This window comes from Mustela nigripes, chromosome 1, assembly GCF_022355385.1.
Source record: "Mustela nigripes isolate SB6536 chromosome 1, MUSNIG.SB6536, whole genome shotgun sequence".
NCBI lineage: Eukaryota > Metazoa > Chordata > Mammalia > Carnivora > Mustelidae > Mustela > Mustela nigripes.
In genome coordinates this window covers 54,806,616-54,950,794 of record NC_081557.1, presented here as the reverse complement: position 1 = coordinate 54,950,794, position 144,179 = coordinate 54,806,616, and positions in this window count along the sequence as shown.

Below are 144,179 nucleotides of genomic sequence, written 5' to 3'. Positions count from 1 at the left end.
TCATTATTTTCTCTCTTGTTTACTTGTTTGTTTGTTTGGTTGGTTGGTTGGTTTGATATCTAGTCCACAGTTCATGGTTGTTATCTGTGGAAAGGTAGCATCTGGTAGGCATTTTCTGGGCTATACTGAAAACAGAAACCCTACATATGTTGTAATTATTAAATGAGACAATGGAAGGAAAAGCGTGGCATGCTTGTGGCGCGTCATCAGTAGTGGTCAGATGAGGAACCAGCAGAGTGGCTGTTCTCATTAACCGTTTGTGTCACAGCCCAGCTGTGGCTTTAAGGGTTCCAGGGTGAGCAAGTCTCTAGATTCCTCAGGAGATAAACCCTTAGGAACAAGTCAGGGAGTCAGTCAGGGTCATAGTCAAGGTTGTCTTCCAAGGATGTTTCCAGAGCCTTCCAGGAATTAGGGCTAACTGGGAAACTAAAGCTGCCATCCAATTGTATAGAGGAGACTGATCCAAACATTTTTTTGGAAAAGCAGTAAGAGGAGGCCAGCGTTTGGCAAGCGCTCCAGGCTAGATGATAAGCCTGCTGCTCTCAAGTAAGCTTCAGAAGAGCAAGAATTTTTGTCTGTGTTCTGAGTGCCTGTATTCCATGCCGTCGGGTGCTTGGCACATAGGAGGCAGTCCATAAACATTGGTTGAATGAATGGGCAACCCTTGTTCAAACCCCTACTTGCTGAGCTTGAAATGCTCTTCTGAAAACAGATGTTGCAGAGAAGAAGCGAGCCCAAGTCTGTGGGTAGGACACATTCCCAGTGGCAGGAGAGAAAAGGCTGACAGGGCAGATAAATGCCCTTCACCACAGAGCCTCCCTCCGTCAGCCCAGCCGGAGGAGTCACCCTTCTAGCTTGGCTTGTCCTTGGGCTGCAAACATTAAGACTGAATGAATGGCCTGTGTACAACCTCTATTTGAGGTTTCATCAACATCTTGAAACAGTTTGAGGTCATTTTGGGTTTGGCACCACGAAAAACACAGGCTTTGCCAAGCTCTCATTTCCTTTCATGTTTCAGCCCTAACACCCCTAAAACAATCTCCAGCCTGTTGACGCTACGTCTTCATTTTCACTTCTGTCATCAAAATGTTCACTTTAAATAGACCGCTGGCAATCAGAGGCATCGTCAACTCTCGGTCAGGGCCGTGAGTCACCCAGATCCGGATGATTTCCCCAAGCACCACACTGATCCCTCTGTCATTTTCACGTCCCCTCTGTCTGTCCCCCCGCTACACAGTTCCTCACAGAGCCAGCGACATCCACTATGTGTTAAGGGAGACTAATTTTTTTTTTAAATTCATGTTCACTGGAAGTTATTGGGGAAATTCAGATGAATATAGATCAATCTAAAGAAAATACCACCACATGGAGATAAGCAGAGTGAACCTGAATCCTTCCCTCCCATAGTTGGTCTCTATCATGTATTTGACTCTCTGGAGATCATGGTAGAGCATCATTTTGTATCTACCATTTTAGTTAACGTAAGGGAAATTTCGTGTTATTAAATATTATTCATTTCTACAGTTAGAGTGCCTGTACTTATGCATTCAGTCATGAAAGTTTTCCCGAACAGATGTCTAGCAATGAAGGCCAAGCCCGTGGCTATGGTGATGGAGCTTAGGGTATCACGGACAAGAAGCACGAGAAGTAAATCACTTTATAAGTCACGAGTGCAGGAAAGAAAACTAAATAGAGAAAGAGATTAGGCCTGCTGTTTGAAGGAAAGTCTGTCTGAGGAGATGACAATTAGGCAAAGTTCTGACTAAAGTGTGGCTCTGTAACAGTCCGTGAAACACATGAACAATAATCCACATGACCACACACCTCACCTTGAACGTTTGGTTTGTTGAAAATTTATCACTATAAATATCGCTGCTGGGACGCCTGGGTGGCTCAGTTGGTTAAGCTGCTGCCTTCAGCTCAGGTCATGATCCCAGCGTCCTGGGATCGAGTCCCACATCGGGCTCCTTGCTCGGCAGGGAGCCTGCTTCTCCCCCTGCCTCTGCCTGCCTCTGTCTGCCTGTGCTCACTTGCTCTCCCTCTATCCCTGACCAATAAATAAATAAAATCTTTAAAAAATAAATTAAAAAAAATAAATATCGCTGCTGAACACTTTGAAGTCCACAAGCATCTTGAGCTGAGTGCTACTCAGAGGTGAAGAAAGCTGCTAGAATGAACCAAGCTAAAGAGGGAGAAAAGGAAGAAGGAAAAGAAGAGAGGAGGTCAGAGGCAGTGGGAGGACTGCTGAGAGGAGGGAGGGGAGCTGATGTGCGCGTGCGTGCGTGCGTGTGATGCGACCACCATACCTGTGTCCATAAGTAACACCTGATAAAGGAGTAGAAAGAAGTTGCTTTCCTGAGGAGTAGAAGAATCAGCAGGAATTCCTGTTTAATTGGCCGATAGAGGACTAGTGAAAAAAGAATGGGGCTTTCTTATAGCAGCCTCATGTTTGTCTCCCCGGTATTATACTCCTGGCCTCCGCAGTATGGCTCTCTTTGCTGTCGATGGCTAGCCAGAAGTCATTACTCCCTTCTTAGATTTCCATATAATTTTATCTGCATTAAGCACAGTGCTTGGTAATCAGAAGGGGATTTTTAAAAATCCATTTCCTGAATGAATAAACACCTTAAGGATGATACTTAATGTAGTCTATCCTGTATTGTTGTAATATACATGATCACCACCCCCCTGTAATGTTGTCAGGTCCCTAGGAAAGAGCTCTTTATCTTCTGTGTTTACAGTATTTGGCACAATAAAGAATATTCTGTGTTGAGGGAGAAAGGATGAAAGAAGGTTGAGGTAAGGCTTAGGTAAGCCAGGAAAAGCAACCACACAAAGACCATTGCAACAGAAACCAGGAATCCCACAGGAACAGGAAGGAAAAAAAAAAAAAAAAAAAAAAAACAGACAAAATGAAAGGAGGAAGAAGAGGAAGAGAACTGAGTCAGAGGGAAGGAGCATGGACAGCCACAGTGACAATGGACAAACTTTAGTCCTGAGTCATTGTCTGGTCTAGCTAGGAAGCTGCATGTCCACTGTTGCTAGGCTGGCATGGGACCTGGCAAATCTGAATGGGAGTTTAAAAAAAAAATACAAGGCCTGTCTGGTGTTAGTGCAAAAGACATAAGAATTATAAAAGTAACAACACAAAAGTGTCTGACTCTTGATTTCAGCTCAGGTCATGGTCTCAGGGTGGTGAGATCGAGCCCTGTGTTGGGCTGCATGCTGGGCATGGAGCCTGCTTGGGATTCTCTCTCTCCCCCTCCCTCTGCCTCTCATTCTACTTATGCACGCTCATGCACGCTGTCTCGTAAACAACCGAACAGCAACAACAGCTACCACCACGATTTCCACCATTTACCGAATACCTCTTATGGCCTTATTAAGGGTTTTACAACTTCCGTCTTAATAAATTTTCAAATTCAGCTAAAGAGAGGTTGAATAATCAGCCCAGAATCACAGAGCAAAGAAGCCGCAACGCCGTAATCCCAGCCCAGCTCAGTTTCAGTGGGAAGCACATGCTATAGACTAGCCCATAAAACTGCCTCTCTGTGGAACAACTAATGTCGGTCAAGTACACTCAGATGTTGTTTTATGCTTTTAAATCCTCATTGCAATCAGAAGCCCCGTCAGGTGGCCACAGTCTCTCTTGGGGTCCCCAGAGTGGCAGACACCAGAAGGTATGTCTGATCAGCTTCGTTTGCTGCTTGGCTCAGAATGGCGGAGGCAGTAGGCTGTGTACCAGGCTGTGTAACCCCTCGTCCTTCTTGTTTGCTGACAACCGACTGTTTCCTGTGTTCTCTGCACACAGTCACCATGCAGCAATGCGCCATCATGTCTGGTTGGCATGCATGCCATAAAATCGTCAGGTGGACGGATGACTTCCTAGAAGGGGACTTTAGGCATGTGATTTAAACTAGATGAGGTAGCTACACACACATTTCTCAATGTTTGTTTGTTGATGTATCAATGCTTGATACAAAACAATGCTGTTTTGTATCAGTTTTTCCTTCTTGGTAAATTCCAAAGAGGCAATTCTGACTACTTGTCTATAGCATAGACTTCACAGTGAAACTGACCTGGCTTTGAATTCTGGCTTTGCCACTGCTTTGCTCTGTGCTTCTAGGCTAGTTACTCAACCTCTCTGTGCTATCTTTTCATATATATATATATATATATATATATATATATATATATATATGTGTGTGTGTGTAAAATTGAGATATAATTGGCATATAACATTATATTAGTTCTAGGTACAACTGAATGATTCAATATATGTTTATGTTGCTAAATGATCACCACAGCAACTCTAGTTAACATCCATCACCATGCATAGTTAAAATTTTTTTTCTTGCGACAAGAATATTTAAGATGGGTTCTCTTAGCAAGTTTCAAATACACAATATAGTATTATTAACCACAGTCACCATGCTGTATATCACATCCCTGGGACTTACTTTATAGCTTGGAGTCTGTAACTTTTGATCACACTCACCCATCCTCCCAACCCCTTGCCTCTGGCAACCATCAATCTGTTCTCTTTATCTATGAGTTCAGTATTTTTGTTTTATTTTGTTTCTAATTCCACATATAAGTGACATCATATGGTATTTGTCTTTCTCTGTCTTATTTACTTCACTTAGCAAAATGCCCTCAAGGTCCATCCATGTTGTCTCAAAAGGCAGAATATCCTTGGATTTTTTTTTTTTAATGGCTGAATATTATTCCTTTGAGTGTGTGTGTGTACTACATCTTCATTCATCTGTCATTGGGCACTTGGGTGGTTTCCATGTCCTGGGCATTGTAAAGAATGCTGCGATTGTGTGGGGTGTGTATATCTTTCAATGTTAGTGTTTTCACTTCCTTTGGATAAATACCCAGAAGTGGAATTTCGAGATCATAAGGTAGTTGCATTTTTAATTTTTTGAGGATCTCCATATTGTTATCCGTAGGCACTGTACCTATCCACATTCCCAGCAATTCACAAGAGTTTCTTTTCTCCGCATCCTTACCACTGCTTGTTATTTTCTTTTTGAGACTAGCCACTCTAACAGGTGTGAGGTGGTATTTCACTGTGGTTTTGATTTGCATTTCTCTGCTGATTAGTGACATAGAACACCTTCTCATGTATCTATTAGCCACCCATATGTCTTCTGTTGAAAATTATCTATTTAGTTCCTTTGTCCATTTTTAATTCCATTAAAAAGAAAAATCTTGCAATGGGGTTATATGAGGTCTTTATGTATTTTAGATATTAACCTTTCTGGGCTTCATTTTCCTCATTTTGAAATGTGGAATAATAATGCCCCATCCTGTGGTGAGAATTAAATAAGATGAAAAGTATAAAACTGCTAACATACTCATAATCACTCAATAAATGGTGGAAATGATGGTGGCAGCTGTTGTTGTTACTTTTACAGTCCTTATGTCATTTGCACTGGAACCAGATAGGTCTTGGTGTTCTCCTTTCAAATATTATAAATTATTAGTTCCTTACCCTGGGCGTGTGCTTCCATAATCATTTTTTTCTTCATTACTGTGTTCGGTTAGCCAGCATGCAGTATGTCATAAGTTTTGTTGTAGTGCCCAATGGTTCATTAGTTCCATTGTCATCTTATTTACTCTGCAAGATAATTCTGGAAGATGTGGAGAGGAAGATATCAGGTCCTGATCTTTGAGGGAGACACAGTGTCTTTTTGGGGCAGCCTGTGAAGGAAGGGTTTGATTCTGTCACAAGGCAAAGTGAGAAGAAGAGCTTAGCCCAGAAGCAGTTGCTGTGGCCTGCTTTCCCGGCTGCCCAGGAAGGAGGTTCCGGTACCCCTCTCCGTCCTGGCAGCCCCAGCAAGCTCCTGGAGCATCTTCAGTGCCCTTACAAATACAGTGTACCTCAGCACACGTGAAGATTGCGCTAAAGGACTACAGCCCTCTGGTGATGGTGGCGGGGTTTGAGGACTAGAAAGATCCACGTGAAGAAAGGTGACCTGCAGTTTGTGGGTTGCAGGAGGCATAAGTGATATTTTGGGTGAAAGCGCCACTCACCATAAGCTACAGTGGTGTATCTTTGCAGTACTTAACGAGCATCTTTTAGTGAGACTTCACCTCAGAATCAGCAACTTTTATACAGTCTGAACTGTGGGTCTCTTAGTCATGCTGTATCACACATGTGCGCGTGTGCACGCGCGCGCACACACACACAGGACCAGGCCTCATCATCAAGGGACTTTGTAGTATTTGAATGTATCTGATCACCGCAGCTGAGAGCTCGTGCTTCCCTCCAAATGAGTAGAAGTATCAAGTGAAAATCCACATAGTGCTAAGTTAGATCAAAACAAGCAAATCAACCAAACATGGCTCAGGCTAACACAGTTGACCCATGAACAACACAGCGGTTAGGGGTTCTCAACCCCTGTGCTTTCAGAAATCCACATTTAACTTCCGACTTCCCCAAGATGTGACTACTAGTAGCCTACTGTTGGCCGGGAACATTATCGATAACATAAAGAGCTGATTAATGCACATTTTATATATTATATGCCATATTCTTATAAGAAAGTAAGCTATAGAAAAGAATGTTATAGAGAATATCATAAGGAAAAGAAAATACATTTATAGCACTATCTTCATTTATCGGAAAATAAATCCTCATACAAGCAGACCTGCACGATTCAAACCCATGTTCAAGAGTGAGTTGTATTTTGATTTCGGCTATGTAAACATAATTCTTTGGTGAGTTTCTGAAGAGTAATGAACGGCAACTCACAATTAAAGGCATGCTGGCGGGGGCGGGGGAGGTGCCTATTCTCAAATATTTGTTTTAAATTAAATGAACCACATTTATTTATGGGAAGGTTTTTATCCTTTTTTAATACTAGAAAACATGGAACTATTTTTGCCCCACATGGCAAAGCGAGAGCAGATATCCGCATCCTTTGGGTTTGCAAACCTGGTAGTTAATAGTTTTACACCCAAACGAGGATGGTAGAGGCGAATAAGAAAGCCTTAGCTCGAGAACGTGCGATTACACAGAAGCAAAACTCTTATAATATGCTGAATGATGGTTGGCAGTAATGATGATTAATATAATTACTTTATTTTTAATCTAATTTTACACATGGCATAAAATTTTAAAATCTAATGAGGGTGGAATAAAATAAAAAGTAACTGTTTCTCTCTCTACCCACTTTCTTAGCCCTACACTGCCCAGAGAAAGCCATTTTTAATTGTTTCATTTTTAGTTCTTTGGCAATTACCACCATCATGCTAAATAATATCTTTATGCTTTTACTTTGTGATTCTTTGGCTGCAGCCTTATCTTAGCTCCTTCCTTTAAAAGAAGGATTCGGTGCCTTTGTATCCCTTCCCTCGTCTCCTCCCTTCCTCCCCAGGGGTTTTATTGCTTTATTTTCCTTCTCAGTCCTACTTTTATAAGCAGTTTTTACTTTTCCCTTGATAACTACAAATACTAAACTTAAACTTTAGTTTCTTTCTCTTTTTATTTTTTTTTTTTTACTTTTTTGCTAATCGAAGTGTCATTTTTAGGTTATTTTTTTTTAATTGAAGTGTAACTAACATGACGTTATGTGAGTTTCAGGTGTACAGTGTAATGATTCAACAATTCTAGACATTACTCAGTGTTCATCACGGTAAATGTAGTGACCATCACTACAACTCAGTTTCTTTAAGGCTTCACCATAGGTGGTAAGAATGAGTTGCCACTCTGCAAGAGGAAACCAGCACCTCTGTACTTCCCTCAACCTTTCCTTATGACTTTTATCAGCGATGCCTTTGTTTTTATGTTGTCCAGGATTTAGGGTTCCCAGATAAAATTCAAGAAACCCTGTTCAATTTGAAGGTAAGATAAATGAAGACTTTTAGTACAACTGCAATATATGTACCTTATATATGATTTTGTTCCCTTATTATGTCTTACTGAGATCCAAAGTGGATAATGAGCTTAACACAAGACCAGAACAAAAGCTGGAGGTAGACATTTTATTCTCCTTTTCCTCTTTCCCACCACCTCCTTCCCTACCCAAAATCTATGATTTATCCATCCACCTTGGTACTTCAAAGACGCTGAATCAGACCCTAGAAAGGAAGGTGGTATTAACAACTTGCAGGCAATTTCTCAACAATGGACTTGATGTACTTGGTAGGATGTCTTGGGGCAGAAGGCTTTAGAGCTGGACAGACTGGGGTTCAGATCCTAGCTCCCCACCTACCCGTCTGCAATCTTGGGCAAATCCCTGAACTTGTGGAACCGCACCGCAGGCCTGATATAGCCTGCTTTGCAATCATTAAAAAGATGAACTCACATGATGTATGTGGTACCTGACTGTTTTGCCTGATAAAGCACAGTATTTAACACGTGTTAGTTGTGTCTTACATTTAAGAAACTCATCCATCCTTGGCCTTTCCCCTGTTTTAGTTTTGTTTTGTTTTGCTTTGCTTTTCTCTCTAAATATGCACTGGGGTTATCTGAATGGGGGCGGGGGGTGACCAGCCTTCAGAATGGGGCACTAGGCTGTCCGGCTACATGAAACCTGGGCAGGGGGGCATTCACAGTCTCTCTGGGGTGGCGACAGCAGCTGCCTTGCTGCCTCTCTCTGAGTTTCTGACATATCATCCCCCAGTCCCATACTGCACCCGGAGCAACCTGTCCAAGTTGCAGATCCTACTGGGGGCCTTTCTGCATAAATCAGCCACAAACCCTACAAGCCCTGCTGGAGAGGGTCCAGGTGCCACGGCCTATCATTCCAGTGGCCCCAGTGTGCCCTCAAACTTGACCTCTCCTTGGTCTCTGCTGTGCTTTTGCTCTAAACACATCACCATCCTCCTCGGAGGGCATCACCTTCACCTTGGCTCTGCCCAGAACACGCTTACTTTCCTTCTCTGAATGGGAGCCAGTCGGAATACTTAATACCCTGTTCAAATATCACATCTTCTGGGGCACTCCTCATACCCCATCGCTGGCAGAGTTAGTAAATCCCTTTTCTACAGCTTTCTGCTAATATACTCAGATACTCAGGGGTGCCTTTAAGATGTTATTCATCAGGTATATGTCAGGACCATTAAAAGTCACTAAAGGCTAAAATATTGGCATTCAGTCCTTCTTCTTAGATGAAGCATCATTCGCTTGTGTTAGTTGTGAATGCTCGCTCCTCCTCCAACCCCTGCACACAGATTACACTATGTTCCAACACTATCCCATCTCCAGCCCTGCCGCTGCCTGGCTTGTCCCCATCCGGAGTGAACCAGGCACCCTGCTCTGCCGATCCACCCTAATTCTGCATTCTGCCAGACCTTTAGTTGTTAGGTCCAGCACGTAACTCTTTTATTTCACATACCTCTTTAAAAATTTATCTTCTTCATACCTTTGCATTGCCTACTAGAGTGAGACATACTCAGGATCAAGGACTGAATATACATGTATTTCCTAACCCAATAAATGGCCAGCAGAGTGCAAGGTTCACAGTAGATATCCAAATGCATCGTCGGGTGAATGAATGAACAAACGAACGAATGTGAATGAATGAATGTATGAATGATTGAATGAATATGTAAAGTTTATGGAAGGTAGGACCCAATTGCCAATGCATCGTGAGCCAAAGTCAGCCATTAAATGCCCCTCAGGCAAAAGCAACAAGAACACTGTTTCATGTCATAATAAGTAGAGCATGTGAGAATTATAAAGTAATCTGTCTTCTCTGATAAAAATATATATATATATATATATATATACACATATATATTTTTTTAAATATATAAACTTTCAAAGCTGTCAGAAAGGTGACCCTCCCACTAGGTAATGAGAGAGGAATGACATGGTTTTCAAGGTATCAGCTCCGAGGGACTGGGAGCTGGAAGGATTGAAGGCTCCTGCAAAGTTCCAGTGAGCAGCACAGGGTGGTGCCTGTCAGGCAGCATCCCTCATCACATAAAGCCACCAGGGAGGCCTGAGGCTCGTGCTGAGGCTAATGCTGGGGAACACAAGCACACGAGGCCTGGCCCAGGTTTGAGGAGTCTCCTGGCTTACAAGCAGGGGGTGAGGACTCTTTGTGGCCCAGGCATCCAGAGGAAGCAGGCACATTGACAGAGCTCTGACTTTTGAGCTCCCCTGTGCATCACGTCATCCTTACAATAAGGGCTCTCCAGAGGTCAGTATGACTTGTCCCATTTCACAGATGAACAGATTACCCCAAGTATTGAGAGCTGAGCTTCTTTGTTACCTCAGCACATAGGATGCCTGTGGACAGCATGTAAGACCTGAAAGCAGGAGAACGAGACTCTAGACCTGAACGTGCCATTTACCAACTGAGTCACCTCAGTCTGTCTACCTATAAAATGAAGATGGCATTAAAATGATTTATAACAGGTGCTTTTGAAAATCAAATGAAATAACATATATGGACATTCTTTGTAAATGAGTGAATGTTATCATTTTTACCAGCTTTAAAGTTCAGCATCCACATTTTAGAACCTGTACAATTGAAAGAGATCAGAAATGTACTTTTGAGAAAATGCCTGAGCGACAATGACTTTTACTTATCTAGCCAGAGTTGGGCAGCCTCGGCACTATGGACATGTTGCTAAGATATCTCCGTATTCCAGGGGCTGTCCTGTGCACTGTAGTATTCATCAGGTACATGTCAGGACTGAGTAGCAGCACCCCTGACACCCAACCCCTGGACGCCAGTAGCATCTCATACCCCCAGTGTCTCCGAAATTGTCCCATGTCCCCCAGGGAAGCAAAATCTCCTTCAGCTGAAAACCACCTGTCTGCGTATTCACTATATGTCAGATTATGCTAATAATTTTATACATCCACTTAAACCCACAACACTCGTAAGAATTAGTGTTAAGTAATTGGTGCTATCTCCATTTTATAAGGTTTTAACAGTGAAACAAAATTTCAGAGAATGTACTTAATGTGCCCAAGTTCATGCAGAAGATGGGAGCCCAGAGCTGGGCCATGTCTCCCAGACTCCAAAGCCCACAACCTTCATCCCGCCCTACTGAAAGCCCAGCATGGGTGGCTTTGGGTTCACTGACAGACAAAAGACTTGCCAAGTGTTAAAACTAACCAAGCCTCTCCAAGGCAAATAAATATCTCTACTCGCTAACAATACAACATGTTCTTATTCTAACGCCTCATTCCTCCCGTTATCAGAATTCAACTCACTAGGATGATGATATTTATGGCACTGACCTTTAAAGATAGGATGGTCTTTTGAACGCCAGAAACTATGAAAAGAATTTCTGGAAGCAGTGCACTGGATTTAACCCTCTTTTGTTTACAAAGCCCATGTTTTTGGCCACCGCAGATGGCCCTTGACTATGTAACATTTGACTGTCTAGCAACAAAAACGTCTCTACTGTCTATGCCATTGTCATTCTGTTGATGAAATGCACACTGTGAGCCTGCGGATGCTGAGCCGCAGACCACAGTGGCATCCCCTTCCTCATCTGTGATGAGAACAGCGGTAACAGTAGCTAGTACAGCTGAGTGACAACGACAGAGGTAGGAGTTGGGTCTTATTACCATAATAAAACTGAGTGAGGGACAACACGTTTCCAACCTGTCCAGAAAAGAAAGTCCTGTCTCAGATGGACACATTTGAAAATGAATCATGCCGACTTGTGTTCTGCTATGCAAAAAAGAGCCAAATGAGACATCATTTAGAAAATGAAAGGACTGTATCAGTGGTTATATCTAAAAAATAAGAGACATTAGTGAATGTTTCATGACTTTTAGCTTTTAAGACAATGTCCTGATACTGCAAGTTTTTTGATCGACGTCTTCATGCTCCAGCTCCCATACCCATTTTCAAGGGCACAAAGAAGTAAGGAGGTTATGCCATTCTCTCGAGCAGCCATCTGCTGCACTTGGTTTAAAAGTCCACGATTTCAAGTCTCATACTCTCTTGACTTCTTCAGTCTCTCTTCCCTCTCTCCCCATCTTTCCTCTTGTTGGATCTAAAAAGTGATCAGCCAGAGGAAGACTTGAGGAAGGACACGTCCCTTGGCATGAAGAAAGACTACAGTATGAAATGGCATGAGTCTAGCAGCAGACTCAGAATCTGCCTACAGGTTGTGTGTAGATATTACATCTGACGATAAGTAGAAATCTCAGTGAGAGTACTGAGAATGGACAAAAATAGTCTGTGTCCTTAGTGATGAAGGGAGAGAATGGAGAGGGAGTCCGAGGGAGCATGCTGTGGGCACCTGTGAGAGAAACACACACTGTATAAACCCAGACATAGCAACATGACTTCATGCTTTGGGAGGTCCTCTTGTTTGGGAAGAAAAGAGCATTCAAGCAATGTGGACTCCCGGTGCCAAGGCTTCTTTTGGTCAATGCTTCTCTGTTAGCCAGCCATGGCCTACTTCTCTTTGTCGATTGGACTGAATTTTAATTGGCTGCCCCTCTACTCCTTCTACACTCCCTCTTTTGGGAAGCTTGTAAAGAAGTTAAATGAATTCACAACGGAAGTGATTAGTTTTACTGGAAAGCAAAGTCCCTGGCATGTTGAGATGCCGTCAGGATGGGCCCTTCTTTCTCTTTCTCAGATCCCCTTCTCATGGCCCACACTTGTCATCTAACTTTGGAGATGCCATATGAGCTTTACAGTCTCAGTTGGTCAGCAGAAGGAGATCGGAACAAATATTGATTCAAGGGATTAGGCCCCCAAAAAAGAAATAGAGTCCTCTTGGCTGCTAGCCAAACAGGGCATCATCTAAACAAATCTGCCAACAGAACAAGGTAAATCTCGGACCCAGTCAAGAGAAACAATGGTCTGAGTCTTTGTCATGCCAGAGAGGAAGTAGCTTTCCATTCCTGGGTCACCCCCTGTTAAGTGAGCTTGAGTAAGTGGTGGCAAGAGGTTGCTGAGAGGTGGGCGGTGTGCTGACTGTTCTGCCAGTGGATGCTAATGAATTCACTTCCAGCAGAATGCAGCAGGAATACACAGTGGAAAAATATCCCTTCCATTCCACTGAACCGACTAAGTCTCACCCGGTGCCAGACCCGATGCTGGGTGCTAAGAGCCTAATAGTGGTGGCACCCTCTCCCTTCCCCAGAGGAGCCTACATTCTAAGAACCAGGGATAGATGCAAGGGAGAGCAGATGCATTCATTCATTAGGCAAATATGAACGAGACACTCATGTGGACCACCAGGATAGAGGAGTGAACAATACACTTACATCCAGAATGTATTCTGAGGTTTAATCTAAGATTTCTCTGCTCCCTAAGACATGCCTGTAAGTTTATTATTATGAGCACCATTTTTAATTAAAATTTTATTGAAGTAAAGTTGACACGTGATGTTATGTTAGTTTCAGGTGTACAACACGGTGATTCTACACCTCTGTCGGTTACGCTATGCTCACCACAAGCATAGCCTCCATCCTACAGTAGCCAAGATATGGTCGTCCCATTTCCCACCGGAGGAGAGTGCAGAAGGAGAACTAAGTAAAGTACCCAAACTACGGAGTGGTAGAGTTGAAATTTGAACCTGAACAACCTGGGCCCCAATGTTAAAGAAGGGAGTGCAGGGGAGGGTGGGACGTTTGTAAGCGCCTTTCTTAAAAGATGGTGTTTAAACCGAGAACCTGAACTATCGGAGCAAGGCAGCTGCTGACCATGAACCACACTCTTTGCTGGGCCCTCGAAATGTCTCCTTCCTTATTCCCACAGCAGTCACAGCAGGCGTCTCATAGCATCCTCACTTCCAAAGAGAAAATGGAAGCTCACATTTAGGTAAATCACACCAGGGTGCATGACTTTTATGTGACAGGGCTGGGATTTGTGCCCATGTTTTTCCAACTCTAAAGTCTATGCTTCATCCACGAGCCACACTGTGCCATAAGATGGAAAATGTTGCCATAATTATATCTAGAAGATTGGGAAGTTTATGGGTGTAGATATGTCTTACCTGGGACAGGCTTAATGGAGAAAAAGTCAGCCTAACATGGACCTCCAGGATAAGTTCACCTGTTTTTTGTTTGTTTTGTCTTTTTTAAAGAGTTGGGTCTGGGGTGTAGGAATTCTTGGAAGGAGACAGAGTACACGCAAACACACAGAGGTGCTAGAGATTAGGGGGTATCTTATAGACAGTATTTGAATGTAGTTAGAGCCACATGTTAGGGTAGAATGTTAGCAGAAGACACTGGAGGGCTAGGTTGGAACAAATTTTGGAGAATGTCAGTTGCTTTATGAAATTGAGTGGCATTCAGAATAAACTGCCTTGAACATTATAATAAGATCTCACTATATCATGAGACTCATGGAATGCCTTTCAACCAGCATTTATTAAGCACCTCCTACATGAAAGGTTCTAAAGTAGGAGCTCTGGCCAAAATAACTGTCTTTCATTTGCAATTATTATAGCCAGATCTCTGTAATGTGTATTAATCTACTTTCTGTATCTCAGAAGGCTGCTGCACAAAGCCTGACTCAGTCATTTTTTTGGTTGAGGATCCTGCCGTAGGGTCACCAGCCTGAACTTCAATTTTCATTCCAGAGTCTGTGGATCTAGGAGTAGGGAAGATTGAAATGAAAATCTGTATTGACCTCAGAGCAGTTTGGAAGTTACTTTTCTTACAAAAAAAAAAAAAAAATCTGATATCAGTGCTTTGCTTTTTTCTCAGAAAAAAAGACAAAAATGAAGCAAGTGTACAGAACGTACCCTGTGAAGAGCAGACTTTCTGGTTAGGTAGGGTCTGACCAAGCAATTTCACTGTGGATGTCCACAGGCAATGGCTGAGTGCCCCACAAGGTTTGAGCCTAGTCCCAGTGAGCCTCATCTATAAAAAAGGGATAATAACAGAGACTACATTTAAAAAGAGGTAATGTGTGTAAAGTGCTTGGCCTATAGTGTAGATGAGCAAGCACTTGACACCCAATGGATTGAATAAGATTTATCACTAATAATAATTATACCAAGTATTACTTTTATATTGTGCAGAACAGACGTTGTAAGGAAAATTTGCTGCTGGGGCATAAAGATTCCCCTTATGAAACGTACTGAATCACATACCAGGCACCTGTCTAAGCACATACACAATGATCACTTTTAATTCTCCAGGCACACTGATAGGTATGGGTTATTAGCCATCCCAAAGATGAAAACCTTGGAGTTTAGAAAGGAAAAGAGAAACTAAGATTAGTCTTTGCCTGACACTTGGTTGGCACGCAAGATACTCCTGTTTACCTAACAAAATATTCTTGAGTGCTCACTATCTCCCTTGTGCTGTGCTAGGTGATGCCAGGTATCCAGTTAATGAAACTGACACAGAGTCTATTCTAGGGCCACTCAAAGCCTATTGGAGGACAATGAGGGTGACTTAGTTTACAAAGAGACCATAACAAGGGGATTTATTTAGAATGAGAAGGAAAGTTAGGGGGACAGGGAATCTAACCAAATGAAATAGGATGTGAAAAGTCCATAGGGTAGGAAAGAATTTAATATTTTCTTGGAAACAATAAAGTATTTTCTTGGCTTTGTGCACAAAGCCGAAGGCATAAAAGACAGCGTGATATAACATGAGGATGAAAAGGAAGGGAGTGGCCAGATCATACTAGCCTTGTTAAGAAATTTGTATTCTGAATTAAAATTTCTTATGAAACTTCTTTACTACTTTTTGGGACACTGCTGGACATGAGGCTCTAGTTTGGGGACCGAGTGAATAGAACCTGCCGTAGCAGACAGGCTGGCATCTAACTCTCATTCACAGAAAATTAGATTTACAGTATTTAAGAAAACTGGGAATTTTGAAAATGGCATAACTGGAAATTTGGAGATAGATGGGTGTATGAATTGTCAAGGCCAGAATTTTCAAGAATCACTTAGCCTTTCCCTCATGCTCACCACACGGCTGCTATAGTTCCCAGCATCACAAGTCAGGATGAAGCAAGGTTGACACAGGGTTGTGACAGTTGCATCTGTATAATTTTATCAGGAAAGCAAGTGCTTGCTCAGATACTTAGGCCTACATGACATGGCTCCAAAATGAGTCACATGGCCATTCCTACCTGCAAGGGAGTCTGGGAAAGTGTTTGGATTTGCAGTTTCAATATTAGAAGGCAGCAAGGGAGAAGGGGTTAGAAGTAGCTTCTGATTGGTCAGTTAAGATGTCAGCCCTAAAGCCCACAACAGTGAAGGGTTCCTCTCTTCTAATAAGTATTAGCTGTACGCCGTAAGAAAAGGTCAGTCAAAACAATAAATGGATAAAAGACTTGCATAGGTATGCCACAGAGAAGGACACACAAATCTCCAGTATACATTCACAGGTGATTAACCAAATGCAAACTGAGGCCATATAAATAGGCAACATCAAATGGAATATATTTAATATTGTTGAGGTTATTCAAGAATGAAGATTTCTATGTACTGGTAATAGAGTACAACCACTTTGGAAAACTATTTAGTATTATATGTGCATATCTATGACCCAGTCCACTCCTGTTATATGCCCTAGAAAAATGCCTACACCATGAATCAGGAAACAAATAGAAGAAATTGCATGATAGCATTTTTCTTTTGAAATAGAAAAGGAAGAAGAAAAGACAACTTGAAATCCAAACGTCCATCAACAGAATAGATAAAAATGCAATATATTCACAGTATTATACAGCAATGAAATTTTTGAAATATGGTTATGTATAAAATAACTAGATGAATCATAAATATGTAATTGAATAAAAAACAATCTGGAGGAAAAGCTTACATTAAACACTACTGTTATAAGATTCAAAATAAGCACACTTAGAATAAAAATATTGCTTAGGTAGTTTAAAAAATGATTTTTAAGGCAAGGTATTTAAAAAAAAAAGTTTTGCATAATTACCACATGGTGGTGGGACCCCTGGGTGCCTCAGTTGGTTAAGCATCTGCCTTTGGCTTAACCTGAGGTCATGGGATCCTGGAGTCCTGGGATTGAGCCCCTTGCTAAGCAAGGAGCCTGCTTCTCCCTCTGCCTGCTGCTCCCCCTGCTCTCTCTGTCTGACAAATAAATAAATAAAAATTAAAATAATAATAATAATTACCACATGGTAGAATTTGAGAGGAATTCAGAAATAGGTCAACCCTACTGGTGATATTTGATCCTTTAAGTTGAGAGGTGGCTTTATGGTTGTATTATCATGCTTTGTAACTTAAATATACCTTTCTTATAGTCCTTTTTATGTGACTAATAGCATACAATAAGTATTTTAAGAGAAAGCAAGTTATCAAACAGCATTAATAATATGAAATAATTATAAATTTCTAAACATAGAGATAGAAATATAGCCAGACTATAAAATACTCTATGTAGACTAATAGTAGTACTAATAGTAGCTTCCTTCCTTTGAACTTCTCTGTATTTTCCAAATTCTTCAGTGGTGTTTATTATTTTAGTAAGTAAAAAATGTAGAAAAAATGTTACTGAAAAATTTCAAGTAGTGCTTTTTAGTTTCCTAGTTCAAAGAGTTGACAATTTCTGTTCAGTTGTCACTGAGTTTCCTTAACTGGGCTTTGGCAAATATCCCTGAAAGTTAACATTTCTTTCACTCTATCTAAAATTTATTGTTCAGTACCTTTCATTTTCCCCAAAAATTTCTAAAATATTTTGGAGTGATAATAGATTGGGATGGATGAAAATGAAAGCAATAATGTTCTGATTGCTTCAGAAAAAAATGTATTGTCTCTATACCTTTAAACACTTCATAATCTTCTCACATACAGGGCTTTGTGTTTATATCATGGATACTGTCTATGGTGAAGGAAATAAATTAGAAAACATGTCCATTGGCTTTTGCTGGATGCTTCTTACATCAGGATTTATAACTTTAGTTAGAAAAAGCCTTCCTATCCACGGGTGGCAAAAGCTGTCCTGTTCCTGCCCTCTGCATCAGATCCACTGGCTTCTGAGGCAAAATCAAGACTCAGGGCTCAATGTTTTCCAAGTTTTCCAAGAACAAGTGCTTATTTCTAGTGTCAGAGTATTTTGAAGAGCCCACAAGACAGATAAGTTTATTATCTGTTAATTGGGATAAAAGATAAAACAGATATAACAATTTCAAGAATGAAAGGAGTCATATTTTATCAATTATAGCCACATCTCCATATATGCAAAAACATAATTCAGATATGAGCCAGCCAACAATATTCTAATTTTTTTTTTAGGCAGCCAACTATATCCGGTATCTTTGTGGCTTAGCAGATCCCTTATGGTGACACTCTGAGATGGGGAACCACAGACAGAAGTTGGCATCAGACCATTCTGAAAACCTGAAGCTTAGAGAAAGGTAGTGGCAGGCAGCTCTGGTCAGTGATAGGGCCAAGATTGAAATAAAGGCTTTTTAAAAAATTTCAAATACGGGGCGCCTGGGTGGCTCAGTGGGTTAAGCCGCTGCCTTCGGCTCAGGTCATGATCTCAGCGTCCTGGGATCGAGTCCCACATCGGGCTCTCTGCTCAGCAGGGAGCCTGCTTCCTCCTCTCTCTCTACCTGCCTCTCCGTCTACTTGTGATTTCTCTCTGTCAAATAAATAAATAAAATCTTTAAAAAAAAAAAAAAAAAATTTCAAATACACTTTTATCCCCAAGGTATCACAATATCTGCACAAATATTTCTGGGGCTTCCCTTTCTACTCCTGTAGACATATTCAGTTACTTCCTGGGTGATTTATAAAAATAGCACTGTAAGAGTCCCACCTATATGAGGTATCTATGAGAGTCAAACTCCTACATGTAGAAAATACCATGGTGATTGTCCAGGGCTAGGGTAAGAGAATTAAGAAGTTGTTGTTCAATAGGTATAAAGTTTCAGTTACTCATCAGTTAAATGAATAAAGTCTAGAGAACTGCTGTACAACATGGTGCCTGTAGTTAACGATACAATATTTAGACTTCAAAATATAAGAGGGTCGATCTCATGTTAACTATTTTTGCCACAGAAAAATAAGTAAATGAAAAAGAGACATAAACACAAGCAAACTTTGGAAGGTATTGGACATGTCCTTGATTGTGTTAATGGTACTAGGGGTATTGGGGCATGTCCAAGCTCATCAAATTGTATACATTCAATATGTGCAGTCTTTGTAGATTAATTATACCTCAAGAAAGTTGTTAAAAACAAAGGGCTTTGCAGGTAAGCAAAGGCTTACCTACCTCCAGCTGACCATGGGAGATAAAATGGCAGTGATGAAAAAGAGTTCCATCTTGCCTCTTTCTTTCAACAAACATTTATTACACACCCAAGATGGGACTTCCTTGGTGAATAAAACTGTCACAAGGAGCTATCAGCCAGGAAGGGAGAAGAGAAGTATGCAAATAATGAGAGTAAAAGTGGTATTGGGCAACTGACACCTGTTCCAAACTCTGTGGAGCCCAGTGAAGGGAATAAATAACTCTTCCCTGAAGCAAGAAAGGCCAGCTGATCAAGAGATATCTGGAAATGGCCAACTTGCCCCTAGGCTTCTTTTCTTCAAAGGAAACTATGCCTTTATCTCTTCCTGGTGAACTTGGTTTCCAGAGTCTCATTTGTCCTCCTAGGACGATGGTCCAATTTGTCTACACCTCTAACAGAAAATGAATCTCTCATGTTCTGGCCTGGGCCTGGGAGAGAGGAACTGTCCTCTCTCTAATTCTAGGTACTCCCTTTGTGTGTGTGTGTTTATTTTTTTTTTAATTTTTAATTTTTTATAAACATATATTTTTATCCCCAGGGGTACAGGTCTGTGAATCGCCAGTTTACATACTTCACAGCACTCACCATAGCACATACTCTCCCAATGTCCATAACCCCACCACCCTCTCCCTATCTTCCTCCCCCCAGCAACCCTCAGTTTGTTTAGTGAGATTAAGAGTCTCTTAAGGTTTGTCTCCCTCCCAATCCCATCTTGTTTCATTTATTCTTTTCCTACCCCCAAACCCCCCACGTTGCATCTCCACTTCCTCATATCAGGGAGATCATATAATAGTTGTCTTTCTCCAATTGACTTATTTCACTAAGCATAATACCCTCTAGTTCCATCCATGTCGTCTCAAATGCCAAGATTTTATTTCTTTTTATGGCTGCATAGTATTCCATTTTATATATATATATATATATATATATATATATATATATATATATATATACCACCTCTTCATCAATTCATCTGTTGATGGACATCTAGGATCTTTTCATAGTTTGGCTATTGTGGACATTGCTGCTATAAACATTCGGGTGCACGTGCCCCTTCAGATCGCTACATTTGTATCTTTAGGGTAAATACTCAGTAGTGCAATTGCTGGGTCATAGGGTAGTTCTATTTTCAACTTTTTCAGGAACCTCCGTGCTGTTTTCCAGAGCAGTTGCACCAGCTTGCATTCCCACCAACAGTGTAGGAGGGTTCCCCTTTCTCCGCATCCTCGCCAGCATCTGTCATTTCCTGATTTGTTAATTTTGGCCATTCTGACTGGTATGGGGTGATATCTCATTGTGGTTTTGATTTGTATTTCCCTGATGCCGAGTGATGTGGAGCACTTTTTCATGGGTCTGCTAGCCATCTGGATGTCTTCTTTGCAGAAATGTCTGTTCATGTCCTCTGCCCATTTCTTGATTGGATTATTTGTTCTTTAGGTGTTGAGTTTGATAAGTTCTTTATAGATGTTGGATACTAGCCCTTTATCTGATATGTCATTTACAAATATCTTCACCCATTCTGTCAGTTGTCTTTTGGTTTTGTTAATGTTTCCTTTGCTGTGCAAAAACTTTTGATCTTGATGAAGTCCCAATAGTTCATTTTTGCCCTTGCTTCCCTTGCCTGACAAAGCAAAGTTTATAGGGAGAAGGTCAGTGCAGGCAGGAGGAAAGCTCTTCTTTGCTTCTTGCATTCCTGAGCCACTTCTCTCTGACCTCAGCCCTTCCTCCAGGGTGAAATTCCAGCCACCTTCCAGCAGTGATGGGTCCGAGTTCCTGTAGGAATAGTGGGCAATCTCCAGGGGAGTGATTGAAGAGAATTGAGTAAAAGGAGTAATTACAAAGGCATGGGCAGAGGGAGAACATCCACCAAGGCATGGAAAAACATCCCAGAGTGAATCTGAAGAAGCAGTTTGGGCAGTGATTCTCAAAGCCAGAAAACTGGGTGGGAGGGTGGGTCCCTGAAATTCTTTTTTTGTGGTCTACAGGTCAAAACTATTTTTACAGTAATACATTTTTGCCTTTACAATAAGACTTGCATCTGCCCTTCTTCGCTCTTCTATTCTCATCAGTGCATAGTGGAGTTTTGCAAAGGCAACATGACTCGTGAAAAAGTCATTGCTCCGGTGGCTAATGGAATGTATGTTTGTGTATTCTTGTGTTTAAGAACTCTCAGCTTTGATTTTTAATATGGTAAACACTGAGAGATAAACAAAAGCTCTTTGGGGATCCACAACAATTTTTTTAGAAGTGTAAAGGAGTCCTGAGACTGAAGCATTGGGGAATGTTGGGTGACTGTACATCTGGGAGAGGAATGAGGAAGGTGGCTGCCTGGCAGGACCTGGAAGCCACCACAGCAACCTGACGGAGTGTAAGCCTGGGAAATACACACCCTGCAGTGTCACCTCCCTTCACCCAACCTGCCACCAAGGGCCTCCTATTGGCCAACACAACTCAAAGCCAGAGGGCAAGAGTGGCTGTTCTCTAGAGCACAGAGCTGGGTAGAAAAGAGCGGACCTGGAGAAGCCAATGAAAAATACCCACACATTTGGAGATTGGCAGGAAATTTTTAGAACAAAAAAGAAGGAAGGGGACAGAGGCAAAGTGGAGATCCTTCAAAATGAGATCCAAAGGGGATAGCTCCAAACAGCTCCTGAGTGCTTTTCTCTGTTCACTTAGCTGGCTAATGAAGGAGGATCTGGGTTCAAATTCTGACTCTTTTGATTTTCTAAATATGGTTCTTTGAGCAAATTTATGGGTCTTTCTGGGCTCAGTTTCCTCATCTCCAACATGGGTTAATAATCTCTAGCTTGGAGTGCAGATGACAGGATTGACTAAGTTAATATGCATGCAGTGTAGTATATATTCTTCGCTAGTGTCTTTTTTCCTTTATCCCATGTGTGTAAACTCCCAGGAAGAGGTTCAGGTCATTCTTGGACCTCATGTGGGGCTCGACTGTAAACCACGGAGACTGGGACTCTGATGCCCCTCATCTCTTTCTGAGGGTTTACTGCCAGGTTAACTGCTCAGAGTAGATAGACATTTGGATTGAAAGAAAAAGAACAGTCATAATAAAATGTCGTATAAATGCTAATTATGTCTTATGGGAATTAGTCCTTTGAAACAGCCAACTCTTAGAATCCTAAGAGTTCATTGAGAGGAAAAAAAAAAAAAAATCGAATTTCTGCTGGGTTGGCTGATTTGCATGCCTTCCCCTGCATTTCTATCATCCTTCTCTGAAGCTCCATCCTGCTCTGGTGGGGGCGAGAGACATTTGTTAGAGGCGGAGCAGACTGAGGCTGTGTGTGCTGCACACTGGTTTTTCTGCTCTCTTTCGGAATGTTTCCATTTGTCGAGTCCAGTAAAGCTACAGTCGCTACAACCCTTTGATTCTTCTATGGGATGTTCAGCGTTAACACTCATTTGAAACCTGCTGGGAGCCTAAGCCCTGCTTAACAGAAATAAAGGTGTGATTAAGGAGGTAATCTGGTAACTGTCAGTCACATTTTGCAAAGATATTATCTGGTTGCAAATCTCTAAGTATTAGGGGCTTCACTGCTCCTTTTCAAAGAACATTCATTGCCCGTGGCCCCAAGTGAAAGAATTTTATTTTCCCATATTAATTAGTGGTACCTGGGTCTGTCGTCCCAACCCTTTGTTTCTATCTCTTCCCCACCCTCAGTCACACCTCTTCTCTCTCCTCCTCCCCACCCCCCAATCCGCACACCCCCCCACCCTGTCTCCACACACCGACACACAGAGTCTGTTGACATAATATAAATTGAAAATCAGAAACACTTTAGTAAAGAAACGAAGTCCCCCAAAACAAGCTCTAGGCCAAACTGCAAATTTGTGTTGATAACATGCAGTTATTCAATTACAGATCAGATGGAAACTGGGCAGCCAATTTGCCATTCCAATTGATAGATGGGATAAGGGACTGAGGCACCATTGTCGAAATGCAAATGATCTTTAATTCCAAACACTAGGAGAAAATGAGATTGATCAGGAAGCTGGTTTTTTTCTCCCATTACTCAAATGGATAAATAGATGATAGATGAGGGGGTGGAGGGTGTCTGGGTGAAGGTTTTATAAGAGCTGCTGTTCTCTTGTCACAGAAGGCATTTAGCAAACAAGTTTTTTTTTCTTTTTCCTCCTTTTTTTTTTTTTAAAGATTTTATTTATTTGAGAGAGAGAGAGAGCATGAGCAGGGGGAGGGGCAGAGGGAAAGGGACAGATAGACTCGCCACTGAGCCTGGAGTTCAACATAAGGCTCCATCCCAGGACCCTGAGATCAGTGGGCCTGAGCACCTGAGCCAAAGTCAGATGCTTCACTGACTGAGCCACCCAGGTGTCCCTCAGAAGCAGGTTGAACGGGAGAGTGAGCTCTCCTACCATGTTTGGGTTTTCCGTTATTGGTCACAAAGACGGCGAGGCAGGGGAGGGTGGCTGTGGAGAGGAAGAGGAGAGAAACAGTCCTCAGTCCGTAGTGGACTTGGCAGTGCTATGATTGCTGCTTCAACTCCGAGATCCCTTCTTCTCCCACCCACTCTCTGATCGCACCATATCCCTCCACTCACACATGCAAATCTCATCCCCATGAGACTCTGCTCCGGTAAACTTGCACCACTGGTGGACGAGGAAGGAAAGGGGCTGGGAGTGGCTGATGCTGTCATCTCGGCTGGGAAGGGAGGACGAAGCGCTAGATGCAGGAAAAAGATCATGAGTTCAGGGTCAGGCAAGTTGTGTCAGATATGTCAAACATATCGGAAGTCAAGGGCCTCCAAAAAAAAAAAAAAAAAAAAAAAAAGCTACGCACGCACACACACGGGCCTGAGGTGAGGAACAGCCTCGGATCTCAGGGCACTAACTCCATTTGTTTCATGATCTGCTCGGTGTCTGTCTGCCCTGCTAAATGCAAGCTTGTCTCTTCACCTTCAAACTCTGAGTTCCTGGATCCGTGGAAAGATGTGGAGGGAGGGAAGGGGAGCCCAAGGTTGGGGGGGGGGCGGTGCAAGAAATTAATGATTAAAGAGTCATTACTAGTCATTTATTACTAGTTGCCCCAGAAGCTAATAGGAGGCTATCTGGTTGTAAACCATAAACCAGCTTCTCGGATTATTGTACAAATCCTTACCACAAAGGAAGCAAATAGAAAGAAACTAACATATACGAAGTATGCACTGTTTGTCGGGAAGAACGAAATCCTGGGATTTTTTTTACCTTCATCCCCTGCTACTTCCATCAGAGTATTCTTGCTGAGCAACTGCTGGAGATCCCTCATCTTGCTGGGACATTCTGGCCACTCCACCTTCACTCCTTAGTAGATCTTGGTTAATTCATGAACTATTCTAACTGCTCCCTTCTTTTCTTTTCCATCCCCCGGCCCATCTTCTGATCTGACGCCGGTGTGTTTTCTGTTTGTTTTTGAACAGATCACAGCACATATGTCCCTTCCTTTTCGCTTTGAACAATCCTCCAGTTCTTCCCCTAAGTACCCCGAGAAGCTTCTCGTGTTGTTCCGATGAGCCTCTCCATGTCCACTGGTCTATCAGACTCGAGAACGTGAATACCCGATGACTAATGGGACCCTGGCTGAGTTCTCTCTGCCTCAGAGTCTAACACGTTCAGAAGACTTTCAGGGGTTCAAGATAGCTTAATTTTTAAATTGTGCTTAAAGTCCTAGCAGGGAGGCTCACTTGCAGGTGCTAACTAGATGCGAGCCACTGTGCTAGGCCCTTTTCATCGATCGCACCTGGAGTGACCACACAATCTGGCTGGCTCAAGATGGTGCGTTCACAGCTGGAGTCCCAGCACAGTTCTTGGCAGGACTGCCCTCCCCATGCCACCACTGTCCCTGTTTGAACGATGTTATAGGACTTTATAGGTACACCGTAGTCATACCTCATTTATAGTGTCATGTTATTGTCCTCTGTGTTGATATCTTTAATAATCCCATTTTTAGATGAGACAGCTGAGGCTCAAAGAGGTTACATCACCTGCCTGAAGTCTGACAACTCTTGTATTACTTTCTGGTTTCCGGTTTAGGAATGACTGATTTTAAAGCAGGCTTTCCAATGTACTGTGAGTAATTCACTGTGAATTAAGAAGAGTAAGTTGATCAAAGTTCTTGGTTTCCAAGTGAAACACATTCTCTGTGTGATCATGGCCCAGTAATTCCCATTCTGCAAATAAGATGAGCTACCCAGAAGTATTTTTCTTTGTTTTTGATGTGCACCTGGCAGGATTTTCGTCAGAATCGGTCCTTAATAAGATTGGCAAAGGTAGAGAATTTGGCTTTCCTGCCTGCCTTAACACCTCCATTTATTTTTCCCCTATTCCCCTAACCCTGTACTTCTCCATCTCCTCTCCAACAAAACAAGGGAAATACAAGGCTCCATCAGCACAGAGATCTGAATTCAAATCCCAGAGCCAATATATATAGCTGTGTAATGCAAGCAAGTAATACGACCTCTCTATACTTCAGTTTTCCCCTGTGTAAAATGAACAACACTGTCTATTTCATTGGGTTGTAGTAAAGATTAAATGTGAGAACATATGGTACACTCGTTCAGTGCCAGGACATTGTAGGTACTCAACGACTAGTAGTCCCTTCCCTGACTCAGCAAAGATCTGATTTTTCCACCTCAATTTAAGGGAAAAGGATTCTTTTCCAGGGTATTTACTAGCACTCACTTAGATCAAATGATGAATAGGAAGATGTGTCAAATATCCTAGACCTGAGAGATCTGTGGGTGCTTGGGAAAGGGTCCTGCAAGGGTTTGCTCCTAAGGTTATTTGTTGTTATTGTTAGTGCTATCATTTGCTTGTTTCCACCAAAGATTATAAACTCTAGGAATGCATGAGCCTGTCCCATCACATACCTTACTGGGGTACCATCTGCAATGAGTCTTGATGAGTCGGTAGAAGTTTATCCAGGGAAGAAGTCAACAAGAACTACGTTGTGTGAAGAGAGGTGGAGTGTGGAAGTGTGGAGTTGTGGAGTGCGGAAGGAGCCAGGGAATAGCACCGTGTCCCTGGGCTCTTAGTGACTAAGATACAGCGATTCCCACCTACTGAGCATGGTGCTATGCTAAGTACTTTACATGGACTAACTCATTTAAGCTTCACACTAACTCAACATGAGGAATACTCTTGTTATTCCATTCTATACATGGTAGACTAAGCCCCAGAGTGACTGCACAAGGATCTGAACCCAGACATTCTGATTGCAGAGCTCGGACTCTTAGCAAGGGATGGCGGGGATGGGGGAGGGGGAGGTGATGCCCTGTGTTGGGCTCAGACTGTGGGGGTCCCTGTGAGCCAGAGGAGAAGGGTGATTTTCATTCTGGAGGCACAGGTGATAGAAGCCTTCCCAGGTGCTGAACCAGAGCAGGTAGAATATGGGCAGTGTTGAATTTAAACGTGAATACATTTGCTATTTGACCTAAGTGGCTTTGCGGTATTTGCCAGTCAGTACTTCTCCAATTACTTTAAGAGCTGTTGTGAAATTCTCAATGTAGTCTGCAAAACATTAATTTAAAAACACATATATGGGAATGTGAACTCTTCATGAACATTAATATACTTCAATATATGTGAGTTTAAATTCATTTCATTTGAGTTTTTTTTTAAACATTCCAGAGGTACACATGTGTACATTCATTATTCACAAATTATTCATTCAATAATTCTTGAGGTCCTAATATATGATAGAAAACATATCCTGACACTAATAGACAGCCTGGTAAATATCATCATCATCATCATCGTCATCACCACCACCACCATCATTCCTTCATGCCAGAAAGTATTCCATACACTTTATATATATTCACTCAATTACACCCTCTAATAGTCCTATAATACCATTCTCCCTATTTGAAAGATAAACTGAGTAAATTGTACCATGGAGCCCAAAATGGTCATCAGAGCAGATCATATTAATCTTTTCTTTTCAGATCATATTAATCTAGATAGTACACATAGATTCTAAATATATGTTTGTACTAAGTAGATTCTTAGCACATATTTGTCAAGTGAATAGCACAATCATTAGAAGTACAAAATATTATTCATAAGATCGTATCATGCATTTTTCTTGTGCATGTTCTCCATTAGAAATAATGTATGTAAAGGAGCTTATTTTCCACGACAGGAGGTAAGATATGAACCCCAGTAACAAACTACACAGTCCTTTGAAAATATGCTTTAAAAATAAAAACCTAAAATGCTTAAAACTGAAATGTAAAGAGGTGAGATTCACTTTACGTGGGGAAACAGATATGGTTTTGTGGACAAGGTAGAACTAGGTGAGCCTTGAAGGATTTATGCATACAGAGATTGGGGTGAAGACACAGAGCAGAGAATTAAAGAGATCCCTATAAGAAGAAGAACAGAAGGAAGAGAACACAGAGCTAATATGGGGAACACGGGATATTTTTCTTTATTTAGAATGCTGCAGCTCAAAACCACTACTGATCTTTTCCTGCTCTTTCCATTACCTCTCAAGATCAGTTAGGCCTACGTTCAGATACAAGTGTAGAGAAAACCCAAATCAAGTGACTTGAATATAAGAGTTTACTTTCGGGGCGCCTGGGTGGCTCAGTGGGTTAAGCCGCTGCCTTCGGCTCAGGTCATGATCTCAGAGTCCTGGGATCGAGTCCCGCATCGGGCTCTCTGCTCAGCAGGGAGCCTGCTTCCCTCTCTCTCTCTCTGCCTGCCTCTCCATCTACTTGTGATTTCTCTCTGTCAAATAAATAAATAAAATCTTTAAAAAAAAAAAAAAAGAGTTTACTTTCTTCACATGATAAGACCTCTGGATAAATGGATGGCTGTTGGCATTGGTGTAGACTGGTAGCTTCTGTTGGACTGGCTGACATCTTTGTGATTCTCTAGGCCTTTTCTTCATGGTTGGGACTCACTTGTCCTAGCCTCAGGCACCCTGCCCAGATTTAAGGCAGGAATTAGCAGCAGAAGGAGCCTAAGCCACAGTGACTGGTCTTTTCCTTTAGTTACAGAAGTAAATGCTTTCTCAGAATCCCCCAGCGGACATGTGCTCATCCTTATTGTCAAAAACTCTGTCATTCCTAGGTGTGAAGGATGCTGAGAAAGACAGTATTTGACTTCTGTAGATTCTATAGTGTGAGAGGAAGAGAGAGAAGGGGATTGGATGGAAGTTGGGTCAACCAACCAACCGTGTCCAACGGAAACTAGTTAGCGCTTCACTTGAGTGCTTCCTGTGTGCCCATCCCAGGCTAATCACTTCACATACATCTAACTTAATGTTCATTACAACAGGTCTGTGAGAAATCTGTTATCATCCCCATTTTATCAAGATTTGCCTTAGGTTCAGTCATTTGCCCAAAGCTGGACCGCTGAGTAGGGATAGAAGTACAGAACTGTTTCCAGCCCAGAGCTTAACCAGAATGCCCTCCTGCCTCCCAGATGGCGGCCATCACTGACTGACTCCCTACGATGTGAGTAGCTTTATGCATTTATTAGTGCCATTGATTCTCGCAAAAGGCTATGAATGATTAGTAATACTACCATTTGATAGATGAAGACACCGGATCTGAGTGAGTTTATGTGGCTTGCCCAAGCTCAGTCACATTCCTCTAGGTGGATGAGCTGAGATTCTTAGTTTAGACTCATTCCAAAGTCCATATTCTTGCTTCAGTGCTGTGCCTTTTTTTTTTTTTTTTTTGAGATTCCATTGGAAAAATAGCTCCCATTTATCCGATCCAAAATGTCTCCCATCTGTCCCTCCTCTCCAGTCCATAGCCACTTCCTTGGCTCAGGTCCTCATCACTGTATAATTAGACTATTCTAGGAATCTACTAAGCAGTCTTCACACTTTTACTTTTTCCTACCAGATTTGCCTTCCTAAAACATAAATCATATCACATGGTCCACCCTCTGTTCCATGGCTCCCCACTACCCAACAAAGGGCATTCAGATTTCTTAACCAGTCCTGACCCCCACCAACTTTCCTATCTGACCTTCCATGACTAGCCATTCTTTGCTTCTGACTCTTACCCTACTCTCCGCTGCAAGAAGACTGCTCTTGTCAAAGTATCAGTGTGTATCACTTCAATTTAGACAGTCCGTACACCCGATCCAATAGGACCTTGAAAAAGGGAAGGGAGCCTGGTTGTAGGTGCTGGAAAGGGACACTCCAAGTGGGAAACACAGCAGAAGGCATGTGGGTGGGAAGATAGAGAGTTTTAGTCCTCCCATTAGTAGGTATGGCTGCAGAAAGGAATGTTGTAGTGGAAAATCACAGTGTAGAGTGCTGCCAATGAATATGTTCAAACTCCAAGCGGGGAGAGAGAAAAAAAGTCCTTTCCAGCCTTATATCAGCGTGTTCATGCCAATCTTAAAAGTGATTCTTGGGTTGAGGGTCATTATCTAATGATTTTGGCTAATTCTCCCAGCAAATCATTTCTCTAATTAGCATCTTAAAAACAGAGTTGGCCAGCTAGTGATAGGAGAGTCAGCCTCTGCTTTCCAAGTTCCTTGCAATTAGAGACGGAGCTGAGTGTGGGTATAATGGAAAGTCTTTAGCAACAGAACAGACGTGGGTTTGAACCCTGGCTGTGTAAGGCCTTGAACACATAAGTTACTCCACCTCTCCAAGCCTCAAGGTCCTCATCTGTCGGTAGCCAACAACTGAGCCCATCTTTCAGTGTTGTCACAAGGCTTTGAGAAGTCTGAGGGAGTAAGAGTGGGAAATATCAGCGTGCAAGCACACCCAGCTCCAGTCATGCAAAGCCGTGTGGTTTTGTGGAAGAAATTGCTAGAAACCAGCCTCTGCCAACCTGAAAGTCGTCAGGGCAAGAGCCACAACCAGCCTGGAAAGGCAGGTCAAAAATGCAGTTTATTTCATCTGGTTTCATGTTATGTCTACATAGGGAGGGAACTTACTAGACCACACTCGTGACATGGGAGCCCAACTGCTCGTGCACAGCAGAATGTGGAATCCCTCAGTAAGGGTGACTGAATGGGCTGGGGAATATGCAACATGGCTGGACTGCTTCAGGGCCGGCCCTGGAGGACTCGGCGCATGGAGGCCAGATTCTGGGCTTAGATTGCCTGCCTGTTTACAAGTTCTGTGACCTTGCACAGATCATAGCAAGCTCTCTGCCTCCTACACAGCGTCTATAAGATGGACCAAAAAAAAAAAAAAAAAAAAAGATGATGGTGATAATAATAAAAATATGAAAATCATTTTTAAAACTACATTCAGTTTTAATTATTTTACCATAAAACCACCTCAAAATGAGAGGCAGATTATTGATGCTGTTATGTTGGTCCTTCATACAATAGTCAAAGTCATCGAAAGGCCCTTCATAAATATTTCTGTCCTCAGGAACTCACATTCTAGAGGGAGAGGCTGACATGTGCATAAATCACTATAATACAAGGTAAACAGTGGTAAGTATCGAAGGAAAGGTACAAGCCAAAGGCCCTGGGGACATGCAAGCCCGGAGATTAATTTCTAATAGGGGGATCTGAAAAGGTTTCGTGAAGGAGATAAGGTTTTGGTTGGGCCTTGAAAACCTGGGAGAGCTTTGATTTATACCACCTTGTCTTGTGCCTCAGGAAGCACCCGTAGCTTTCTCCTCTCAGGTGAGGCTGTGCTTCCAAAGGGGAAGGATGTGGACTTGCACCTCCCATCACCGGCTCCCCAGCACAGAGCCCAGCAACCAGTCCCTGCTCCATAAATGTTTGAGTCCAATGAGTAGTGATGATAAGAAGGAGCAGGAGGAGCTGTTCCTCATGCCAGTAGTATTTGTGCTTTCTCAAGTTCATGCCGTGTCAGGTGATTTAGGGCAGCATCTCCCTGGACCTTCCAGCAATCCCTGAGCAAGGCGTTACCATCGCATACCCTCCACCCCCCCTGCTGGGTTCACACAGAGGTCGCTTGAATCTCGAACTCATGACCCCAACATAACATGGGGACAACATCTCTGGAGAAAGTCTAAGTACAATGTGTTTTATGACATTTATAGTGAAAAAAAAAAAAAACTTTCAGTATCGCAGTTTTTTATCAGTCAGGGCTCTCCAGAGAAACAGAACCAATAGGCCAAATTTCTGTGCTGAAACTTGAGGCAGAACTACTTCTTCTCTGGAAGACTTGAGTCTTTGCTCTTACAACATTCAACTGATTGGATGAGGTTAGGGAGGTTAGTCTGCTTTACTTAAAATCAGGTGATTGTAAATGTTAATAATACCTAAAAATATCTTCACAGTAACATCTAGACTAGTGTTTGACCAACAACTGGGTGTCACAGCCTAGCCAGATTGACACATAAAATTAACCATCACAAGATGTAGAAAAATGGAGTCCCCAAAACGTTTTTATATTTAGACCACAGTAACTATTGCATTTTTGTGTTGTCTTTATTTAGGTTTTAGGGGAAAAAAAAGCATGAGAACAACAAAAGCAATTCAAAATGCTATACATTTGTTAAGGGAAAATAAATTCTTCTAATAAAACAGACTATTTTTTAAAAATCATATGGGGATAAATAAAGGGAATAAAAATGTCAGGGTTTGATTTAAACATCAAAATATTTTATGCGTGTTTCATTTTTTTAAAGATTTACTTATTTCAGAATGAGAGATTGTGGGGTTGGGGCAGAGGGAGAGAGAGAGAATCCCAAGCAGTCTCCCCACTGAGAAACAGAGGTGGGGCTCAATCCTAGGATCCTGAGATCATGACCTGAGCTGAAGCCAAGAGCCTGCTGCTTAACTGACTGAGCCACCCAGGCACCCCATGGTTAATTTTAGAGTTTGCTACATGGAGAAAAGTATTTGATTCTTCTGGTATATGTGCTGACCTGATTTAAAGAGGTCTGTAGAAGACCGGAGCTGGGAGATCTTGAGTGTCATTTTGTACAGCCTCATGTGTTACAGATGGGAACATTAGGGCCCGGAGAGGGCACTACAGTGGCACAGCTTGGGCACCTCAAACAAGTGGTAGAACCAGGACTTCTGCCTAGTCTCTGGCAGGGATTCATTCATCGGGCTTATTATCCAATTTCATTATCAGCAGAAAAAAGAAAGAGAAATACATGAAGCCCACATTCTCTGTCATAGGGTTGCATGGGCTGTACTCAGGCCAGCTGTGAGCCAAATGTCTGCCCCCCATCCCAAAGGAGATACAAGGGGTTCTCTGCCTCTCAAATGATCAGATGAGGGAGAAGATGAGGATTGCAGAATGGGGTGGGGGGTGTCCCAGACCCTTCAGGGACAGGACAAGCTGCTGAATACACTCAGTGCCATCTGCAGGGAGGCCTGCTGGTCATGGGAGAACAAGTGAGCCATGGAGGGGTTGAAAAGAGTGAAGCCATGATGCCAGAGTTCTGGGTTCTAGTCCTTGCTCTGCCTTCTGTTAGCTGTGAGCTTGCTTTTCTGGGCTTTAGTCTTTTTCCTCCATAAAATGGATGGAATAACAGCCCAACTATAAGAAGGCAGATAATTCAGAAGATTGAGGTTTGAATTCTGCCTTTGCGACTTACCAACGATTTGTCCTTGGGCAATGCACGTAGCCTCTCAAAGCTCTGCTCGCACAGAAGAAGAACTGGTTAGGACTTCAGGGCTGTTGCTACCAAAATGTTTGACCTGTGGAGTGGGAGCATGGTAACTGTCCCTACCCAGGTCCCCCTTTCTCTCTCCCAATCCAAATTCCAGAGACCCCAGCTTCCCAACACCACCTGATGACGGTCTCTGAAGACCCCCACAGTAACCCTCCCCCCACCGCCTCTCCAGCCTCCTCGGTTGCTCAGCAGCTGTTCCTCAAAGAACGCACTGTGGTCCTGTCCCTGCCTTCAAAGAGCCGCACCCTCAGCCATGACCCACATGGCGGCTGTCCCCTGGAGATGGCATCTTTTAGCCTCTTCTCGATGGCATTGCTGGCACAGTTTTCCAGCATCCAGCCCGCATCCTGGAAGAGCTCTCGACATTCTCCAGTGGGAAAACCGTGAGCCTTGCAAGGCGGGGTGGAGCGGAGGCCCAAGGGTGGGTCCTGACAGCTGGAGCTGCTCAGCAGCCGGATGACGTCCATCTGCCCACACTTTGGAATCTAGGTGTGGCTGCCTTTGTGTCTCTCTCCCAAATAGCAACGGGGCCCCCCTCCTTTTCATCTGGTGAGGGACCTGTAAGGTGAGGTTTCTTAAGATCTTTGTTTCTGTCCCGTGAAATGTCAAGGGTCCCTGGCGGGGGTGGTGGTGGGGCTCCCAGTGACGTCTGGAATCCAGCACACAGCTGGTCTCTGTGGGGCCTGGACCACACCTGTGCACTGTGTTTGCCTCATGGAAACCAGAGCATGAAACAAAGCACTTCCTCTGGAGCAGAGGCCTGTGAAGGAGCTGATTATAATCTGGTTTTTAAGGCCTGGCAGCCCCGGCACTCATCAGTGAGTCACACTCAAGTCCAAGCTCATCGGAGACACTTGTTTGTGGGGTTGCTCAAGGAAAGCAGGGAAGTGAGAGCAACACACCTGTGCCCTGGGAGGGCGGCTGAGAAAGCCTCTAAAATAACCTCTTATTATGGGAGCCTCTGGAAACTTCTACTGCTCAGGGCCCCTGTCTGGACCCAGGCTGGTGAACAGCCCCCACTTTTTCATGCTGTTTTCCTCTCTCTTTAGTCCTCAAATGCCCATCCCAGCCCTGAGGGCCCTCCTCACCAGAGCCTGGCTGGAAAAGAAGAGGTAGGATCCAAAGCAGTGAGGCCCTGCACCTCCATAGCCACCTCCTCCCCCAAATAGATAACAAGTAAACCTTCTGCAGTCCCCTGCTTGGGACTCAAATAACCCCGTAGCCAGAGGGAGGAAGCACCCAGGTTCTCAGATCAGAGTGGCTCTTATGCCCCTCGTCTGTGCTTCCAGGTGCCCTTTCTGCGACACTGCCTCTCATTTTCATTTCGGATGGTTGAGGTCATCAAAACTTCCCTCATCCCATGGACCTAAAACGTCCTTTCTTTCCAGAACTAACTAGGCCAGAGGCTGCAGTCAAAGCCAGACAGTTGGTCCCTCTGGCCTCTAGACAGTCATGTGCTCTGTTAATCCCTGTCTGGAGGATCTCTGGGCATCTACACACTCCTTTCCTTTATATATGAGAGACTGAGGCCAAGTGGGCTTAAGAGATTTGCCAAGATCATACCCCATGAGTACATAACCCAAATCATGGGAACCAAGGCCTTCCTCCTGCACTGTTTCCATACAAGCCACTGCCCAGCCTAAGGACTTTCCAGGTCCTATCTTGATTATTTTCACTCAGACACCTAAGAAGACATCAACACTTTATATGTCTGAGGAATAAGAGCCCCCAAAATCCTTTATAGGGTGGGACATAACACTGCCAAACCTCTTAAGCATAAACTCCCTTTGATGTCTGAGCACAGACTTCCTAATTCCCAATGAGCTTATTTCTTGAACTTCCAGATTGAGCCAGTCTTGTCTGAGCAACGTGCTGGAACACAAACAGGCTCAATCCTCAGAAGCATCTGGATAATCAAGCTTTCTCTGTTGGGTTCTTAGGTAACAGGGATGGTGTCATTCACTAGAAAAAGGCACTGGGGTAAAAAGACTTATGCTCTTTTGGAATTAAGCATAAATGTAAAGTGTGGCTGATCATCCCAGTATGGTGTGACCCTGGGAAAGTTACTTAATCTCTCTGAGCCTCAGTGTGCCCCTCTGGAAAATGGGGATAATTACACTTATCTCTCAGGATTCAGGAGAAGATTTAACCCACTTTTTTTTTTTAAGATTTTATTTATTTATTTGACAGACAGAGATCACAAGTAGGTAGAGAGGCAGGCAGAGAGAGAGAGAGAGGAGGAAGCAGGCCCCCTGCTGAGCAGAGCCCGATGTGGGGCTCGATCCCAGGACCCTGAGGTCATGACCTGAGCTGAAGGCAGAGGCTTAATCCACTGAGCCACCCAGGCGCCCTCAGGAGAAGATTTAAAAGGTGATGTAGGCCAAATACCCTTTGTGTGCAAAACAAGTATTCTTTACTTAGTTTCCCCACCTTACCCCATCATGTTTTGGTTTTGTTTTGTTTTGTTTTGTTTTGTTTTTTGAAGTAGTAAGAACTTGGCTATTTACAAAGCTCGTTTTGCTGTGTGGGTGTGTAGTCCAGATGCACATAGAAAAAGGGTGCAAATGGCCTCAAGAACAACCAAACAAAAAGCCATGCAATGAGATCCCCAGTCTGCAAATCAGAAACCCTGGCTTGTGTCTGCCTCCTGCCAGCTGCTTTCTCAAGTCCAAGTTACTTACAAGGGTGCCCTTCAATGACATCTCTAGAACACGAATCATACCATCATCCCCCCTTCCTGCTCTAACAGAGTATGAAATAGTAGATACTGAGCACTTGGAAGGGCTGTTATTATCTAGAGCAGCACTTCTCAAAAGGTGTAGGAATGATGCAAAAAATAGGGTGCCCTACCTGAGTAAGTTAGGGAATACTGGAGTAAAGAGGTTTGTTCTATTGTAGAACATCTCCAACCCTTTCACCTGCCCATAAGCATCAGGAATCTTCCAAAACTGGGATATGGTGTGCCATGTTTCCCAAGTCTATTTGACCACTAAAGTTGCATTTTTAAAGACCATATCACAGTCCCAGTGTTCTACAGGACACACTTGGGGAGACCCTCAGCAGACATGCATCAAACCTCTTCCACAGCCCAGAGAATGAAAAGTGTGACTGCCGTGCCATCTTAGCTGCATGCAATATGCAACAGGAAGAGGCAATTTAGTAGCATAAAGGATAGCTTTTAAGAGCAATTCCTTCTGGCAGCAAGAGGCAAAGAGGGCAGGTACCAAGCTTTAAGAACCTGGAGCCAGACTCTAATGGCATTAAGTGGAGGTGCCATTGGGAGGCCCAGTGTGCCCCAAACAATTATGGAAGGTTTCAGCTTAGAGGTGGCACCCTCAGGGCCGCTAAGAAGCAATGGATTTGAAATGGCTGGGTTTTCTTTCTTTCTTCCTCTTCCCTTTTTCTTCTTTCTTAAAAATGCTTAACAGTGAGGCAGGGGGAGATATAAAAATAAAAAAATTAAAAGCTATGGCTTGGAATTGAGGGCTGGTCAGGAACATGAGCAGATAAACTCAGCATCTTCCATGCGGAAAGGATCCCTCCGAAAAACCACCATATACCCAGGGCCCCGTGTAGCTCAAGCTGCTTCTTCACCTCACATGCCCTCCTTCCTCATTCTGGACCAGCTCACCTCGACTCCCTATCTCATCTACTCTTTCATTTATTTATTTATCTTAGATCAGTCACTCTTCTAAAACCAAGTGTAATACAAATGCCTATCATCTCTTCCTTCTCCTCTTAGACCTGAACCCCTGCTCCACCACCAAGTAAACACGGAACACAAATGTCAAGAGCGAAGCAGAATTTACTGGAGTCCACAGAGGTGACAGTGAGGGGAGTTTACATGCCTATCCATAGACAGCTACTCTGAAGTTGGTTTTGGTATTTTTTGACATTTCTTATCTCCCCTTGGCCCTTTCTCTGCCACACTTTTTTTGGCCACCTTCTCACCCCTCCCCTCGCTGGCCTGGGGAACCTTCAGTTTATTTTACCCTATATGCAGTATATAGCCTAGCTGGCACCTGTCTTTTATTCCAAGATTCTAGAGATAAATGGCAGGGCTAAAGGCAGTGCAAGAAAGTAGAAGGAACATAATTACTGAAGCCCGTACAGAACTCAGTACAAATCCTAGTTAAGGGATGTTGGTCGAGTCACGTCAGTTTTCTGAGACTCCATTTCCTCTTGAGGAATCTGGGGACGATAATGCTATGTTGCACGGTTGCTCTGTGGAGGGGAGAAGAGGAGTACAAAACATGTTAGCGCGGTGCCTGGCACAGAGTGGGCACTCGATGAATTGCAGAACAATGGTTCAGAGAGGAATTGGGAAGTGTCTGAATCCAGATGGTGGCTATTAGACTAGGAAAGGAGAGACAGGTGCATGAGACCTTGTGTCTCAACATAGACTGGGGCTGCGCCAGAGTGAAAGTGATGACAGGTCTCCGTTAAAGAGATTAAGTGCTTGGCCTTGCATGAAGCTCGGAGTGCCAGTCATGACGTGGCCTGACAGCTGAGCATCGGGGACTGCTGTGAAAATAAGCCAGGTGTCCCCAGGGCCCGCCCTGGGAAGAAAGGGCTGAATTAATTAATTAAAATAATAGTTGTAGATCTGCTTGACGTTCAAGCCAGATAAATGACAGGGCCACCTAATTGAGAATGTGAGTGGGACTGTTAATAAATGGCCTTTTGATTGTAGGTTTTAAAACATCTTTTAGAAGCCCACGGTTTGTTTTAAATTTAGTTTGCAGGTAGATATGTTTCAGGTTGTTTTATAGAGTTGATGGCTATGGTGTAAAGTGGACATGCTTGCTTTAATTTCAACCTGGTCACAAGTGACAAAGACCAGCATAATCTAGGACTCAGCTCTTCCAGATAACACAACAAATCAAGGGTCCAAAGGTCTTGAATCTTAGCCAGTACTTTGTACTAGAAAGACTTAGCCTCTAAAGTTAGACAAAGAAAGATCAAAATCCCAACTTTGACCCTCAAGAGTATAACTTTGACCATATTATTAAATATCTCTAGGCCTCAGTTTTCTGTTCCACGCAATGGGTATGAAATTCCTACCACAAAATTCATGGTTGTTCTGAGGGACCTTTAAGAAGACATAAAGGAAAGTCAGCGCCTGACACATGATTAATGCTTAGTACATGATTTCCTTTCCTTAGTGATTGGATTTATAGAGCTTATGTTCTTGTGAGGCTTTATACTGGGTAGAATGAGGGAGACAAGAGGAGACTGTTGAGAACTTTATATAGGACTTAAGATGTCTATGGTTTGTTACTGGGAGTAGAGTAAGAAAACTCAAGACTAACACCAGGGACTTGAATTCCACTTCAAGACTTGGGTACACTGAGTTACAGAGCCATAACATGGCAGTGGAAAGAGATATACTATTTACAAAGAATAGGAAGAAAGAAAGGAAAAACTAATGAAAGGAGGGTCTGAGGCTCTCAGAGTTAAAAAGCTGGACATCTACACTACACACTGTGGTGGACATGTGAGGCAAAGCATTGAGCTGTGGGTCAAACAGAAGAAAGACACAGAAGCCGATATTGTTATGAGGATGGCTTCCAACCATGCAACCTACTCCTCTCTGGGAAATGCCCATATAGAACCCAGAACTGGTGCAGGGTAGAGCCATAACAGAGCTTCCAGAAGTCTCTGGGGTGCTGGAATTGACCATCTTTTAATCTGAAGGGAGAGGCCACAAGAAGAATTGCTCCTTGGGACCTTCTGTAGAGCCGAAGGGTACTGAATCATGAGTGCTGCAGCCCACGTGACAAGAGTCTTGGTAGAAACGAACAGTGCCATGTTGGAGTCAAACTAGGTCAAGACTTCCAGCTCCAGCCATCATGCAATCCCGATGTCAAATATCTAGAACCTCAACAACAACAACAACAAAAAACCCAGAGTCAAGTTTTCAAAAGGGGGATTCCAACTGTATCATCTTTAAGTGGCCCAAGAAGGCAGGAAAGGCTGCATGGACACCCATGAGGTTTCACACAAAGTAAAGCTGCTGAGCTCATGACCGCATGAATATTGCAGAGCTGAGCATGCCTGAGTTTTAATTTTAGATTCATCACTAGAAACTATGTAAGCTCTGGTATGTTCTTTAAGCCTTCTAAGTCCGTTTCCTTATTTATTGTAAACAAAAATTACTACTTACATTGCAATGTCTCTACGGAGTTAAATGATGAATGTAAAATGTGCTCCCACTGCAGGGTCATAGAAGCTGCCTGAGGTACAATATGAGGCTCCTTCCCTCTCACTTCATAAGATTATTTGTCAGGTCTACTAGAGGAAAGCCTGGGAAGACCAGATTTCAGAAGGGAGTCTGAAAATGTGTTCCTGCCCTGTGGGCAAGATAACAGAGGGGCAGTGTTTTATCCAAAAGAAGTGTCTTGAATGGTGGAGCTGGAAGTCTGGCCAGAGAGATTATTTTGGAGGTATTAGATAGAAGAGAAGAGTTCAGGCAGAATTTTTCCAATCACACTGTGCAGGCAGTCACTGGCTGAGGCCATGCCGTGAGGATGAAAGATGGCTTGCTATTGGAAAATGCCAGCAGGGCCAGAAGGACCCTCACCTACCTATCGGGGAGAGCTTACAGGGTACCCAGGATACCCAGATCGCTACTCTGACTGGCCACTATACCCTTCTCATAAAGTCTTTGCTTTTACCCCATTGGTTGGACAAAGAAATGACTCTCTCTGCTTCATGTGTTTGGTCAGTGCCTTTAAGAAATTGGGAAGAGGGGTGCCTGGGTGGCTCAGGGGGTTAAGCCTCTGCCTTTGGCTCAGGTCATGATCTCACAGGCCTGGGATGGAGCCCTGTGTCAGGCTTTCTGCTCAGCAAAGAGCCTGCTTCTCCCTCTCTCTCTGCTTGCCTCTCCGTCTACTTGTGATCTCTGTCTGTCAAATAAATAAATAAAATCTTAAAAAAAAAAAAAGAAAGAAAGAAAAGAAATCAGAAAGAGGCGCCTGTTGGCTCATTCAGTCAAGTGTCTGACTCTTGATTTTGGCTCAGGTCATGATCTCAGGGTTTTGAGATGGACCCGCATTGGGCTCTGTACCAGGCATGGAGCCTGCTTAAGAATCTCTCTCTCTCTCCCTCTGTCCTTCCAACCTGCCCCTCTCTATCCCCCCTCAGAAAGAAAAAGAAAGAAAGTGAAAAAGAAAGAAAGAGAAATTGAGAAGGCCTTGGCCCCTTAAGGCCACAAATGCACCCTGGAAACACATAATCCATATAGTCTGGCCTGAAAAAGCAGACCAGCAGAGGAGGCCAGGGCTCTAGGGACCCTAGCGCCTAGGGACCTAGTCCTAATTCTGCCAGCTTCTTACCTCCATGACCTTGACAGATGAGCTAGAAATCTCTGGTCCTTAGTCTCCTCATCTGAAAAAGGGGGAATGATTGGGGGAGGTGTGGGGCAGAGGGAGTACCTATCTTGAGTTAGACTGTTGTAAAAGCTTATTCAAATGTGAGAAATTATAAATCTCCAGCACAGCGGAGTGCAAACACTAGCGAGAATGTATTGAATGATTATCATGTGCCAGCTATTATTCCAAGCCCTGTGTATTTTTAATTCTTCAGTCTTCACCTTCCCACAAAGTAAGTGCTATTCTTATCCTCATTTCGTAGGTGGGAAAACTAAAACACAGAGATCTTACATGACTCACACAAGGTCACAGAGATGGTAGGGACAAAAGTGCAAACCTGAGCCCTTCCCACTGGCTTCAAAGCCTGCAGGTTTGGCTCTGACCCCTGCCTTGGAGCTGGGCAGACCTGGTTGTTACCTGAGCTCCCCTCCCTTATGCTCTGTTTTGCACAAGCCAGGTCCTTTCACTTCTCTCAGTGGCCTCATTGACAAGGCAGCCATACTGTTTCCTACCTCAGAGCTGGGCAAGCAGTTAGGTCCAGTCCATATGTATAGCGGGGGGATTAGTAAGAAATAAGGTGGTGATTCGGAGAGGCTAGCTGAGTTACTATGGGCCTTGGTTTTCCCAAGAGGAGACAAAAAAAAAAAGGGAAATAAACTAGTAAAAATGACTTAACAAATCATTTTGTTGGATGAGCAAAATCCTTGCAGATTATGATGCAGCAAGAGGAAGTCACCGTTGTGACAATAAAGGAAAGGGATACTTACGCGGGTGAATGGTGTGATTGGTAGGGCAGGGCTGAGGAGCAGCTACGTCAGCAGGGAAACCATGGGTCTTGTATTCATCTTGTGATGGGTGGCGGGGCCTCTGCTCATGACAGAGACAGCTAAAAGCTCTGGAAAGATTTTACTTGGGAGAAATAACGGAGTGATATGGTTCCCCGAGGATGGCAGGCAAAGGAGCCCATGCACATTATCCGTGGGTAGAATTTGATCAGTCCTAAACGTATTTGGCTTCTTGACCTCTCTCATGTTGTCACCTCCTGATGATGTGGCAATAGCCATGGGAGGGATATGCAATTAAATGCCTCTCCTTTTATTTGGGGGTGGAGGGAAGAAGTATGTCACATTGATTGAATTGGAATCAACACTTAGGCTTCTCCATTCCCACCAAAAAAAAAGAAAGAAAGAAAAAAGATTTTAATTTTAACATGAAAATTTGATGAGCGGAATGTGCAGCATTGCCTGGGTCGATATCTACATTTCAAATGCATTTACTGTCATTACTGAAAGAATCTCCACTTGGTGAACCATTAAGACAAAGCACTGAGTAAATTAGCTAAATTGTGCCTAGGGTAACCACTCTGCAGGGCTTGTTGGGAAAGAACTCTCTTCCTGTGAGTGATGATTGGTAAAGGAATGTTTCTGGAAAATGACCCTTTTAGAAAGGAGATGGCTACTAATCAGGAGAACACTAAATGGAGACGAGGAGTGGGGAGTATGTGGAATGTACTGGAATGTGAATAGACAGACCCCAGCCAGTCTCCTTTCTGTGTCACCAACCAGCAGTGTGACCATTTATTCCACAAGTATTTGTCGTGCACTGACCACGGGCAAGGCAGTGCTCTGGGCGCCAAGGACCTAGCCGTTAACAGATGAGCCCAACAAACCTGGCCCATCCGGGACTTCAGGGAGGAAGAGGTTAATATGAACTAAATGTTGATGTCCTCCCCCAAATTCCCATTTTAAGACCCTAACCCTGATAACCTTAATGGGGTTTACAAATGGGGTCTTTGAGAGGTAGAGTTCGATGCGATCATGAGGCAGGGCCTTCCTGATGGGGTCGGTGCCGTGTAGGAAGAGACACCAGAGAGCTGACACACACCCTCTCTGTATCTTTCTGCCTCATGGAGGCACAGCCAGGTGTCTGAACACGACTGTGCGGGCACCCTGATCCGGAACCCCTAGCCTCTAGAACTATGATTAAATAAATTTCTGTTTTAAGGCCATCCAGACTATGGCATTTTGTTACAGCAGCCCAGAGTGACTTCAGAGAAAAGTAAACAGTAAGTACTTAGAGTGTACAGTATGCCAGCAGGTGGGAAGAGCTCCGGGCAGAGGGGTGGGAGATAGGAAACGCCGGCTGTGGGCGGAGGGAGGGGGGGGAGACTGCTGCTCTAAGGAGGGTGACTGAGCGAGGCCTCCCTGAGCAAAGCTTACGGGTGGTCCCAGCGCCGAAATTGTAGCCAAAACCGCTTCAAAGTGAAAAGCACAGCTTACTTACTGTTTTAGCTTAATTTTTTTTGCGTAGCCCAAATAACCTGACACAAGTCCGCCAAGGGTCTGAGACACAGTATTGGCAGTTCTCACTTTCTGAGTCTATTGCAGGCCTTTGCTGGGCTAGGTGTACTGGGCCATGTGCTTTCCATATATTATTTTACTTAATACTTGCCTCTGAACTCCAGTTACTCACTGATGCACTCCCTCACCCCCACCATGTTGTAGATGGGAAAGAAGAAATTTTCCAACTTCACTTGGCTGTGGGCATTGCTGTAAGTGACAGAAGAGAAGCCAAATCCCAGAGCCCATGCTCCTTCCACATACGCACACCAAGCATCATGAGATGTGAATTTCTCCAGAGATGAATGATGGAAGGAACTTAAAGTACTAGCTCTGTATGGAACGTGAATTCTTCCAACTCTGAGCCTCACTCTATCTTGGTAATAGATGTTACAAGGAAAGTGTCTCCCCACAGGTTACCTCTGCCCAGCCCATGAACCGCGACTGGCGTGATGCCTGGCAGGGCACACTTTTTGTGTATTTGTTTCTGAGACACGCATATGACTGTGGCTACAACATGACTCTAGAGGCACCTTGAGACCTCTCTAAAATGACACCAGACTTGCTCCATGAAAACTTGCCAGCTGTCACTTCCTATCATAGTCACGAAGGCAGACTGGAAAGGGTGGGCGGAGCGGGGGGGGGGGTGTGGATCCTGGTCCTACTAGGTGCCAGGCAGTGCACTGAGATTGATCAGTGAGTAAGAGAGCCATAACCTCAGGCCTCATTGCACTTAATGTCTGGAAGGTAAAGCCATTTTGAACAAGTAATTCCCCATAATTACACTATATTGTAAACTCCTTAAGGACGAGAGTCATTTGTTTTGTTCACTGATACCCAAAAGCAAAAGTGACCCATGAAGAGACCCCGCCAACTGTGATGGACACTGCTGGGTGAATGGGGGAAAACTAACCCTCCCCACACCTTTGCAGGCACAGAGTACTTGCTCAACAAATGTTGGTTTTTTCAAATGAGTGGAGTCAGATACACTACTATTGCACTACGAGGTCCTACAAACAAGTGAATAGAACAGTGAGGTCAGTCATCATTTCAAATGGGGACCTAAAGGAGGCCTGTGTATGAGGATGTAGAGCTGGGGCATTTAACCTAATCTTGTTTGGTGTTAAAGCATATTTTGAAGTCCTCAAGGCTCATACCATCTACTCAGCGCTTAAAAACACAGCAAACTAAAAATCAGCCAGCTTTGTGAAATATATAAACTCCACAGGCTTCTGTTCCATCCACGCACTCCCGCTTCCCAGAATATTCCAGACCCTTGTTGCTTCTATGCCCTTGAAATGGCTCCTTACACCTCCTGGTTAAGGTTCCACTGTCCCCTGTCCTGGCAAGTTCAGATTGATTCTCCAGTCCTAGCCCAACTGGCACTTAATCTGGGGAGCCTTTCCTCATTCCTGCTGACCCCAGTAGTTTTTCTTCCTTTGGGTTTCTTAGCGTCTCTCTCCCACTGTAGTTATATTGTTTCCTCATCTACCTGATTACATGCCTATATCTCTCTATTCATTTCTATATCCCCAGTGGCTAGAAGCCAGCCTGCCAACAGAGACAGGTTGAATGGATGAGTGCAAAGGTCAGTAGAGAAAGGGAGGGGAGAGTGTGTGGTTGGATAGATGAATGGATGAAGGCTTGGCTTTGTGGCCAAGAAGAGAGCCGTGCTGCCATACGCTACATGCCTCAAACACATGCATAAAGAAGGTTCAAGGGATCCACAAGCTCAGATTGAGTTACGGCTGGTTCCCATCTTCCCCAGCCTTCTCCTCCATTCTCAGTCCTCACCCTGCTTTTCCATGGCCTGTGCAGGTCCTCTTCCACTTGCCTGGGAGCTCCACCTGGCTCCAGGATGCAGTGAGACAGCCCATTGTCTCCTAAAGTGCAGGACCAATGCCCTGGGCCGCAGTGAACACGGACAGCCTTCCATACTGATGCAGGACTGGGCGAAGGGAGCTGGGGAGAAAGGGCTGCTGGTACTGGCTCCCACTTCCCCACTCCAGCCTGTGTCTCCTAAGTCCTTCCCTGGTGGAAGTTAGCTAAGTGATCAACTAGCTGCATAGCAGAAACAGTCTTCTTAAAGCCCCAGGAACCTGAGTTCTGAACATCCCTCGATCTGCCCAAACACAGTGCAATGACAGTTGTAGACCCAGATTAGCAGAAGGACAAAAGCTGGTTTTTGGCAAAGACCTGTAGAAGCCAGTTGTAAGGTTCTGGACTGCATCAAGCATGTGTTCATTCATTTGCTCACTTTCAGCAAATACTCTGAGGGCCCCCCTAGGGGCTGAAAATATGGAGACCAGCTCATTTAGGGGAGTTGACAGACTGATCTACCAATCACGATCAGACAGTGGGATTTACATTCTAGCACAGGAACTCCGTAAATGTGTTGACAAAATTAATAAATAGTAAACAAACCAAATGACATTCCAGTATCTTTCTATATCCCTGCTGTTTGACGGAATACATTTCAGATTTTCTCTCACCCAGCCAATAAAAGTTATTTTTCTTTATGGCGCACATCCTGACCTCTTCCTCCCACCCCCAGCAGACTTTTCTCTGGCAAATGCTTGTTAACGTGTGTGCTTGCCCCTTGAACACAGGGATGGTCTCATTCACCTGAGTGTCACCAGCTTCTGGCACAGGCCCTGGTCTAGATCAGGCACTCAGAAAATGATGGTGAATCATTGCCAGATCTTGTAATTTACTCTCCTGAAGTAATGGGGAGGGAGAGAGGGAGGTATGTGGTATTACTGCCGTTGTGGACATGAAAATGCCAGGACAGAAGCGTCTCTGGGGACATTTCCACCCAGTTATTCGGTGCCAGAGCAAGAGGCAGAACCCTGGTGCTGAGGCTGCCCTCAGAGCTCTCCATCCCTTCCTCCCAACTCCAACCAACTCATCTCACAGAGCACAGATCTTCGGCTTAGTTACTTACTTACTTACTTTTCTCTCTACGGTTGGGGAAGACAGGAACTGGGGGTCATTGGAGCAAAAGGAAAATTTGGAGGTGGTACAGAAGGAGATTAGCTGCAAGGTACACTGATTCTAAGCAGAAGTGAGTTAAACCTCCAGTCCCTAAATATGTTAGACACAAGTGCACCCTGGCTATTTGCCAGTAAATGGAACCTATAGACATGTGCTGTTTACACACAGTGTTTGGAGAAGTTACATAAAATCTGGATTTGAGCCTTGTCTTAAAAAAAAAATCAGTGTGACAACCCAGGTATACTCCATCAAAGTCTTCCTTTGTCTGTATTTTGAGTGCATTCTCGTTTGCCATAGTCCCTACCGCTCCCTATCATCCCTCATGCAAGCATGGCTCCCTTGACTCATTGCATTGCCTTCCTGGCACCTGCTGAGCTTTGCATGTGCAATATCTGCATGAGAGAAAAATAACCCCTGAAAGAAAAGGACAGAAACTTCCACAGGGAGCACTTAGCCATGTGGCAAGTGTTGTAACAATCTGTGAAGTCAGAAGGGGCAGAAAATTATTATCCCCATTTTAAGACTGCTAAATCTGAGGCTCCAATAGGACAAATCTCATGACCAAGTAAGAAACTAAATAAATGGTGGAGCCAGGATTCAAATCCTGGTTGATCTCAGTCCAGACCCTCTACTCTGTCTGCAGGACTCCTCTAGGCACTTGTTATTTCCTTCACACCCCAAACCCCTCCCCATCTCCTTGGATTCTGAACTTGAATGCTGACCCAGAAGGTCTAATTCATTTGCATATTAATTGAATGTGGTCTGAGAGAAGGGTCATTGGTTCCAGTGTACTGTATAAAGTCACATTTCAAAAACTCCTAGGTAAACCGATGTGTCATTTGCTGGTTGTTCTTGGTTAAGGGAAGGAGAAAGAGAAATAATTAAGTTATCTTGGTGTTTGGACTTCAGTGTTCAGACCACTAATTGTTAAAGGCAGGAAACTGTTCATCGAGGGGCAGGAGCTATGCTTTCGTACATCAAAAACCCCTGTTTGTTGCAGATGTGACAAGAGAAGTTACAACTGAAGAGGAGGATGTGTATAATTAAATGTCAAAACATCTTTTGAAAAATGGTTTTTAACTTCTCAAATCTCCAGGCGGGATGAAAAAGAGAAACCCTCTAATAATGCTGGTTCCGCCTCACAGGAGACCACTAAGCCACTGTTACCAGCAGAGACCCAAGACGGGAGCCCAAGTGTTGGCAGCAGCACTTCTTGCCAACAAATAGGAAGGCTAAATGCAAGGAGACCGTCCATGTGTCGAGCATTTACATACATCTCCTCATCCGACCTTCATGGTCATCCTTCAAAGTAGGATTTATTTCCATTTTACAGATAAGAAAACTGAGGTTCAGAGAAATTTAGTAGCCCACCATTTTCATTCCCATTCCTCAACTCTCTGCCTTAGGCACTAGCCAACTGCTTCCCACGCAAATTCTATAAGTCACCAGAGGGCGAGAAAGATGGAGAAAGACAAAACTGTCAAGACTTCAGTAGACCTGGCTTCAAATCCTGGCCCTCCAGCAGTGGAAGCTTGTATAATTTAGTCCAGTCTCTCTGGGATTTATCTTCTAAGTCTGTAGAATGGAGAGATAGAACTTTCAGTATTTTTCTGAAACTTAAAGGCAGTAATATACATAAATGCTTGACATAACAGTAGGTACTCAAAAAATACCTACTTTGGTATTGGATTCTCATTAGTAACATATTTTATTAAAAAAAAAAAAAGATTTTATTTGTCAGAGAGAGAGGCAGGTAGTGGCAGGTAGAGGGAGAATCAGGTTCCGCACTGAGCAAGGAGTCTAATATGGGGCTTGATCTCAGGAGACTGGGATTATGACCTGAGCTGAAGGCAGATGTTTAACCAACTGAACCACCCAGGCATCCCAGTCTCATTCATTTGCTCACTTTCAGCAAATACTAATTTAAGCTGCATTACTAATTTAAACTGGCTGCTTCCCTGGTATTTTCTGAGAGTGAAAGAAATTTCAGTTCTTTTAATGGAATGAATGGCTTCATCAGCACAAATAGGGTTTGGGTCTTTGGCCAGCAGCAGATCATGCCATGGCTGAGTTTGAGTGACATGATGACCTAAGCTTTGGGCTAGGGGTCCGCTGAACATGAGTGTGGGCCCTGCCTTTGTCACTTAGTAGCCATGGGACTTGGGCCAAGTTTCTTTTATCTATCAAGATCTTAGCTATCAAATCATTAAGTAGAGCTAATAACTATTCTGCAGAATGGGAACAAAGATCAAATGAGTTAAGACTCTTTAGCAAGAAGTTGAGGGAACATGTGAAGCCTAATGAAATTCTTCTCTGAAGGCAGAGTTTTGCTCCCTATGAGGGAATGGACAGCAGTAGCTCTTAAGCTTTCAAGAGTCATAAATGCTTTGCAAACCCAGTAACAGTAATGGACTCCTTGCCTTCCCATAGACAGTATACCTGAGACATATATGGACAATCTCAAGGGTTCCTGGGCCCTTCCATAATCCATCCATGACCTCCAAAAGAGCCCTTCGTTTGGTTCTGCTTCCCTTCCATTCCTGTCTCCAAGCCTCCAGACCCCTTCCTCAGCTGTGGAGGGTGGAGACTGGATAGGTTCCCCCGACCCTTGTGGCTGCTAATGTTTATTTTGGGGACCTTTGGGGATACAACAGCAAGTTAGACAGAGCAACTGTAGATACACACCAAGCTGACTGCCTGGGGAGGGGAGCGCAGGACAGACAAGTAAGCCCTGAGACCTGTCCGCCCTTATAAACCACTCTTTCCTCCATCCTTTCCTTCAGGGGTATTGCCCAAAGAAGAAGAGAGCAAAGTAGGACTGGAAGCCAAAGGGAGACTTATGCACTAGGTCTCTAGAGCACATTCTAGAACTAATGCATAGAAGCGGGGAGAACATAGAGTTCTAGCGAGCATAGGAAAGCTGTGAGCACCTCCAGACTGGGAACCATGCCTTCCTGTTGCCTGCACTACCAACATCCAGCACAAGGATGCACAGTCTCGGTTGGTAGATGGATGACTTTCTAATGAGGTAGAAAAATCTGAGGACATAGACCAGATTCACATAGCACAGTGGAGTTGAACCAAGGAAGCCTTTAAGTCAAATGGAGGTTCCAAAAGCTTTTCTAAGAACCAGCTTTGTCAAAATTACCTGAGCCGTTTATTTAAACAAGTAATTGCTGGGTCCTGCTGCAATGCACTGAATCGTAATCTGCTGGGTGAGCATGGGAGAGGGAGAGGGAGAAAGTGGGGGTGGGGGGTTCCAGTAAATCTTTCCCAAGTAATGTGTATATCCTGGCTTGGGGACCACTTCTTCCTTTGTGAGTAGAGTGTGACCACAAAAGTGTTTCTCCTGGTAGCATGATTTATCCATGTTCAAGTCCCACCTCAGCCACTTTTTTTTTTAAAGATTTTATTTATTTATTTGACAGACAGAGATTACAAGTAGACAGAGAGGCAGACAAAGAGAGGAAGGGAAGCAGACTCCCCGCTGAGCAGAGAGCCCGACATGGGGCTCGATCCCAGGACCCTGGGATCATGACCTGAGTGGAAGGCAGAGGCTTTAACCCACTGAGCCACCCAGGCGCCCCCCCACCTCAGCCACTTAATACCTGTGCGATGTAGGGAAGTTTCCTTGAGGTAACAAAGCCATGTGATTCCATGTATACCATGGGGGTAAAGACACAGTTGACCTCATGGCATTGTCAGGGTTAAACAGGACCCTAGTGTATGGCACCCACTTAGCTTTCAGTAAACACTAGTATGGCTGATGGGAGCAGAGCTAGAATAGAGAACTGTTAAAGCATTCATAGGAACCACAAGGAGTTGGCAAAGCAGGTGCTCATGATTTTTGCTTTAAAGATAACAAAATAAATGCTCACCATGAACTTAGGGTTCACTGGGGGAGCTGGGCCGTGACTCTGGACACGCTGGCTGGCTTATGTGTCCACATTTGTGCCCAGTGCTCTTTGGCCTTCCTGTAGGAACTGCTGGTTGGCGTGTGGCAGGCCACTAGCACACGTGACACGCCCAGGACACAGCTCAGATTGGCTAGGGTGTGAGTTAGACCAGCCATGGGGTTAGAATGGGCCACATTTGTGAAAGAGCCCCCCTTCCCCCTTGTGGGTCTTGCAGTGGACTTGGCTACTCATGTTAAGTGGCATGCTGACACCACTTGGCATAGGTGGAGAGCTTTATTAGATGAAGGGTCAAATGCAATAAAATGCTTGGAGGCTTTTAGAAAAACATTAGAAACATTTACCATGACATTATTGACAATCTGGTTAATAAGCCGCCTGGACTCGGGTGATACTGCTGGGATCAGCAGCTTTTGCTCCCTTTTGCCTTCCCCTCCTCCTCCTCTCGTGCTCCCAGCATGTTTGGGTTGTGCCTCCAAGGGGCTGATTATTACTGTGCCTTGCGTCGGGAGGAGTCTCCGCTTCCAATCTCAAGACCCCTTTAAGGGCAGGGACCAGCTCTTTTCCATCTTTGTATCTCCAATACTTAGCACATATATTGGCAATTAATAGCACTAAATAATGAATTGACCTAATGACTCTTTCTTTTAAAAAGTTTTTTTAACGTCTCCACTCATATTTCAGTTCCTTCTATTTTTATCCTTGAAATTTCTTCCTTTTCTGCACTCTCACCCCAAAGGATCCATTTTCATTCTGTGGTTCTCCCTAATACAAATAATTTAATGTAAGAATTTACAAACGGACTCAACTCCAACAATTAAGTAAATCTTTCTGAATCTTGCTGGATTATTGGGTAATTTTCCCCCATTCCCACTCCTTGGGAGTCAAAGGCAGTATGTTTTAGCAAAAGCATTCCCTTGGTAGAAGATTTGGGCTCATCCCTTTGGCCATGAAGCAGTAACCATTTCTAGACATATTTTTAAATTTAAAAGTAATGGTAAACTGGCAATAATTTAGCTCAATATCACGGTGAGCATGCCTGTGCCTCTCTGGGCCTCCATGTTCTCATAGGTATAATTGGGGTAAAATAGGGCCAACATCCCAAGGCTGATACAACGATTGAAGGTAATAAAATTATCATGGAAGAGAGCCGCCGATATTTGTAAGGGGAGCAGTTCTAGCTTTCTCAGGCTCCTCAATTTCATATGCTGCCTCCTGGGTAGTGCCATGTTGGAAATGCAACATTTAATTCACAGAACATGTATCCAGTGTCTAAGGGCAGAGCACTCCATGAGGCACTGAACATGAGAGAGATGACAAGGAACACTGCCTATGAAAAGAGGAAAGCGCAAACTTAAAAAATAAATAAAAACAAAACAAAACAAAAAAAAACCCAAAACAACAAGAAGACACAAACAAACAAACAAACAAAAAACCACCCTAATGGAAAGTACAGAATGATCACTGCTTTACTTCTTTGGAAGAAAAAAATGATGGGTCATCCTAGAAAGATCCATAATGCATCTCTGGTTTATATATACAGTTCACAAATGTTCATTCTCTCTGCCTGGGAAAGGATTCTGTTTCCCTACTCCACTGATGGCAGACTTGGTCCTAGGATTTACCTGACCAAGGATATAGTGGAAGCGAATGTACTGCTTCTGAGGAGAAGCTCTAAGATCCAATACGTGATCACCGTGCCCTCTTTTCCCTTGTCCCCTGATAACTGGCAGTGGAGCCGAGCTACAGGGGAAAGGTCAGAAGAAGGGAATGAAAAACTCCTTTGATACTGTAAGTCACTGAGATATCGTGATATCTTGGCCCATTCTGACAGCCACAGAATAAAAGATGGAAGAATTTCAAAACAGAAGACAATGCTAAAGCAGAGGCTTGGAGTCACATGAGATATATAATTCCATTGAATAAAGATTTGAAGACAGAGAATATACCCCTAACATAGTGGGTTAACTACATTGGGTAGGCCAGGAACCCATATTCAAGCAGCTTTGACCTCATTGCAGACTCAGTGAGAAGCTGCACAGTCATCTGAGCAGGGGAGTGATAGGATCAGGAATCCTTTGCCTAAACCATAGGAAAACATACCCAGTGACCTTGCACTTCATCCACCGGCCAGAATGGCTGAGAAGGCTGCAAATACGAGTGTGTAAATGTTATTGGTTTTGAAATTATTGGCAGGGCAGCTCATATGAACCCACAGCAGCAGAGCCCAGCTTAAAACCTCAGCCCAAAGATATTTATGTGCATGCCCACAGTAGTCTAATTACTCTGTATCGAGTACTATGTATCAAAATACCCTTCAAGATTATAACAGGTTTAATTAAATGCACAGTGAAATCCACTTAAGATGAGCTAATTAGGTAGAACCTGATTTTCCTTCCCGCTGCGTCTGACAGACATGAGGACATTCCAGGGAAAGGGCAGCACGTAAAGGGATGTTGAAGGAGGCGGGGGGGAGGGGGGGTGGTCAGAAGCTGGTGCCTTTGGAGCAACATCAGGACTGAGGTTTTTCCAAAGGCAAGAATGTGGAGCTGGGAAGGGCTATGGAATGAGCCCAGTGACAGTGATCCTCTCCTACCCTAGAGAGGGACATTATTCCAAATTTACTCCCACCCGCACTCCTCCCCAGTTCAGTCTATGGCAATTCCATTTGCTACTCAGGCCAAAGACACTGGACTCATCCTTGAATCCTCTTTCTTTCCCTTGCACCCCACATTTGCTCTGTCAGCCAGTACCACCAGACTGGTGTTCGTAATACAGAACAGTTGTGAACATTCTTACCATTCCACCACTTCTGCCCTGCTTCAAGCTACCATTGTATTTCACCTAAAGGCTTGACATGGCCTCTCAGCCAGTCTCTGCACCTCCATCCCCACACATCTATTCTCAACCCAGCAGCCAGATGAATCCTTTTAAAGCCAGATCATGTCAGTCCAACGGTGCGCCAACTCATTCAAAATAAAATTCAAGAGAGATCAGTGACTTACCAGGCACCATATTGTTTCCTCCAAACACGCAAAGCAAATTCCAAATGGGGGACCAAGTTTCCGATGGATGAGCTGCTTCACCTTCTCGAAGCGTCCTGGATTTCTGGACAAATGCTGCTGTGGACTGAACATAGACGTGGAAACAAGAATTTTTGCTTTCAGTGAGTTTCTGGTCTTGTCAACATAAAAGACACATAAACTCAGATATTAGAGAAGAACGTGACCCCTGACAAGGTAGAGATAAGCATCAAGTTTCAAGGAGTGTCAAGAAGCACCTAATCTAGTCTGGAGAAATCAGTTCTGACGGCCCTCAGTTCTAGTAAAGGTTGATCCTTTCACCACTGATATTCATTAGGTACTAGATTTAAAAAGTAATAGACTTGTTTCTGTGTTAGTAAATTTGTAAGGTCCAATTCCCGTCAGACATTTCAGGATCATGTTAATGTCTAGGCAGGCCCCATTGCATTCTTAATCCACTCGTTCCAACCCATCCACACACTCCATGTGCCAAGAATATATAATGGGGACTAAGAGTCTCTTCAATGAATGGTGTTGGGAGAACTAGAGAGCCACATGCAAAAGAATGAAATTGGACCCTTTATCTTGCCCTGTACATAAAAATCAACTCAAAATGGATTAAACCTTAAGACCTGAAACCACAAAACTTCTAAAAGAAGGCATAGAGGAAAAGGTCCTCGGTGTTGGCCTTGGCAGTGATATTCTGGATATGACACCAAAAGGTCAGGCAACAAAAGGAAAAGTGAACACATGAGACTACATGAAATGAAAAAAACTTTAAACAGTGAAGGGAACAATCAACAAAATGAAAAGGCAACCTATGTATTGGGAGAACCTATGTGTAAACCATGTATTTGATAGGGGGTTAACATTCAAGGAGCTCATACAATTCAATAGCAAAAAACTAAACAGCCCAATTTAAAAATGGACAAGGGACCTAAATAAAATTTTTTTCCAAAGACACACAAATGGCCAACAGGTATGTGAAAATGTTGTCTACCTCACTAATCATCAGGAATATGCAAAGCAAAACCACAGTGGGAGATGACGTCACACCTGTTAGGATGGCTATGATCAAAAAGATAAAAACTTGGGCACTGTTGCTGGAATGCAAACCGGTGCAGCTACTGTGCAAAACAGTGTGGAGTTTCCTCAAAAAAATAAGAAAATTGGGGGCACCTGGTGGTTCAGTGGGTTAAAGCCTCTGCCTTCAGCTCAGGTCATGATCCATGATCTAGGGTCCTGGGATTGAGCCCCACATCAGGATCTCTGCTCAGCAGGGATCCTGCTTCTACCTCTCTCTCTCTGTCTGCCTCTCTGCCTACTTATAATCTCTGTCTCTCTAATAAATAAATAAAATCTTTAAAAAACTAATAAAAATAAAAATAAAAAAATAACTACCGTATAAGCCAGCAGTCCCTCTTCTAAATATATACCCAAAGGAAATGAAGTGAGTACTCAAAAAGTTTTGCACCCCCTATGTCCACTGCAGCATCACTTACATGGAAATAACCTAGGTGTCCATCAACCAATGAATGGATAAAGAAATTGTGAGATAGGGGTACCTGGGTGGCTCAGATGGTTAAGCGTCTGCCTTTGGCTCAAGTCAGGATCTCCAGGTCCTGGGATCAACCCCCATGTGGAGCTCCCTGCTCAGTGGGGAGTCTGCTTCTCCTTCCCCCCACCCCCACTCATGCTGCTCTTTCTCTCTCTCTCTCTCTCTCAAATGAATAAATTTTTAAAATATTTTAAAAAAGAAATTCTATATAAATATGTATATGTGTATATATATATGCCATATATATTGTATATACATACAATGGAATATTATTCAGCATTTAAAAAGATGCTGCCATTTGTAACAACATGGATAAATCTGAAGGATATTATATTAAGTGAAATAAGTCAGACAAAGAAAATGCATGATCTCACTATGTGGATTCCAAAGAGATCAAATACACAGAAGCAGAGAGTTAGTTGAACAGAAGTTTCCAGGCATAGAGAGGTGGAAATGGGAGACGTCAAGTTACAGGGTACAGAGTTTTATAGGATGTGTAAGTTTAGAGATCTAATGGACACGTAATGACTATAATTAATAATACTGTACTGAGTACTGGAAATTCACTAGAAGAGTGGATTTCAAATGCTCTCAGAACAAAAAAAAATGAGCTGTATGATGACATATATGTTAATTAGCTTGACTGTAGTAATCATTTCACTGTGTATATGAATATCAAATCATCATGTTGCATACCTTAAATATATTCAACTTTTATTTTGAAAAATTAAAAAAAAACAAGTAAAGTAAAAACTGAAAACTATATGGGCAGGGTTCTGGCTCGAACAACAAGATCAAAATGTCCTCCCTTCCAAGTTTTCTGCTCTATCTCTATTATAACAGGGCCAGAGAGCTGGGCAGATTGTGCCAACCAGCTCCACAGTTAGATGTTCCCTGGACTGCAGGAGAGGGAAATCTACCAGTTGAAGAAAATTGCAGAAGCCACTTGCCCCAGAAACATTTGCAAGGGGATGCTGACCCCACTGTAGCCAATAGAAGGAGTTGGCCTTGACATTTGCCCCACAGTAGATGCTCACTAAACGGCTCCAAGTTGGACAATGGCGGGGGAAGGGGGGTCCCTTTCCAGACACTCCCTGAATGAAGATCCTGGGGCTCGGAAAGTTTGAGATGTCCAAGGTCATGCATTTGAATCTAAGTCTGTCTCTCTAAAAGCTTGTGCCAGCTCCATCCCACATGGCAAAAGTAATGATAATACAATGCAAAAGTGACAAAGTTCATTGCAAGATGACAGAAAAAGAGGAAATACATTTTACAGGAAGGATTAGGGAAAATGTGCTTGGGAAATATGCCATTTCTACCTACTCCTGAAAGGTGGGGAGGATTCAGACTCACAGAAGCTGCATTTTCGAAGGGAGAGAGAATAAGATAAAAAGAAGAGGTTAGGCAAGGGCTAGGTTTGTGTAAGGACCTACTAGGTAAAGCAAGTTCCCACCACCCAGCATGGCCAAAGGAGAGGACCTGAATGTTAGTAACTTGAATGACGTTTGCATTTTATTCTATTCTCAGAGACATAAAAGCAGAATAGGCTAGGGGCACCTGGGTGGCTTGATTTTGGCTCTTGCTTTTGGCTCAGGTCATGATCTCAAGGCCATGAGATGACTGGGGTGGGGCCCAGCATTGGACTATGGAGGCTGCTTAAGATTCTGTTTCTCCCTCTCCCTCTTCTCCTCCCCCCAGCTTGCATACATACTGTCTCTCTCTCAAATAAATAAATAAATATTAAAAAAAAAAAAAAACAAAGCAGAATATGCTATGTAACTTGCAAGGCCAGGTACAAAATGAAAATACAAGGCCTTGAAAAAGTGTTAAGAATTTCAAGATGGTGACCACAAAGCAAACAAGCTTGAGGCCTTTGGAAGCATGGGCCCCTGTGTCCCTGATGCTGGCCCCATGCAGAGAGCGTGTTTCACCTGAGTTCCCAATGAAGATGAGCTGTATAGAAATGGCCTGAAAATCCCCCTTTGGTCAAGGCAGCAGAGTGGGTGGAAGACAAACACCTATTCTCTGCCTCAGGAAGATCTGGAATTCTTGGGATGGCCCTGATTGCCATCCGGAAATTTCTATTCCCCACTCTTTCCAGCCCTGACAAGGGAAGAGGATCTATTTTTCTGGTGCTTCCCTCCTTGTCTCCTTTCATTCAGTTCACTCCCATCTCAGGGGCATGTATCTTTGGGATGCAGTTTTCATCTTGGGATCTGTGGATTCACAGGGCTTTTGAATCCTCATAGGTGCATCTCTTTTGTCTTCTTCACTCCCTTTCCTTACAAAAAGTTAGTTAGAAGTCTGCATATGGCACCAGGGAAGAGATAGGGGCAGGTATGTGTCATGAAGCAGATGGGTGGGCTCTGCCTCTGATCCAAAAAGTTTGGAGTGGACTCGGGGAATTCTCTCTGTGTCTGATCATGCAGGCCAGTGGGCATTCAGTAGGACAGTATCAGTGTAGGCCATACCTCCAGGGAAGAGAAATTCAGATTTGCTGCAGAACCCATCTGCAATGCCTGTCACTCATGGCCTTTGGGGAGCCAGCCCCTGCTCACCTGTCCTTGCTTCTCTCCTGCCACTGCCTACGACAGATCTCAGGATCTAGCCAAAAATTTATTCCCAAATGTTCTTTGTGCTTTGGACCTCATAACTTACCTCCTATTGTGTCCTCTTCTGGAAATGCTTCTCCTATATGGGTAGGCAAATCCTGTTTATCTCTTAAGGCCTCATTCACACATTCCCACCTTTTTCCTGAGCTCTTTGCTGAATTGGTCACTCTCTTCTGACTTACCTCAGCATTTTCTCCAGAACCCTCTCCCTTTATAATGTCACGAGTCCATACCTCTATCAGTTGGAACTCTCTGTTACAAATGACTAATATTTCCAGCTCATATCACTATCAGCAGTAAAGGGAATTACACTGGCTCTCAGCTTGGGTTAGGACAATTTCTTGGATCTACTCCCTCTGGGTTGGCTCTGCACTCCACCCGCTCCTCTCATAGTAGCTGGTTGATTGCAGAAGCTTCAGGCCTCATATCCTTTCTTCTTTCTAATTCCAGTGGAAGCTGGGGTCCCCTGCAGTACCCTCAATGCCAAGACCTGGGGCTCATATTTTCTCTCTGACAAGAGGCCTCAAAATTGGTCTTCTTCATGAAAGAAAGAAGGAAAGGAGGGAAGAGAGAGAGAGAAAGAAAAAAGAATTGACTCAGGTGCCCACCCCGAATCAATTTGATCAATATGGTCGAGCAAGATCCAAGACAGTCTTAGAGTGCAGAAAAAGTCATCTGACCCAGTTTTTTGGAAGGGTGAGGGCCACAAAGACTTCTTGGAAGAGGTACCACCTGCACTGAATCACGGGAGATGCGAGGTAATCCCCAGAATATCCCCAGACACCCCAGTGTCTGGCATGGGGTACATTTTCAGTAAATGATTGAGGAATGAATACGTATGAATAAATGAATAAAAAAATGTTCAAACCTTCCCTTCAAGGAGGACAACTACATTAATTAAGCTTTAATCATAATGGCCCACCAAATAGAGGGAAGAATTGTTGCTTGAAAAATCTGCAAATCATTCATTTTTGGTTAGAATATGCATCATAATCCTTGAGCATCCTAATGTTTTGCCTAAGCTAAGATGGAAAGGTGTTTGCATTTCATGTCCTCGCTGGAGTCAGTAAGAAGTTGTCAGAAGTAACTTACAGGAAAAAATCAATCTTGGACTGAAAGCGACATGAGTAATAAATGAAATGGATAGATCAGCTGGGATCAGCCACAAGTTAGCTGTATTCAGGGGAAATCCCCATGTAGCATAATGAGTTGCCGGTTATGTGCCTCAACTGCAAAATCTAGATAATAATATCTACTCTACAGCATTGTAGGAATTGGAGATTAATGAATGCAAGCATTTAGCTCTGACCTGACACTTCGTATTTGCTCAAAACCTCATACTTCCTGTTTTTGTCATTATGTTATCATTGCTTTTGTTGTCGATGATGCTGTTGCTGTTGGAGTTCCCAGAATGCATTGCATTTGCTCCTCCTTTCATCCCCTTATCCATGAAGCTTCTTCATCCAGAGCTTCTTTTACCACCAGGTTAATTGCTATCCATCTGTCAAGGGGCATTGCTCCCATAAAGCCTTTCCTCACTGTCCATTTCCCAGGATGATGACGTGCCTCTCTGCAGCCCGCCTGAACACAAGCACTCATCACCCTGGACTCTTGGTGCCTGTGCACGTGTCCCTCACTCCCCTTGCCCTGGGATTCCCTCCAGCTGTGGTTTTTTCCCCAGTGGTGAGCACACAGTCTATGTTCTATACATGTTTGCCGACAGAATGAAAGAATAAATGAATGAGCTACAGAGTGTTATGTATTTCTAAAAATACTAGAACCAGAAGAACCCCCAGAGATCATTTCATTGCATTCATTTTAATTATAGGGGAGGAAATTCAATGACTTGCCCAGGGTCACACCACAAGAAAGAGAGCAGAACTGGACTTAAAACATGGGTGCCTCTTGGTCCAGACACCCTTGGTCCTCAGCCTCAGAAAGAATGGCCAAGGGTTTTAATTCATTAAGCCAAACCTAGAGTAACATTTCTGGGAGGATGATCTGCTGAACACTAGCTCCGGAAGAATACAATTATGTGGACAAATAGGTTTTCGAAAAATTCTCTGTGTCATGCTCCTGGAGATTCTCAGTGCATTTCAACTTACTAAAGGCTTTCAGTAAAGAACTTTGTCTAATTATGTTTACTACAATATGTCCATAACTTCCATCCCCCTTATTGTTTTCTTTGTTCTGTTTGGTCTGTGTTTTATTTTGACTTTTGCTTGATCTAAGCTAGCATCTTACAAAACAATATTTTGAAAAATGTTGACCACATGCAAGTGACCCTGGATGAATTGTCATTTTCCATTGTCATGAGATAATATACTGAAGACAACCTTCTATACCTACTCTCTTATTTAACAGTTGGGGAAACTGAGATCCAGGGAGATGAAATGGCATTACCTATGTCATACAGCATAAATAGTAGCATATTCACTTTTTATAGTGGTCAAATTAAGTTTGGTCAAAAAGTAGTCTATCAAAATCACGTGGTCCAAAACTCTCCCTAGACCGCTAAAGCCTTAAAAAGTGACAGTTTAAGGAGCTGTGAGCTGAGTTCCCCCAGCTGGGCTAGGAAGAAGCCCTGATGTCTGCTGTTCATTGGAGAAATGAGAGTCAAGTTCATTCCCTCTCCCCTGCCATGGTGACCGACTGCTCTGCGCCACATTGCTGTTATTCATTAGAATATAATTCCCCAGATTGACGGAGTGCTTTCCCATCAGTGACTACTGATTCCTTTTTCCATAGCATCAGACTTAACCTTATGACAGTTCCTCAGACAAATGGGGGAATAAAGGATTAAATAAAGGTCAGAAGCCTCGCCTAATTGAGGTGTCACATTTAGTCACAAAATTCTTGTTGTCCTACAATCAGATTTGAAGCTCCTTTCCAGTCTCTTCTACTCCTACCCTTATTCACCAATTTCCTCTTTGTTTATCCCCCAAACAGAATCCGAGGCGTGTGTTCCAAGCTCTTGACTTCCCCCTTTCCCTTCTCAGCCCATCAAAGCCCCATCCATATTTGAAGACCTAGTTGAGAAAGCACCCTCTGTTAAACTTCATCTTAGCCCTGAACATAGCAGCTCACCTGTCTCCAGGTTGGGACTGATCACATCTTGACTAAGATCTTAAAACTTACGTTTGCATCAAACTCTTACTGTCATCGCTAGTGTCTTGGGTGCAAGATTTTGTTTTATCTCTTCTGGATCCTCTCTGATTGGGACCTTGGGACTCAGGAGGGCTCAAATACAGCCTTTAAACTGGAAAGATAGAATAGAATTCCCAGAATGGCACGAACTTGTCATTACCTCTCTGAATCTCTGTTTCTTCAGAGGTGAAATGGGACAAGCAGGCATAGCCCGCAGGGTTGGTACGATGACCAAATGAGACACTGTGGGTGAGGGCTTTGCAGAGTGCACTGGAACACATTCAAGCCGCTGACGAATAGCAGACTAGAACTGTCCCCAGCCAGCACCCTCACATGCACACGGTGCATTGCAGACTTTACCTGCCACCACCCGACATTTCACCACTTCCCCAAATCTTTGCAGAACCAGACACTTTTCTTGGTTCCAACACTACGCCATGAGCTTGAACACACTCCCCTACCTTCTTTGCCTTAAATGCCACTTCTCTCAAGGAGTCCCTGATCACAGGTGTCTGAACTGACTGCCATTCCTTGTCCTCTCTTTTGGCATTTTTAGTTACGTGTAACTAGTCACCAGTATGGATTTGTCATCCTCCTTGGACTATGCCTTTATACATGCCTCCGATGTTTACAACGTGGTGACTAGCCCACTGTCAACCCCCAGGAAAAGAGGACGGAAGGGCGCAGGGCAGGAAGGAAGGAGGGATGGACTTTTTTTTATCTTGGGAAAAAACCTACAACTCTTCACAAAACAAATCCCATTTATAGCACTTTATCCCAAAATGATGTGCTTTTTCTTTTCATCCACTTCATGGTTCAAAGTTTATAAACGCTTGTAAACTGGCACAAGACTGTACTCTTGGTAGCGTATTTGGCATACCTTCCAGGCTTCCCCAACCGTGTGAGATGTACTCTCAGTCCACCAATGAGAAGAAAAGGCCTCTAGAATTTTCCACCAGCTACCTCACAGTTCCAGCTTCAGGTGGAAGTGGGAATTAATGTATATGGCATCTCTGCAGGCACCACTCACTGTGCTTTAGGGAAGGAAACAGTTCTCGAACCCCTCCCAGGTGTCAGGCCCTGGTGCAGGCATTTTCATATACATGATCTGATTTTATCTTCACCATAATCCTGTGGGGTAGTCAATATCCTGTTTTTCAGACAGAAAATCAAAGGCTGAGAGAGTTCACAAGACAACTGAAGTGGCTGCCCCAGCATTTGAATCCAGGGCCAGCTGTTCCTGAAGTCCATGTCCTTTCCCTCACACTGGTTTACAGCCGATGTCAGGGAACTCCATGTGCGTGAAATACCGCCATCTCGGACAGCTCAAAACAGACGAGGCTGTGTTATACACACGCTCGCCACAGCCACAGCTGCCGTCCCCGGTGATACATCAAAAGCAGGGGTCCATCCCTGGATCACAGGCAGCCATTTCTCACTTATAATTGAGACTTACCTTTCACGTTTTGCCCCACCACTATAAAACTCCTCTCTATTGATTTCATTGTTATTATCAGTTTCATCACCCTAACGATTATTATTCAGTATATACTGAGTGTCTCTGATGAAACATGCAGGAGATGAAAAATCCTTGGGTGGGTTGGCATGCTTCAAATTGTTAGTGTATTATTCATTAGTGTATTAATATTGCATGGGCTGTATTTTTATATGCAATTTAAAGAACAGGTAGCTTAAAATGGGAACGAGACAATATTATCGGATCAATCAGAAGCTTGAGCTTTCACTCGGAGCTTTTAAATGATCATTCCAATCTGTTGGGTGAGAGCATGTGTTGTCAGAGATGTGATGTATCTGCACTGGCTATTTTCAGGAAAGGAAAATGCATCTCAGCCTAGAGAGGGAGGACTGTGAAAGGAATTGCTTTTCTGCAGGATGCAAATGAAGGGAAATGGGGTCAAGCCCATGGCCCATCCTAGCAGACGCTGTCTCAGGCACAGGGGCCTCAAGGATAGAGGGTGGGTTGGAGGTTGCTGCCAGGGACTTGTGTTTTGGTCGTCCCCAAGCTTTCCCGGGTAGAGAGCTCACAGTGCTCAAGTGCCTTTTCATGTAATTCCCCAACCTCCTCACCTAGGCATGTTCCTGAAAGCAAGAATGTATGTGATCTTCACAGTTTGAAAGATTCAGAGAGCAAGGTCCCATCAACCCCTTGGCCATATTCAGGCCATTGCCACGAAAAAGGCCCTTATCTCCTCAATACCTGTAGACTCCCTTCCAGGCACTATTTCACTTAAAGCTCCTCAAACTCTTCAAGGTAGGAAGCAGAATGAGGTTATCCCAGTTTTTATAGATGAAAAAACTGAGGCCAACACCATTTGAGATGCCTCTTTTGTTCGAATTCTCTGTTCTTTCCATTAAAATCTACTGTAGGGGAAACCACTGTCAGCCCTTAAGGTAGCTTTATGCCAAAGGCCTGCCCCTCCCTGCAGCTCAGCTACTTGAGTCCTATTTCTAGATTGCTCTGGAGGAGAAAGCTCGTGGTTGAGAGTCAGAATGACTTTTTTTCAAGTCCCAGCTGAGCAGCCTTGGACAGGTCACCTTCCCTCCTTCTGACTGGATGACTCATGTATAAAATGAAAATATTTGACTCTAAGAGGCACAAACTCAAGTGTCTCGAGGAGCCCGTTGGCAATAAGAATCAGTAAATCAGGATGTATACTAAGATACTAAGTGATTTGAAAACATTTAAGAATGACAGCCAAGCAAAACCCTTCTCTGAGTGAAACTTGGCGCAAGGCACAAGCAGGACGTGGAAGCGTGAGCTCTCGACCGGCAGACCAGTGTGGTTCCTTTTAGAATTAACTCTGGTGTGTGTAGTCTTAATCACCAGTGCAACCTATTAAAGTAAGTGCAGCGTCCATAAACGTTCGAGGACTCTAGAAAACCGACACAGGCGCTCTCAATTATGGCTATATCTGAACTCAAAATCAAGCTAAATACTTGCTTCAAAAAGATTGATACAGACATGAGATTTCAAAGTGAAAAAAGCCTTAAAGGTCATTTAACACAAACTTCTCATTTGCTCAGAGAACTGAGAACCAGATAGAGGTTGGGAGCTGGCAAAGATCACACAGCTACTGAGTTCTCCTTATTTGTGTGGGGCCCCAGGCCCCTGCTCAAGTCACCCAGTGGTCCTGGGGTCTGCTGAGGTAGGTGGTGGTGGCCTACCCTATAGTGGCCTGAGCCCCTAGCAACTGTGAATACAGGAACCAGCACACATACAGGGCCAGTAGGAAATGGCTGCCCTCGGTGCCCCATAAACATTCCCGGAGAGCTGAAGGCGCGCCTCTGCAGTGACCTTCTGATCTAATGACTGCCGGCCATAAAATAATTTATCATTCTTCCCCGTCTCTGATAACAGGAAGGAAAGTCTCTTAGGTACTGTACTTCCTGAGACCAGTACCACACAGTGCTATTACGTGCTATGGACCGATATCTGCAGGGATCATTCGTTTGGACATAGTCTTCGGGAGCGCTCATAAAATCACTTGCTCATTCATTTATTCGTTTCCTCATGCATTGTTATGTGAGTACCTTCTTTGGGCCAGGCCTTACAGTCAGCTGTGAAGAATCAGAGATGAACGAGATAGGGGCCCTCATTAACAGCCGAGGGAAACAAAGTTTGTATTTACTGAGCATCTAGTCCATGCTGGGGTCCGTACCAAATCCTGCCTATTTAATCTTGACATGGGAATTATTGGGCATCTCGCAGATAGGAATCTGAAGCTCCTAAAACCCCTCACTCATTAGCATCCAGCAAGCAAGCGATCAAACTGGACCCCTGTCACCTGCTTGTCCAGCATACCTCAGATATGCACAGGAGAGGGTGAGACGTCCGGTGATCAAAAGGGAGCAACCGGCCTTATCCTCCTCCTTCACTCTTCTCCAGTCTCCCTCCCCACTCCCAGTTCCAGAAAGTCAGGACGGGCTAGGGCACACCTTGTTAATGGAGCAGGTTCTCTCTGCCACCGGAGAATGATTCATGAATTTCTCGGGCTGTTCCTAGTGTGTTGCAAAAACTGTCATCCCATGATCTCACCCCTATGAAAAAGATGATGAGAAAAATAAACAATAACAGCTTCCAAACAGTAAGCATCTTCTTCTAGGCACAGTGCTTGCCCAACATTATCTGTGAACCTCACAACGACCTGACATTCGTAGCCCTAACCATAGATGGGGAGACCAGCCTCCCCTGAGATCCCCCACAGTCACCAGCTGGTCCGTGTCTGAGCCTACATTCCAACCTGGTCTGTCCGACTCCACACGGCGCCCCCTCTGTTCCACGCCCTGCTGCCCCCTTAAGTTTGTGCCAACCACGGGCCTGTCAGTCTTGCTAATTTTTTTTTCCAAATATAGCAAGCTGGAGATGTAGACATTAATTATCTTTTTTTTAAAGGTTTTATTTATTTATTTGTGACAGAGAGAGAGAAAGTGAACACAAGCAGGGGCAGCAGCAGGCCGAGGGGGAAGCAGTCTCCCCGCTGAGCAGGGAGCCCAACAGGGAACTCAATCCCAGGACCCCGGGATCATGACCCGATCCAAAGGCGGATGCTGAACGACTGAGCCACCCAGGCTCAGAACCCAGAAATGAAGTTACACTTCATTTCATAAGTGTAACTAAGGCTTGGACAGGTAAGACCACAGGGCTAGTAACCTGGATTCCAAACCAGGATCTGCCTGTCTCCAAAGACTGTACCTACTCAAAACCAAGTCTCTGGTTTTGACCTTGTGTTGCCCTTCTGTTTTAGAGAGCAAGGGCCCCACCTCCAAGCCAGAGGCAGGCACCCTCGCACGGGGCACAGTCACCCACCCCCAACCCCTCAGTAGCCCTCACTGGACAGATGATCTGCTCACACTGGTTGCCTTTCCTGGCACATGCTCACGTCTACCCAAGCCTAAACCTTCTCTCTGTCTTGCTACCGTCTCTCACCTCCCTTTTACAGAGCTCACTGACACTCGGAAGGATACTCCCTCTCACCCCCTCACTCCTACTTCCCTGCAATCCAGTTTCTGTGGCTACAGGCCTTCTGAAGCTGCTCCCTTAAAGGCCACCAGCCTCCTCCTGCTCATCAGAGAGGGGAGTCTGTAACCTCAGCTTCCGGCTTCCGCCTGGTCGCCTGGGCCTGAGCCACTCCCACCAAGAGAGTCTCTCCCGGTTTTCCTCTACCCTAGAGCTGCAGGGGAATTCAAACGTTGTGAACTAAAACCCTTACCCAAAGCAGGAACACAGACACGACCTGCATCCAGCTAGCTTCTTCTAGTACTCTCTCTGCAGTGGCTAGCCCAGCCTCTGGGCCTGTCTGGTCATTGTTATAATGTATTCATTTGTTCTTAGTGCTTCTCTTTTTGTGTTCCTGTTCTTGGGGTTTTTTAATTACAGAGGCAATTTGTGTGCATCCTAACTAAAGATGAACAAGTAAACATCTATATATCCACCACTCCCCTCCCTTTTCCACACTCTTCTCTGTGCCCATAAAAATATACATAGGTGCCAGGGTGCCTGGGTGGCTCAGTGGGTTAAATCTGACTCTCGGTTTTTTGCTTAGGTCATGATCTCAGGGTGGGGAGATTGAACCTTGTGCTGGGCTGCATGCTGGACGTGGACCCTGCTTGGGATTCTCGGTCTCCCCTCCCTCTGCCCTTCCCCCGCCTGCTCGCCCACATGCTCTAAAGGAGGGAGTGAGGGAGGAAGGAAGGAAGCAAGGAAGGGAGGGAAAAAAAGAAAGAAGAAAGATAATGTGCCCTCAAAGCATTGTTGTTATTCTTTACCCTCAAAATTGTAATATATACATTACACTTGCTTTCCTCATTCAGCAGTAACTTGCGAGAGTGCCCCAGGTCAAAATTTATAAAAAGATATAAAACTCCTATAACATAATAACTGTACAATATTCTGCAATATAAATGTACCACTATTTATTCACTACTCCCACATTAATGGGCATTTGCATCGTTTCTAAGTTTCTTTTATTAATGTTTTGAATTGTTTGCTGCCAGAAATTTCACTATAACTACACCCTTACATACCAATCTTTTTAAGTGTAGGTTGGATTTCCAAATCTGGGGTTGCATGGCATGTGTAATACTAATTTCGAAAGCTATTGACAGGTAACTTTGCAAACGGTCCCTAAAGCATACTCCCAGCAGCCGCGTGGGCCCTCCTGTTGCCCTGCCGTCTCTGTGTAAGCAGGTGCTGTCACTGTCTACCGTGTCTGTCCATCTAGATCAGGAAGAGTGGTAGCACAACAGTGCTTCCATTTCTCTGTCCCTGGCTGCAGGTCAGGTGGGCTGGCTTCCGCACCCTCGTTTGCCGATTTGATGTTCTCTGCCGTGAATTGGCCCAGCAAAATCTGGGGCCCATTTTTTTAAATTAAGTTACTTGACTCCCACCTATCAATTTGTGAAACTGCTTTATATAGAGGCACATTACTCTAGGTCCCATAACCTTGTTTCATATGCATGGCAAATATTTTTTCAAAGTATCATTCGTTTTGCTTTGTTTGGGATTTTGGCCTTTGATTATGGTACCTTGGCGTGCACATATTTTAAATCCTTATGTATCCAAATATATTTATCTTTTCCTTTCAGGCTTCTAAATTTCCTCTCTTGCTGTGGAAGGTTTCCCTAACACCCAAGATTATACAAATATTCTGCTTTCTTTTTCTTGTTTACATCTTTAATTCACCTGGACATTATTGTCGTATGTGGTGGGAGGCAGGAGAGTCATGGTATTGTTTGCTTAGGTTGAGCCTGAATCTGTCTCCCTACATTCTCCACTCCTGAGTCTTAACTCTGTCCTTTATGCTGCACAGTCCAAGTTAAAACTATGGGGACCCCAACCCTGGCATCTGGGTTTTTCCACTTTTTCCCACAAGAGCCTAAATCCCTAGTGTTTGAATCCCACTTGGGAAGACTTAGGACATTTTATTTTAATTATAGTGCTGTTTTTTTATTCTTTTTCTTCCTCTACACTGTGAATCCCCTAATGGTGTGAGTTCCCCCCTGAAGCTTTGCAAACCCAAATAGCAAATACTTGTGTTGAATATCTATCTCTACACATCAGATGTCAGCACCCTTCTCCCCCGGAGGTCACAACAACACCCTCCCCTGTGCTTTCTGGAGCCAGAGCACGTCTGAAGGGTTTTGTCCCATTTGTCTGGGGTTGGGAACATGGGAAAGTGCCACTCAATTAAGCCCTTTTGGGTTTCCTTGGAGCACTTGCCAAAATCATAATTGCATATTAATTAGCAACTCAAGTGGACTTTCATAATTGCTGCTGGGGGATGGGATGGAGAGTCCATGTGCCACCTGTGTCTGAGGGAGGAAGAGATTCTGCTGAGTCACGAAGTTTCCAAGAAAGGGAGAGAGAAGCCTCATAGAAAGCCTTCATTTCATCAGCCCCAAAGGCTTGCGGGGTATGGTGGTGCCTTGTTTGTGCTTGGCTCAATTTCATGCACTTGTGTGCCTGTAGGCTCAAGGAAGTTGCTCAAGAAAAAAAAGAAAGAAAACACACACACACAGGGCAGAAAAAGGAGCTCAAACTGCTCCACCCTTTCCAGTCAGTCAGCCTTTAGCTGGGTGATTATTAAGACGTCTGAGTTCTGAGCTCTTCTAGTTGATTAACAATTGACCATCTATAAATGGGGATGGTAATTCCCCCAACTGCAAGGGGCCGTTGCAATGAATCCTGTAAAATACTTCACACAGTATCTGACACTGAATGAGTGCGCCATAGAAATAGCTGTTATCATCATCATCATCATCATCATCTTCAGCAGCAGCATATTTGGTGCCAGACCCTGTGTGAGGCATTGAGGGTAGAGTGATGAATGATACAGAGTTCCTGGCCTCAAAAAAAAAGAAAGAAAAAAAGAAAAACCAAGAGACAAGAAAGACATTTGTTCTAAGTAGGAACAGGGGTTTTTGACAGAGGAAGTGGGTTTGGGATGTGAGTTATTAGCAGGACTGGGAGAAATGGGAAGAGGGGGAAAGATCAAGAGGATTGTATATAGTGAGTGGCAATGGGGTATGAGATGAGAAATAGAGGGTGAAAATTTGGGAGTCCAAACAAGGAGACCCGCAAATGAAGGAAAATTTTCAGCTCCCTGCACTCCTCCAGCACCGACTGACCAGCAAGGGCTGTTCTTTGTTGGCTGCTAGGGCCACAGAATATGAATCAGTCATGGTCCCTGCCTAAGGAGGCCACGTCTCAGGGGCACCAGAACTTCAGTGAAGACAGTCGACCAAGCTGTACAATCTGTTCTTGCAATTTGGTCTTTTTTTTTTTTTTTTAAAGATTTTACTTATTTATTTGACAGACTGAGATCACAAGTAGGCGGAGAGGCAGGCAGAGATAGAGGAAGGGAAGCAGGCTCACTGCTTTGCAAAGAGCCCCATGCGGGGCTCCATCCCAGGACCCTGGGATCATGACCTGAGCTGAAGGCAGAGGCTTTAACCCACTGAGCCACCCAGGCGCCCTACAATTTGGTCTTCTTAATACACAGCACAGAATGTTCCTGATTTTAGGAGCACGGGCATGGCAGCCTGCTTCCAATTTCAGAAGGGCCTTCGAATCTACAGTCCAAGCTGTGACTCTTGGGGTTTCCGCTCTTCTCTAAGTTCTCCATCTTTGGGTGTGCTTAGTTGCTTTCCGACAAGCAAAGTGCTTAGTGTCCCTGATCCCACAAGTACCTTCTGGTTCCTCCCTTCTGGGAATTCTCTCTCCATCTGGATGAATTTCCCAAGACGATTAACCAGTAACAAGAAGATAACCATTTGCAGATGCATCAATGGTTTCTTTCACTTATTCGACACACACTTACTGGGTGCCCCCCACTCTTGCAGAAGTGAGGCTGCTGCCGTGAAGAGATCAGACAAGTGCCTGCTCCCATGAAGCATCCCGTTTAGTAGGACAACAGACGGTCTGCAGCATCACCCGGAGAAGCCACTGAATTTTAGGAAGAAAACAGAGTAGGCTGAGGGGGCATGGGAGGGAGCTACATGGCATGGGTAGCAGCCTGAAAGACACTATTTAAGCAGAGGAAGGAGTGAGGTAGGGAGAGAGGGAAGGAGTCAATGGGTTCACCATTTCTCTTGAGTTAGGATAAACCTAAGCCACAGTCTGTGCATCTGTAGCTTAGAGGATCCATGCGAGCTGCTCCTCACCCATGGTGTTGCCTCCCAGTTCCTTAGTAGCCACCTCCATAACTTCATCTATCACAATCCAGAATGAATCATTTGTTCCTGGTAACAATGTACCAGATCCTAAGTTCTGTCCCTCCTAAAGATCTGACCATGGACCTTCCTCTTCTGTGTCTGGTAGTGTTTACACACCCTTGCACTTCATAACCTCTTATTTGACTCTCACGAGAGCCCTGCATCATAGGTCACATTATCTGGCCCAGTCCTTTGCTGTTACTACAGATAGAGGGGAAGGAGGCCCACTGAGGTCCAAAGACCCACAAATGAATGGTGCACAGTGGGACCCAGACCTCATGGTCCCCAGGGCAATACTATTCTCTTCACCATCACTCAGCTCTTGGTCAGCATCCAAAGATGATGGGAAATGTTTGGGTTTCTCCTTCACAGCTAGCAAAGAGTACTCAGAAAGATAAGGAAAACTGCCCACATTATACACCTAAGCCCATGTCTCTTCATTCTTTCCTGTTTTCCAATCCCACTACTCTGTCCAGCTATCCCATAGTCATGATATGACAGAAGGTGGGCCAACCCAGGTCTGAATCTTGGCTCTGCTCATTTAGTAGCTATCTTGCCCCTTTAGGCCTTATTCATAACCTGTAAAATGGGAACACAATAGAACATGTCTACACTGACCAGCACAGGTCAAGTCTTTGCTGTGGGAACAGATAGCCCACCAACCCTCCGTGGCTTATAACACAACATATTACTTGCTTATGCTAAGTCTCAGGTGGGTGGGGTAGCCTTCCTCTATCTTGTGGCTACCCATCTGGAACAGATGACCTCTGAGATTGCTGTGGCAGGGAAGGAACAAATTGGAGGGCTTAACAGGGGCTCTTACAGCCAAGACTGGAAGAGGTAGGATGTTGACCCATTAACCCTTGGCCAGAACTTAGTGGGCCCCAAAATTACCACAAGTTGGAATGGAAAATGCCTTCCCTGTGTCCAGGAAGAGCCCTGGTATGATGGAGCATAGCACTGTCTCCACTATGCTACCTCACAGGGTACATGTGATGATTACAGAAGGTCGGTTGCTAAGAGGTCTTGCAGCTGGTATCAGGAAATGCCAGCTGCTCAGTAAAATGCAGTCATTGTCATCATGTCCTCACCAGCTAACTTAGTTCTGGGTCTGAGCAGGGCTGGGTTAGCAACAAGCACTCAGAGCTCCCTCTCCTCTCTGGGCCTCAATTTCCTCAAAGTGGAGTGAGGAGGATTGGAGTAAACAAATCTTTCAGGCTCCTCTCAGCTCTCTGAAAATCTTGTCACTGGACTGGTTCCTTCTCATACTAGTTCTAGAAAGGAGATAAACAGCTTTCTTTTCTAGTGATGACTCTAAGACTCCTTTACAAAGCTTAGAGGAGTCCTGCTAAATGGGCTTGAGTTCCCCCTGAAATGCCTGAGGAAGATCTCAGAGGAAGCTGACAATCCTTCACCAGTCCTGCCACCTGGTAGCGCATCAAGCATGTGTGTCATGGGGCATCTTGCCGTGCGGGCCTCCACAAGAGGATGGACTCCTAGAGTCTCCCCTAGTGAAGGAGCTCATGCCCAGTTACCCTGCAAAGGTGTCGCCATCATTGTTGTTTTGGAGACAGGAAGAATGGAACATCATGAACCCTGTCTCCGGCTCCCTTCTCTTCATTGTTTTACACATTGGTCTTCTGTGTAGAGTGTTGCTTGTAGAAACACTCGTGCTCACAAGAAAAACTTCAGAGACCACTGCCAGAGAATCCAAGACACCCGAGCTTCTGTGCCTCATTGGGACACCCCCACCTCCTTATCTTCAGACAGTCTGTTGACAGCAAAGGCTGGGTCTCTGCCTACCTTCCTCAGGAAATATCCCCAGGTGTTGCTAGCACATATTAAATAAAATAGGACAACCCCCCTTTATTTACTTAATACGCATTTATATTTACACAGATCCTGCCTCTTAGCCCTAAATGTACTTTTTACATCTTCATTTTAATCTCTATACTCCAATGAAGCTTTCCTCTCTCATCTACCATGAAGGCCCAGCATCTTCAGCTAATAACCACTCATGAGCTACGTGTGTGCTCAGAGACTGGCAGTCGCCGTGAAGACCAGGTGTAGAGCCCAGCCCCACAGGCCGGCCATACAGTGTGAGAAAGTTTAGTCTACCCTACAGCTGCTTTACCAAGACCCTTGGTTTCTGTTCAGTGTTGGCAGGTCTCGGGCAACCTGGCCAACCACAGTGGGAACAGTAAGCCAGAATGATAATGGCGGTCACTCACATTTGGCACAGTGTGGCGTTCCTCCTTAGCGCCAGGCATTATTCCGAAGTTCCTTACATGAATTCCCTCTTGCAGTCTTCCCAGCATCATTAAGAGGTACTTCTTTTTACTCCCATTTTGCCTTTTCTAGGATGAGACCATTTTAAGTTGCAAAAACTGGCTCACAGAGAGGCTGCGTAACTTGCCCAAGGTCCTGTAACTTGTAAGACTGAGATGTGAACCCAACTAGTCTGTTTCCCAAACCTCTGCTCCTAATCTGAACACTATCCAGATGCCATATATTTCACACTCACTGATTCTTTCGACGATTGCAAAAAAGTCCAACACGGGCACGTGGGAAGGGAAACTGAGATGGAGAAAAATGTTTCCAGGGCCCCAGGGTGACTAAAGTGGAAGCCAAAGGGTGAGAAGAACTGCAGGGCTGTGTGAGTGACCCCACTTCCCCCTCGGAACCATGATTTGCCCAGCCTCCGGGCAGCATCCCTTCTCTTCATGCAGAAAAGGTTCAAGCCAGAAGGTTCCAAAGAGCAAGGTGCAGAGGGCTTGGCATGCTTCCTCGCTGGCCCGTGTGCCCTCATGGGCTGCAGGCAGCTGGCTGGTGCCCGGATCGTGGGTGAGCAAAGGCATCCAGGGAAACCACAGAATCAACAGGCACACTTGCTAATTCCTGCATTGACCTTTGAGTGCCTGATGAGCAAAAGGATAAGCCAACATTGCCTTTCAGGCAGACTGGGCCCCAGCTGCCCTCAGGCCACTTCGTGAAGACCATCCTGACATGAGGATGTCAGGATGTTAATGAGGAGGTGACTCCTGCTGATGGTGGCATGATGAGTTACAAGTCAGGGGACACTTTCAATTTCATTTCATTTAGCCTCATAATGCCCACCAGCAGTTATTTTCAGATTTATTTTGCAGATGAGAAAACTGAGGTGTAGAAAGGATTCATCAAGCCACACAGCTAGAAATTTGCAGCCTTTCTAGGAGGAGACCTTTGCATTACCAAATGGCTAAATCCTAAGTATTTACATACTCATAGAGCCAGTCCATAAACACCAGTTGTGTGCATATTATGTGCCAAATGCTAGCAATACAGAGTCAGAGTGAGTCCTGGACCCTACCTGCCAAGAGTCACAGAGTCTGTATTATATTTTACAAGGAACCTTCAGGACATAGTGGCCTGATCCAGAAGTAGGAATTTCTGGAAGCGGATAGCAGGCACTATCCGCTATCTGGGAAGGTGGCAGATTTGGCCATTGGGGAGGCATGAGTTCTGTTCTCACTATTCACTGTGTGACTTAGACAAAGCACTTCCTTTCCTAGTTTTCATTCTTTCTCTTATCCTGAAGCCAAAGTGCTTATGTTCAGATCCGTGCAGCCTGCCTCTGTTTCCCCATCTGTAAATGAGGGTACTATTAGTACCTACCTTGGAGAATTGTGGTGGAGATTAAATGAGTTTCTAACTCGATTATTATTATTGAACAAATGAATTATTAAGTCATTGCTATTAAATGAGTTATTGCATATAAAGAGTTTTTATTCGATTAATGTTAGCTCTTGTTAATAATATTATCATTATTATGAAAATGGTGATTGGGCTGGATAATCTCAGAGCTCCCTACAGAAATGCAGTGAGCCAGCTACAGGTTAACCTGAAGTGACTTGGAAAGGTGATGCCTGCGCCTGAGCCAAGGCCTGGTTTAAGGATAGTCTAAAGAGTGCTTTAGGGCTCCCCCCATCCCTTATTCCCACTTACAAGCCTCACACCCCAACCTTCTGATGTTTCTGAGACAGACACTATGCCTTCCAGTTTTTATCCCCAAACCACGTGTAGAGTCACGTACCTCGGATGCTTTCAATAATTCTTTATCAAGTGAACTAATGAATGAAAAAACCAAAGGGACCGAAGAAGACGCTGTGCCCTGATGAGCTGAACATGTAAGGAAGAATTTCAGCGACATCTATTTTCTCTGTCCTGGTAACATGCTAATGAGCTGGAGAGCTCTGACTAAACTGCGATTTCCCAAAATGAGTTAATTAATAAACTGATTTTGGGATGATTAACAGGGGGGCACAGTTAACATGATTTTAATGGGAAAGCGTCAGTGAAGCACAAACTCATTAGCGCAAAACTATTTCCTGCCCCAGCAGGCTTGTCACATACTACTCTTTATGGAGGAAGCAGGAAAAGCCACAGTGATGGGGACTGGGCTCCGGAAGAGCCAGAAGTCCCTGAGGGCAGCACACATACACCTGACAGGGTGCCCTCCGTGGTAGGTGGCGTCGGCACCCCTTTGAAGTGGACTCTCACTGACGTCTCGCTGTTTTCAATGAGTCGCCGATGGCTAACAAGCATGCTTGACACCGGAAGTTCCCGGATGGTATCATTGGAGAACAGCAATGAGAGTGTGTATGGTCTAGCTCTGGTTGGTCCCCAAACTTCAAAAAGTAACAATTGTGATAAGTAGTATTATAGTAATCTTTAGGAAGCCCTATTCCCAAATGTAAAATGAAGTTGTGATATTTTTTCAATTTTGAAGGGTTGTCGTGAGAATCAGTGCCGATAATTAAAAGCCACCTTTCCGAGTACCTGCTCTGTGCCAGCCCTTACCTTAGGTGCCTTCCCTGAGGATGACCTAGTCAACCCCACTTCCAGATGAGGAAACAGAGGCTCAGATGAGTAAAGAGAATTCACATCTGCAAAAAAAAGTTCCAGAAGCCAAATTTACATATATCGTGTTACCCCAGTCTTCAGAGTGGCCTTAAGAGATGTTATCAAAAACGTATTAATGTCCCCGTTTTCCTGTTGAAGACGTGGAGGTTAACAGAGGTGGTGACTCTCATATAATCCAAGCAGACGTTTTGAGTAGCTTCAGCAAACAAATCCTGCATTCGTGTTGTGACATCCTACTTCTTGGTCTACACAGTGTGCAAACAGAATGTGCAGTCCAAAATGGTGCTCCACATCCCTGATTCCAGGGGATGAGACTGTGGTAACTAGAGAGTCACAGAAGTGTGTGTGCCAGAAATGGGGTATAATCAAAATGCGGTTCTGCATGGGACAGGAGACCCAGTTTCATAATTTTGAAATATTCCTTGAGCCATGGAGTTACCGAAGCAGCAGATTTCTGAGTTGATGTGGATTTGTTAATGATATGCAGTGAGGCGTAGCCAACTTGGACACCTGAAATCTCATTGGTGTAACGGAGAAATCTCATTGGTGTAACGGAGGGAAAAGCAATCAGTGGAGGGGAGGGAGAAGAAGAATCCTAAGACCTCTGAGCAGACCACCAGCTTGTCCTTAAAGAAGGTCTATGTTAAATCTAGAACTCTAAAACTGAAACGGACCTTAGAGACACACTAGAACAGATTCCTAATGAATATCTCTTTTAAAGATGAGAAGGCAGACACATCTGGATGGATTACCACATCCTGGCCATACAGGAGTTGATGGCTGGGCCCACATCAAATCCAGTTACCCTGGTGCCCAGTCCGGCCTCAGCATTACCATAGACTTGCAACAGAAGAGAGTAACTCTTGTTTAGCACTCATTGTGCACCAAGCAAGCGCTGCCAGGTCCTTTTAATAAGTTATTTCATTAAATTCCCTCAATCCTGAGAGGAGGATGGTATCTTTCCTGTTTTGTAATTAAGGACAGTCGAGCTTAATGAAGTAACTTGCCTAAACTAGTCGGTGGCAGAGCAGGAACGTAAATCTTGATCTGCCTGATTCTAAACCCATGTCCTTTCCACACTACCATCAAACACGTCACTGCGTACAAATGCCAGCCTGCCTCTGTGCCCTCAGAGAGTGACTTTCTAGTCCCAGAGAGGGATTGAGATGTGGGCTCTTTTTCCTCTAAATGAAGGACTTTATACAGAGAATACAGGATTAAAACCCTTCCTGTCCGCCCCAGACTCCAAGAGGAAGACAAGGATCCCTGGTCAAAACAGGGAGTCCAGGTATTGCTTTTCACCCCTTGAGACATGTCCTGCTCACTCTACAATAGAGAATGGGGTGGGAAGATGTCCAGGCAGTGGTCCCCAATAAGGACTCTGATGCAACAGCCCAAGCTCAGATCAGGTGTGTGTCTTACAGTTCAAGCTGCCATAAAGGGGTGGGGAGGAAAGGTGGCTCTAGCACCCTGATCATTCATGGGTGATCTGGGTGTGGTTCTGATCTTTGTAAAAGTATCCAGCTGTCCGGGCTCAGTGGCCCAGACACAAATAAGCCCACCACCCCCATGAGAACATAGAGCTAAAGTCCATTTCTCACTCCCATGTCACAATGTATTTTGCCTGAATAGAAATGACTGCAATGTAATCAGTAGCATCTCCGGGCTCAGTGGCCCAGACACAAATAAGCCCACCACCCCCATGAGAACATAGAGCTAAAGTCCATTTCTCACTCCCATGTCACAATGTATTTTGCCTGAATAGAAATGACTGCAATGTAGCATCAGCATCAGATTTTAGGTCTAGAGGCTCTTGCTAAGCTGGGGAACACCTGGTGACCACAGAGAGAAACCCTCACTGCCGAGTATTTTGTGTTTGGGTGTGGGAGAAGTAGGTAGCAAAAGGGGGTTTATTCGGGCATGTGGGGAATGAAGACACAGTCCCGGGCTGAATGCCGCAAGGGCACAGTGCTAAATTGGTTGAAGTGACTTAGGGGGGAGGTACGACGTATATATACAGATGTTGCTAATTGAAGGGGGAAGGCAACACAATTCATAACAGGTGTAGATGGTGTGTTACAGATGTGGAAGAGGATAATCAGTAATATATTATTAAATTTGGTCATGTTAGTGGAAATATAGGAAATATAAATTACCTTTTATTAAGCATTTATCACAGACCAAGCTACATGCTAAAAGCTTTACATGCTCCTTTATACACTTAGGTAACTACTAATATTAACCCCACCTTACAGAAGAGGAAATCGAGGTCCACAGTGGTTGAGTAATTTCCCAAAGTTTCCAGATCCAAAATATGAACTTGACAAAGGCTCCTGAGCCTTCACATTTAGCTGTTCTATTAAACACTTGTGGGGCCCAGAGATTTACCTGTTGGTGCCCTGCCCCTTAACATCAGTACGAAACCGGCTCAAAATCCCACTCTAGGTCCTGTAAGAAGTCTACCACTTTCATGAAGAATATTGCAAAGTCCATTGTCTCTAGTCTTACCTTTAGTCCCTTGAGAAGTTCTACTCAAGAGCTACCCCACACCTGAACCGTCACCTGCCTGTGCAAATGTTTGTCTCTGGGTCTCTTGCCAAGAAGCAAATCTGCTTCCAGAACTGTCCTGGGCCCAGCATGGTACATGAGATGTACCTGGCTTTAAAAAAGCTCCTTTGACCTCCCTAGAATTCTGTGATTCAATAAAGTCATTGTAGAACAACTCCCTGCGACAGTTTTGACATTCCAACCAAGAAAAGGACAACTGAGTAAATAAACAGAATCAAAGACCAGCACTAAGAGTCTTCCTCCCATGACTGGGAGCCTGGACCAGAGCTGTACTTGCATTTTTTTTCACCGAATCTCCGCAACAACAGAAACTGACAGTCTCCCTCTAGAGATCTGGAGGCTTAGCTCAAGGCAACTCTTGCACGCTTAAAATGGCATTGAGGGTTCCTTTATTAATCTTAAAATGTCATGCAAATTTTGATATCTGCTTCATAAAGCATGTCTTTTAGTAGAAAAATAATGCTTTAATTACATATCACTTGTTAAGGTCCCCCCCACCCCCAATCAGTGATTTGGAAGTAAGGGAGGTATATGCCAGGAAGGATACATGCTGGTTTACAAATGCTGTTTTGTTGAATTGTCTCAAGAACCCTTGGAGAAATATATTATTATTGCTTCTGTGTTAGCTGAGGGGACTGAGATGCGCGGTAGTTAGAATGCTCAGCCCTTGCCTCACAGCTACGGAGAGGAGAAGAATTCTAAGGCCAGCTTGTCTGACCCCAAAGTGTGAGCCTCCAAACAGGGTGGCTCCTCTGTTGACTTTCTGTGGTTTACCGAGTGCCCATCTACTTACATGCCCTTATGGAAAGAAACGTCTCCATCCAACTCAATCCAGTTTGAGGATTGCATTTAAGTTGGGGAAAAGATAGTGTGAAAGCTCAGCCTGTGTCAGAGCCCAGAGGCCCCCAGAATCTAAAAGTTGATTCCATCAGATGGAAGGAGCCTCCCAAATCAGCTCCTGGAGAAGCTCTATAGGGCGCTCCCTGATAACACCGCCCATGCAAACTTCCTCCCCAGTTTCCCTAGGCATCGCTGGGGCAATTAGCTTGGGCTGTGGTGGGGTGAAATGCACCTGAGAAAATAAAAAAAACTTTGTGCAGAATGACCCTAAACCAGATAATATGAACCTCAGCAAGTTGTCTGGAATCCAACTATGAAAAGAGACCAAGAAATCTGGTTACAACTTGCAAAATGAAACAAATCCTGTGTACAGAGATAGACCTCCTTCCTCCCAAGCCCGATCCCATTTCTTCCTAGAGATTTGAGGATCATCTTTCAAACGCATGGGGAATATTCCAAACTGAAAGAGAATATAGTTTCAGAGACTCAGACACAGTGTTCACCTTTGGGTTGAAGTTGATGACAGTATGTCAGGGAATCGAGGGTGAATTCCAGTCCCCGAGCCCGCTGCTCCCTGCTCCTCACCATTCACCCTGAGAGGGAAAACATTAGCATCAGAGAGTCAGCCCTGCCACTTTCAGCTATGCAGTCTGAACAAACTGTGAAACTTGATCACTGTTTTTCTCCTCGCCTCCCTGGCAAGACAAGAGTGAATGAAATGTGAGAGCAGCTATAAAGCTCCTGCCCATCCTACAGGCTCAGCAACCTCGAGGGGACTTCCTTCTCTCACTCTACATCCTCTATTTTCGTGCCTCCAAAACTCTGCCCAGGCTGTTCATTTTGCCTCGAATGCATTTCCTCATTTCTCTGCCTAGAAAAATCTCTCTGATCTTCCATGGTCCATCTTAGAAGTCATCTTTTCAAGGAAGCCTGTTGGGTTCTACCTGACACCTGCAGTCACAGGAATCCCAGCTTCTCCTTCTATGCTTGAGAGCCATCAGTCCCTACCTGGAGCAGGGGATGGTTTAGGGAAGCGTGCATGCAGCAGGACTAGCAGGCATCTCTGCTCTTCCCGAGGTACGTGGCTGGCTGTGACAGAGCATTTGCATGCTGCAGTAACTGACGCAAGATCCTGGCTGGGCCCAGGAACCAAGACTTGCATAGTCCCTGTGCCTGGGACAGGGCTGGGTACCTAGTATGGGCAGGCCCTTTGGAAGATGCAAAGATGAATCAGTGCAAGACTCAGCTCCAAAAGAATCCACTGCCTAAGAGAGAAAAATATAGAGACAGAGAGACTATAACATTCAGATAGAAAGCCAACCAAGTCGTCAGAGTGACTCAAAGTGCAGCTGCGGAAGTCAGGCAGGGAAGTGAAATAAACATGCGTACGGCACCCAGTGTGTGCTGGGCACTGCGCAGACTACCTTACAAGGGCATCTTCCCGCCGACCCTAGAGGAAAATGTTATCAATCCCTATCTGAGCGATGGTAACTCTGAGACTGAGAATGGGTTCAGCAACATGGCCAAGGTCATCAGGCTAAGAGGGAGTGGAATTAAGATGTGAGGGCGTGCTGCTCCATGCTGCCCGCGTTCACTCCACAAACTCCAGCTCGCATGTCATCACGATAACCTGGGAGCAATCGCTGCACATCTCAGTGACACCATTTCCTTTCTATCCGAAAGGACAGCAATCCTTTCAACCCCACACTCAGACAGAGCATGTAACAGCCTGTTATTAATACGCCAGGACCCTGTACTGGGGCCTCCAGGTCAATACTGGCTCATTTTGTCATAATAAACGAATGCCTAATTCAATGTGGCCAAAACTCCTATTGCCTGGCTCTCAGTGCCTATATTAAGGCTTAGCTGATCACTTTCTCTGCGACTGAACACCACCCCCACCCCATGCATGTAAATGTTATGGAGCTAATCGCCTTCCGCTTCCAAAGAGCCAGGCATTTGGCGCGCCCCCTTGCAACGATTCTTTCGTACTTTGCCTTCTTGAGAGCCAGCCCATCCGCACAGGGCCCCTTTCATAATTTGTACTGATTTGCATTTATCCACAGCAGAGCCCATTTGTAGACCATCACTGGGGTTCTTGGTCGGTTTTAAAGACCAAGAAAACTGTCATTAGAGTGGACACAGCTTCAAAGCCTCTATGTGAAACCCAAGGGTGTTCATCCCACTCACCTTGATGGCCCCAAGATCAGTCCAGCATCAGTGGTTTTTAAATAATTTGACCACAAAGTCAATTGGAATTTGTCTCTCACTCTGCAAGTCTGAGCCCCGTGATCCTTGGTCCCATCTCCAGGGCGGCCTGATGGAGATTAAAAGAATGGGTCACCAGTTGGCAGGCAGAGGCCTCATCTGGCTCACAGAGGGGATGTGTTTGAACCACATGGTATTTTAATTAGAATTAGTTGGCAACATGAAAAAGTGTGTGAGCTCTCCCACACAAATCAGGTTTCTCAATTTTCCGTGGAACCTGAATATCTATGTGGCAGAGCCAAGGCCACCTGCTCTCTTCATGATTGTCAGCTGAGGCGTCTGGTGGCTTTCGGTTCAGAGACAGGTCTCCCTGACTTGGATTGTCTTTCACCCACAAGCTTTCCTGCTTATGTCATCTTCCCAGTCCCTTTTGACATTTGAGTGTGGGACCTCTAAATGTAACAGACTGATGTTCACGTCTTGATTCCCCTGGCAACCAGCTGTATGGATTTGGGCAAGACAATTATACTTTGAGCTTTAGTTTGTTATTCATAAAAATAAAGAAGTGATTCTATTCATTCTTTTGTAATCTGGGCTAGACACTCTGCTAGGTGTACTAAGGATACAAAAACAAATTAGAGATAGTACTTATCCCCAGGCTTATTATTTAGGATAACAAGCAAAAAATGTACTTCAAAATCATGTGTCCGTGTGCAGCAGTGCAGAAAGGTGGAGGGTGCTAGGGGCCCCCAGAGGAATCCTCTATTCAGTAGATAAGCAAGACCAGGAAGTCTGTGCAGGAGTGATGCTTGGGCAAGGACCCAAGGAGTGGAGAATGTGTGCAAGGCATGTTCAGGGAACAAACCAAGGTCTATTTCTGACTTAGGAGAACAAGAGACAGATCTGAAAAACTTCAAGCCTCTTAGTATAAAGACCTTAGGCTTTGGGCTGTGGGCATTGGGGAGCCGCTAGAGATTTAGGAGGAAAATGGCCAAAGAGTAAGTAAGGTCAGTAGGAAATAGATTGGACACACAGGCTCTTCCTGCTTACATGAAACTCCCAGGCTTAGTCCAAGAAGGTTGTGAGCGAAGAGTTACAGTTCACTCTCAGAAGGGAAACTACCAGTTAGCTGATACCCCCTAGTCTGTCAGATCTGATGGAAACCGTAGGCTGGAGGCCAACAGGAAGGGCTTGTGGGTGTGGGAAAAGATCTTCAAGGGCTGAGATGCATTTGGATGATAAAACGCTTCAGAGAATCAAGGTTGCCAAAAGGGTTAAATTGTACCCTGTGGGCCGGGTGATCAAAGTGATGATAAACACGGAAATGGCAGTTGTCAATGACCTTGAAGGAGACCACACATGGCATTTCTAGCATCCATCTTGACTTTTTGTTTTACTTTAAGAGTTGTGGGCGTTACAGTTTTATACAAGAAAGATAAAACAACAATAACAATGGGGCTTGCATTACCAACATGAGGGGGCAGACACACTTAACAAGGAAGCACATCGATAAGAAAAACAAGTCAAGCCAACGAAGCAAGATTTGAGGAAAATGAAATAGGTTAATAGAGACAATAGATAGGTAATAGGACAATAGAGAATGACTGAGGGAGATATTTGAGAGGGTACAGAAGGAGACACTTTCTCAGGGAGAGGCATTTGAGTTAGAACCTGAGAGCTGAGGCAAAATCAGCTTTGGAAAGACCTGAGGAAGACCACTGCAGATTCCACAGTCCGGCAAGACCTGGTCCAAAAGCACTGAGAGGAAACGGAGTCCCTAACGGTCATTTTGCCATGTATTTCAGCAGGATAGGATGCAGAACAGTGCCATTGGGGAGGCTCTCATAGCCATGTACCTAGGAAATGAAGAGAGAAAGAGATTCTCTCCACTCATTTTCCAAGCTTTAATGAAAATATCTATGTTCTATTGGAATTAGGAAGGAATGCCAAGATGAAAAGGAGCATTTTTGGTGTAAATCCTTCTCCCCATCTTCCCATCTCCCCATATTCTACATCATGTTCCTCTCATCACCAACCAGATTTGAAGCAAATGAAGATCCTGGCAAAGCCCAGGTAGTATTTTAGAATGAGGACATGTCTGCCCCCATTTAACTGATTAAGGATAAAACAGGAAAGAACCAGAATAGGAATAGGAAATTAGTTCATGGCTATCAGATAAACAACTCACATGCATCACCTTCACCTCCCTTGCACATGGCAGACCTTCTTAATGGATCATGATGCGCCTTCCTGCTGAGACCAAATGTTGACTGCAGAACCTATCCCAACTCATGGTTCCAAGCAGCCACAATAAATCGACCAAATTTGGAACAAGAGCTAATATCTGTCAACCCACATCTTCAACCATTCGCTGAAATAAAACAAGACATAGATGCCGCTAGGTGGAAATGGGAGAGCTGTTGCATCAAATAACAAATGCAGAAATCTCCTTATTCCCCCAACCCACGTACCCACTCCCCACATAACACCCAAAGCTTTCATCACTCATTTATTTACTTATTAGCTTGAAAAAAAATATGGTCCCATATCAAAGTAGCTATGTATGGTCATTACCATTCTGACACCTCTAGAGAGGAGTAGTTACTAAGTCTCTTTGGGTCCCTATGTCCTTGAATCTGACATCTCAACTGCTGGTGAAGGGGACATAAGCTTCCCAGTCAAAACTCTTGTAAACAGAGGCTAATTATTCAGAATTCAGGTTCTGAAGCCAGATGCCCAGGTTTGTATTGACTCTGCCATTTCATAGTCGTGTGACTGTGTTATTCAACCTCACTGGGCCTTGATTTTTCTCATCTGTAAAATGGATATAACAAGTATGCCTGCATCATAGGGCTGCTGAGAGGATAAAATCAGTTCATGAAAGTAAAATGTTTAAAACCATGTCCACTCCATAGTGAAGGCTTAATAAATGTAAAAATATATAGACACAGTAAGACAAAGCAGAATTCAGAAAACCAGGCAGGAGGTTGTCTTCAAGCATTGAGGAGCTCTGGCATCCAAGAGGACAACCAGGAAGAGCGAAGCAGAGTCCAGCCCCAGGAGGGACCGGGTTACCCTGGGCATGGAGTGGACATGGGATCCAGGACCCAGCAGAGCTGGGACATAATCTCAGGTCACCATATTCTCAGCCGAGTGACCACAAGCAAGTCACATGCCCTCCAGGAGGCTTGGGTTCCTCACTTATGACCTAGGTATGATATTAATGTCTGGCTCACAGCCTCGGCATGAAGCTCAAGGATGAGCTTTGTGCTTGACTCCAAGGGTGTGCTCAGGAACTGTGAGGTGCTGCTCCACTGTGAAGGTTCTTGGGGCCAGGGAAGAAGGGGAGCATGGGCTGGAGAGGAGGTGAGAAGGAGTTGGGGACGAGTGCATCGTGCCTTGAAGGGGACTCCAGGTGGAGACTGGGAGTCAGCTGCTGGCAGAAGCCCCATCATCAGAACACGGCAGAGTCAGAGCCAGGCCCGGAGCCAGGGCCATATGCTGCGAGTCGCATGGCTTCAAGCTGGATCCTTAACATCTAATTTCCAAGGGCAGAGAGGGTCTTAGAGGTGGTGAAAGGGACCACATGCGGAGGCTACATGGCAGGTGCTCAGCCACAAGAAAGCCAAATCTTCTAGATGCTTCAGAGCTGTGGTTTGCTGCCTATTTTCCCAGATACTGGGAGGAAGGTTGGGAGAATAGGGCCCTCCCCTGTTAGCTGGAGTTGCTTTAGTTTTCCTTGTTTTATAAACAGAGATTCCATGGTGTTTTGTTTAAAGTTAAAGCCGTGCTGCTTTTTAAAAAGGGTTTTAATACCCCTAATGGGAATCACAAAGGTCTTGACTTCAGCTTCATAGCAGCTTAGAATTAGAAATCCATCTTAGGAAGCATGTAGTCTATCTTTTCAAAGCAGGGAAATATTCCCCGCCAACTGCTAGAGCATCATCTGGTTCCTTTTTGGTTATGTTTGTTGACAGGACATCACTACCTGGTAATGCCAGTGTGGCGCCCCTCTAAGTATTAGAAAATTCACCCTGTTGTCTCAAGGTGAAATCAGACTTCCTCTGGCTTCTATCCATTACGCTTGTTCTGCCCTCAGGAAATTGACTCCCATTGGCCCCCAGAGCAGGCTGTCCATCACCTTTCCTAAAGAAACTGTCCACTCACATCACTTTCTTCCTGCAAGTACTTCTCTTGCTCCGATATGAGCTTACAGACTGTGGGAACCGTGCTGTATCTGCTTCTGTACCCCCGCTGCCGGGTAGAAGGGAAAGGCTCAATACCTTCTTTGTGAGTGTGTGGATAGAAAGATGGATGGATGCATGCATGGATACTCAGGGCCTAACAGAACATTAATTCAATATCGTCATTGTATTAAAGAGCCACCTAAGCCCTGAAGAAATGATATAAATTACACAAGGATGCTCAGTGGCAGAGCAGAATCAACATCTAATTTTCCCGATGCTTATATGATACGATCTCAGAACCTGAGAAATGACCTGGGAACTGTGATTTGCAAACGCACCTGGAAAGTATGGCTTGTCTTCCAGGGGGCCCTGTAAACCAGAGCAGGCAAATGACTGCATAGACACTAGACCAACTGTGTACTTTACACTTACTTAGTCAACCCCACAAACCCTGACTGAGCACGCTGTGAGTGAGGCTCTCTGCCAGGCCCTCAGGAGGAGTCCAAGATGACCCTGTCTCCTGCAGGAATGTGCATTCACAAGCAGGTAGAGAATCTAAGGCCCTCTCTGCTTTGTGCTGTTTCACAAGTGTCAGCAAAGTGCTATGAGAAAGCAGAGGAGGAAGTGATTCATTCCACTTGGGAATATCTGAGAAGCTTCCATGGAAAAGTAGATCTCTTTCCTTTAATTTGATAAACGTGACCTGTTTCATTTGGTTAATTTAAAATGCACACTGCATGTTACTTTGATACATTTAATATATTGTACTATGACTGTCAGTGAAACAGTATTTATCACACTGCATCATTGTAGCACAGTGCGGTAGCCTATGTTCATATACTGTGCATTAGGTCTCTGTGGCTTACTTACTACCCATTAAAAATCTGTACCCTTAACAACATCAGTCTTAGCCTCCCATTCCCCATCCCCTGGTAATCACCATTTTATTCTCGGTTTTGCTTTTTTTTTTTTTTTTAAACAGATCTGACTTTTTTACATGCCACATCATACTGATATCATATAGTACTTCTCTTTCTCTCACTTATCTCACTTACCATAATGTGCTTAAGTTCCATCTGTTATCAAAATTGGCAGGGGATCCTCCTTACTCATGGCTAAGTAATATTCTATTGTGCATATATACCACATCTTGGTTTCTTTGTTCACCTGCTGAGGGGCCTTTGGGTTGACTCCATATCTTGACTGTTGTGAATAATGCTGTGACAACCACGGATTATGTGTGTATCTCATTGAACTCCTGTTTTCATTTCCTTTGGCTGTATATCCACAAGTGGAACTGTGGGATCATATGGTAGATTTACTGGAAAAGCAGTTGTCTGAGTTAAGTTATGAGTAGTAGAAAGATTATGAGAGCAGAGGCAAAAAGTCCTGAAAAGAGGAAGAGGGGTGTGGCATAGCTGGAGGTATAGGGGATATGTGTTGAGGTGGTAAGGATATCACAGGGAGTCTGGGGCCTCACACTAGAGCCTCAAAGCCCAGCTCAGGACTTTGTCTCTTTTCTATGCCAGGGAGGAGGTACTGAAGGGTTTCAAGTGGCGGAACGATGTGGTGAGACCCATGTTTTAGCAATATGGTGGCACCCTGCCCTGCAATGCAGTAGACGTGCCAGGGCTGCCCAGACTCCTTCTGTCTGCATAAGGAAGGCCAAGGCTGCCAATGTTCAGCCACCTGTGGCAGCCTGGAAAGTTTCCTTTAGCCAGTGAATTGAACAGATGGACATGCAGGGATTGAGAGAACACAGGTAGCAGAGACCTTGATCCATCCGTTCTCTCTAAGGTTGATAATGGAGGCTCTGGTCATGGTTACTGGAAAACTCTCACTATGGGCTCCACATGTACTATGGGACTAAACTTCCAGAACCTTAAAGTTCCAGACAGTATTACGTTAGATTTGTTTCCCATAGATCTAATTAAACAGAGGCATAGTAAAAGGGTGGTGGAACCCACAGTCTCAGCCCCTCCACTTTCTGCCTTGTGTGATCCTTGGGCAAACCCCTAGGATTACCTAAAGTCAATCCCTTTATCTCCAAGATGGGAATTAGAATACATATCTCAAGAGGATTATTTGAAGGATTAAATATAAAACGCCTAGCCCAATGCCAGCCCAAAGCAAGCAATCAGTAGAACAGACATCCTTTCCCTTCTTCTCCTCCAGAACAAGAAATCAGGACTCACTCGACTGTGCTTCTCCAATGTCTAGCATACAGTACGGGCTTAATCAATGATTGATGAGTGAATAGGTAAATCTTGACATAGTGTTTGTACCTTTGTACCAACTACTTAAAGGCCCTTGAATCACCTTTCTCCTCCCTTGCCTCTCAAGGTGCATCTTTCCTTTTTGGAACATGAGGTACAATTTGGATAACTCATCTGTGAGTCACCATGCAGAATGAATAGAACACTGTTCTACTGCCAGCTGTTTTGAGTGGTGCAGCTGCAAGGTATAGTGGCAGTACAGAGTTAAACAAGAAACCACAGAGGTGTCTTTTCATGGAGCTCTATGTTTTCTCACATTTAATTAATCTAGAAGTCAGAGAGCTCTGGAACCATTTATCACCACTGCGTAAGGTGGTCTGGGAAGTTTCACTGGAGCTGATACAGCCTGGGGAAAGTGAGTCACAGAAGGTCTGAATTAAAAGCCAGAAGGAATGTTAGAAGTTGTCATCATGACAGCGACTTGCATAGCATGTAAAAGGTCACAAGTCACTTATTCACAGGCACGTGTATATATTTTACCCCATCATATGCCCAGAAAGAAATAGTTAAGGGGTTATATACACACAAGCTGACAATTATTACGGAGTTGCATTATACGCGACACTGTGATAAGTCATGTATATATAGCATCTCATTGACTCCTTGAAATAGCCATATGTGAGGTCAGTACTACTTAGTACTTACTTATAAGCAATTCTGCTTGTGAATCTGCAATGCCCAAACAGGGACATGGGGTCATGTTAGTCCACTGGGAGAGAATGTGGGCTCTGGAATGAGAAGCTCCAGGCTCGCTCCCCAGCTCTGCCAGGTCCTTGCCCTTTGACACCGAGCCATCGCCGGAGTGTCTCTGAGTCTCCAGTCTGTCAGACGCAAAATGGGGAAAATGATACCCCTTCCTTGTCAGATTAGGAAAACTCATCGGCCTGGGATGTGAAACATGTTTCCCGTATCCTAACTAGGATCACTAAGTGATTTACCCAAGACCATGCAGCAAGAAACCAGTGAGATCCGAACCCCAGCCATCCTGACCACGAAGCTATGCTCTTCCTGCTGGATTATTGCTTTTTCTTTTTCTTCCCACAGCCCTGTGCTATCCTCATTCTACCAGTTAGACACTTGAGATGCAGGAGGTTTAAGAACCTGCTCAGGGCACAGAACTGGTCCATGACAGGGCCCACAGAAGACTGAGGTCTTTTGATCCTAAAGGAGAATTGCCTTGCTTTTTGTGACACCAATCTTCAGGCATGTCTCCATTATATGCTCAGAAAAATCAAGGTCCAGGAAGGTTAACTATCTTGCCCGGTGATCCTCAGTTATGAAGTAGCAGAACAGGGGCTGAAACTCAGATCCCAGGTTCCCTCCTTCTTTCTCAAGAATTCTTTCCTCTATAATACACTCCACTGCCTCTCAGGGAGATCGAGAGGACAAAAAGGAACAGAGAGGGAGAAAGCCGCAGCCAAAGATACAGACATAAATAGAGACAGACAGAGAAAACATAAAGAAAAAGGAAACCAGAGTCCTATAAGCTAAGAACATCTTTTAATCTTTCTTCTTTCTTCCAAGAGGTCCTTACCATGATGAAAAGTTGGTAATTTTTAAAAAGAGCGTGAAAAGAATACAGTTCTTTGGCAAGTTTGAATAAATCAGGAGCAGCACTGAAATCACTGAATCATGACTCTGACAAGCTTAAAATTGTTCAGTCAGATCCTTACCGTCTCCACCCACCCCCTGCTCCTGATCTGTAGAAAAAGCCAGTGTTGGAATGAGGATTATCCAGGTGCCCCACACCATTGAAGATGTGAGAACCAACTAATTAAACACTCAAGAGAGTAGAGACAAGCATTTTTTAAGTGCAGATTCCCATCGCTTCTGAGAATGACTGCAGTCTCACCTCTACCTGTTCAACAGCAAAGGTGTCCTGAACAGGACAGCCCCGGGATTTCCCAGCCTTTACCTGCATTAATGCAGAGCCCGCCATCGGGGAAAGGCGGGGCAGTGATCTGGATAAGCGGGGCCACCAAACAACCTCATGGGAAAATGAAATTTGGGGACTTGAATCCTATCTTTCCTGAATTTGCCTGTGATCTGACACCCAGGGCAGTGCCTGAACTTGATACTTACAAGATGCGAAGCCAAAGGACCCACTGCGTTCTGCACACAGACACACTTTCCCAACACTTCGCCTGTGTGTGGGCTTGCTCTTCGGCCTAACACGCCCTTTCTTCAAATCCCCATCCTCAGTCCTGAATCTTTCCTATCGGGGCTCAGTGAAGATACCTTTCTCACAAAGATTCTTTATTCTACTGGCTAGATTCATTCCCTCCTTTCTCCAAGCACGCATTGCCTCTTCAGGCTTCTCGCGGCTCTTGTCACTTTATTTTTCATGAGACTTTATAAAGAAGATGAAAATACTTATTGACAGTCTACACCAAGGAAAGAGAATAGTTGATCATATGTGTAATTCAGCACATGTGGGCTTCCCATGGCCAGAGGAGTCCAGCAGACTCGGTTCTGCCTCCTCCCCTGCCAGCCCCAGCTCAGGAAAGAGGGTCACTGTTCCTCACAAATGGTGCCCACTGGCTGGCCTGGGACAAGCACCCAGCCCAAGGATGGCTTCAAGTGGGCTAGAGACTCATTCGTTAATTCAATAAATGTTACATAAGCATCTGCTATATGCCAGGCGTTGCTCTAGACCCTGGAAAGATGGCTGAAGGCCAAACAAGGTCCCTGCCCTCATGAAGTTTACAGTTTGGAGTAGATAGCAAAATATAAAAATAATAATAGCAATAAATACATAAGTCAGGTTAGTAGTAAGTCCTTTGGAGAAAGGGAAAGCAGGGTAAGGGCATTTGAGGGAACACAAGAGGAGGTCGGAGTATTATTTGTAAGTGGCTAGAGAAAGTGTCTTTTATAAAATCCCATTTGAGCAGAAACCTAAACCAGGTAGAGGAGTGGGTGTGATGGTTAGTTTTATATGCCATGACTGGTCCACAGCTGCCCAGGTATTCGGCCAAATATGATTCTGGGTATGTCTTGGAGGGTGTTTTTATATGAGTTTAACATTTAAATAGGTAGATCCGACTGAAGAAGATTGCCCTCCCGAATGTGTGTGGTCTTCATCCAATCAGTTGAAGGCCAGAACGGAACAAAAGGCCTCTCAGTAAAGCGAGGTCCTCCTGTCTGACTTCTTTCAGGCTGGGACATTGGGTTCGTTTCCTGCCTTCAGGATTCTCCTGTGGCCTGGGCTCTTCCAGGGGCTCGGGTGTGCAGGATACTGCGTCCTCAGCTCTCCCCGGCCTCCAGCTTGCCAAGCGCACATCTCGGGACTTGTCAGCTTCCAGAATTACTTGAAACAATTCCTTATAATAAATCTCTCTCCATACATACACACATTCTACTGGCATCATGTCTTTGGAGAATCCTAATGCAGTGAGTCTTGTGGATACTTGGAGAAGGAGATATCCAGGCAGTGGGAACCATGAAAGGTTCCCACTGAATGGCTGAGGGAAAGCGAGAGCAGAGGGAGTAGAGGGTGCGCAGCAGGGCGAGATCAGTCACCAGACCCAACGTATAGGGCCTTGAGGGCACAGAGAGGCTTTGGGTTTCATGCTGTGTGAGACCAGGATTCTTGGAGAGTTTTGAGCGGCGGAGTCACACGTTCTGACATATTTTTTAAGGGATCAGTTAGGAGGTGATTACAGAGAGAGACGATAGTGGATGAATCAGAGTGGTGATGCGGGTGCCGAACAGTTGTTCACTTCTAGCCATAGTTTGGAGGCAAGGACCTCTGACGGCGGGTTGGATAAGGAGTGGCCGCAGGGATAACTCCCAGGGCTTCTGCCTGGCTGTATGGAATCATGGAGCTGTCTTTTCCTGAATTAGGGTGGGCTGCAAGAAGAGGGGGCTTGGGTGTTTCGGTTGTGAAGCCACTGGCCATCCATGTACAGACGTCAGACAGGCTGTTGGTTATATGAGTGCAGAGATGTGGGAGGACGTCCAGGCTGGAGGCAGACATTCCAGAATCATCAGGATAGGTGGTGTTAAATCAGGAAGCTGGATGAGATCTTCAAAGGCGAAGGCAGGAAAGAGAGAACTGAAGAGGCCCCAGGACTGAGCCCTGAACCCCCCAACTTTGGTTCATGCTTTCCAAAGTGAGGGTTGCAGCTCCTTTGTGGATTATGAGATCAATTGGGAGGATAATAGGCAATACTTTTTTTGAATGGGCTAGAAAGTCATGGAAAATGTCAGAGTACTTTTAATATAGTATTGTTTCACAAAATATTTTTCCATTGTATCTAACTATAAAACAAACCTGTGTTCATACATCCGTGTTAGTGTGTGGTGTGCATATGAATTTATATGTGTTCCTCCTTTAAAAAAAAAGATATTATTTATTTGTCAGAGAGAGAGAGAGCTCAAGTAGGGGGATGGGCAGAGGGGGACGCAGGCTCCCTGCCAAGCAACGAGCCTGATGTGGGACTCAATCCCAGGACACTGGGATCATGACCTAAGCCAAAGACAGACACTTAACCAACTGAGCCACCCAGGCATCCTATATTTGTACCTCTTGAGGTGAATATATATATGGATACCTACTCATGATGCAATATGTATTTTTTACACTGGATCATTATGAATTTCTTTCAAATATAAAAGTCCTTGTTTTCATAGCCCAGTGATGTATCCTAACAGCTGAGCTCTGCCCAACTGGGGAAATGGGGATGATTAAAGTGCTCCCACTGGCCAGGCTGGGCATGGACAGGGGAAGTGGAGAGGGTTGGCCAGTCAGTGCGAGAGAGGAGTCTGGAGCAGACGGGCAAAGAGCATGGAGGTCTCCAGAAAAAGAGACAAGGCAGTGTCACAATGTCTTCTCCTTGAAGCTATCTTTCTGTCTGGGCTCCATTTTGGGTCCACACATGGGTTTATTGACAAAAACTTATCTTTGGCCTCTTCCTTCAGCAAGCAAGCTGATGCCAGCCAGGCTATAACCCCAGCAACTAACTTCACTTCTTGATTCCTCCATGTCCATATCTATAGGATGGTGCTAATACTATCATTTTTCGGATGTTATGAAGATTAAAAGTAAAAAGCAGTAAATTTTTTGAAGGAGAGGTGGCAGCTGACCCCCCTGTGTGCTCTGCAGGTCCCTCCGATGCTGCTCCCTGCCTGGCTGTCAAGCCCATTGGTGGCACAGTCCAGGGGCTGGGGGAAGCCAAGTCCTCTTCCCCCTGCAGAGGTCCATGCAGTCAGGCTCCTAAGAAAAGGTGGGACTAGAAAGGATAGGTGAAAGGGGTAATAAAAGGACATGGGCTGAAGCCATAGCTGTCTTTCCTGCCATGGCTCCTCATTCTGATTGCCTGAGCTCCCTCCCAGGCAGCTTGCAGGGAATGTGGGTGGCCCCAAGAAGGGCCACAGAAGAACAGAGGGAAAGGGAAACATAGATGGCGTGGATTTGGTCTTGGAGGAAAAGGACTGGGTTATGCTCACATTCTCCTACAAAACAGTGTTGGATTGTCGAGATCAGGAGGAACCCAAATGTGGCACAGGTTAGAGGAAAGTGGTCTAGGTACAGGCTTCTGTGTCTTCCTCTAGTCCAGACATGAAGCTGAAGATGCCGAAGGAGCATTTGAAACTCACAAGTGGTTTTGCTGCATCACCAGGTTGGCAGAATTTAGACTTACACCTCTTGATTTCTTGTCTTTGATTTTTCCATGATGTAACACTGTTTCAGATCATTCTAACACCATCATCTTACAGAGGGAGAGCTGCCATGAATGCGTGTGTTTGGCTAGGGTGTGTCCCAGGGCCTTCTGTCCTCACAGAGGGTGCTCAGAAGCCCCTAGAGGACATCTCAGCCCACTGACCCAGCTGACAATGCTGGATTCCCATTGAGAGTCCTTTCCTAAATCAAGGAAAGCATGCCACCAGCTGCCCCAGAAAAATGAAATCAGCTCTCCCAATACAAGTTGGTGCAGCCAATTTGGAAAACAGTGTGGAGATTCCTTAAGAAATTAAAAATAGAGCTACCATATGAACCTGCAATTGCACTACTGGGTATTTACACCAAAGATATAGATGTAGTGAAAAGAATGACCCTCTATACCCCAATGTTCATAGCAGCAATGGCCACGGTCGCCAAACTGTGGAAAGAACCAAGATGCCCTTCAACAGATGAATGGATAAGGAAGATGTGGTCCATGTACACTATGGAGTGTTATGCCTCCATCAGAAAGGATGAATACCGAACTTTTGTATCAACATAGATGGGACTGGAAGAGACTATGCTGAGTGAAATAAGTTAAGCAGATAGAGTCAAGTATCATATGGTTTCACTTATTTTTGGAGCGTAAAAAATAACATGGAGGACATGGGGAGATGGAGAAGAGAAGGGAGTTGAGGGAAATTGAAGGGGGAGATGAACCATGAGAGACTATGGACTCTGAAAAACAATCTGAGGGTTTTAAAGGGGTGGGAGGTGGGAGGTTGGGCCAGCCTGGTGGTGGGTATTATGGAGGGCATGTATTGCATGGAGCACTGGGTGTGGTGCAAAAACAATGAATTCTAGTACACTGAGAAGTAATTTTTAAAAATTAAAAATTAAAAATAAAATCAGGACCTCTGTATCTTTGGGGTAAATACCCAGGAGCGCAATTGCTGGGTATTTACCCCAAAGATACAGATGTCGTGAAAAGAAGGGCCATCTGTACCCCAATGTTTATAGCAGCAATGGCCACGGTTGCCAAACTATGGAAAGAACCAAGATGCCCTTCAATGGACGAATGGATAAGGAAGATGTAGTCCATATACACTATGGAGTATTATGCCTCCATCAGAAAGGATGAATACCCAACTTTTGTAGCAACATGGACGGGACTGGAAGAGATTATGCTGAGTGAAATAAGTCAAGCAGAGAGAGTCAATTATCATATGGTTTCACTTATTTGTGGAGCATAACAAATAGCATGGAGGACATGGGGAGTTAGAGAGGAGAAGGGAGTTGGGGGAAATTGGAAGGGGAGGTGAATCATGAGAGACTATGGACTCTGAAAAACAATCTGAGGGGTTTGAAGTGGCGGGGGGGGGGAGGTTGGGGTACCAGGTGGGGGGTATTATAGAGGGCCCAGATTGCATGGAGCACTGGGTGTGGTGAAAAAATAATGAATACTGTTTTTTTCTGAAAATAAATAAATTAATTTAAAAAAAATAAAATAAAATCAGCTCTCCCAGCACAACACCAGGGACCCAGCCACTAGTGCTGCTCCTCAAGTAAGGCAGGTGGCCTTGCCTGGTTCCCAGTGGAATGTGTCTCTTAACACAGTGCGGGAACCTGCAAAACCAAGTTATGTCATTCAGAGTTGAAGACCAGAATAAACTCTTTTAACTTTACTTATGTATTCTGTAGTGCCCAAGCTCTAAAACTCAGTCAGACGGTTTCAGAGGGCAAGACCTGATGGGACCCTAGTCATGTTTCTAGATCAAGACTGCCTAGGTGTCGGCTGCCACACATTTCACGCACTCTTAGGTCTGGATGGATCCTCTTTATTACAGATAAATATTGTATTTTTTAACTTGATAATCATAGTCAAAGGAACTACTCCTTGTGTAAATCATACCATACCCAGAATATCAGAGGATTCGGCCTGATCATCCCAGTCACACTAATTTTTGCCTCCTCCAAATTCCTAGTGGTTCTCCTTTAAATATTTCCTTCCTGCCTCGTGGTCATGTGTGTATTCATTACATACGTGTCATCAGTCCCCACCCCAGAGCTTCCACAGCACTTTACATCATACACCTCTGTGATCCTATCTCTGACGCTTCGTTTTATGTTCCATATATGTATTTGGCAATTCCCGAAATGACCGCCAGCTTGTGAAAGGGCAGGGTCTAGATGCTCTGCTTAGCACATAACACATAGCAGGTACAGGACATGTTTGCTGTCTGAATCAATATATCAGTTCAGTTCAGCAAGCATTTATTGAGTCTGTAATATAATTTACTATAATGTGGGACAAAATTAGTTCCCTAGCTTTAAATATTGCACACTCTAATAAGGGAAATAAACATTGAACAAAGAAACACAGGGTTGAGTACAGAACAGAAGTGTGTTGAAGATACGGACTTAGCCCAGTTAAAGGAATGACCAATTTTTTTTTTTTTTTTTTTAATAAAAGAATGGAGAAGCTTTTTGGCGGGGGAGGGGAGATATCTGACCTGGGCTTTAGGGGATAAATAGGATTTCAGCAGGTACACAGTGGTCAGGGATGGTTGAGGGGGAAACATGACTAGAAAAATTAATGGCATTTACGATTAATGAATGAATTACCCCAACCTCTGTGTATGGGTCTTGTGGTCGAGAATGTTTCTGTGATGCTGTGCGCTCAGTGCCAAGCATTCAGGACAGCCTCAGGAACTGCTGGCTGCTGATAGTGAAAATTACTTATACCTCCTGCTGGGCCCAAGTCACAGTCACAATGCAGACATGGCTTGGGAACTGTCAGTGAGAGAATAAGGCAGTTTTGGAACATTGTGAGTATGAGGACAATTGATATTCATCTTCTTTTTTTCTTTTTAATTTTTCTTCCTAAGGACGGTTGAATCTAATTTAACATGTTAAGCAATTTGTTCAAATGAGCCAGACCGCCTTCCGGTGCTGAGGGGAGCTCCAGAGGCTGTATTACATGGGAATCTAAGTGTAGAGCAATCCAGTTGATCAAAAATGAATTAGCCAGAGAGTGCCATGAGTTATGTGATCGGAAAAGATGCTTCACAGGAAGATGAGGTAATTAAGGATTTAGTCTTGGAAGAGGCAGCCAGGGACGACTGAAGCGCATGTCTCAGTCCCACAGCTCAAATGCAGGAGCATTCACCAGGGCCACCTACGGTGTGTACGGCCCTCCCTGTGAGGCTGCTGAAATAAATGGGGTGGGGCCCATTCCCTGACCATTCGCCTGATTCCAAGAAACAAGTATGATTGTAAAGAAAACAAGCATTGTTTGAGCCCCTACTTCATAATGGCCACTGTGGTATGGCCACAGTACTCTAACTCACCTTCCATTCAATACTGTGACCTCTGGTTAGCCGGATTTTACACAAGGGGCAGTCTAGAAGGCTTCACAGAGGAAGTCCCATCTCATTCATTCAGGCATTCATTTAAAGGGCATTTAATGAGCAATGGCCAAGCACTGTGGTAGCTACTGGAGAGAAAGTCCTGAAAAGTGGAAGATGTAACCCCTGCTACTGTGACGCCCCCAGCCGGGACAGGAGGTGAACTTAAACAAACCAGTGCGTAACTGCAGAGTAGGGTGAGTGTTCTGAGGGACTGAGGCATGGTTTTCTGAGAGGGTGTGATGGAGAACAGTCACCAGCGGGCTGGGGAGGGTCACCGAAGATTCCCTGAGGAAGTAATGCTTGAGTTAGGGAGGAGGAGATAGGCTTTTTAGGACAGTGGGTAGTAGCACTAAGAATTATAGTATAAACCCAAAAAGTGCCCTGTAGAAGGAGAGAGCATAGCACATTTCAGAACCAGAACTGGAGCCAGGACCCAGAAAGCCAAGGTGAGAGTGGGGTGGGAGTAGGGCGGGTGCTTTGGGGCATGTAAATCATGTGGAGGATTCTGGTCTTGTCTGAGAGAAACGGATTACAGTCAGATGAGTAACAGGAACGTGTGGGCATGGTGAAAACATAACCCTGGCTACCGTGTATAGAATGGCCTGGAAGGGAGACAGAGTGCATGCAGAACAGCCAAGGTAGGAAGCTGCTGAGGTATCCGGGGCAACCTGGGATGCCTGCACAGCACAGTGACTTGGGGTGAGGGCAGGAGTAAAAACCATAGCATTTGTGGATGGACTGCAGGATAATGCAGCTCAGCAGGATGGAGCATCGGGGCATGTCAGGACAATGGCTGAGGTTTCTAACTAGTGCCCACTTCTCTGAGACAGGGAGCAGGGAAGAAGAGTTAAGTCCTTAAAAATAGTGAGAGATTCGTGCAAGATGTTGCATTTCAGAATTCCAGTGCTGAGTAGACTTCACTGGGACCCCACTTGATGGGTCCAGCATTGCCAGGGTGAAAGGCTGATGGGCCTTTACTCCAGGTGTGCCCTAATTATAGGGGAAAAAAAAAAAGATTTCTCCTTTATTCATTAGTTTTCCTTTGTGATGGCATATATTGCTAATGAGCTTTATGGAGTTACTGCTTATTGGCATAAATCTTTTGAAATCCGGGTTCTCAATACCCCCCAAACCCTTGCCATGCCACCTTCTTGGAAAATAACTGGCCACATCCAAAAATGCACTCATTCAAGCAAAGAAGGGACTTGCTTTCCAGAGAACAGTGAAAGAAAAAAAAATGTGATCTACCTAGAACTGCCCCACTCTCCTGCAAACTGAGGCAAAGTTCCCAGTGACAGAGTTGGCTATCCACCTGAGTCTTAGTACAGAGAAAGGGAATAAGAAGAGACTACCTTTTCTGGCCAATGCCTGCATGTGAAGTTCTAGACTAACCATTGCCTTCAGCAGGGCTACAATGAATCCTGCTACTGTCTGGGAGTCAGGAGACCTGATTCCCAGGCACCAGTTCATGGCAGACCCTTAAATCAACCTCTTGGCATCACTCTCCCCATGTGACAGTGAAGGAGTGTGACTCATTCCTTCCAGGGTGAACATTTCCCATTAGCTTGGTGAGATAGAAACATACACTAAATTTGGGGCTACCCAAGTATATGTTTCTCATCCCTGCTCCTGCTATACTAAAAAAGTTAAGCACTTTCTTTCTGGAGGATGATAAAATGAGACAAGAGGAAAGACAGGAGATTCTGAAGGAAAGGAAAGGCTTTGGCAAGATAGAACAAGTCTTCAGTGTTGACTCCAGCAAAGGCCCCAGTACAGAGCCATCACTGGAGGAAGTGGAATTACCAAGAAGCCAAGCTCTATGATGACAAGTGGATGGGTGGAGAGGGAAGCAGGATGAACATCAGTGTTTTATCTGATCCTAATGATTGCTTTGTCAACAGCCTGTGACGTTCAGGGAAATATTAAGATGCAGGGGAAAGGTGATTCCTAATAATTCTACTACCCCAGGTTGACCTCTCTTCTTCCAAAGGTTTTCTTTAAATAGATTATTTCCATTGTTGAGATCACACTGTACACAACCTTTGCATGCCATTTTTGTCCCATAGCCTCATACCAAGTAGTGCTGGAGCTGGCTCATCCTTCTTCATGAGAGACCAGCTCATCTCTTTCCAACTCTCAGTTCAGTGACAGTCCATCCTCTTGGAATCAGCCATTGTGGGAATATTTACACCACAGAAATTGGCAGACACTACAAAATAGGGCTGTTCTATTTTATTTTTCTCAGAGAGCCTGTTGTTAAACACTTATTAGCATATCATTGGTTATATCATAAGTATTTCTTGGGTCTTGAAATTTTCTTTGTTATTAAAATGCTCATGGCTACATACTAATCTACTGAAAGTCCTAATTTCCAGATATTAATATCCAATTTTTCACTATTGTAAATAATACCATAATGAACATCCTAGGGTATGAATATTTTATATTTCTTATAACTTCCTTAGCTAGCTCCCCAGATGGGGAATTACTGGGTCAAAGAATATGAACATGTTTCAGGCACTTGAAATCTGTTGGTGAATTACTGTTCCTGAAAAGTTACATGAAGAAAATGCCCATTTAACTCACTAGCATTAAGTGTATTACTACCACACAAGAGAGAATTCAATGCACTAGAACACCCAGACAGAACAAATGTTAATATATAAGGACTGCATAAAAATGACAACTTTCCATAAGTGCCACAAATAAAATTAGCAACCAAAAAAACTAATCTAAAATGTGATTAATGTGATATATGGTAGGCTGTTATGTTTAATATAGAAAGAGTTGATGCAAACCAATAAAAAAACAGATATTAATAAATGAGCTAAGGCTTTGAATATGCTAGTACTCTAATTCATCTTCACATTCCAGTTTGAGGACTTTCAAGTCTTCAATTCAGAGGGCAGAAGCAGAGTAAGTCTTGGGGTGTCAGGGCTCCCCTGTCGAAGCCTCTACTCTACCTGGTTATTTGAGCAGTGCTCATAAACGGGACTGGAATTTACTAGCATTTGTTATAGTCTGAATAAAACCAAATTCTCTCTCCTGCTAAAAGAGCCATGTTTAATACAAGGATCATGATATAAATAGATCATGTAGTTTACCATTCCAAAAAAGAGAAAATAAGAGGATGGAATCCACTCTAAGAACAATTCCAGCAGAACAGATGGCTCTTCTTTGGTGAAACGGAAGCTCTGTCGATGCTGCCCACCTCTGTCTGAGGTTCCTGAAGAGCAGTTCACGGTTCCTGGAAGCTTTTAGCTATTTATACAAAGTTCTGGCTCAGAGACTATGGAAACTGAAGGAAAGGAGAGAAAAAAGCACCCAAGGCACCCATTGTCCCTGGATGTCAAACTGCTGTCAAGAGTCTGGGCTATGTGTATGTTAGAGAAAATTAGTCTTCCTGCCAGCAGAAATTAAAGCCAAAGAGATACATATTGAGGTGCCTGGGTGGCTCAGTGGGTTAAGCCTTTGCCTTCGGCTCAGGTCGTGATCTCAGGGTCCTGGGATCGAGTCCCACATCAGGCTGTCTGCTCAGCAGGGAGTCTGCTTCCCCCTCTCTGCCTACTTTGTGATCTCTCTCTCCGTCAAATAAATACATAAAATCTTTAAAAAAAAATAAGAGATACACATTCTGTCTTACAGTACTTTCCATTATGTAAATCACAGGGTATCATCCAAGTAAGGTTGTAATCATTGGCTAAGTGTGTGCAGAATACCAGGTAGGACTGGTCTACGTTAATGGGGATCTATGCCCATGAGGACATGATCCTTATCTAAAAAACAAACAAGCAAAAATCTCTGAACCTTCTGGAGAAAATTGTTTGAGATTAGAACTAGAAGTAAAATAATGGGCCAATTTCCAGGAAGGAGAAGAGCAACAAAAACATGTTGTAGAAAGCGTCGTGAAATTCCAGAAAACTTTGTGAAAGAAAGTAGAGATGAGCTGTGCTTTGAGCCAAGGATAAGTTCAGAGGAGGCTCCTGTCAGTCAGTATTCTGTACCAGCACCCCCCCTTTTTTTTCTAGACCAAGATCAGCACACGGGTACTTGCACAAATAAATTAAACAGCATCCCGAACATGATTACATTATTTGGCATGAATAAAAGGTGCAGAGGGAGCGCCTGGCTGGCTCAGTAGAGCGCACGACTCTTGATCTTGAGGTTGTGATTTTGAGTCCCACGTTGGGTATAAAGATTACTTAAAAATAAAATATTTTGAAAAAGTAAAATAAAAATTGATTAATTAATTAATTAATTAATTAATGGTTCACAGTCAATGCTTGCATTGACCCAACATGGTCACATCACTGGAATATTAGAAATAAATAAGAAAAAAGACTTGTTTTGGCTTTAGCCTAAGAAGCATTAATAAGCATTTAGCTTTTACGTCCCCCTCTTGATTCATTTTTACTGCAGTATTACATACACCACATAGAATTTACCATTTTCACCATTTGTAAGTGTCCGGTTCAGTGATATCATGTCCACTGACATCGTTGTGCAACCATCACCACGGGCCATCTCTAGGAATTTTTTTATCTGTACCCATCACACGATAATTCCCCCTTCCCTCAGCACCTCAACCACCACTCTACTTTCTGTCTCTACAAATTCAACTAGTCTAGGAAACTGGTATAGGTAGAAGGATTCCATTTTTCAAAAAGTGTATGGTGACTCTCAGTCGGTTTCCAGCAAGAAACAGATGGCACACTCAAATTGGATAATTGAGGTGAACTTCCGAAAGGCAGTATCTCCAAGGATTTAGGCAGGATTTAAGGAAGCTGCAGGGAGGATGTAAACCATGTGACTAACAACAGGCGGGGAGCTGTTACCAGCCCTAGGTCTACAGGGACAGTTTCCAGAACCAGAAGAGGTGGCTGTGGGGAGGACGCCCGCAAGGAGCTGTGGGCTTTACCAGAAGGCTCGGCCAGCCCACAGTGACATGACAGGTTGGAGCCAGAGGACCCAATACCCTGACCTCCACTCTCCTCCCACCCTGGCACCCCTGCCAGGGCCTCCATTGGTGAACCCCAGACAGGGGCCAGAAGTCAAGGGAGTCCATCGATGCAGCCCCTAGAAGGGATGACTTCTGGGGTAGAGACAGGCTGGAGAAGAGTGGAATGGGCATCTTGGGGTTACATGAAATAGATCTGGCATCACAACCTCCTCTGATATATACTGGGCATGTGATTAATGTGATTGAGCCCGAGGTCGAATATACAATCAATTAAGAGGGAGCTGATGTGGGAAGAGAAAGTGAAAGCAGCATTTTAGAACTTATCGGAGAATGGGAATAAGCATCTCATTATCTGTCAAAACCAAATGAATACCCCAGATCAGTGAAATAAATGGGCATTGAGCATGGGTTCACATGGCAGCTACTGCATTATCATGGACTTGTGAGAGGCCAAAGATTACTACTCTTGTCCATATCAATCATTTCTCATCTGAGGACTCGGAGATGCAAAAGTGGGTGATCTCTATATCCTACACTTTTCCCAAAACTCCATGTACTTGAAGACGTATAAAGCATTGGTTCTCCTTAAACTCCTGTAAAAGTTCACGTAAGTGTGACTTTGAACATATCCCTCACCTTGATCAGCATCGCCTCCACTTATCAGGTGGACCAGATGATCTCTAAGTTTCCTTCCATTTTCATGGAAGGATCTCTTAACTTCCCCGACCTTTGGTCTCCACATGTATGGCAGTGTATTTGTCAACTGTGAAGCTCCATATGAATGCAAAAGATATTAAATTATCACTCAATATTAATTTAAAAAATGAGCTGGCAGTAGTAGATACTAGACAATATATAAATCCAGTTAGCCTTACAAAGGTATCAGGGAAGGCAGAAAAGATAGTTGTGTAAAGTCTAAAGAATCCATTAGTGTTTCTTTGTGCCATGCTCTGGACTAGGTGTTACAGGACACAAATATGAGAGGTAGCCCCTCCACAGATCAAAGCTTCCAGCTGGAGAAAGAATTACAAAGATGAGCAGGAGGAAACTCCCATAGCAATAGGCAGAGAACGTGGATGTCCTGTGAAAGTCAGAACCATAGAAGAGAGAATAACCTCCAAACTATGTGTACTGGGTGGTCATGGAAGGCTTCCTGCAGGAGGAGGAAGTTCCACCAGACCCTGAGGGGAGAACAGGATTTGGGGAAGATGAAAAAAGGGCATTCCAGGTTCTCAGTGAGCAGTGGAACCCACATTCACGTATGCCTTTATTCATGGAGTTAAAGTGTGCTGTCACTGTTTGGTGCACTGGGTTTTCAGTGCATCAGTTCAGAAGCACGTGGACACCCCTCTCTCCCCATTAAGCATCAAGCTCAAATGGAAAGGTCACTATGTCACACCAGATACCTGTGTTGTACACAGAAGCTGGGAACCAACACTTTAGAGGCCTGGGTCTTGTTCCTGCCCTACCCCCATCACTTCTTGGGCATTTCCAGAAAGCTTCCCAGTAGCATGAGGGTAACTTCCCTTCTCTGGGCCTCAGTTTCCTCATTCATTAAAAAAAAAAAAAAAAAAAAAAAAGCAGGTGGACCAGATGATCTCTAAGTTTCCTTCCATTTTCATAATTTTGTGACTTTTGCTTCTAAACACTAATTTGCTGATGCCTGCTAAATTGTTCACCTTCTCATCATAACTCCCTAATCTTTTTTATTTTATTGATTTGAGAAAGAGAGAGCATGAGCACGGGCGGTGGGGGGCAGAGAGAGATGGAGAAGAAGACTCCCTGCTGAGTCTAGGACCCCAAGATCATGACCTGTGGCAGGTGCTTAACCAACTGAGCCACCCAGGTGCCCCCTAGCCACCTAATCCTGTATTTTCTTCTTTGAATGAATATTCAAATTTTACATTCCAGCAGTTCTCTGCGTCTTCAAGAGTTTCAAACACGCTGAGCTCCCTTCCAGGCTTTTGGACCCTCCACCTCAGATGCCTAGAACTATAGGCTCCCTCCCTCAGCCCTGCTGGAAGACCTTCAAAGCTCTTTCCTCTGCTTGCATTCCAACTTCTGCATTTCTGCATTTATTGCCCATTGTGGAGCTCTGTCATTGTCCATTTACAAATTCCTCCTCCCCTCAGGAGTGTGAGTGTCTTAAGATCCAGGGCTTTGCCCCATCATCCTGTAGCCCCTGCAGTTAGCCCAGGGCTTACTTAAGGCCTGTTCCATGAGCAAACACATGAACAGGGCTTTTGCGGTTCAAGGAACAGACATCCTTGCGGAGCTCTGGTCCCTCTAATCCGGATGCCTGCCTTCTCCATGCCCCTGTCCTGTCCTTCCCTCCCACTCGCCCATCTGCATGTCTCTACACCATGGCTCCTGCCTTCTGGTTGTTTTGCTCCCACCTCCCCTCAGCTGTCCATAACCCTCTAGTCTCCGTCCGCTCTCTCAGCTTCAGCTATCACCACCAACAGCCTCACTCCCTGGGAATTTCGGAGTTCTCATTCCCAGGATAGTGTCACAGCCCAGTTGATCTTTTTGTACCAGACCACATTGCAGGTCACTGACGCCCCTAGCTTGGCTCCTCTTGATTCTTTCCATCAGCGCCATCCAGAGGGCAAACTCGTGCGTAGAGCTCAGGGTGTCAGAGGGCCGACACCTTCAGCTTGGGCACTAAACAGAGTAAGTTTGGCCCGTAGAAAAGATCAACACTGACCCACCAGGGCCGACTTCTGCCTCTGGCTGCAGGCTAACAGCCTACAGAGTACTGCCTCGTGAGCAAGCCTGGGAGTCCCAGCTCCGAGGGTGAGAATACTGTAAGCCATTCCCAAAGAAGAGACGTTCCCAGATGTGGCTGCCAGAGCTATCATTTGATATTTGGAAGCATCGGGCCTAGAAACCAGTGTGCATCAAAGACCTCACTGGCCAGCAGCCCTCACCCAGCACTGTGAATATCCCCCAGATGCCAGCCGTGCAGTCTGTAGCCTGATGACGTGCCAGTTCTTATGACGGTCTGTTTTGAAGGGAAGCACATGTTCTAGTCTCTGATTTCCTAAAATTGCTCCCAGAAGTGAACACCGAGCCTCTTCTTCATGCCCTGGTGGGGCTGTGGCCAAATGTGGCCGGAGTGCAGAGGTAGCAGGAGTGCACATGGGACAGCGCCCACAAGCCGCCTCCGCTCCCAGAAGGCCAGGACGGATTGGAAGATTGATTTAGAGAGGGCCCTTTGTAATAAATTGTTCCTTTCTTCACTCGCAGCAGGGGGCCAGCTGCTGCCAGCTCGCTCAGCATGGAGGGCACAACTGTGGATTCAGAACGAGAGGAGAGCAGATGGGCGGCCTCTCAGCATCTTGAGGATGGCTGCCAATTTGGGTTTGTGCTGCCATTTGATCTATTTTTTTTTTTCTCCTGATGCTCATATTATGCAATGTGTGGAGCAGCGTGGTGTCTGGGAGAGAGCACCGGATCAGGAGGGCCAGGCCGGTTTCCCGAGTGTGTTCCTGGTGACTCTTCACGAAGATTTGAGCTCTACTCTGCAGCATGTCCTTTGTTCACCTCAGTGGTCCCCAGCGCCTGCCCTAGAAGAGCTCCCAGTCCCATGGGAGACAGGCAGGACACTATCACCATACAATGTTACAAGTGCAGTGATAAGTGCACAGAGCTGGAGGAAGTGCTCTTATGGAAGGCTTCCAGGAGGAGGGAATGCCTCAACAGAGAATGAAAGGTAAATAAAAGGAGGACCTACCAGATGGAGAGGACAAAATGAAAAAGGCCTGGCCATGCACAGAAACATTCATGTGACATTTATTCAGACGGTCCATGCAAGGGAAGAGCCACATGCTGGTCTGATTTACAAGAGGGAAAACAATGAGCTAAGGGGGAGCAGGAGCAAATCCTGCAGTGGTAGGCAGGGGCCAGGCCATGCAGGACTGGGGATTTCATCTTTAATAAACGGTGTACACAGGTTGGAGATCGTAGCAACTAAGTCTCATAGCCCTTCCAAGCTTCATTTCCTCCACTGTGTTAACAGGGGATAGAAAAGGTCCCAAATTCACTTTGCAGGGCTGTTGATGGGATTATTCACTCCTTATCACCGAACACGTATTGAGGGTCCTATGTGCGCCAGACATTGTAGGAAGGCTGGGGATGCAGAAAGGAATCAGGCATTATTACTTGCCCTGAAAGCATCTATTGTCTAAGATGGAGTGACCCAGAGGAAGAGCTAATTAACCAATCAATGAAGTGAGGGCAGATGGGGCCACAAGGAAATGAATGAGCAAGGGAACAACTTTTGGGAGATTTTACAGTACGTAGCCTTCCCAGAAGCCCTCTTTGGTAAAGTGGAAGGCATAGCTGTCAGAATACCCCATCCCAATGGGATCACAAGCTTCATGGGAGGTAGAAGTACTGGCCAAGGACTCGGCATCAGCCTTATCTGCTTAGCCAGCCAAGGCTAGAAAAATGAGCTCTTAAAAAATATCCAACCTGATTTTTTATTTCAAGCATTTGTTTTTTCACTCTCAAAAAAGAGAATATTCATTTGCTCTCTGACTCTGTGATGAAAACTTGATTTACAAGACTCATGAAGAACTACTTGAAAATGCTTTTGAGGCTGGGTATTTTGGGGTGAAGGCAGTCTCATGCTGAGATACCTGTTGGCAAAATAATTCATGCACAGAACAGAAATGATTTTTTTACATTTAAATTTTGTTTCATGGAATATTCATCACCTCTGAGGTTGTGTTTTACATTATTCCCTGGCCTCAGTGCAGACCTATTGTGAAGCAGAATTGGGCTATTGGAACTCTAACAAGAGCCACAATTTTTGGCAAAGTTCATTAATCAGCATCATCATTAATGATAATGACAAATGAAGTCACCTTTTTCATTCATGCATTTGATCACTGATGCAATCACTCAGCAAATGTTTATTGAGCATCCAGCATACATTAGGCACCACTCTCAGTTCTAGGCATATGGTAATAAGCAAGACAGAAATGGTCCCTGCCCCAAAAGGATCTTGGAGCCCACAGAAAGATATATAGGCACTAAACAAATAAACAAAAATGTGACTATATGATTGCACTTGGTATATTGCATAACATACACAAATGGCATGTGTTCTCATGGAAGTACAGGAAACTTTGAGAACATAATGTAGGAAGATTGAACCTAATGAAATAGTCAGGGGCTTTTTTCCCTGGGGGAAACTTCATTTAGGCTGAGCTCTGAAGGTTGAGGAGGTGTAAGCGAGGTGAGGAGGTAATGTGTACTCCAGTTAGAAAGAGCAATGTGTTAGAAAGACGCTTATGTTGATTTAAAAGACAGTGGGTATGGCTGTTGAGCAGTCAAGAGACAAAAAACAAAACAAAACAAAACAAAAAAACACCTCACTGGGATTGGTGTCAAGAGAGCAAGGTAAGGAAGAGAAAGGTGGGCCCAGAGAATGAGATGAGGAGGAGGCTGGAGGAGAGGGAGCTATTGCAATCAGGCCCACAGAGTCCATTTCTGCTAAGGCCAGCTGGTCGACCACCAGATCTAAAGTCTCATATTCAACTTCCACCTACCCTTTAAGGCATAGCCTCAGTATCACACCATCTACTTTGGGAAATTATACATTGCACAATCTCCTCCTTAGAAACTCACAGTACAGATTAGGGTACCCACAACTCTGAGAAATCCTATAACTAAGACATGTAATTATCCCAGGACTTCCAAAAGATACCAGGCTGAAGGAATATGTAAGGCACTGGTGTTTCAAAGAACACAGGGAATTGCTCATCTAGTAGACTGAGTTGTCCAAATTTAGAGTAAATTCTGACTGTGATGTTTAATAGCTGTGGTGTCTCTGGACAAATTCTCACCTATAAGATAGTGATGCCAACAGCTGTATTGGAGGTTTTCTATGAGCATAAAATAAATAACATGTGTAAAGTCTCCATTTCAATGGCTGGCACATAGTAGCTATTCAATGAACACTAATTAACTTCCTTAATTCTGTGTAGAATAAAACAGATTAAGTCACACTTTGGGGAGTCTTTCCAACATAAGTCAATGTGAGACAAGAAAATTTCCCAGTAGGAAAGAACAAGTGTCTCCCACTACAAGGATTCCTCAAGTTCTGAGTGTAATATATGCAAAAAGACCTACATGAAAGCACACCATTGTGAAATTTCTGAACTCAGAGAGTAAAGAGAATATCCCAGGTGCTTCCAGAGAAATTGAGAGGTTATGTGCAAAGAACTTGGAGTCCAATTAGTCCCAAAATTCTCAAGGCTAAAATCAGATGTTGGATGACAAAGGGGAATTGCTTTCAATATTCAGAAAGAAAATCATTTTCAAACTAGAAATTTATACCCAGCCAAACAATCACATAAGTTGACATGTGTAATAAGACAATCAAAGACTCAAAAAATTTTATGATGCACACACCCTTTCTTAGGAAAGTAAATTGAGAAGTAAATCACAACATACAAAGCTATGAGCTGCAAGAAACAGGAAAGAGCAGCAAAAGGGATTCCCAGGATAATGATCAAAGAAGACCCCATATACCAGCTATGCAACTATGCTGGGAAGCGAACAGTTCACCCTGGAGCAGAAGGATAACCTCTAGGAAGAAAGAAACAGAAATTGATATGCTTGAGGTTTTAGAAAAATTACTGGTAGGTAAGTGACAGAGGTGTAGGAACATGTGGGGAAAATTAGATTAGTAGAAAGCATGCAAATGAAAAAGCAAGGCAATTGTTACTTTGCAAGAAGCAAAGTATAATGCAAGAAAGGAAACACTGCTTGACCCTACATAATACCCACAAGCCTTAACAGACACCCTGATGAGGGGCACCTGGGTGGCTCAGTCGGTTAAGCACCCAGCCGTTGATTTCAGCTCAGGTCCTGATCTCAGGGTCGTGAGACTGAGCCCTGCATCATGCTCCATGCTCAGTGGGGCACCTGCTTGAGATTCTTTACCTCTCCCTGCACCCCTGCTCTGGCTCTCTTTTCTCTTTCAAATACATACATAAATTAAAACCTTTAAAAAAAGGAAAGAAAAGAAACCCTGATTACTCAGGGATCAAAGTATGCTATAACTGTGGGTGCTTTGTACAGGAAATGAAGGGAAAGAGAGAGCAGGCCCTCTCTGAGTGTTTAAGGAAATCAATGTCAAAAACCTAGAAATCAAGAACTAGCAAAGTAAACATTCTCTTTACAGTGCGGAGATCAATGTTTGGAGCAACAGTTAGAAGAGAACTACTGAGACAGGGATGGGTGTTTTCTCAGCTGTACATTCACATTATTTGGCTCTAAAACAATTTATGTATTACTTTGATAAAAATAAAACTTAATCTTTGTACCAAACTGTAACTTTAAAATAATTAAAGTTCTAATTATAAAATTAACGTGCAACATATAAATGCTAATATAATGTACACACATGGACAAGGCCTGGGGGAACACAGAGCAAATGGAAAGGGTTTAATTGGGTAAGATAATAATAATAATATTCAAAGATACGGACAGCCACAGCATAGGCATCAGGCTAGCCTAATAGAAGGTATTGACTTCGAGGCTCCCTTCCCTCATCAGCAAGATAATGGTGAAATAGAACGTGTTTCCTGGGAGCACTGTAAGGACTACATCAGAGAATACCCGCCAGGTTGTTGGCACAGGATTTGGCCCGTATGATCACTAATAGAAGATACTTTTGTTAAAGAAGAGAAGTTAAAAGGGAGACAAGGAGAGGGAGATTTCGTTCAGCCTAGCTCGTGGGAGGGAGGGCCGTCCACACAGCCTCCCGAGCAGCGTGCCTTCTGGGCAGGCTGTCCTCTTAGTGACCATCTCCTTAAAGGGACTTTGTCAAGGTTGACAGGCTCCATTTAATATACATTAAAAAGAACTTAGCTTGTTTCCTCAGTTCCAAAGAGGCTGTCAGTGCCTGGGAGAGGGTCAACTCCGCTGCAAGGTTAAAAGACCCACTCAGGGAAAACACTCCCATGGTCCAGCGCCTCCCTAATCATTCCATTTTGCTTTAACGGCGTCCAGGTTCTCACTTGGAAAATGCTCTTTGCCATACATGCATATCACCGAAGGCCCAGATCCTGCCAGGTAGGAGTTATTCTCCAGGCGTAATTGGGCTCTTCCAGGCAGTGTCCAGGCTCCCTTCCCAGGAGGTTCGTTCTGCAAAGGGCTAACAGACCAAGCACTCACGCCCTGAAGGGCAGTCCCCCCTTATGAATTCTGTTATGTTGGCTTGTATGAGACAGACCACAGGACAGCAAGAGAGAGCATAGTACAGCAGGAAAACATGGAGAGTGGAACTATATTACTAATAAGTTTTGAAGTGGAGATTTGAGACCAGGGCTGGCTGACTGCCAGTCCTGCACTTGTCTCCACATCCCATGTGACCTGGCCTTCAGACAGGGCACCAGGTAGCATGGAAAATAAGTAGGAAGAATTTCTCTGTTTGATTCCAGCTTTGCCACTTCCTAGTTCTGTAAACTTGAGCAAGATCCTTGATCCCCCTGACTCTGGGTTTTGTTGTCTTTAAAAATAGGATAATTGTGTCATTGACTCTTGTCTTGATGATTTCCTGGTCACGCTCACCAAAGTGGGTCTGAAATGTGCAGAGTTAAGGGTAGAGAATGGTGATACCTGCCAAGGAGCAGGTAAAGTAACAGCGACCCTCTTCCTGCGCCTTGAAATGGCTTGGGTTCACCGTGCCTCACACCAGGGAGAGTCGGGCGTATCAGAACTGATCCCCGGCAGCAAGCCCGGGCTCACCTCAAACCACCTTCCTGCTGACCGGCTTTGCTGTGACCTCACTGTGCACATCTCCCTGGCTCTTCTGTTCCCTAGCTCTGTACCCTGTCTCCTAGGCTGCTCCCCACCCTGTTGACCAAGTCAGCTCTCTTCATCTGAAGCTTAACTCCCCACCATCCCTGGATTTGGGCGGCACCCACCACTCCCAGTTAAAGACATATGTGGGACCCCTTTGGAGAGTCAGAGCTCCAGCCTGAGGATTGGAGCATCATTCCAGTCCCAGGTGAGAGTCACAGGCTCCTCTGTTCCCAGGCTGCTCCTTGCTGCCCTTCAGAGTTTCATGGCTCGCCCTCAGTGGTTCCTGACAGTTTGCAGCTTACAGTGATGTGGAAGGAAAATTTTCCATCCTGGGGCCCCTTTTATGTTTTCAGGGTGACATTCTTATGGCTGATTCTTAATCAAACATTTGGGGGGAGGAAAAAAAACTGAGGAGGTTTTCCTGTGGAAGGATGGAGATGAGAGAGAAAGCAAAACGAAAGAGGAGGAGTATGGAAGGTGGAAACAGAGGTAGAAGGCAGGGAGGGGACAAGGAGGAGGAGAGGAGTGTCCGTCTTGCTGGGCAGCCCCTGTGCAGCAGATCCTGGGCTTCCGACCTGACCCAGGGGCATAATGCAAGGGTCCCGGGCTTGGGCTGCAGCCGGAGATCTAATCCTATGTGGTCGCTCGCTCAAGCAAGACTGTGTGTCCTCTGAGCCTTGCTGTCCTTGTCTATAAAACCAGAGTGACTTCACCTGCCAGGTAGGATTGTTTGGAAGATTGCAGGTACTATGTGGAAGGCAGGGGGACAGTACCTAGCACACGGGAAGTACTCGGTAAACCGCCATTGCCATGAAGACCCTCAGCTCCTCTGGACGGGGCAACTGTCTTGGTTACCTCCTGGGTGCTGTGCCGCTGCTGCCTAGGAACAGCATGATGCCGGCAGGTCCTGCTCTCTGTTTCCCTTTGGTGAAGAGGCTCTGCCCTCCAACCACTCTTCCTCCTCTGCTTGATCTCTTTTCATTAGTTTTGTTGCAGTTTCTCAAGGGGGGATACATAGTTTTAAAAACTGGAGCAGACTTCTGAATTAGCACTTGAAAGCAGTTGTGACTTCATAAGCCCGACCATCCGAGGAGGACGTGATCTCCCAGCCGCCGCATCTCATCAGTGTGTACAGTGTATGCACACAAATGTGCCCTTGGGAGGGGACATGGGTGCCCTCAAGACCACATGCATCCCCATGGGGACGTGTGACATCAATAACTCCAAGTCCACCTTGCACACCCCCGTCCTCCAAGGAACCTTTCAAATTCCTCACTCCTGCGTGCAATTAAGGACATTAGATTGGCTGCTGTAATTGAGTTCAGTTCGATTTCTCACTTCAGACTTGGAAAATTGTGTGTAAGGAAAGATTCACATGCCTTTCTAATCAGGCAGAATTGACAGGAGAAAGGAAAAAAAAGAAAGAAGAAAACTTCTGATCACTCAACCATTAAACAAATGGCAGTGACAGCGCAAGTCTAATTACTAACTTCCCATGGGCTTCCAGTATTTTTAAAAACAACACCCCAAATGGGTAGACCTCCATACTCCAGAAACCAGAGGTTTCTCTCCATTTCCCTTTGGCTTCTGCAGAGGCTGCCTGCACACAGTCTCAGGAGAGACAGTTCCTGAGTTCCAGATGCAAAATGGCAGTAGTTCTAACTACATTTTGTGAGCTCACACCACACCTCTAACTACATTTTGTGGTGTGAGGGCACCATCCCTTTTACCACCATCAGCTCCTTCCTTCATTCCGTGGCTCCTCTTCTGGAGAAGGGCATTCAGAATAGAGGAAGAGGTCGTTGCAACCTTTTTCACAATAGCCAGAAGGTGGAACCATCCCAAGTGCCCATCACCAGGTGGATAAACAAAAGTGGTGTATCTGGACAACAGAATATTATTCAGCCATAAGAGGGAATGAAATGCTAATACATGCTGCTGTGTAGATGAACACTGAAAACAGAATGCTACATGAAATGAGCCAGATACAAAGGGAGAGACATTGTATGGTTCCACTCACAGGAAATATCTAAAATAGGTACATTCATAGAGATGGAAAGTAGATTCCCCTGGGGGAGGGGAAATGGGAAGTCACTGCTTAATGCTTGCAGAGCTGCCATTTAAGGGGATGAAATATTTTAAAACTAGATAGTCATGATGGTTGCACGATATCATGAATGGAATTGGACTTAATGCTAACTGAATTGTACATTTAAGAATGGGGTTAAAATGGCACAAAAATTATGTTATATATTTACTGTAGTTTAAAAAAAAAATTACAGAGGCAGAAACCAAAGCTCATTTAAACCACTGTGTCAGTTAGAATTCTGCTGGATTCAAATGACAGAAGGCCCAGTCCAAATGACTTTGTAAAGAGGACGTACACTGATTCACAGAAGCTAAGCAGTCCAGGGGTAGGGCTGGATTCAGGGCTGTCCGGATCATTTCTGTTTGTCCGTCCAGATCTGCTTGCTCCCTGCTGTCTGTCTCAGGAGGTTGCACTCTCTCTGGGTCACATCAACTGACTCTGACAACCTCTGGGCTTCTAGGCGGTGTGGACAACAGGAAATGCCAACACAAGCTTGGAGGGAGGGAGCAAAGAGAGGCCACGGTGTTTATTGCCCTGAATGTCTCCTTGCCAGGGTCACCCCAGCCTGGCTGTGTCCCTCAATCCAAGGTCGCTGTCTGTCTCAAAGTGGCCCTCTCTCCATGACCCATGCCAGTAAATGCTAGTAACTACTCCTTCCCAGGTCCCTTTGAACCTTGAGGTGGGAACAGCTCCACTGTTACTGACCCAAAGTCCCTGGTATTTTTGCACGGAGCTCATCACCCTCCACCTCTGCTCATAGTGAATAGTCCCTTTATTAAACCTTCCTCATATGATCCAGTTCAAGTGAACGATCTGTTTCCTTTTGGACCATGACTCTAATGAGATCTGTGATGTATCTTTCTTATTGGGAGCCTGGCTCCCTATTTCTTAGATCCTTCTCTTTTGCTTCTCGTTTGCTGTATTGGCCTCAGCCTGTGTGTCAGACTAACAGGAAAGCTGTAGTTCCTGCATTTTCTGTGTTTCAGAACCCATGTGAAAAACCAGGATTTTCATCTCAAAAGGTATTATCAAAATTCCCGTGTACTCTTGGTGGCTCTGAGTATGCCACATGTCCCTCCCTGAGCCCAGCTTTGGCCAGAGGAAGGCTCTGTGCTGAGGGACTTGAGTCCCATGTTCCACCATGTGGATGCCCAGTGAGGAGGAGAGCAGTCCCCAGGGAAAAGGTAGGGGCCCTTTACTATAGCAAGTGATTTAATATAGGCAATATATCCGGTCTTTGCTCCTAAAGTTATTGGAATTCCCTAAGTGCTGAGAGCAATAAAGGTGTCTTCTGCTATGTTAATGAAGTGACTTTTAGATTGAACCTGAGGATAGAGGCTGGTTGCCAGGAAAACCAACCATGTGATTAGAAGGTTAGAAATTTTTGTCTCACCATTCTGGTGCCCACACCCCCAACTCACATCCCACGCTTGAGGGTGGGAAGAGGGGCTGGAAGTTAAATCAATCACCAATCAATTGTGCCTATGTAATGAAGCCTCTATAAAAACCCAAAAGGGGGTTGGCTGGGTGGCTCAGGTCAGGCCCTGTTCTCAGCTTCCAGCTCCTTGCTCAGTGGGGAGTCTGCTTGAGATTCTTCCTTCTCTCTCTATCCCTCCCTAACCCCATACGCACTCACTTTCTCTCTCTCAAATAAATAAATAAATAAATAAATAGATCTTTTTTTTAAAAAAGAAGGAAGAAGGAAGGAAGGGGAAAAGGAAAAGAAAAAAGAAAAAAGAAAAAGAAAAAGAAAGAAAGAAAAAGGTTGGGGGACCTGGGTGGCTCAGTCAGTAAAGCGTCTGCCTTCAGCTCAGGTCATGATCCCAGGGTCCTGGGATCGAGCCCCACATTGGGGTCCTGCTCAGTGGGGAGGCTGCTTCTCCCTCTCCCTCTGTGCCCCCCCACTCATGTAGTCTTTCTCCCACTATCTCTCTTGCTCCGCATTCTCTCTCTCAAATAAATAAATAATACCTTTAAAAAAAAAAAAAAAAGGATGGTAAAGCATTTAGATGGTAAAGCACAGTAGGTCTCTTTGAGGGATCAGGGAACAGGAAGAGATGCCTGAAGTGAGCTCGGAAAGAATTCTTCGAGAAGATGATTCTGTAACCTTCTGAAGATCACTGCCAACACCATCTGTATCTGGACTTTAAACATAGGGCTCTCCTGGTTTGGCTGTCGACAGGGCAGAGAGTCTGCTGCCTTTAGGCCAACTCACAGACTTAAGGCCCCAACAGAAGTCCAGAGCATTCACCATTTCAAGAGATGAAAAAAAAGCTCTATAGTTATCTTTAATTGTATCCCTTCTTTTTTTTTTTTTTTTTTAATTATAAACCTGAGAATTTTCAGGTTGGTGAGCACATGGAGATTTGGGAAGAGTGGTGCCCTGAGGGAGGACATGGGAGCTCTGAGCCCCTTCCCCAAACCTTGCCCTATGCCTCTGTTGAGCTATTCCTGAGTTATGTCTTTTTATAATAAACCAGTGAGCTGATGAGTAAAATGCTTCTGAGAACCATGAGTCACTCTAGCAAATTAATCAAACCTACAGAGGCGGTCGTTAGAACCTCCCATCTATAGCCAGTCAGTCAGAAGTACAAGAGATTGGCATATGAAGTGGGGGGAGGGTGGTCTTGTGGACTGAACTGTAATGTGGGGGATCTGATGCTAACGCCAGGTATAGGGTCAGAATTGAGGTGAGTTATAGCACACCCCGCTGGTGTCAGAAAATTGCTTGGTGGTGTGGGGGAAGACACCACACTTTGTAACTGGGTGCCAAATATTAGGTACCACAGACAGTAAATGGAAGCCACTTGGCAAAAACCATGGGTGCACAGCAGTCACTGTCCTAAGGTCTCATAACTGCTAGACTCATACCTTTTTGTCTAACTCCAAGCCCAGGCATTTTCCAGCACTCTTTGCTCGTTCCTTGGCCACTTTCCTGGCAATCTTTCTGCTAGGAAATTAGGCCAACGTTCAGGACTGGGGTTCATGTAAGTATTAGAGTAGGAGTGATCATAAGAGCCAAGTCAGGGAGAAGAAGGGACAGTCCATGCTAGGCTAGAGAAGGGGAGGGCATGAAGCAAACCCTCCAGGTCATCCAAGCTTGAACAGCTCTCTCAGCCTTTACTTTGTGAGATATGGCAAAGCATAACCAGGCACCTGCCATAGACGATGGGCAGAGAAGCAAAAGTTGGATCCCAGGACCAACCAAAGAGATAATCAATGTGCAGGGAATACAGGGAGGAAGTTGAATTTGGCAGGCAGAGTGGGACCTCTGGACGTTAGGGCAGCAAGTGGCTTCCAGGTCAAAACATGGAAGTAACCAGGGATGAGCCTGCCTCAGAAGTCCAGGAAAGCCAGTAGGGCATGAGATAGCCCCAAAGGGAACAATTTGCCTAAGCTTGAAAAAACTTCACAGGATCAGCACTAATTAGGATCAATTCGAAGTCTTTCAAAAAATACTCCTTGAGCACCTGGCTCTGGGCTAGGCACTGAGGATGCAATGACAGGCCCTGCACTGAAAGGTGGCATTTGATGCTGTGCTGCAGTAAGCACAGGGGACTGTGGGAGCACCGAGGAAAGCCACCTGGCTTTCCACCGAGGAAAGTGGGGAGGAGAGGGGCCATGAAGGCTTCCCAGATGAGGGAGCCCCTGGGAGTCCTGAAAGGGTAGATACACTGAGGTAGAGTAGAAAGAGTTAGGAGTTGTAAGACAGATTCAAATTCTCAACAGTGTCACCAAGGCACGTCAGACTCATCAAGTTACAGACTATTGAGACCCTATCAGTATATGGAGCATCCCTTTGGTAGTCATTCCTTGAATACTACCACCCTGAACTATATCAAATGTCTCTTCCTCAAGGTTACATAATGCCCTGTGTGACCTCCATCATAGCACAACCCATCCATTCTTTAAATAGATAATTCCTGGGTGCTGACTATGTGCCAGGGATGATGAAGATAATCCTCACTCAGTTTGTCCCCATTATGTGTTTCCTTCTCTGTTGTTTCCACCCACTGGGCTTTGAGAGGCTCTGGAGATGAGACCATGTCTCGTGAATCCCCCATGACTAACACACAGCTCAAGAAACGTGATTTAAAATGAACAAGTAGCGATATGAATGGAAGAATGAATGAATGAGCTAAATGATCTTTAGGATTGCTCCCATCCCTAAAACAGTATAAAATCCTTGGGGCACCAGGGTGGTTCAGTGGTTAAGTGTCTGCCTTCGGTTCAGGTCATGATCCTGGGGTCCTGGGATTGAGTCCTGCACCGAGTTCTGCTCAGTGGGAAGCCTGCTTCTCCCTTTTCCACTCCCCCTGCTTGTGTTCCCGCTCTCGCTGTGTCTCTCTGTCAAATGAATAAATAAAATCTTAAAAAAAAAAAAAAAACACTACAAAAAAACCCCCACAACATTACAAAATCCTTCAGATGGTAAAGCACAGTAGGTCTCTTTGAGGGATCAGGGAACAGGAAGAGATGCCTGAAGTGAGCTCGGAAAGAATTCTTCGAGAAGATGATTCTGTAACCTTCTGAAGATCACTGCCAACACCATCTGTATCTGGACTTTAAACATAGGGCTCTCCTGGTTTGGCTGTCAACAGGGCAGAGAGTCTGCTGCCTTTAGGCCAACTCACAGACTTAAGGCCCCAACAGAAGTCCAGAGCATTCACCATTTCAAGAGACAAAAAAAAAGCTCTATAGTTATCTTTAATTGTATCCCTTCTTTTTTTTAAATTATAAAAGAATTACTTGATCATTATAAAAAATGAGAAAAGTCAAGCAAATTTCATCTCGAAAGTTAACCACTGATAACATGTTTCCATATTCTTTCCAGAATAATAAGCATATTTTATCTTCACATCTTATTATTGATAATTTTTTTCTAAAATTTGTTCTGCTTGATTTTGCTTAACATTACACCATATGCATTTAACCATGCCATTCAAATGTCTTCATAAACATCATTTTAAATTGCTACAGAACGTTCCCTCCTATAGAGAGGAGTCATAATTTACATAACCAATCCCAGATCAGACATTTAGATTATTTCCAATATTCATTATTATAATAAGCAGTCCCGTGATAAACATGCTTGTGTGGAAAGCTCTATTTCCATTTCTGATCAAATCCTTAGTCTGGGTTTGGGGAAGAGAAATTACACAGTCAATGGCAGGAATGGTTTTCAAGTGCTCACTATTTTCCAAGTGTCATTGCCCCATTGTGGACTCCCCGAAAAGAGCATGAAGGAGTGATCTCTCTATTGGTCACATGTCTTTGTTTTCTTTCTCCCTCTTTTAACATCACCCAGTTACACGGTTATCCTTTTTTTCTTAGTCTCCTATCTTCCAGATCAGAGACACCTGGGGAAGGAATGGAAGGAGTGCTGGATTTATGGCCTCTAGATCCTTTACCTCCTACCCAGCAGGGACAGCAAATCTACCTCAGGCCCTGGAATTTTAATTAACCTCCCAGTAGCAGGACTGTTATCCTTGAAGTTAGTCATTGCTCTGAGCTCAGTACAAGGCCCTCAGGAGATAACAAGAGAGAAGTTGTGCAGGTGATTAACAGTAGCTAGATTTGATCATGCAAAAAAAAAAAAAAAATGATCTTGATGATGACGAATGGTCTTGACCTTCTGGACAGAAAGGCCACATGACTTCTGTTAGTTCTGGAGCAGGGGATGAAAGAGCCCATTAGGCATATTAAAAAGTAGTGAGCTCGCCTTTCACCGACTTGTATCAGGAACAAATATACCCCAAGACACATGACACTTCGGGTCTGGGTACAGGTCTACATTGCCAAGGACCGGGAGAGGCCAGCTTGTATCCAGCTCAGACAAACATCTCTGGTCAAATAGATTTGAGTCTGGAAATCGCAACAAAGAGAAGCAGAGCTTAGAAGGAAAGTAGGACACTGCAGGAATGACTATAAGAGAAGTCACTGAGGTTACAAATGAAGAAAAGGCTTTGAGAAGGAATGTTGTGAAGCAGTCAGTGATGGAAGCAAAGTGGGAACCAGCCTCACTTACTCCCATCAATGCTCTTTCTGCTAAAACATTCTGCCTATATTTTGTTTAGAGAGAGGTGGTCAGTTGAGTTCTTGTGGAAATGTAGTCATGATGAATCCCAAGTTGTCTGGACAAAACAGTTTCTAGAAGAAGCCAGGCTCCCCAGTGGGCCAAATCCTCCCTCTCCACCCACTCCTCACCAAATTACTTTGGTCTGGCAGAAGTGCAAGGATTTTTGCATAGGGGGAGCTACGTTTTGAGAACAAAGTGCCCCCTGAAATCTGTAGTCTGGTGACCCTTTTCTCCTTCCAAGGCCTCCATCCCCAATTCACATATAGGCTTCTGAAGAAAAATCACACCCAACCTAGTCCAGGTAAGATTGCAGGCTTGTGTTTCTTTTAAGAATTTCCAGCAAAGTGGCTCTGAACCATGAAAAGTTACCACAAAGACTGGCAGACCCACAGAGGACTGGCATCACCACCAGAACCCAGAATCTGCAACTTGGCTGTTTACTCATGTTTCCATCCTGCTTCTTCAACTTTAAATTGGAAAGGACCCCACTCTTTCTGTATGCACTTCAGGAATTACTGCTGAAATCAGCTGAGCTAATATGTGAAAGCTTTTTGTAAACCCTAAAACACTTCCCAGAAGTGAGCCAGATGTGTTCTCTAAGTTAGAAGTTGCTGGTGATGAGGGGAGGAAGAGTGTAGCATTCAAGGTAAACAGTAGCTGTCCGCCACCCCCTCTCTCCTCTGCTCTGAAGATCTGGGGATCTTCCTGAGCCATCTTGTGGCAGCTGATCACTTAGAGCAGTAGTTTTCGACTATGTGTTAAAGCAAAGAATTCTTATTTATAAAGAAATAGTTCACAGGACCCATAGATGTGATGCTCATAATAGCAGTATTGCTTTGGTTAGACTGGGACTAGATGGTGGGGAGGTGGGACAGAGCCATGTCTTTATTTTTAACTCCTTAGGTGCCAATTCACAAAAACTAAAATACTTTTCCATTTATTCAGAATGCATTTACTAATACTCCTGAAAGTCTAGGTTTGGCCAGCCTAAGTCTTCCTCCCACACCTGAGGGATCAGGAAAGGGCCTCTGCCCACTGGACACATCCATTTAAAAGAAAGTAAGACTTTTCCTTCCCAGCCTAGGAGGTTTTCCTATAAACTTTTACTCAATTAGTTCTCTATCGCTCATTTGCTCATTTAGCCATGTAATCATTCAAGAGCAGAAGATTACAAGCACTGTTTCAGAGTAGCCAAAGTCCTCATCAATAGCAAAGGGCAAGTAGATATAGAAGAACAAAGTTCGTGTTTGAAGTACAGTGATCTGGTTCCAGGCTTGTGTCCAGTCTTTACTGTCTTGGTGATACTGAGATAATCTCTTAATTGCCTTAGGCCTCAGTTTCCTCAGTGGTAAAAGGGGGCTAGTAATGCCTACTTCCCAGGGTTTCCTGTTATGAAAGACAGTGTAGCCCCCTACGTCCTAGCCATATCTCAGGGAATGTTCTCAGAAAGCATCCTGAGTAAGTGTTTGTTTTCTCAATATCTGTCTCATCAATTATACCATAAACTCCAAAAAGACAAGGACTAGACTTGGATTGTTCATCATTGCATTTCTAACACCTAGCACAGCCCTGGCACATGATTTATTTTTTATTTTTTTATTAACATGTAATGTATTATTTGTTTCAGGAATACAGGTCTGTGAATCATCAATCTTAGGCAATTCACAACACTCGCCATAGTACATACCCTCCCCAATGTCCATCACCCAGCCACTCTACCTATCCATGCCCTTCCACTCCAGCAACCCTCAGTTTGTTTCCTGAGATTTAGAGTCTCTTATTGTTTGTCTCCCTCTCTGGTTTCATCTTGTTTCATTTTTCCCTTCCTTCCCTATGATCCTCTGTCTTGTTTCTCAAATTCCTCATATCGGAGAGATCATATGATAATTATCTTCACTGATTTACTTATTTTGCTTAGCGTATACCCTCTCATTCCATCCTCGTCATTGCAAATGGCACGATTTCAGGGTTTTTTTGATGGTTGCATAGTATTCCATTGTGTGTGTGTGTGACTGTGTATGTCTGTGTATCATCTTCTTTATCCATTCACCTGTTGATGGACATAGGGCTCTTTCCATAGGTTGGCTATTGTGGACATTCCTGCTATAAACATTTAGGTGCACATGCCCTTTTAGGTCACTACATTTGTACCTTTAGGGTAAATACTGATTGCTGGGTTGTAGGGTACCTGTATTTTCAACTTTTTGAGGAACCTCCGTACTGTTTTCCAGAGTGGCTGCACCAACTTGCATTCCCACCAACATTGTAGGATGAAAATTTTCTTTTCTTTTTTTCTTTTTCTTTTCTTTTCTCTTCTTTCTCCACATCCTTACCAACATCTGTCATTTCCTGACTGGTTAATTTTAGACATTCTGACTGGTTTGAGGCGGTATCTCACTGTGGTTTTGATTTGTATTTCCCTAATGCCGAATGAAGTGGAGCACTTTTTCATGTGTCTGTTGGCCACCTGGATGTCTTCTTTGTAGAAATGTCTATTCATGTCTTCTGCCCATTTTTTGACTGGATTATTTGTTCTTTGGATGTTGAGTTTGATAATTTCTTTATAGAATTCAGATACTAGCCCTTTATCTGATATGTCATTTGCAAATATCTTCTCCCATTCTGTCACTTCTCTTTTGGTTTGTTGACTGTTTCCTTTGCTGTGCAAAAGCTTTTGATCTGATGAAGACCCAGTAGTTCATTTTTTCCCTTGCTTCCCTTGCCTTTGGTGATGTTCCTAGGAAGAAGTTGCTGTGGCTGAGGTCAAAGAAGTTGCTGCCTGTTTTCTCCTCAAGGATTTTGATGGATTCCTTTCTCACATTGAGGTCTTTCATTCATTTTGAGTCTATTTTTGTGTGTGGTGTAAGGAAATGGTCCAGTTTCATTCTTCTGCATGTAGCTGTCTAATTTTCCCATCACCATTTGTTGAAGAGACTGTCTTTTTTCCATTGGACATTCTTTCCTGCTTTGTCAAAGATTAGTTGACCATAGAGTTCAGGGTTCATTTCTGGGCTCACTATTCTGTTCCAATGATCTATGTGTCTGTATTTGTGCCAGTACTATACTGTCTTGATGATTGCAGCTTTGTAATAGAGCTTGAAGTCTGGGCTTGTGATGCTGCCACTTTGGTTTCTTTTTTCAAGATTCCTCTGGTTATTTGGTTCTATATAAATTTTAGGATTATTTGTTCCATTTCTTTGAAAAAAGTTGATGATATTTTGATAGGAATTATGTTAAATGTGTAGATTGCTCTAGGTAGCATAGACATTTTAAGAAATTTTTTCCTCCAATCCATGAGCATGGAACGTTTTTCCATTTCTTTATGTCTTCTTCAATTTCTTTCATGAGTACTTTATAGTTTTCTGAATACAGATCCTTTGCCTCTTTGGTTAGATTTATTCCTAGGTATCTTACAGTTTGGGGTACAAATGTAAATGGGATTGACTCCTTAATTTCTCTATCTCCTGTCTTCTTGTTGGTATATAGAAATGCAACTGGTTTCTGTGCATTGATTTTATATCCTGGCACTTTACTGAATTCCTGTATAAGGTCTAGCTATTTTGGAGTGGAGTTTTTTGGGTTTTCCACATAAAGTACCATATCATCTGTAAAGAATGAGAATTTGACTTTTTGGTTGATTCAGATGCCTTTTATTTCTTTTTGTTGTCTGATTGTTGAGGATGGGACTTCTAGTACTATGATGAATAGCAGTGGTGAGAGTGGACATCCCTGCCGTGTTCCTGACCTTACGGGTAAAGCTCTCAGTTTTTCCCCATTGAGAATGATATTCACTGTGGGTTTTTCACAGATGGCTTTTATGATGTTAAGGTATGAACCATCTATCCCTGCACTTGGAAAAGCTTTAATCAGGAAAGGATGTTGTACTTTGTCGAGTGCTTTTCAGCATCTATTGAGAGTATCATATGGTTCTTGTCCTTTCTTTTATTAATGTAATGTATCACATTGATTGATTCACAGATGCTGAACCAACCTTGCAGCCCAGGAATAAATCCCACTTGGTCATGGTGAATAATCCTTTTTAATGTACTATTGGATCCTATTGGGTAGTGTGTTCGTGGGAATTCTTGTATCTTTGTTCATCAGGGACATTGGTCTGTAATTCTCCTTTTTGATGCAGTCTTTGTCTGGTTTTGGGATCAAGGTAATGCTAGTCTCATAAAATGAGTTTGGATGTTTTTGTTCCATTTCTATTTTTTGGAGCAGTTTCAGGAGAGTAGGTATTAATTCTTCTTTAAATGTTTGGTAGAATTCCCCTGGGAAGCCATCTGGCCCTGGGCTCTTGTTTGTTGGGAGACTTTTAATGACTGCTTCAATCTCCTTACTGGTTATGGGTCTGTTTAAGATTTCTATTTCTTCCAGGTTCAGTTTTGGTAGTTTATACATCTCTAGGAATGCATTCATTTCTTCCAAATTGTCAAATTTGCTGGTATATAATTGCTCATAATATGTTCTTCTAATTGTTTGAATTTCTTTGGTGTTGGTTGTGATCTCTCCTCTTTCGTTTGTGATTTTATTAATTTGGGTCCTTTCTCTTTTCTTTTTGATAAGTCCAGCCAGGGGGTTATCAATGTTATTAGTTCTTCCAAAGAACCAGCTCCTACTTTCATTGGTCTGTTCTACTGTTCTTTTGGTTTCTATTTCATTGATTTCTGCTCTGATCTTTATAATTTCTCATCTTTTGCTGGGTTTAGGCTTTATTTCTTCAGTTCCTTTAGGTGTAGGGTTAGGTTGTGTATTTGAGCCTTTCTTGTTTCTTGAGAAAGGCTTGTATTGCTAAATTCTTTCCTTTCAGGACTGCCTTTGCTGTATCCCAAGATTTTGTACAATTGTGATTTTATCTTCATTTGTTTCAATGATTTTTAAAAATTCTTCTTTAATTTCCTGGAATTCTCCCCTCATGGTCCAGTAGTTGTTTATCTCTCTTTTTCCCACCTTCTTTATTTGTCATCATTTGGTCTTCTATATCACTAATTCTCTCTTCTGCCTCATTTATCCTGGCAGTAAGAGCCTCCATTTTTTTTTTACTCACCTCATTAATAGCTTTTTCATTTCAACTTGGTTAGATTTTTGTTCTTTTATTTCTCCAGAAAGGGATTCTCTACTGTCTTCTATGCTTTTATCAAGCCCAGCTAGGATATTTATAATCATCATTGTGAACTCTACTTCTGATATCTTACTAATGTCCATATTGATTAGGTCCCTAGCCATTGGTACTGCCCCTTGTGCCTTGTAATTTTATCCATAGAAGAATAAATGAATGAGAGAACAAAATACTAAAAGGGTGGCAAAGACCCAAGAAAAAATACACACTAACCAAATCAGAAGAGACCTGAAACCAGTGGCGGGGGGGAGGGGGAGGAAAAAATTAAATTAATTAATTTTTTAAAAATGTATATATACATATATATGTACATATATGATTAGACTGGTGAATGGAACAGAGCCACACACTTGATTTTGGTCTGTTAGAAGAAACTGCCTCCCAAAATTTTAAAGAAAGAAAAATTTGTATATATTAAAAAATTAGAGTAAACATGTTGAAGGGATGGAATATGACTGTAAAGATGAAAATTGAAAAAGATTTTAAAAAAGAATTGATAAGATAAGAAATTGGTTGAATAAAGAAAAAAAGGAGAGAATGTGATCAGGTAGGGGACTAGAACAAAGCCATACACTAGGTTTAGGTTACATTTTCTTCTGTTAGAAGATATTGTATCCCAAAATTTTAAAGAAATAAAAACTTATATGTATATAAGACATAAGTTTAAATCCAATGAAGGGATAGTATATGAGTATAACAATGAAAATTAGAGAAGATTTTAAAAAGCCATTGATAAGATAAAATAGTTAAAATAGGAAAGAAGAAAATTTTAAAAAATAGAATAAGAAAAAAACAAAATGTAAAAACCCTAACTTTGAAAGACTAAAGAATCATGGGAAAACGGCATGAATTCTATGTGCTCTATTCCCCTAGCTCTGGAGTTCTGCAGTTCTCATTGATCAGTGAACTTGGTCTTGGCTGTATGCTCTTGCTCATCTTCTGGGGGAGGGGCCTGTTGCAATGATTCTCAAGTGTCTTTGCCTGAGGCAGAATTGCACAGCCCTTGCCAGGGGCCAGGCTAAGTAAGCTGCTTGGGTTTGCTCTCGGTAGCTTTTGTTTCCTGAACATGTTCCATGCAGCTTTGGAGGATGAGAATGAAGTTGGTGGCCTCCCAATGTCTGACCCAGAGGAGCAGAGAGCTCGGGCCCCCACTCCTCAGTACACCCTCAGAGAAAAGCAGTCAATCACTCCCGTCTACCTGGTCTCCAGCCATGCTCTGTGCTCACCTGGCCTGTAACCGAGCGTTTCTATCTCTGGCACACAGTCCCATTTGGAGTCTCCAAATCTAGAAGTTTCCTGCAGCACATTCCCATGCTCCACCTCCCAGTGGAAGAAGTGGGGGAGTCTCCCCAGATCTGCCACTTGTGTGTCACCTACTCAAAGATCAAAGACCCAACTGTGCCTTGGATCACAGTTTAAAGTAACTCTGAGCCGAGAGCCCTCACCTCGGCTCCGTCTCTGCAGCTGGCTTTGTTGCTCCTAAACCTGGGAGCTCTGCCACACTTTTAGAAAGTCTCCCAGTCTTTCTCTGACCCCAAGAGACTTGAGACCACACTGGAGGGCTCCACCCCCTGCTTAGCCTCTGGAGCGACATCCCTCAGTGGAGCAGACTTCTAAAACTTCCAATTTTGTGGTCCACTGCTCTACCACTTGCTGGGAGCCAACCCTCCCCTACAATCTATCTTTCTGTATATATCATCTCAGATTCACTTCTCCGCATGTCCTGCCTTCCAGAAAGTGGTTGCTTTTCTCTTTAGAATTGCTTCTATTCTTTTCTTCAATCCCCTGTTGAGTTTGTAAGGTGTTCGGAATGGCTTGAAAACTATCTGGCTGAACACCTGGTACCAGACGAAATTTAGTAGGTCTCCTACCCTCCACCATCTTGCTCCTTCTCCTTTGGCACACAAGTTAATGAACAAAGGGCTTAAAATGATCCAGGCACAGGGCGCATGGGTGGCTCAGTGGGCTAAGCCTCTCTGCCTTCGGCTCAGGTCATGATCTCAACATTCTGGGGTCAAGCCCTGCATCGGGCTCTCTGCTCAGCAGGGAGCCTGCTTCCTCCTCTCTCTCTGTCTGCCTCTCTGCCTACTTGTGATCTCTATCTGTCAAATAAATACATAAAATGTTTAAAAAAAATGATCCAGGCACCATGCTAATCTCCTGGCCTACATCAGCAGCATCAGTAAATCTTCACATGCCCTCTAGCATAGCTATTTCTCTTTATGAATGAGGAAACCAACATTCACAGAGGCACAGCACATTGTCCTAGTTCCTATTGGCCCAGTAACAGATTACACCCGCACTTAAGAACCACATCTCTCTGCTCTGCAGCCTCTCCTTTTGCAGTGACACAAAGCTGCCTCCAGCTGGAAAACTGGAGTGGCTTGTGTAGGTCCAGCCATGCTTAGACAGTACTTCTCCAGTACTTGGAGGAGAAGAAAGAAGGTCCATCGGGTGTCCAGGTGGATGGACAAGTTGAAGGGAGGGAAAAAAACACAAAGCAAGGGTATTCAGAGACTATCATGTGGTCCAGGCTTGTAAGGGCTACATAACCTGAAAGAGATTGGAGTCAGATCATAGACATCCTTGACCACCAAGATGAAGACGTGGAATTTTTCTAACTATAGAGCCCTTGAAGGATTTAAATCAGGACAGTGAGAATACCAGTTGGGAAAGAGCATTCTGACAGCAGCATGGAGGATGGATGGAAATGGAAAGAATGCGCGTAGAGTCCACTTAGGCTCAGGCTTAAGGCTTTCAAGTCAAGACTCCCTTCTGTCCTCCACTAGCTGTGTGAGTTGGGTAAGTGATTTCCCCTCTCTAGGTTCCAGTCTTCTTGTTGGTGTTATGGGGATAATGTAGTAGCTGCCTCACAGGGCTACTGAGAGGGGTGAATGGGATGAAGCAGAAACAGTACCTGAGACACATTGGGCTGTTTTTATATAAATAGATGTAGAGAGAGATGATTGCTAGCTGAAGCATTTCCAGCAAATAATGATAAAATTGGGAGCTACCGCTCTAAGGTAAGGGACAAGAGAAAGATAAATAGTCAAAAGGTTCTGGGTATTTGCAGAAATGGTGATGTCATTAGGGAGGATGTGGAATTAGATACCTTCTGCCCTGTCAAACTCAGAAAACACCTCCCTTATGCTGCTCCTCTACCCTGTGCTAGGTAGGTATTTTGAAACACTGCTTAATTCTGTGTCACTCCAGACGAGGAATCATGCTTTGAGTTTCTAAAAGAACACTGAGAGAAATTAAGAAAACCCTCCTGTTATTTCTCTACTCCTATTTGTCAGGATTATTAATCATAACTAATATTTGTATAGCATATTCCAGTTTAGAGAACATTTTCATCTATATTGTTATATCAGGGATAAAAGAAAATTCATCAACCACGACTGGATTATTGAACAGTCTGAACTCATCAGGGCACAAATACAAACAGGTCTGATTTTTTTTCCTCTCTCTCTCTAATCCTCTTCAACCATGGGGTCAAATGTCCCTCCCCTTCCCCTTAATGACACCTTTGGCAAATTCTGTACTTTTGTGGTTACTTTTGGATCTAAAAATGCCCTGTCTTGTTGGAAACTTCAGTCCTGTGTTCTCATTAATGTTTACCCCATCCTCTCTCCATGGGACTGGCCAGTCTTCAGCCTCAGGGACTCATCGTGGAGGTAGGGAAGAGGGAAGAGTGCCTGCAACTGAAAGTAGGGGATGGGAGATGGGGCAAAACCAGTTATTCTTACTTGTCTGGATTCTGTTGTGCTCATCTCTGTTTTGAGCTTCTTAGGCTCTGTACAGGGTCTTTTGCATGGATGGGAGGTGTTCAAACACTGGCTGTGAGTTCATGTGAGAAAGCTGCAGGGGACCCAGCAAGGGCAGAAGTTCTTCCTAGGGCTTCCTATGCCTCTGTGAGAATGGAAGGAGGTCACACCTCGGCTAACCTCTTCCAAGTGTGCTCCCTCCCCCATCTGCCCTTGACTGTGCTCCCCCCAACACACCTCTGTCATCACAGTGTCATATAGCCAAGGTCCCTGTGGGTAATCCTTTTACCCTGCTCATGGGCTAGGCTGGTGACTTGCAGCTGAAGAATTTCCATCTGTGTCCCTAGTCTTCTGCTTAAGCAGCTGGCAGGGTACTACGTGGCTGAGGAGGTCAGGGCCACAACATGTGGCCACTGAACATTTTCCTTAACCACGCTGCCATGCACAGCTTTCTTCCTGACTTAGAGTCTGGCAGCATATTCTCTGCTCTCTATCATTTACCCTAGTTGGCATGTCTGTGACCTTTCCCTCTCCTCCCCGCTCCTCTCCCAGGGAAGGGTTCCAGTGTGCAGCATCGGATCCAAGACCTCCTGCATGGGGGAAAGCCAGGGAAGGCAGGAATAGGAGCAAAGGGGGAACAGAGAACTCACAAGCACGGGTTTTATGAGAGAACCCAGGCAGAACTGGTGTCCAGAAGGAAGTCTCTGGGGAAACTGCAATGTGCAAAAGATGTTGAGAAATATAGGGATGGAGAAAGCATTGTTATTTGAGAGAGAATGTGGTAGAAATTAAATAGCTTGTCAATTACTTTTAATGCCGTTTGGAATAAGACACTAAGTAGGGTTGGTCTTCAGGCAAATTGTATTACCCTTCACAAATCTTAACTCTGGTGCTATCATTCCTGTTTCTAAGATACGGAAAGTGAGGCACAAATAGGTTAAGAGACTTTCCCTAAATCATAATTTAATAAGGAGTAGATCCCAGATTCAGACCCCAGTGTTGATCTAAGTACAAAATTGTTCTATGATATAATAGTGTGAGTATACATTATTAAAGAGAACACTGTGACTCACACATGCTATCAAAATCAGAATTGTAGAAGGAAAAATGCCTACAAAAATGTTAAGAATTTATATGGGATATTGAGATCTCCAAAATCCATTTCTAGAGCTGAAATTGGAGATACTATGAAATTCACCTTGTAAAAGCAAGCATCAGTACCCCTCCTAGAGATGCCCCTGGGTCCCCCTACAGCCTCTAATGTTCAGAGCTCAAAGGGCCCAGTCATAGTTATCAGGGCCAGGCCCCTGCCTCTGGCAGGAACACTCCAGAGAAATAGAGAGGCATTTCTATAGAAACGTATAATCAATCTCAAAGTCCATCTCCAAATGCAGGCCCCTGGAGAGTGGAGCAGACTCTGGTCTTGAATTTCACACCAGTCCACAATAGGAGAAGGTGGAAATGATATAGTACAGCAGCTTTGCAAGGAAATAAAGCAGTCAAGAGCTTAACAAGATGGCTGAGTTGTGAGGAGCCATCGGAAGCTGAGAGCTTTACCCAGAATCCATGACCAGGGGTTGGAGGTTGTGTTGATGTTCCTCAGACTGCAGAGCCCACCCTTCTGCTTCGAGGTTGTGCCTCCAAAATGCTTCTGTAGCTTGAACTGAACAGTATAGCACTCTGGGCTGGGAAACATTCTAATGCAGCATTCCAGTCCTGCCTCGGTGTTGAGGAAACATACGGTTTCACTGAATGTTGAAGTTGGGTTCACCTAGCACTTTTTTTTTTTCTTGATTTCATTTTTAATTCAAACAACAAAAGCCCTGACTATATAATACATATGCACATACTTTTAAAAAATATATACATATGTTCGTATGTGTGTCCCCCTAAATGATTACTGCTTCCTATCTTCTTTATTTGTTGTTTATTTTTTTGTTTGATTGATTGATTTATATTTATTTGAGTGTAGCTGACACACAATGTTACATTAGTTTCAGGTGTACAACTCAGTGATTTGGCAAGTTTATACATTATGCTATGTTCACAAGTATAGCTACAATCTGTCCCATTACATCTCTATTACAGTATCACTGACTGTATTCTTTATGGTCTGCTTTTTTATTCTGATGAATTACTCATTCTGTTACTGGAAGCCTGTATCTCCCTCTCTCCTTCACCTATGTTGCCAGACTCCCCCAGTCTCCTCACCTCTGGCAATCATCAGTTTGTTCTCTGTATTTATAGTTCTGATTCTGCTTTTTGTTTCTTTATTTATTTCTTAGATTCCATTTATGAGGTAAATGGTATTTAAATAAATATCCATTTATGAGTATATGGTATTTCTCTTTCATAGTCTGACTTATTTCACTTAGCATAATATTTTCTGATCCATCCATTTGTGTCAAACTGCACAATCTCACCTTTCTTATGGCTGTGTAATATTCTTGTGTGTGTGTGTGTGTGTGTGTGTGTGTATGTGTATACACCACATTTTCCTCATTTATTCATCTATTTATGGACTCTTAGGTTGCTTCCAAGTCTTGGCTATTGTAAATAATGCTGCAATAAATATAAGGGTGCATATACCTTTTTGAGCTAGTGTTTCCTTTTTCCCTGGGTAAATGCCCAATAGTGGAATTATTAGATCATACAGTACTTCTTTTTTTTAGATTTTATTTATTTATTTGAGAGAGAGAGAGATAGAGTGAGCATGAGAGGAGAGAGGTCAGTGGAAGAAGCAGACTCCCTGCTGAGCAGGGACTGGATCCCAGGACTCCAGGATCATGACTTGAGCCGAAGGCAGTCACTGAAACAACTAAGCCACCCAGGTGCCCTAGTATTTCTAATTTCTATTTCTAATTTTAATTTTTTGAGGCACCTCCACACTGTTTTCCACAGTGGTTTTACCAATTTACATTCCTACCAACAGTGCATGAGGGTCCCTTTTTCTTCACATCCTTGACAATTCTTGTTATTTCTTGTCTTCTAAATTTTAGTCATTTTAACAGATATCAGGTAATATCTCATTGTGATTCTGATTTGCATTTCTCTGATGATTAATGATGTTGAGCATCTTTCCATGTGATTTGTTGGCTGTCTATATATGTCTTCTTTGGGAAAATGTCTATTTAGGTCCTCTGACCAGCTTTTAATCAGATTGTATGTTTTTCTGTTTGTTTTTTTATTTCTTTTGGGGGGAGGGTTGGTCTTGAGTTGTAGGAGTTCTTTATATATTTTGGATATTAACCTCATGTCAGATTTATCATTTACAAATATTTTCTCCTATTCAGTAGGTTGTCCTTTCATTCTGATGTTTCCTTTACTATGCAAAGCTTTTTATTTTGATGTATTTTATTTTGATATAGTCCCAATAGTTTATTTTTGCTTCTGTTTCCCTTGCCTCAGAAGACATATGGAGAAAAGTGTTGCTATGGCTAATGTCAGAGACATTATTATCTTTACTCTCTTCTAGGTTTGTCATAGTTTCAGGTCTCACGTTTAGGTCTTTAATCCATTTTGAGCTTATTTTTGTTTATGGTGTTAGAAAACAGTCCTGTTTCATTCTTTTCTGTGTAGCTGTACAGTTTTCCCACCATGATTTATTGAAAAGACTGTCTTTTCCTTACTGTATATTCTTGCCTCCTTTGTCATAGATTAATTGGGCATGTAAATGTGGGTTTTTTTCTGGGATTACTATCGTTCTGCTGTGTCTATTTTTGTGCCAGTACCATACTGTTTTGGTGACTAAAGCATCATAGTATATCTTGAAATCTGAAATTATGATACCTCCAGCCTTATTCTTCTTTCTCAGGATTGCTTTAGATATTTGGGGTCTTCTATGGGTCCATATAAATTTTAGTATTATTTTCTATTCTGTAAAAAAATGCTGTTAGTATTTTGACAGGGATTGTATTGAACCTATAGATTGCTTTAGGTAATATAGACATTTTTACAGTATTAGTGCTTCTAATCAAAGAGCATAGAATAGCTTTCCATTTGTTTGTGTCATCTTTAATTTCTTTCATTAGGGTTTATAGTTTCAGAGTATAGGTCTCTCACCTCTTTGGTTAAGTTTATTCCTAGATATTTTATTCTTTTTGGTGTAATTGTAAATAGTGGTTTTGGTTTTTGTTTTTTGTTCTTAATTTCTCTTTCTGCACCTTCATTGTTAGTGTATAGAAATGCTACCAATTGCTGGGTATCAGTATTGCATCCTGCCACTTAGCTGAATTTGTTTATTACCCATAGATTTTTTGGTGGAATCTCTAAGATTTTCTATGTTTAGTATTATGCCAACTGCAAATAGCAACATTTTAACTCCTTTTTTACCAATATGAATGCCCGTTATTTCTTTTTCTTGCCTGATTACTGTGGCTAGGACTTCTAGTAACATACTGAATAAAAATGGTGAAAGCAGACAGCCTTTTTCCTGACCCTAGAGGGAAAGCTCTCAGTTTTTCACCATTGATGATGATGTTAGCCATGGGTTTTTCATATATGGCCTTTATTATGTTAAATATGTTCTGGGCTCCTGAGTGGCTCAGTTGGTTGGGCCTCTGTCTTCGGCTCAGCTTGTGGTCTCAGGGTCCTGGGATAGAGCCCCGCATCAGGCTCTCTGCTCAGTGGGGAGCCTGCTTCCTCCTCTCTCTCTCTGCCTGCCTCTCTGCCTACTTGAGATCTCTCTCTCTGTCAAATAAATAAATAAAAATCTAAAAAAAATAAAAATAAAAATAAATATGTTCTCTCTAATCCTACTTAATTGAGAGTGTTTATCATGAATGGATATTGAATCTTGTCAAATGCTTTTTCTGCATCTACTGAGATAATCATATGGTTTTTATCCTTCATTTTGCTGGTGTAGTTTATGACAGTTGATTGACTTGTGAGTATTAAACTACCCTTTCATCCCCAAAATAAATCCCACCTGAATATATTATATGCCAGTCACTTTATTCATTTTTTCCTTACCATAGTCTTGGGTATTGGGAATTTGATCCCCAACTTACAGATGGAGGAACCAGGAACCACTGCATATTTGTAACTTTTCTCAGCCTTCATTTTATGATACCATGAAATTGATGTTCTAAGGGACATAGGGATACAGCAGCCTTATATGACAGCACTACACAATTTACACAGCACAGTCAGTCCAAGTTCCAGCTGCACAGCAGAGATAGATGGAGACCACCAGAAAGGGAATGGCCTGAACATTTTTTGCCTGGGAAAGTGGCCAAAAGGGAAAGTGGGGAAGGAGAGTATTGCTGTGCTATGTTTGAGCACTGTCAAGTCAAAAGAGAGAAAGAGAGAAAGAGAAAGAAAGAGAGAGAAAAAGAAAAAGAAAGAAGAAAAGAAAAAAGAAAAAAAATGCAGGAAAAGAACCAAGATCTTGAAAGAAGAAATATTCTCAACCCTTTGTGAAACTCCTCACTTGCATCAGGAATGGGGGAAAATTGCTATAAAATAAAAATTGTAATAAAACAAGAGCTGTTTATCTGGACCTTGCACTTTGCCAATCTCATGTTTTTCTACATCCATGATGCTTTCAGTCTTAAGGGAAATCCAAGAAAGCAAGGCAGGATTATTATCTCTATGTTACTAGTGTGTCAGAGACTTGAAATAGCTAGCCCAAGATTAAACACGAAATGGTAAAGCTATAAGTGGCTGTAGTGTCTGTCTTGTTTGTCAAAATTGTTTCTGTTCTGATAAGCAAATCTGATCACATCATTCACCAGATGAAAACCTTCTGTGGTCTTAAAAAAAAAATCTAAATTTTAAATCTTTCATGATCCCTATCCAGCTGTCACATTCTGTCACTCATCCCTACCTCCATCTAATCCAAGTTCCAGAATTTGCTAACAGTTTGTTGCATCATGCTGTTTCACCTCACAGTGGCTTTGCAGCTGATATCCCTCCACCCTGGACCACCCCCCAATATGACCCATGTCCCCAAGCTCTCTAGGACACCCTGTAGTTTCAAGACTCAGCTCATTCATCTTATCTTCTAAGCATTCTTTCCTTTCCCCTTTGGTTGGACTCACTGGTAGAAAGATTTTAGTTTGTTTCTTTTCCCATATGTGAGCTAAAATGTATCTTCCTATAGCTTTTGCTCATCTGTCCCTCAGAGAACAGATGCAGAACACGTACATATAAGTCTATACCTTCTTTCTTCAACACTATTCAGTATTTAAAGACCCCGATATTATCTCCCCCAAATTTTTCCTCTTCAGATTTGACATTTCATCTCCTTTCAGTTGGACACAGGACATGGATTCAAGTTCCGCATTATCCTGGTCACTCTTTTAATAGCACATGCTCAACTACCATAGCATTTGTGCAGGAGGGAACAGAATATTCCAGGTGTCATATGACCAGCACACAATGTTGGAACCAATAGAGAACCAATATGTATTGAGTTGCATCTAGCATTCTGCCAGCTGTTTTATTGACTTTATCTCATTTTAATCTTCATTGAATTATTAAATGGTATTATTGTATCATATCTCCCAATAAGGAAATGGAATTTTGGAAAGAATAAGTGACTTTCCTTAGGATGCACATTAGTAGGTAGCAGAGCAGAAATCTAAACCTTGATCTGAACAACACCAAACCCATATTCGTTCTATTGCATTACCAGAATCATTCCTTATCCTCTAGATATTCCATTAACTCAGCAGCAAAGGGGAGTCAAATGTAAAAGCTACAGCCTGTTTTTCCTCCTGTTCTGCCAAATGTCCAGCCATCATCTTGAATTTCCAAGAATCCAGATAGTTTTCTGATTTGTAAGGTCAAATTTGTAATCTCACCTCCCCTCTTCAAGAAAATTAAAATAATTGATGCTCTCCATCTCATCTGCTCTTCAGCACCTCTCTCATTGTGCCAGTTGCTGAATAAACATACCAGCTAAAATAGTCACATCTTTAACAGTCTCCATCTGCTTTATTGGTTTCTTCAAATAAAATAGTACTGTGATGAATAATTCCATCTAATTGTAAATATGCACATGCAGCTCAGAAACCACTGGTTCAAGTGGCTTCCAGAGTGTCCTAATGGGGACTACAGACCTCAATGGCTCCCAGAAGTATCCATGAAAAGTAATTTGGGCAGGGACCACAGTCTGTTTCTTAGCCACACAAAACACCTACCTCAACATCTCCCACTCTGTGTTGCAGCCAAAATCATCCAAGCATTCTGACAGGATATGGAAATGACTACATCCTGGCACTTTCCAATATACCACAGCCACCGAATTAAAGACAAATGGATGCGTTAAGTAAGTGATACAGATATGAATGTATGAAAGAGTAGAAGACAGGATAAGTGGATGGACATTTGGTGGTTTGATATGTAAATGGATAGATGAGTGGAATGACAGAATGGATGATAATTGAAAGAAGAAAAGGAGGGAGAAGAGGAGGGAACGAGGAAAGATGGTTCAGACCAAAGCTATGACATTCTTGAAAATTTACAGCAGAGAATTTAAAAGGGCCACTTCATAATAGTAATAGTACCAGAAAACTTTGAGTACTTACTATGCCCCAGGCAGTGTTCTAAGCATTTTTTACAATGAATTCATTTACCCATCACAGCAGCATTATTACTCATGTATTAACCTAGATGCAAAAACTGATAAAATAGGCCACAATAAATTTTCCTCTCCATATCCACCCAGAGCCATATCTCTCATCTAGAGTTACACAAACCAGTGTTCCCCCTCTTCCCAACAATCCAGTATTCAAATTAAAGTCAGTCCTTTTTGAATTCTCGTGCTATTCAAGGAAATCTATTTGATGCTAGACATATAGGGGTAGATAAGACCAAATCCCTCAAAAACCTCATGGTGACACAGAAGAGATACATAAGTAAAGAAATTTATGGATTATAGTGTGGTCTGCTAAACAGCACACACAAAGAATGTTTAGGGTTTCGAGAGAAGATATGAGAGTTGGCCATATGAGCAATAATCATATACACCACTCCTGATATTCCCTTCTCTAGGAAGAACTTACTGTTCCTACAGACTCTTTTCCTAACCCTAACCAAACTGGCCACCATATTCTGGGTAGTTCCAGTTTGTCTACAACTTTCTTGGAATGTGATTCCTGAGCAAATCTGGTTGGGGAGGAGAAAGGATCATATGGAGAAACATTTCCTGCCCATCCCATATCCTGTTGCTGGAATTAAATGGTTAACTGAGAAGACTACAGGATTAGAAGTTCTAAATCGCTTCCTAGATAGTATACTAGTTTGGTCTATGTATGTGCTACTGCTCTCAATGACCAGCTGTCTCCATTCTGCATTGCTAGGAAACAGTAAGAGCAAATAGCATCATATAGCTTCTCGTTTCCTGTTCATTTTGTCTAATTTAGGTAAGATTTGCTTTTTTGATTCTAACCCAAATATGACTTAATGAAATATGTTACATTCATATCAATAACAAGGAATGTCATTCATGACAATGATCCATTGTTATCAATAGAAAGATTGGCCACACATCCCCAATTAGTTGATGATAGCTGAAGGCTACATCTGTGCTTGTCCATATTAATGAATATGATGAAATTAACGGTACATTGTCTCAAAGCATATATTATCAGATGTCATATTTTTCCCATACTGAATTTACAGGGTCAGGTACTCATAAAAGAGTATGATGAATCATCCCTTGAAATATAAACTTTACACAGTATAATGGTAACATTGCTCACTTGTCTAAGTTCCCTACAAATCCTTAAAGACCCAACCCAATCCTTTCCCCTCTCTGATGGCTCCCTAGATAAGTGGTTCTCAAAATGTGGTCCCTGGACCAACAGTACCAGCAGCTCATGGGAACTTGTTAGAACTATAAGTTCTTGAGCCTTACCAAGTCAGAAACTCTAGAGGTGGGGCCCAGGAATCTGTGTTTTAACAAACTTTCAATATAATGCTGATTGATGCATGCTAAAGTTCAAGAACCATTGCCCTAGAGCAGGTGGCCCTTGGAGAGTATACAGTTCAGGTCAAATCACAAACATTTATAGAGAAACTGCTCTGAAGCAAAGTTCTGAACTAGGCACTGGGGACTGGTGACAAGAAGGTGGATAAGACACAGAACATTTCTTTGAAACACTAACATCTACTGAAAACTACAAAATATATCGAAGCAGAGGCAGGGTAGTATAGTACTGTGCTGCCTGACCAGAGCTGAACAGTAGACTCTCTTAATAGACAACATATCAATTGATTGGATCTCCAGAGATGCAGGAAGTCGAGCATAGATACCATGAATCTCGCCCTGCTGGAGAACACTGTATTCTGGTTAAGAGCACAGGTCTAAAGTGAGACCAGGTATAAACTTGCTTCTGCCTTTTGTTGGTTGTGTGATCTTGGGCAAGTTGGCCACTCCGCTCAGCAAAAGGATAAGATGTGTTGATAATAACCATGCTGTCTGAAGCCTGACTTCCTAGGCTTGAATTCCAACTCTACCACATGCTAGTTGTGTGACCTTGGGCATGTGGCTTAAATTCACTGTGCCTCAGTCTTCCAATCTGGAGGTTGGAGAGCTTCATAAAACTACTGCAAGGATTAAGTCGGTTATGTGTATAAAGGACTTGAACAAAGGGACTAAATATAAGCTATGCAGGATTGGTGGTAGTGGTGGTAGTGATGGGTTCAAATGGAAAATAAAATAGCACCTTTTTTACAGGGTTGTTGGATAATATTAAATGAAAAATATTAAATGAAAAATAAAAGGAGTATTTTACATAATACTCCTTAAGTATTTTACATGCTTACCCCAGTTCTAGCTTAAGGTTTACTTTGTTCTCTGTTGCCTCTTCTGTGCATTTACATCTCAGTCAGTAAATTCAGTAAGGAGAAATGGCTGGTCAGGGAGCCTTCAGGTATCTTGGGATCATCTGGGTAAATAGCATAACAACAACATCTTAATATCACCCTTTAATGTGATTCAACCTCCCCATGACTATTGATTTCTGCCTGTGCTATGTATACTGAGTCTCCCAAGCCCTGATAATATAACTACAAGCACTAAACTTTTGAATATGTGTCTTTCCAGCTTTACTTCTCAAACTTTCTCATGCATGTGCATTGCCTTGGGATATTGTTGAAAAGCAGATTATAATTCTGTCGGTCCATGGTGGGGCCTGAGAGTGTGCATTTATAGCAAGCTCCCAGTAATTGCTGGTCTGCAGCCCACACATTGAGCAGAAAAGCGGTAGATAGCTTCTACCAGGCCTTTCTACACCAAGTCCCTTAATGCTTCCAAAAATTCCACAAGTGGAATCACAGATGTTATCGGATTCTTCTTCAAAGCTTGATCCAACACTAGTTCCAAGTTCCTGAAACCATAGTGGAGCCCTGGAGGAAGCACTGGAAAGGGAGTCAAGAGGCCTGCTTTCATGTTCTGCCTCTCCTTCTCACTAGCCATGTGATCTTGACAAAATTACCACGTGTCTGAATGTTTCTGAGATTTCCCAACTATACTTCCTTCATATCCCACACAAGGTATCATGAGAGTCAGAGGAGATACTGCATGTGAAAGCGCTTTGTAACTGACGCAGGACACTAAAAGAAGAGAATACCACCACGTTTACAGCTAGCTAAGAATATGCATGTTCTACGCCTTCATTAGCACCCTGAACCAGAAACCTGGGACACCAACTCCCTTCCCTCTTTTCTCACACTCCAGCTACTCTCAAACTTGAACCGCAACATTGGTCAGGGTCCAGAGGCAGAAAGGAGAATTCACTCTACCTAGCTTAAGCAAAAAGGGAGGTATTATGCAGAGGTCAGCAAACTACAACCCAAGGGCCAAATCTGGCCCCCTGCCTGCTTTTGTAAATGAAGTTTTATTGGAACATAGTCATACTCATTTATGTGTAGTCTAAGGCTGCTTTCTTCCTATGATGGCAGAATTGAATAGTTACAGCAAGAGACCATATGGCTTACAAAGGCTAAAATATTTACTACCCGGTCCCTTACAGAAAAGGTTTTCTGACCCCTTACTTAATAGAGCCACTGAGAAAGTTGAAGAAACTGACACTAGGCTGAGCTTCCAGGAATAACCTCAAAGTAGAATCAAGCTTCCAAGAGAGCCACTGGCTCTGCTGTCATCAGGAAGCGGTGGAAACAGGAAGTTGCCTAAGAGAGTGGGAAGCCACTGCTCTTGCTGGCTACAGTGTGGTACCCCATTTGCTAGAATAAAAATATCCCAGTAGGGAGTCCTGCTATAGTTATGCATGCACGTGTGTGTGTGTGTGTGTGTGCGTGCGCGTATACACACACATACTCACAAAATGTCCATGACTATCCTTGCTAACAAAAACTTTAGAATCCCAGCTGTACATTGTTCCCCCTTGCGTGGGTATATCTTAATGGGAAAATCTAAATCACATCTAGGCCCTGGTGATACAACAATTGGGGAAATAGATTTTAGCTTTCCAGGCTCTCCATCATAGGTAGGCATGATAAAAGGAGATTGAAATTGATGTTGAGCAAATCACGTTCACCAGTTCTCAATCAGAAGCAGATTCTGTTTGGGCTTCATTCCATTTCATAAGATTCCCAAGTTTTCTAGGATTCTCAAATGGGGCTCTAGCATAATAGTTCCAAAACTGTTTGGGTTCTTCTCTCTAACTGTGCCTGAAGAAGTCCTTTAAAGTCAGGGCTCTTTAAGTTCATGGAATTACTTATTGAGAACTGAAACCACACCATGGAAAAAAAACAGATTGCTTCAACACAGATCTGTCGGTACGACTGTGAGTAACTCCAGGACCAGCCCACCCACAGTGAGATGCCTGCACATCCTTCAGAGGGAAGGTGCACTGAATTCCTAACCTCTTGAGCATCTCTAACCTCTTGAGTGACTTGGGGAAACCTCTTCTCCCTCTCTAGCTTCAACTCCCAGACTAGATGGCTGTTTTCTGAGGTCCTTCCCCCTGTAAAAGTCTGTGATTTTCAAAACACGTTGATTCCCAAGAAATGCCAATGGGAGCAGAGAGCATGCTGAACTGGATCAGATTGTAGAAATCCAAGATGTTGTTAGCCCAAGGCAGAGGAAGGTGTGGCCCGGAGCTTCAGCATCATGTGGGAGCCAGGCTCTGTGTACGGGATTAGGAAAGGACCTGTCTCCTGGAGATTATCTGTTTAATTCCATGTCCTGAAAAGCCATTTCTGGGGAAGCACTGACCTATCACCCTCGCCTTGGGGGTTTAGCCACCCCTTCCCAACACCTCACTCCTGCTCTGTCTTCCCTCAATTTCATTTTGACAACTGAAAAGATGACAGTGACAAGATGGACACAGCCCAGGAAGATAAAAACAATGTGAAATGCAGAGATTGGGAGCTTATCAGCCAAATAGGACAGGGGATATAAAAAGTAATCAACCTGAAGCTCTTATCAAAATCTCTTTCAGGGAAGGTTTTCAAATTCTGTCATTGCTCAAGGAAAAATTATTGGATTATTATGAAGGCATTTCATTCACTATGCATTCTGTACACAGAGAACGTACACATTCGCTCTAGAGGCTACAGGTAGTTTATGCCTCGAGAATTATGTCTGGGAATTTTAATCATCCCATTCTTTAAAATTAAGACATAAATGATGTCTATGCACAGACTTACCAAACCCATTGCCATCACAATAATTCTAACACACCCTATAGTGTCCTTAACCATCATGTGAAATACGTTCTATGTGCCGTTTCTTGTTGTTCTTTCAACAATTCTATCATGCTTGATGTTGCCATTTCCATTTTACAGATTAGGAAGTAGGCTCAGAGCAATTGCCCAAAGCCACACAGATAAAAGGGTTAGAGCCAAGATTCAGATCCAGGTCAACACTGCTCCAAAGCCCGTGGGACACTAAGGTAAACCAAAACCCTTTGGTGCCTTCCTTCTATCTTTGGAATACAATCCAAACTCTGGCACCCCTATTGTTATAGGGAAAAGCAGTATAAGAGAAATGTTCTGCTGACTCTTCTACCAAAGGAGGAAGAAGAGGCCTAGGGGGAGCCCTGAGAGCCACAGAAGAGGGAAGGGGCCAGCCAGGCCACTAGGGAGAAAGCTGTCTTCTGAGGATACCTCCCAAACGAGGTCACTTTCCCACCGTTCACTCCTCCTTCAAAATATTGTTAAACAGTGGCATGACTTGAAATATACGATGTAATTTATTCATTCAGCTGTTTGCCCCTGTGGGGCAATCTGTCTTCTTTAATTGTTCAAAGCACGCCTGATACAGTCAGTGCATTCAAAATAATGTGTTTGAGGAGAGCTAGTTTGGAAATTTTCTTAACCACCTGTCAGTAAATGTATCCGAGCAATTTTCTTAAAAGAACAGTGCATACCACAGCATCCTGGAGCCAGAAGATACCTTGGAGGGCATTCAGATCAGCCCGCTCCATAAAAACAAAGAAACTCAGGGCTGCTAAATAGGTAGGAACAGACCAGCTCGCCAGCAAGTCACTGGCAGAAACTCCTGGTTCTAGTTTCAAGCATTCATTCCAACAGGCCACAGCTTACAGGTTGCTGGTTGCCCAGAGAAAGCTTTACTCGGGCAACTTTGACATTCAGGTAAGGGAAGGCAAGAAGATAGTTGTGCATTCTTAATGGTGTGGGAAAATGCTTACTATATTAAAGGAACAGAGTAAATTCTTAATATTGTATTAAAAGCTGAATTCAATTATAGTTGTTTCTTTTTTAATGAATTAACAGGACTTAAAGAAAATGTGTGAACATGGTTTTAGTGATTGTCTCAGAAAGATGAGACCAGAGGTGGATGTTCCTCGTTACTAATACTTCTCTATACTTTCCAGATATTCCACAATTAATACAGATTAATTTTATAACCAGAAAAAATGTAATATGCCCTCCCAATACTAGAGTAGTGAACGCTGTCTGGAAGAGTATCCTCTTGTGAGAGCTGAGCCTCTCCACGGACCCCCAAGATGAAGTCCAAAGAGTCAATCCTTACTTCAGCCCAGGAGGTGTGAAGTCTGTATTCTGTCCTGGCTGCCACAGTATAAAGCCAGAGCAAGACACTGCCTTCTCTAGACCACTGTCTCCCGATCTGCAAAATGGGGAGACCAGCCCCTCCGAGCTTCAGGGCACCTCCTCACCCTGGCATCCTGTGGAAAAGAAGTGCTGCTTGAGAGACTTAGGGCCTTGAAAGAGAGAGGCATTTGATCTCTGGGCCTTGGGCCTTGGTGAGGATAGGGGCTTCTCACATAGGATCCTTCAGTGTTCAGGGTGCAGACCAGGCAGCTAGGAGGCACAGCCATGGAATGCAGCAGGTAGAGGGGCCTCCATCTTGCAGTGAAGGCCGTTGTTTTTGTTCAGTGGACTGTGGGGTGAGAAAGCTAGAGAAAGGGCCTGGAGGCCCAGGGTCCTTGCCCAGCTGAGCCAGGAATGCCCTGGAGACTGTGACCACACTCTTGTTGAACATGTCAGCTCTGCAGGCCCAAAACCGTATCCCAAGTTCTGGAAGACCATGATTTTGTTTCAGAGTATAAAAAGAAATTATCAATAATATGTTTCTCAATCCTAGCTCAGTCATTAACCTCCTCCAAGAAAGGCCTCCCTGTCTTTACCCAGCCACCTCCAGGTTAGACCACACACTCCTCCACTGCACTCCTCAGCATCCTGAGTTTCCCACTGTCATGAACTAACCATCTATATATAACTATTTATTGTGTGTCTCTCTCAAATGGAAATCCTTCAGTCAGGGTCAAGTTTCATTCACACAGCACAGAACCTGCTCAGTATAGAGCAGGGGCCAGTGGAGTATGGCTCAACAGCCACATCTGGCTGCTGCCCGGTTTTGTAAATAAAGTTTTATTGGCACACAGCCATGTCCCTCGGTTTACCCAGTGTCTGTGGCTGCTTTTGCTCTGCAACAGCACAGTTGGGCATTTGCAATACTGAGCGTTTTGCCTGAAAAAGTTAAAATAATTACTACCTGAGTCTTGAAGCAAAAGTTTGCCAATCCCTGCTTTATTTGTTTGTTAAGGTTGACATAACAAAGTACCACAGACTGGATGGTTTAAACCATGGGAATTTATTTCTTCACTGTTCTGGAAGCTGAATGTTTGAGATCAAGGTGCTGGCAGATTTACTTTCTTCTAAGGCCTCTCTACTTGCTTGTAGATGGCCGTTTTCTCTCTGCGTCCTCCCAAAGTCTTCCCTCTGTCTGTGACTATGACCTAGTCTCTCCTTATAAGGACATCCATCACATCACATTAGGCCTACCCTAATGACTTCAGAGTAATTTAGTCACCTCTTTAAAGGCCCTCTCTCCAAATGCAGTCATATTGGGAGATACTTAATATATGAATTTGGGGGAAATACTATTCAACCCATAAAACCTTGGTATAGACCATCAATAAATGTTACATGAGTTGAGTCTTTTTGCCTACAGTGCTGGGCACAGAGTATGTGCTCAATAAATGTGTTTCCCTTCCCTAACACTCAACACTAATCCAAACAACTTCCTTAAACTTTCAGAGGCTCATGAGGGCAATTTCTACAGAAATAGAAATTAAAGATTTCTTTATTTTAGCATCTTTCCAATGTTCATTCACTAGTTTCTGGAAAACTCACACCCTTAGTTGTGCTCTTTTATAGGTTGGGAGTTTCTGTGTTGTACATTCCCCAATCAAAAAGGTTCTTCTTGTACTTTGACAACAGCAAAGCAAAAGCTGAAAAGAAAAGGCACAAAGCCATAATAGAAATGCCACCACAGGGAGCCATGCCCAGACGCCGACAGAGAGGGTGTGATGTGAGTTTTACACATCTTAATTGTGAAATGCCAAACCCCCCAAGGAAAGTCAACTATCACGCCCCTCCCTGGTGTGTTCAGAGTGCAGTCACTAAGCACACATTTCCAAAGTGTGACCCAGAAATTAGGCAAATGGGTGAAGGCAAGATGCTGCAGTAAACCCCCAGCAGAGGGATGCTCATGCAGGGGTAGCAAGATTAGGCATCAGTGGCATCTTGCCAGGGTCCATTTGGGCCCAGAATGTTTCTGACTTGTGTTATGTAGAACCAACCCCTCTTGATTCTGTACTTAGATAGTCTGTACATCGCTAAGACCTAGAACTTTAGGGGCCAAATATTTCTGGAGTGAATGATCCCCAGGCACCTTGGGCAGACCTTTGTTAGAGTAGGCAGTATCTGCATATCCTAGATGTCAGTCTTCTCTGTTGGAATGCAGCTGCAACAAGGAAGATGCTCCTGTTTTTCTGTCTCCAGGACTTGGCACTGGCCTGATAAATGGTGGATATTCTTTCCATTTCTAATCTTCTGTTATTCTATAGTAAAATCAAAGAGGGGGTGTTAGAGAGACGTGGGGTTCTAATAAGTATTTAGCATATTTTCCTGGAAAGGTGCAGCTGTGCTTAAAAATGCTGATGGCATATGACATTTTTAAAATACCTATCTACTATGGGCACAGGGCTTGGCACTTTTGTAAATGTGTTACCACTTAATGCTCCACTAACCCCATGAGTTTGGCTCTGTGATCTGCTTATGGGATTCCACATAGCTCAGTACTTCAGAGCCTGTCTTAGAATCAAGCAGTTTTGCACACAGCTTTTGAAATAGCTGAGTGGCTTTAGGTAACTCCATTGGTCACCCTCTGCTTTAGTTTTCTCATCTGTAAAGTGGGAATAAAAATTTCCCAATTCATAGATTTATTATGAGGAACGAAGGAGATACTACATAATATAAATTAAATTAGATAATACATATAAAAGGCTTGTATATCATAAGAGCTGTTACTATTATTACCTATTTTATAAATGGCCAAGTGAACTCATCTAATTTGCCTCAGTAGATGGTTGTTCAACTCCTAACTCTTAGAGAAGCAAAGAAAAGGGACAAGGAGTGTCCTCAAGTCTACTAAAAGAACATGAAAATACATGACTCCTCATCTATTCTAATAAATAGTATGGTTTCCTTTCCAATTACCAATAAAGAGAGCTTTCTACAGCACCACATTATTTCTCCAAAAGTTATCCTATCTGAAAAATTAAGATCTCAAGAAGAGACTTGATATCATTTTCTGCTTTAGGCCAGTTTATACTCCAAATGCAAGGAGTGCCTGGTGCTTTATAATTAGGTAATGATAGAACCCAGTTTGCTTAGGATAGTCCCAGTTTACTCCAGTCACCCCAGTGCTATTATCAGTAACACTCCTTTTCACTTTCAGGAGCATCCCAATTAAGATGATAAATTATATGCTTCCCCCATTTATATAGAATAAGTAGAGGTTTTGGAGTCACAGAGATTGGGGTTCACATCCTGACTCCACAACATACTAGCTGTGGTAATTTCAGTAACCTCTCTGAGCTTCACATTGTCATCCTATAAAATGAGGACAATAATGCATGTTTGTCTAGGGTATTGTGAAGACTCATAAATGGGGTAAATATGGAAAGCACCTGGCACAGAGTAGATGATCCATAAAGGTAAATTCTTTTTCCCTTATTCTCCTCCTTTTCCATTCACCCAACCCTATATAAGTCAGAAGAAGGTGGATTCTTACTTTGTAGCTCTCTGAGTACCTATTTTGGTTACATACCCATTTAATAACTCAACTCAACACATATGAATGGAAAAGAACATTCCATATCCTGAAACTGATACAGGCATTTTTCACAAATAGCTCTAATACAAGGCAGCTCACAATAAGCCCTAAAGAGAAAATACAAGATGCCATGAGGTTTTAGCAGGAAGTGGTCACCTCTGGTTGGCTGTTTAGGCTTTATAAGAAAGTAGCACTTGAGGGGGAGATTCTCAAATGATGGATATAACTACAATAGACATAGTTAAGTAAAGACATTCTAGCAGAGGAAATAGCCTGAGGACAGGAAAGTGTGGAGGGCACTCCAGGGAATATAGTAGCCCAGTTTACCTGAAATTTGGGCAAATTGGGAGCATCTTGTAGAAGACCTTAAAAGCTAAGCTAAGCAATGGGGATACACTTAAGGTCATTGATGAAGAAGGCTGGTCTTATCATTGCTAAGCTTTAGGAATAGTTTTCTGGCTGCTGTTGAGTAGAATTGATTGCAAGTAAGGCAAAGATGCATGACGTGGGAGCTTGGTTAAGAGGCTATTATAAGAGCATTGTTTAGCCAGTTCTGTAATCTAAAGTCTAGTTCTATTGACTCCTAACCCTGTCGATCCAAAGAAATCAAGTGTGTATAAACAGAATTGTATATACCAATCCCTCCCTTTTCTAACCATCTATCTTTAGAGAAAATTAAATTGCTTTTAATTGTCCAATTTCTCTTCATAAAGACAGGTTGATTGCTAGACAAAC